General features: G+C 32.8%; 12 protein-coding genes and 1 long non-coding RNA gene across 19 annotated transcripts; 3 read left to right on the top strand and 10 right to left on the bottom strand.

The window, feature by feature from the left end:
- Positions 1-782: 782 nt before the first annotated feature.
- On the top strand, positions 783-30,356 carry LOC145305429 (uncharacterized). The gene is made up of 26 exons (XM_080147046.1): positions 783-928; positions 1,823-1,923; positions 3,115-3,185; positions 3,881-3,922; positions 4,413-4,478; positions 5,462-5,521; positions 5,855-5,889; positions 6,376-6,421; positions 6,894-6,970; positions 9,631-9,694; positions 10,543-10,616; positions 11,048-11,077; positions 11,546-11,599; positions 12,655-12,757; positions 13,830-13,939; positions 14,452-14,518; positions 15,193-15,246; positions 15,781-15,897; positions 16,551-16,609; positions 17,088-17,143; positions 17,369-17,405; positions 27,507-27,561; positions 28,275-28,339; positions 29,025-29,093; positions 29,579-29,639; positions 30,138-30,356. Exons 1-26 carry the CDS (start codon positions 837-839, stop codon positions 30,207-30,209), a joined length of 1,737 nt encoding a protein of 578 aa, XP_080003172.1. The 5' UTR covers positions 783-836; the 3' UTR covers positions 30,210-30,356.
- On the bottom strand, positions 17,346-27,104 carry LOC145305891 (serine hydrolase-like protein). Of its 4 annotated transcripts, none has more exons than XM_080147745.1 (15): positions 26,980-27,104; positions 26,664-26,727; positions 26,372-26,451; positions 25,770-25,861; positions 24,929-24,968; positions 24,334-24,447; positions 23,808-23,891; positions 23,426-23,461; positions 23,099-23,132; positions 22,257-22,320; positions 20,339-20,413; positions 20,090-20,112; positions 19,571-19,659; positions 18,483-18,561; positions 17,346-17,761 (listed from the first exon to the last, which is right to left on the bottom strand). In XM_080147745.1, exons 1-15 carry the CDS (start codon positions 26,994-26,996, stop codon positions 17,708-17,710), a joined length of 945 nt encoding a protein of 314 aa, XP_080003871.1. In that variant the 5' UTR covers positions 26,997-27,104; the 3' UTR covers positions 17,346-17,707. The 4 variants fall into 4 exon arrangements, with proteins under 4 accessions (XP_080003871.1, XP_080003869.1, XP_080003873.1 ...); XM_080147743.1 differs by lacking the exon at positions 22,257-22,320 and adding an exon at positions 21,098-21,161 and having other exon boundaries at positions 26,980-27,103; XM_080147747.1 differs by having other exon boundaries at positions 22,257-22,314; positions 26,980-27,103.
- A 218-nt stretch (positions 30,357-30,574) lies between the features above and the next one.
- LOC145305430 (uncharacterized) lies at positions 30,575-31,675 on the bottom strand. The gene has a single exon (XM_080147047.1). The coding sequence runs from the start codon at positions 31,673-31,675 to the stop codon at positions 30,575-30,577; it is 1,101 nt and encodes a 366-aa protein (XP_080003173.1).
- A 9,058-nt stretch (positions 31,676-40,733) lies between these two features.
- LOC145305892 (sulfoacetaldehyde acetyltransferase-like) lies at positions 40,734-54,498 on the top strand. The gene is made up of 18 exons (XM_080147748.1): positions 40,734-41,240; positions 44,652-44,716; positions 46,331-46,403; positions 46,866-47,041; positions 47,234-47,387; positions 49,987-50,075; positions 50,314-50,432; positions 50,667-50,797; positions 50,900-50,972; positions 51,159-51,199; positions 51,377-51,475; positions 51,580-51,719; positions 51,913-52,067; positions 52,215-52,399; positions 52,551-52,634; positions 53,064-53,156; positions 53,522-53,573; positions 53,825-54,498. Exons 2-18 carry the CDS (start codon positions 44,661-44,663, stop codon positions 53,935-53,937), a joined length of 1,833 nt encoding a protein of 610 aa, XP_080003874.1. The 5' UTR covers positions 40,734-41,240; positions 44,652-44,660; the 3' UTR covers positions 53,938-54,498.
- A 1,911-nt stretch (positions 54,499-56,409) lies between these two features.
- Positions 56,410-66,450, bottom strand: LOC145306596 (uncharacterized). 2 transcript variants are annotated; one of them, XM_080148804.1, is made up of 13 exons: positions 65,865-66,450; positions 65,621-65,659; positions 65,325-65,414; positions 64,695-64,793; positions 64,451-64,519; positions 62,357-62,455; positions 62,022-62,120; positions 61,604-61,702; positions 61,093-61,188; positions 60,560-60,601; positions 59,328-59,417; positions 58,609-58,692; positions 56,410-56,809 (listed from the first exon to the last, which is right to left on the bottom strand). In XM_080148804.1, exons 3-13 carry the CDS (start codon positions 65,335-65,337, stop codon positions 56,754-56,756), a joined length of 846 nt encoding a protein of 281 aa, XP_080004930.1. In that variant the 5' UTR covers positions 65,338-65,414; positions 65,621-65,659; positions 65,865-66,450; the 3' UTR covers positions 56,410-56,753. The 2 variants fall into 2 exon arrangements, with proteins under 2 accessions (XP_080004930.1, XP_080004928.1); XM_080148802.1 differs by having other exon boundaries at positions 64,415-64,519.
- A 2,813-nt stretch (positions 66,451-69,263) lies between these two features.
- LOC145305946 (uncharacterized) lies at positions 69,264-72,061 on the bottom strand. The gene is made up of 3 exons (XM_080147843.1): positions 71,165-72,061; positions 70,864-70,931; positions 69,264-70,548 (listed from the first exon to the last, which is right to left on the bottom strand). The coding sequence occupies exons 1-3, from the start codon at positions 71,179-71,181 to the stop codon at positions 70,313-70,315; spliced, it is 321 nt and encodes a 106-aa protein (XP_080003969.1). The 5' UTR covers positions 71,182-72,061; the 3' UTR covers positions 69,264-70,312.
- Positions 72,062-72,962: 901 nt separating this feature from the next.
- LOC145305947 (uncharacterized) lies at positions 72,963-75,222 on the bottom strand. The gene is made up of 4 exons (XM_080147844.1): positions 74,845-75,222; positions 74,488-74,619; positions 73,873-73,983; positions 72,963-73,677 (listed from the first exon to the last, which is right to left on the bottom strand). Exons 1-4 carry the CDS (start codon positions 74,925-74,927, stop codon positions 73,593-73,595), a joined length of 411 nt encoding a protein of 136 aa, XP_080003970.1. The 5' UTR covers positions 74,928-75,222; the 3' UTR covers positions 72,963-73,592.
- A 733-nt stretch (positions 75,223-75,955) lies between these two features.
- LOC145305431 (uncharacterized) lies at positions 75,956-80,022 on the bottom strand. The gene is made up of 5 exons (XM_080147048.1): positions 79,982-80,022; positions 78,322-79,640; positions 77,903-77,989; positions 77,080-77,421; positions 75,956-76,767 (listed from the first exon to the last, which is right to left on the bottom strand). The coding sequence occupies exons 1-5, from the start codon at positions 80,020-80,022 to the stop codon at positions 75,956-75,958; spliced, it is 2,601 nt and encodes an 866-aa protein (XP_080003174.1).
- A 293-nt stretch (positions 80,023-80,315) lies between these two features.
- LOC145306492 (uncharacterized) lies at positions 80,316-82,776 on the bottom strand. Of its 2 annotated transcripts, XM_080148621.1 has the most exons (3): positions 81,865-82,776; positions 81,356-81,553; positions 80,316-80,945 (listed from the first exon to the last, which is right to left on the bottom strand). In XM_080148621.1, exons 2-3 carry the CDS (start codon positions 81,524-81,526, stop codon positions 80,319-80,321), a joined length of 798 nt encoding a protein of 265 aa, XP_080004747.1. In that variant the 5' UTR covers positions 81,527-81,553; positions 81,865-82,776; the 3' UTR covers positions 80,316-80,318. The 2 variants fall into 2 exon arrangements, with proteins under 2 accessions (XP_080004747.1, XP_080004746.1); XM_080148620.1 differs by having other exon boundaries at positions 81,356-82,774.
- Positions 82,777-82,846: 70 nt separating this feature from the next.
- Positions 82,847-84,384, bottom strand: LOC145306493 (uncharacterized). Its single transcript, XM_080148622.1, has 4 exons — positions 84,212-84,384; positions 83,668-83,984; positions 83,219-83,442; positions 82,847-83,004 (listed from the first exon to the last, which is right to left on the bottom strand). Exons 1-4 carry the CDS (start codon positions 84,299-84,301, stop codon positions 82,862-82,864), a joined length of 774 nt encoding a protein of 257 aa, XP_080004748.1. The 5' UTR covers positions 84,302-84,384; the 3' UTR covers positions 82,847-82,861.
- A 198-nt stretch (positions 84,385-84,582) lies between these two features.
- LOC145305432 (uncharacterized) lies at positions 84,583-89,147 on the bottom strand. The gene is made up of 6 exons (XM_080147049.1): positions 88,079-89,147; positions 87,423-87,538; positions 86,990-87,158; positions 85,970-86,522; positions 85,595-85,750; positions 84,583-85,174 (listed from the first exon to the last, which is right to left on the bottom strand). The coding sequence occupies exons 1-6, from the start codon at positions 88,104-88,106 to the stop codon at positions 84,583-84,585; spliced, it is 1,614 nt and encodes a 537-aa protein (XP_080003175.1). The 5' UTR covers positions 88,107-89,147.
- Positions 89,148-90,134: 987 nt separating this feature from the next.
- Positions 90,135-94,274, top strand: LOC145306494 (uncharacterized). 2 transcript variants are annotated; one of them, XR_013875015.1, is made up of 5 exons: positions 90,135-91,189; positions 91,588-91,655; positions 91,885-91,952; positions 92,384-92,502; positions 93,260-94,274. It is a non-coding gene; the product is annotated as an uncharacterized LOC145306494 (long non-coding RNA). The 2 variants fall into 2 exon arrangements; XR_013875014.1 differs by having other exon boundaries at positions 90,136-91,655.
- A 1,699-nt stretch (positions 94,275-95,973) lies between these two features.
- LOC145306595 (uncharacterized) lies at positions 95,974-121,443 on the bottom strand. The gene is made up of 14 exons (XM_080148801.1): positions 121,289-121,443; positions 121,020-121,077; positions 120,823-120,887; positions 120,043-120,147; positions 119,320-119,407; positions 119,055-119,143; positions 117,895-118,005; positions 117,116-117,208; positions 109,062-109,235; positions 99,841-99,928; positions 99,597-99,708; positions 99,465-99,532; positions 98,844-98,960; positions 95,974-98,348 (listed from the first exon to the last, which is right to left on the bottom strand). The coding sequence occupies exons 2-14, from the start codon at positions 121,026-121,028 to the stop codon at positions 98,334-98,336; spliced, it is 1,134 nt and encodes a 377-aa protein (XP_080004927.1). The 5' UTR covers positions 121,029-121,077; positions 121,289-121,443; the 3' UTR covers positions 95,974-98,333.
- Between the last annotated feature and the right edge of the window lie 6,910 nt (positions 121,444-128,353).

Below are 128,353 nucleotides of genomic sequence, written 5' to 3' on the forward strand. Positions count from 1 at the left end.
TTTTAAAAATTTTAAAAATCAACATGTTTAAAATGGACGTACAGAATTTCTTGTAATGATTATAGAGTTGCTATGCTTTTCAAATCGTACCTAACTACTAAAGGAATAACAATGAAAAGTTTATAATCGATAGGACAATTCTAACATGCCTAAATTAACAAAAAAAGCTATCTCTCTGTGACAGACGGACGTACGGACCGACCCTAATTATAGAAAAACTTTGCTTTCAAAAGATCAGCTAGATATCTTTAAAAAATAAGCTCAGAGAACTTATAATTTTGTTTTTTGGGGGGTGATTTTACCCCACTAGCCCCTTGAAGGAAAGTGCCAAAATGCAATCTGAAGTGGCAACTTAGTTCAGATATGTGAAAAAAGTTTTCATTAGAAAATCAGCTTGATATTTCTAAAAAAAATAATCTTAGAAGTTATAATTTTAGTGTTTTTACCCCACAAGCCCCTAAAAGGGAAGGGCCAATGCAAAATTTTATACTAAATTTCATTTACTCAGGGAAAAGGGAATGTGGTTCTGACAAACAATTCTAAAGAAAAATTTCCCCACAACCCCCTTACCTTTTTTCTCCCCTCTTACCCATTCCCCTTCAGTTACATCAAAAAAAAGTTATACGCCAACTGTAGTCCAACAAAATAATAGATTTTGCGGCAATTTCAATTAGAATTAATTGGCTGAATAGCAGCTCCCGTAAAAATTCCACCCTCACCCTCTATTTTAAATTATAGTCATAAGATCGATTTGGGTTTCACTGCATCCTAAGAGTTACGCTTTTAGGGATGTTGTAATCCTTGTTTTTGCAAATCATATTAATAGATAAATAAAAATGCGGGTCCAATCCATATATCCTCAAAATTTTGGTGATGGGATACCAAATCCTATTGGCTTGGCAGTTTTCAGTGCGCTAGAAAAACCAAGGTGGGTAATGATAGTAGAACATAGTAGATAAAGATAAGTTGTTAATTCATCCTTAACACGTTGCTGACGAAGCCCATTTTGTTCCGAATTTGTATCACTTTTGAAAAGTGCGACTCCAGTTACGTCATATTTTTCTTTCCCGAAAAAGGGAAGGGGGGAAGAAAATCTCTTCAAAAGAGTTGGGGAAAACCCCCTTTTCTCTCATCTCTTTTTTCTTCCCCCCCTTCCCTTTTTTTCTTTCCCCCTTCCCTTTTTCGGGAAAGAAAAATATGACGTAATTAGAGTCGCACTTTTCAAAAGTGATACAAATTCGGAACAAAATGGGCTTCGTCCACGTTGCTACGCCCCTAGAGGGGTCTAGGGGCACTTGGGGAAAAGGGAGGGGAGTCGATTTTCCACTTTTAATTAAATGATTTTTGGGAGGATTTTTTTTCCAGGAGCGATTGCTCATTAGGGGGGGGGGGTAGAGGTCTCCCAAAATATATAGTTACAAACCTTCCAATGACGGACCTGCAAGAAACTTTACTTCAAGATACAAATTGGTTCAGTGGTTAGCGAAAATTTCAATTTGCACTACAAGTACAGACAGTTATCGATACACGAGAAAAAGGAAGAAAACAGCCGCCTTTATATGCCTTATGATGACATAAATATTTACCCTTTTAATAGATTTATAATTATTTGGATAATACACCAGATTATCATGTACTCTTAAAGTGAAACCTTTTAGCTGGTTTTACAAATGACCATCATCCACCCCTTTATCCCATCCCCCCTCTCCTATTGGATGAACGAGCTGACCATTAAAGGATGTCCATTTTAGCAACCTAAATTTACGACAATTTTCCCCCTGTCATAATATCCACGTATATTCTATATTCATTACAATTTTAGGACCCAGTTGAGTATGCCCGAATATGGATCTCCACTAGTTTCTTTTCAAATACCTTACAAAGGACCTACAATACTATCAAATCTTCAGTATGACGATGTCCGTAAGTTGTTTGCGTATTATCTGATGACAGCAGTTGTAATTATTTATCAATAAAGAAAAGTTTAGGGTTTTTAGACACAACCCAATCTTTCCAGTTTTTGTATAATTTTTTGAGGAACACGACTCCAGTGACGTCATATTTTTCTTTCCCGAAAAAGGGAAGGGGGGAAGAAAAATAGAGATGGGAGAAAAGAGGGTTCTCCCCATCTCTTTTGAAGAGATTTTCTTCCCCCCTTCCCTTTTTCGGGAAAGAAAAATATGACGTCACTGGAGTCGTGTTCCTCAAAAAATTATACAAAATCTGGAAAGATTGGGTTGTGTCGGGTTTTTAGACAAAGAAGGAGGAAAGGGTCAGTAATTTAGTTAGTTGTATAATATTGCCATTGGTAGATAGATTATCCATCATCTTGGGGATATTGATTCTATATAACGGGTGTTTACTTTTAATAAAGAATAGTTCTGACAGCAAATTTAGACATGTTATAACAATTCTATAAAGTTATTGTCTTATAAGGAAACTAGCGGCTTCGTCCCTAGTCTCTAGGGACGAAGCCCAAGAGGCTTGATCAAACCAAAGAAAAATTAAAAAAAAAAAACATTTTTTTGAGAGGGGGAATTTTTTTTCTTTTTGTTCGGGGGGGGGGGGCTAGTCGACCCCACTATTTTAATTTTTTGTTTAAAAGAAAAAAAAATTTTTAGGGAAAGGGTATTTTTCATTTTTTTGGGGAGAAAATAGTTATAAACCTTCTCGGGACCTATGAGAAGCTACCCTGTAAAGAAGAACCCGATTGGTTCAGTGGTTAGCGATATCCTTCGCTACAAACAAATAGACAGACAGACATCGTTCTACTTTGTATTATAGATTCTTTTAATAATTATAGATTAGGTACACTTTGAAAGTATAGCAACACTATAACCGTTAAAAACCGTTTTACTGGTTGCATGGTATTTCAAATTAAAATATGTTAGTATTTCAAATTAAAGTATGTTAATATTTCAAATTAAAATATGTTAATAAGTTATAGCGATTAAAAATCAGTCCCACCGACATGGATTGTTTATACTTCAATAATGATGTAAATATTGACATAAAATTTCAGTCATCTATCAGATGGACAGACAGACTGACGGAGGTTTAAAAATTATAGTGTAACTTCGCTACAAATAAGTTTATTTTAATTTTTTTATTCAGGTATGGGAGCTGATCCAGATCTGGAGGCAAAACAGGATAGAACTATCAGAGAACAAAGGGACAATGTTAGGGTAAGTTTTAAATTTTAATTGTAAAGCTATTTATGTTTTAGTTTGCATGTATAGTTTAAACAAATCTGAATTCTGTTATATGGAAATTTATTTATCATTACTTGGATCTTACACCAGATTACTATTTACTCTAATGAAGTGTAACTTGTAGGTGGTTAAAATAATGATCCCCCCCCCCCCCCATCCATTCCTTTTACCCCATCCCCTCTCCTCCCACTGGATAAACGAACTAACCAATAAATGATGAAGATGATTAAAGTCCCTCAACAGATTATTATGTCATACTATAAAATAACCAATAAGAGGCCAGCATAAGTTTTACCATTGATCAATTACATTGCATTCTGGCCTCTCATTGGCTATTCTATAGTATGACGTCATAATCTGTTGAGGGACCTTAATCATCTTCATAAATGATGTCCATGTTAGTAACCTAAATTGACGAAAATTTTTACCGTGTCATAATATCCACCATTATTCTATATCCATTTTTTGAGAGATTTTTATCTGTGCGTGTGTTGGTAGGGTGGGTCTGAAGCTTCAGAAGCGTGAGGTAGGGGAGGTTGTATACACCCCACTGATAAATAATCATAAAAAAAGAAAAATCGTTGTCTAATTTCAAATTAGAAAAATCTTCTAATATTGAATAAAAATCTGTTACTCAATTTAACTATTTTAAGTATATTGTTTTTAAGGAAAAGGCTAAAGATTTTTCTCTTGGTTGGTCACATACAAAGGTAAGTGAATTAAGTAAAAAATTTAAAAAATTTATTTTTAAAAATAAATTGAATTTTTTGTAACGAAAAAATTTCGGAGTTAAATCCGGTCAAAAAAAATCATTTAAGTTTGTAGTCAAACTGCCATTACCTAAAATTAGAATACTGGATGCTTTCCCTTAAAGTGCCTATTGCGAACGAAACCCCTTCCTTATCATTTAAATCAATGGAAAATAAGGTTAGGACTCGAGTTTAGTTTTTTCCTACGCCTGTAATTTATGCCATTGCTGTGGTCCCTAATTTTTTTAGACGACCCTGTACCAAATATAACCAAACCTAATTTTACCAATTTAAAGTAATAAACAGGCAATTTAAAAACAAAACCACAACATTCGGTGCTTGACTTGACACTTTAAGAGAAACCACCGAATGTCTTAATATGTCAGTAATACGCTCGCTAAAAAATTAAATGGTTATAGAAAACAAAAACATAAATCAACTATCATTTAAGGAATGGGAGAAAAATCAGATAAAATCAAGATTACAAGCCAAAGAACAAGCAAAGCTGAAAAAGCAGGTATTTTATCATTTATCGTATTTTGAACATTAGTGTATCAATACAGTATGAAAAAATAGTATAACAAAATTAACAAGTATCTTATTTTTGCACAAATGGGGATAGATTTTAAAATTTTTCTGGCAATATAATGATCACATGAAAATAATTGTACTTTTAACCAGGGGCGTCCAAGCTTTTTATTTTGGGGGGGGTAAAAAATTTTTAGGGGGGGGGTAATTCGTGTTTGGGGGGGTAAAATGGCGCGCGAAGCGCGCCGCAAATTTTTTTACCCCCCCCAAAATTTTTACCCCGGGGGTAAAATTTGCTTGGGGGGGGGGGTAATTACCCCCCCTGAAATCTGTTGGCAGGGGTAAATTTAGTTTCCCCCCCCCAAAATTTACCCCCGGGGTAAAATTTTTGGGGGAGGTAATTTAAATGTTATTAAATATATAGTATTAAAAATGCGCGCGAAGCGCGCAAAAAAATTTTTTATTAGAGATTTTTTATTTTGGGGGGGGTATTTATCCCCCAAAATTGTTTGGGGGGGGGTAAATACCCCCTCCTTAATGGTTGGGGTGCCTACGGCACCCCCAGGGTAGGGGTAAATTTTGAATGGGGGGGGTAATCGCCCCATTACCCCCTCCCTTGGACGCCTATGCTTTTAACTTTTAAGAGTGAGAAAATTAACGTTTTAAATATGATAATAGTTATTTCTCGCATCGTATTATAAACAGCTTTCCGCGGTTATAAAAATGTACAAACATAAGATTAAATCCAGTTTTTTTAGCCCGTGACTGCAGCATCTCAGGCTAAAAAAACTGGTTTCAATCATATAATTATACATTTTTGCAATCGCAGAAAACTGTATATAATACGATGCTATGCATAAGTTTTCATTATGGCTGAGAACCGGTTCTAATCTACAAGATATTAATCGGTTTCGAAGCAATACTGGAAATAACTCTTTCTGTGATTACTATGTTCAATTTAATTTCATCTAGGAAGAAATGAGCGAGGAAGAGAAAAAGATTGAAATTGAACGAAAAAGAAAAATCATAAAGGTATTAAAAATGTATACATGTCTGTCTTTCTATACTGAAGGATCTCGTTAACCACTGAACCGATATTGTTCTCCTATACGTGGTACCTTCTCATAGGTCATTTGAAGATTTATAACAAATTTGGGGTAGGGTACCACCACAATCCCAAGAGAAATCGAAAAAAACATAACTAACCCCATCTAATAGCGAAAAAATATTTTTTGGTTAAAAGCTGATCCTAACATGAATGAAAAAAAAAACACTTTACGTGCCTCCTAGAGGCCTCTAGGGGCATAGCCGCTAGTATTACTTAAAGCAGCTATTTTCGAGATTTTCATTTTCATTTTATTATAGGACACCCAAAGGTTGCTGAAATATGAAAGAGACAGGTCAGCATTTTATCTTTTAAACTATGACTCTGGCTGCGGCGCTCAGCAGCACCCTTGCTTGCAGAAAAAAAAGTTTTAAGAGGATAGCGCTGATTTTGTTCAGAAAAATCACTTTTAATTTCGATTCAATGACTTTACCACTTATTTTCGCTCCTTTGTTTGTTGCAAAGCTACTCTATAATACACTTTGTCGGTCCGTCTGTCTGTGGGGGAAATGTGATTTTCTTAGTTGAATATTTTGAAGATGATTCCTTGGAATAAGTACCGTCCTGTTTATTAACTTCATAGTCCGCCAGTCTGTCGGTCAAGATACAAATATTTTTATAAGGGTTTCGTGATTTTAAAAAAATACATACACCGCATTTTCTTGTGAATCTGTTCTATAACTCACTTCATCCACATGTCCATGTGTTTTTGTGCTTCGATACTTATTATGTTATCCATTCCTCACAACCTGTTAATAAGATGGTTACCATAAATGTTCAGATATGGAGAACTCAGAGGTGCTATGGTACTATCACAGGCAATAAAGGTAAAAAATAAAAGTTATTATCTAAAAACTGTCCTATTTTTTTTACGTTTGTCAGAAAATTGTGACTTCTTATGTAATTTACAATTTTATTTAAAATCTCCTCATATCATTATCGAGTTTTTTTTTCAATGGGAGCACAACATTCCCCTCACATCCATCCTTATTTTAAAAGATAAATGAGAAAGAGGGGGGGCAAGAACGTCCAAGGGGGGGAACGCTTGGACGCCCCTGGGGGGGAGGGGGTGTTGTATTTTCCTAACCCCAAGTATTCGGGGCACATTGTAGCAAAAAAAACTATTTCCCCCCTATTTTAAATCACTTTAAATCAAAATAATCACTAACAGCAAAAGTTTTTTTTATTAATGTTATTTTTAACATCTTAAGTTATGACTTGGTTTCGAAAACTCATTCAAATTAACTAGCGGCCATATCTTTATGACAAAGTATATTTGAACCCATACATTTTGTAAAGGAAAGAGAGGAACTGCAAAAACTGCGAGAGGAGAAAGCAATACAGGAAAAATTACGACTGCAAGAAGAAGAAAGAATGTAAGTAGTTTTTTTGATCATGAAAAAAAACGAAGGGTTTACAGTAGCTTTGGATTGGTTATTTTAGGTCAGGTAAATATTAATGATTGCCCTGCAGGTTTAGAGCCCTCGCAGGGGCTAGAAATAGGAGAAAGGACGCTACTTCGTTTTCTTTCCATGATCCTATTTTTTCCAAAACAAGGATAAAAAGTTAAATCATACATTAAATCTATAAATATTTGTATTAAAGGTTTTTATTAAAGTCAAATTAACATACATACAATTTTCTGTTTTTCAGAAAATCATTTCTTATATTTGTTTTATCGTGAAATAGTTGAAAAACAAAATCAGTAAGAGAAAAAAGGCATATATCTGTAATACAAAGTAGCTTGATGTTTGTCCGTCTGTCTGTCTGTCCCTATGTCTGTCCTTCTGTCCCTTAAGACCTCGGTAACCACTAAACCGATCGGATTCTACTCTTCAGGGTATATACCTATTGGTCCTGTGGTGGTTTTAAGCTATTTTCTTGGGTGGTGGAAAAAAAATCACCCCCCCCCCTTTTTAAAAGCGAAGCTTTTCTATAATTAGGGTCGGTCCGTCCGTCCGTCCGTACGTCCGTCCGTCCGTCCGTCCGAGATAGATAGCTTTTATTCGTTAATTTAGGCATGTTAGAATTGTCCTATCGATTTCAAACTTTGCATGATGATTCCTGTAGTAGTTGGGTACGATTTAGAAAGCGTAGCAACTCTATAATCATTACCAGAATGTCCGTACGTCCATTTTAAACATGTTGATTTTTCTACTTTTTTAACAACAAATTTTCAAATGTTCTAATTATCCGTTTGATCTGATTTTTGGTATATTGATTCCTGGGACAACAAAGAACAATATTATAAGCGAAGCAACTCTATAATCAAGTCCAAAAATGTAAGTATGTCCATAAACATTATCCTGTTTTTAAGCAGTTTTTCAACAAATTTACCTACAATTTTGATTCGACATTTATACATTTATGTTCCGATTTTTCAGTTCAGATACTATACAAGTGTTAATGTCCGTTTGTCCTACCGTTTCAGTGCTTCGCTTTTATGGATGTTGTCATCCTTGTTTTAAAAAGAATTTGCTGAAGATTTGCTTGGTCCTTTTACAAATTTCGCCTTAATTTTTTTAAAATCACCTCTTGGGGCAAAGCCCCTAGAGGCTAAGGGCAAGCCACTAGTATATTATATAGTTAATAGATTTTATGGGGTTTAAATAATTACATATATTATAATTTTTAAAAGCGAAGCTTTTCTATAATTAGGGTTGGTCCGTCCGTACGTCCGTCCGTCCGTCTGTCCGTACGTCCGTCCGTACGTCCGTCCGTCCGAGATAGATAGCTTTTATTCGTTAATTTAGGCATGTTAGAATTGTCCTATCGATTTCAAACTTTGCATGGTGATTCCTGTAGTAGTTAGGTACGATTTAGAAAGCGTAGCAACTCTATAATCATTACCAGAATGTCCGTACGTCCATTTTTAACATGTTGTTTTTTCTACTTTTTTAACAACAAATTTTTATGTGATCTAATTATCCGTTTGATCTGATTTTTGGTATATTGATTCCCGGGACAACAAAGGACAATATTATAAGCGAAGCAACTCTATAATCAAGTCCTAAAAATGTAAGTAAGTCCATATACATTATCCTGTATCAAGCAGCTTTTCAACAAATTTACTTACAATTTTGCTTTGACTCTTATGCTTTTATATTCTGATTATTCAGTTCAGACACTAAACAAATGTTAATGTCTGTTTGTCCTACCGTTTCAGTGCTTCGCTTTTATGGATGTTGTCATCCTTGTTTACTTAAAATTTCAAACGGCTGTAATTTTCTTATTTTTGAAGCTAGAAGAAAAATTTTTTGCAGAAAATGTTTATCTTTATGTAAATTTATATTAGAAATATCAAAATGTAAATTTCAGCAGCTGCAGCTGTACTTGGCAGCTGCCGCAATTGGATGTCTTATTACCAAAGTATTATGATGTATAAGTGTCTTTGTAAATCAAAATTTGTAAATCCTGGAAATTATTTTTCAAACTTTCATTTTTTAGCTTTCATTGTTAAAAGCGAAGCTTTTCTATAATTAGGATCGGTCCGTCCGTCCGTCCGTCCGTCCGTCCGTCCGTCCGTCCGTCCGTACGTCCGTCCGTCCGTCCGTCCGAGATAGATAGCTTTCATTCGTTAATTTAGGCATGTTAGAATTGTCCTATCGATTTCAAACTTTGCGTGATGATTCCTGTAGTAGTTGGGTACGATTTAGAAAGCGTAGCAACTCTATAATCATTACCAGAATGTCCGTACGTCCATTTTAAACATGTTGATTTTTCTACTTTTTTAACAACAAATTTTCAATTGTTTTAATTATCCGTTTGATCTGATTTTTGGTATATTGATTCCTGGGACAACAAAGAACAATATCATAAGCGAAGCAACTCTATAATCAAGTCCAAAAATGTAAGTATGTCCATAAACATTATCCTGTTTTAAAGCAGTTTTTCAACAAATTTACCTACAATTTTGATTCGACATTTATAATTTATGTTCCGATTTTTCAGTTTAGATACTATACAAGTGTTAATGTCCGTTTGTCCTACCGTTTCAGTGCTTCGCTTTTATGGATGTTGTCATCCTTGTTGTTAGATATCTTGAACATGGAAGAACACAAGCAGAAGTTCTTAAAGAAAAAGAAGTGGCTAAAAAACAGGCAATTTTAATTTTGTTGTTGCTTTCCCTTAAAGTAACTATTGAGCACAGAAACCACTCTTCTCCACATATTTTTAAAATAAATCCAAAACGAGAGCGGTTGATATAGTTTTTCTGTATGTCTGAGCCTTGCGGGGGGCCCTAACCAAGTACTCACTGTAACCTAACCTGACGCAATGAAAATACAAGCATATGAAAGACTTCCAACCCCTTGCTTTTAATTTATTTCAAAATAAGGGGAAAGGGTTTCGGTGCTCAACCATACTTTTGAGGGAAACCACAGTGGTTTAATTTTTAATACAGGGGTTTCTTTCTACCCAAATATAATTTTCAACTTCTTTTAGTTATTGTCTTTCCATCCCTCTGTCAGTCCGCAAGAAACGATAGTTGGAAAAATGAATTTGTCGACTACAATTCAAATTAGACTGTGTTTTTGTAAATTTTCCCTATTATACGTTCTGGCCATTAATATAAAAAGAATAACATTATCATTACAAAAATTCTCATGAAAGGTTTAACAACATACTTTAATTTCATATATAAGGAAAAGATTTGCTTTTGAAAATACCAATAGGAAACTATTGTGGATATTCAACTACCATAGGGCAAAAGTGTGGATATTCAACTACTTTAGGGAAATATGCTCGGATACTCAGCTGCTATTGGGGAATAGCCAAATAAACATTCAGTACATTAATGAATGTCTATGAGAAAATGTAATTTATTTGGCTACTATAAGAGATAGACAGCAGAAACTTGTTAAAGGTTGTTTTGACCATTGGTTTTCTATACATTTACTGCATGACAACTTACTCTTCTTTCTAGTCTAAAACATTATATCTCAATTAGTTTGAGTTAGAATGGGAGCAGCGAAGAAAAGAACAAATTGTAGAAAAGGCGAGACAAAAAGAAATACAGAAAAAGTAAGTTTCATTATCGAAAAAAAACTCTTAATAACTTTAATTTCCAGGTATCCTTATATAAAAGTAACAGGATGTGTGTCTATCTTTTTTTAACGAAGGATTTTGCTAACTACTCAACTGATGTTGTTTGTTCCATAGTGAAGCTTATCATGGGTTCAGAGAAGGTTTATATTACGTCAGGGAAGGAGAAATCGCCCCTCATTTTTTTTTTCCTTCAAATTAAAAGTGGAGGTTCGTTCCCTCCCCTCTCTTCCTTCAAGTTTTATACAGGGCTCTAGGGGCGTAGTCGCTAGTTAACAATAATTAGATATACTAAAAGTTGTAAAGACGTTGTTGCCTGTATAGATTTTTTTACATAGATTCTATTTTTAATTTCATTATCTATTAAATATTTTTCTAATATATATGTAATTATCAATTTATTATTTTAGAGTGTCTGCCGAAGAATTAGCATTGTACAAGTAAGCATTTTTATTCTAACTTTCCTTTAACTTACAATTTCCATAAATCAATCAATTTGTGTATTTAAGTTTTTGCTTTACTCTCTCACTGAAGGTTTAAATTCCTACTTTTTTTTTACAAGTTTGTGTTTTAATCAGTGCTGAGTTATGGAATATTTTTCTTTCTATTTTATTTTATTTCTCTAACTCACTCAATGCTTCGCTGTTATTGGTCGTAATGTGCCTTGTTTTTAAACACAGTTTTTTTTTTAAATAGTCTCAGTTTTGCTTTTAAATGTTTTTGGATTATGAAAAGAAAACGAAGTAGCGGGTTTCGTCTTGTCATGCAGATTTTGATAGGTTATTTTAGGTTAGGTTTAGTAAATGTTAATTATTGCCCCGCAGGCCTAGAAATAGTAGACTAGCTACTGTAAAAATACGACGAAACCCGTTACTTTGTTTTCTTTCCATGATCCATGTTTATTTTAGATCTCGAGCAGATAAGGAAATAGCTGCCATAAAGAAGCAAGAAGAAATTGATAGGTGAAACATTTTTAATCCACTGCTCTGGTTAGAAACTTTGATACCAACCGTTTGGCCGCTAACTGCATTTAAAGTTATTTAGTTTTTAAACAATTATCTTGTAATTTGTTCTTGATCCATTAATAGTTACAAAAATCACCTTCTTAGGGGAAAAAACAAGGTTTGAAGGCCTAAATTGTTTAAAACCATGAATTATTCTTTATCGTACAAAAATCCCGAAGCTAATTAAGATTTTAAGATATTGATCACTAATTTCTGTAAAGGTTAAGTGGGTTAAATCAAGCAATATTTACGTCCCATTATAAAAAGCACCCTGCAATATGTATTTCCATCTATTAAACCATACTGGAAATTTTTTAAACTCCATTGCATGAAGCAGCTTATAGAGCCTAATAAAAAAAATGACGTCATACAATACAAATGATCAATGATAGGACAGTATACATTTTAATTGATCAATGGTAAAATGTATATTGGCCTATCAATGGTCATTTGTATTGTATGACGTTATTTTTTTAGGCACGATAAACTGCTATCTATTGCACTGAATCAATTTGTAATCAGCTATAATGAATCTGATTTGTTGCCTGTATTAGACTATAAAAGTTTTAAAGATTTTGAATCAATATAATAGATTTGAAATCTGCATAAAATTTTAAGGATTTTTTATAAAATTCGTTTTTTATATAATTCTTTATTTAAAGGCGCAAATACGATTTAAGTTAATAAATTTTGACCAATAGGATAGCTGGATTGGAAACTACCTACGCTCTAATTGGTTGAATGGTGTACGTCACTTAAGCTTCTCCAATGAGAGCGCAGATAGTTTTCAATCCACCAATCACAGATCTCAAAATTATTCAACTTAATTTGTATTTGCGCCATTAAATAAAGAATTATATAAAAAACTAATTTTATAAAAAATCCTTAAAATTTTATGCAGATTTCAAATCTATTATATTGATTAAAAAAACTTTTATAGTCTAGCCTGTATGGAAGAAATATTTATACAATCATTAAAATTTTTTTAATTAAATCCTCCGTGTTTATTTTAGTCTAAAGAAGAGGGCAGCCTATGAAGATAAACAGAAACAACTGAGGGAAAGTAAAGAAAAAAAGGAAAAAGAGACGCAAAGGGACTTGGAATTAAAAGAAAAGGTATTCTGTTTTAGCATAGATACTCTCTTGCAATAATTGAATGTTTAGTTCAGTATGTAATTATAACGATGTAAAGTTTTCATGCAGCTTTGAATGAAAGGTTGAGGTTATTTTTTCCACCTCCCAGAAAATTGTCTAAAATTTGCACAAAAAAAGAAGCTTTCTAAAACAGTAGATTTTATAATGCTTAGCTTTAAAAGACATTTGAGGATAGTTATACAGAACATAACTAACATCTTCGACCCTTGCGTCTAGAGGCTCTGTAAATTGAAAGTTTTAGGGAAGTACTGAAAAATAGCCAAAAATCAACCAAATAATTATAATTATATAAGATCCCATATACAGAAGTAAGGATAGGTTAAAGTGACTATACAACAGCCCTGTCCCTCAACCCAAGTTGGAGGACAGTTCTACGGTCCCATCAATTTTACAAATTAGGGTGGGTTAAGCAGAATAATTAGGCAGATTCCTTTCAGTTTGTATTTTTGAAATAAATCCTATATTACATTTCTCACAGTAAATAATTAATTAACAAGAATGACAACATCCATAAAAGCGAAGCACTGAAACGGTAGGTCAAACGTACATTAACACTTGTATGTATAGTGTCAGAACTGAATAATCAGAATATAAATGTAAAAGAGTCAAAGCAAAATTTAAAATTTGTTGAAAAACTGCTTGATACAGGATAATGTTTATAGACATACTAATATTTTTAGGACTTGATTATAGTGTTGCTTCGCTTATAATATTGTACTTTGTTGTCCCAGGAATCAGTATAACAAAAATCAGATCAATCGGATAAAATTTGTTCTTAAAGAAGTAAAAAAACAACATGCAAAGTTTGAAATCGATAGTACAATTCTAACATGTCTAAATTGACGAAAAAAGCTGTCCGTTCCGGACGGACGTACAGACTGAAGGACCGACTCTTCGCTTTTGAATAACAGTAGGATATACATCTTTAACAAGGTCCATGCATCCATGCATTTAGAGAGAGCGCATCTAGCATAAAATAAGATCTGGCCTCTACAATAGGCTAATAATATGGTTTTCCAGTTTTATATCCTAGGCAAGACAGCAAGCAGAAAATTATGAAGTGAAAAAGGCAGAAAATCAAATGTTAGTGAAAGGAAAAATCCAACGGGTACAAGAGAGACAAGAAAAGGCTTTTCAATATAGGTATTCCATGTTTGTGATTATTTATTTTTTCGAAGTCATACTGGAAAATACATTAAAGTACATTAAAGTTATAATGTAAGATTACAACTGAATAATTATTTCAAAGATGGGAGAGAAGCACCTAACCAACTGTAGTTTCTATAAAACTTTTAAAGGGGGTAATTTTTTATAGAAGAACATTTGGGTATAGTCCCTTTCGTGGCAACGCACCTTAAGGTTTTTTTTCACGGTAGCTTTTCTTCTATTTCTAGCCTTTGCGGGGGGCTCTAACCCGGCCTAGCCCTGTGGAGCAATCACCTAACCTTAAAGTGACTATACACGAAAATTTTTGTTAGGAGGAATTAGCTACCTTTCGCAAATTATATTATGTATATAAAAATTTACACGGGACAAAAAAAGTTTCACATTAAAGAAGAACCATATCAATCCAGCATCGAAATATTTAAACACATAGACGGACAGACATCCTACCTTTTTGAGATAAGAATCTATATAACTGTGTGTATTTGTAGACTTGATAAGTTTGGTGGTAGAGTTGATATAACTGACGAGCTAAATCAGAAATATTTAGAAGAACAGGTTACAATTTATTTATCAAGTGATCTCACTATAATCCTAATATAACAAGGATAACAACAATAACATCCATAAAAGCGAAGCACTGAAACGGTAGGACAAACGGACATTAACACTTTTATAGTGTCAGAACTGAATAATCAGAATATAAATGTATAAGAGTCGAAGCAAAATTGTAAGTAAATTTGTTGTAAAATTGCTTGATACAGGATAATGTTTATGGACATGCCTACAATTTTAGGACTTGATTATAGAGTTGCTACGCTTTATAAATCGTACCTAACTAATAAAGGAATCACCATGTAAAGTTTGAAATCGATTGAGCAATTTTAATATACCTAAATTAACGAAAAAAGCTATCCGTCGGTGACGGAAGTACGGACTAACCGACCCTAATTATAAAAAAGCTTTGCTTTTAAAAAGCTGTATGGTTTTTTTTTGGCATATGATTTTAATAACTACTGAACCGAATGAATCTTTTATTTAAGAAAATTTTGCTTAGTTTTTGGTTATTTCATATATAAGATCTAATAGATATGATGGGCACAACTGCTCGTAACTATAAACTCAGTACTCTCATTTTTCAAGTTTCTGGGCAGAACATTTTTATATCTGGAATGAAAGCTTTGTGAAAAATAGATGTTATTTCACATTCATTTAATTATTATTTGTTACAGGAAAGGAAGTTGTTTGAAAAGGCACTCGAAGAAAAGAATAAGACTTTAGTGCAGGTAGCATTAAGTTTCATATTCATAGCACTAACCATAAAAAAGTAAAATGTAGATTAAAAATCTCATAAGGGCCGGGATTAACATCTTGGCTTTCGACCGACAATCAGCAGTCATTATTTGCTGCAGGGTTACGATTTTTTGACTCATCAAATAGCTCTCTACAAATGAATTATTAAGAAAAAGTCTTTGCGGCTGTAACAACATTAGAGTTTCCTAGACTTTTTTTCATTCAACCCTATAAAAGCTACATAATTTATTTTGTGCAAAATTATTTGCTTTTACTTTAAGAAATTTGTACGAATAAGGTATACCAAAATACTGAAATAAATCTAAAATATTATTTGGGCAGATAAAAGGCCGTTTTTTACTACGACGCGTTGCCCAAAAAAATCAAGAAAACGACTAAAATTACCAAACGATTTTTCGAATTAATTCAGTTGTTGGTTGCAGCTGAGAAATTTGCACGCTTTATACTTCTTATTGTAGTGGTTTTATAGTTTTGAAGTAACACATGACAAAAAAAATACTTTAAAGGAAAAAGAATTGGTTGCTGATTACGAATATGTGAAAGAGTTGAGAGAGAAACAGAAGAACAAGGAGAAGGAGGAATCAAAGAAAGAACTGGAAACTTATAAAGCTAACAAGGACCAGGTTTGAAAAAAAAATTAAATGAAATATTATCATTTGTCCACAAGTTAAAAGAATTTTTAGCTTAATAGTAAGGTAAAAAAGAGTGGTAGATAAACTACACATATAGGTATTTTTTTTAATAGTGGCGTGTGGTAGGAGGGCTCCAACATCTCCCTCAATTTTGTAATTGGAAAGGCCTATCTGGCTTCCCCTTTTTCATCCCCTAATGGTTTTACACTTCTCTAGAGAATTGCTGTGCACGCATCTGTACATCGTTGACCTATAAATGTTTCTTTTGTTTTATATAACGACTGTGAGTTATTAAATTAATTGCTTTGATAAATTCAAAAGTACACTTAGAGTAATAAAAATGTCAACGGTACGACTTTTTATTTTTGATAATTTAAGCTCAACAAATCCTTATACTAAAGTAACAGGATGACTGTTTGTCTGTGTAATGTTTGTACCAAAGGATCTCGCTAACCGCTGAACCGATCGGGTTCTCCTTAACAGGGTAGATTCTCATAGGTCCTGGGAAGGTTTGTAACTATTTTAGGGGAGGGTACCACCACTCTCCCAAGAGAAATCGCCCCTAGCGTAGCCGCTAGTTAGACATTAAAGTAACAACTCTTGCTGTCTTTTGTTATTAAAATTTAAATCATATGTTTTAATAGGCAATGATAGATGAAAGAGAAAGGAAGGAGAAATTAAGACAAGAAAAGCTAAAATTAAGGTATTATTTAGATTAATTTTATTTTAAATTTAAATGTTTTTTAGCTATGAATGGGATTTTTCTTCCGTAAGTTACTTTTAACTTTTGACTTTTTTTGTTTAAACTTATATTTGCTAGAGCTTTTTATTTGTGGGGGGGGGGGGGGTCGTGTTAACAACTCTTAACCTCCCCCTTTAACGTCCTTTAAAGACAAATATTATCAAAATAAATTATTATTATATTTCCGTTATGTTTGCATATTTTTACTACGATGTTCTTTGTTCTTGTTTGACTTAAAAAGGTGACAAGTCATTCAATAGTAAACTTAAGGATGTCCAAGCTTTTTTAAGGGAAAGTAAAGATGTTTCAATGTTTTAGGAGGGTAATCTAATGTATTTTCTTTTTACATTGAGTGGGTATAATAATGGGTTTCACACCTTCGACCTCCTCTCGACCTCCTCCCCTATTGGAAGTCTAAAAATAAACCATTTATTTACAGAGAATTTTGGGTGAAACAAATAGAAGAAAGGAAAAGTGAAAAGAAACACGAAGCAGGTTCTATTTATGTAAAAATATAAACTATTACATGCTCTTTTTGTAAAGATAAAAACATAGATTCAAAAAGCTGATATCAAATGTCAGAAATGTTTAAAAAAGGATTTAATTTTTTTTCTTTTAAGCTTATTTATATTTCGACAAAAACCAAAAATAGTTATTTTAGATACTTACCAAATTTCTGGCTTTTTAACTAAATTAAGATTAAAATAATATTTATTTTAGATTGGACTTATGGAAAAGTATGTTCAACATTAAGAAAGTAAGTAAATATATTATATTTTTTCTACTTTGTCCAGCAAAGGAAAGGATATAGATTTTATCTTAAGACGATATTTTCTGTATATTGAAATCTATTTTCTGTATAATCGACATTTAAACTAAACTTTGTCAGATTTATTAGAATTCTCTTAATTATAACTAAAATGATAAAGTGTTATAAAAAGAAAAATTATGTCAATACACAACTTAAAGTTAATATAAAGATAGAGTAACTTTTAAATATGTACTTTTTTTAACTAGATTATTTGATATAATACATATTACAAACAGAGTTAAAAAATTCTACAACTTTGCTTTCTTATTTCTATCACACTCATCCAAAAAGTCCATGATAACCTTAAATACAAAAATGTTGTAAAAGTGTAAAAAAAAAGATTTAAGGATCATAAAAAAATGATAATCATAATCAAAAAAGAAATTAATAAGGACTTAATTAGAGTTGAGTTTAATTTCCTAATACAGCTTTGAAGGGTTAAAAATCAGGGAAAAAGTATAAATTATAGATTGATTAATATTCTATAAATACTTTAAAAAGGATATTAATTGTAACTGATTTCAATAACTAATGGACTTTTTAAATTCTGAAAATAAGATATTTTTTGTTTTAAAAAAATTACATTTCTTTTAAGTTACACCCTGAAGACGACATCAATTGGCTAACTCCAATTTAACATAACTTGCCCGAGCTGCATGATTTAAAGGTTGGATGTGCAAGGGCACATATATGGTGGCTGTAAAGTAACTCAGTTTTTTCAAACTCGCTTTGTTGAATGTTAATTGTCTTTGACCAATTGTAGCTGGAGATTTGACCACTCTTTTTCCCGGCTTTCAATGTTCCATATTCATTAAATAAATCAATTAACATTAAGTATTTTCTTAGTAGGGTTGGGCCGGTATCCGGATAGTTATAAAACCGAATATTGAAACTATCCGAATACTGAATATCCGGCTGATTTCTAAGCCGGTTATCCGGCAGAATATCCGGTAATTTGCCGGATATCGGCCAAATCAATATCCGGCCCAACCCTACTTCTTAGCCTTATATCCTCTTTCCTACCTTATTTACAGTTTGATGTTGATTTAAATGAACATGATGAAGTCCCTCTATGTCAACTTGCTTAAATTTGGGATTCAGCCTAAACAAGAACAATAAAGTGCAATTAAATCAAAGTCCTTGGCTTATGAATTAATATGTATAACAACTAGATTACTTCAAGGTAAGAAATTGGGACATCTATCCTGTATATTCTACAGTTAATACATGATTATATGTATGTTAAGTTAATATCTGTTAATTATTGTTTAACAAATGTTATACATGAAATTGCACTAAAAAACGTTATTTTTACAATATACAGTGTGTTTTTTTTATGAGAACTTTTTTGAAAGCAATTTTACCCCACTTATAGTTATCAGAATTTAATGATTAATGGCTTATTTTCTTCATTTGTTAAGGCAATTAATAGAACAACAAAAAAAATATTTCAGTTTTTATTTAAAAAGTACAGTAAAATCAAAAATTCAAAACTTAGGTGTCAACATCTAAAAATGGTTTTAGCGCATTTTTTTTATGCCTAAATCTTGTACCCTTTGCAAGAAAATAATTGGATTTTCTGTAGTCGACTTTGGGGGGCCAGTACTCTCTCCCTGGTTGAGATATGACCTTCAAACTTTGATATGTTCTAGTACATGTTCCTAATAGTATCTGTATACATTTTTAACTCTATATCTCAACTTTGAAGTGTTTAACAGCCATTCTTGCAAAAGGTTGAATAATTGAACATAAGGAAAAGGCGCTAAAACCATTTTTAGATGTTGACACCTAAGCTTTGAATTTTTGATTTTACTGTACTTTTTAAATAAAAACTGAAATATTTTGTTGTTGTTCTATTAATTGCCTTAACAAACGAAGAAAATAAGCCATTAATCATTAAATTCTGATAACTATAAGTGGGGTAAAATTGCTTTCAAAAACGTTCTCATAAAAAAAACACACTGTAGTTATTAGAAATAGTTAGGTCTAAGTTTATTTTTTTTAAGGTTAGGTTAGCTTTACACAGTTGGACCACCCGCAGTGATTGGGGTGCAGTTTTGGGTGCAGTCATAAATCCGAGTTATAATGTAACCATTTCATGAATGTTTTACCTGTAAATGTCATACATCGAGTGAGCAAATTTTGACTTGGGACCTTTGGAGGCTTCTATTATCAGATGTGGACATTTTATTTCTTTAGCCTAAAATGTAATAAACTATTTAGATTACCCTAAAAATGGCAAATTGTATCAAACTTACTGAACAACAAACCAACATATTAGAGATGATTATTTTAAAATATAAAAATACAAAGTTATGGGACACTGAGAATCAGAGCACCAGCAAGGGATAGAAAAAGTTTTAAAATATTGATTATAAAAGTGTGGGTATTATAGGTGCTCTAAGTTTGTATATGTATATAAAAATGCTTAGAATTTTTTCTAAAAATCTTTAATTTTGAGTATATCCAAAACAACTGGAATTTTAGGTTCCAATCTTTCAAGAAAACTTTGTTGTAGCTTTAGACATGTTTAAGGCCATTTTCTGATAGAAATTTTTGGCCAAAGCCTACTAAGTAATATAAAGCAAATTAGACCAAAAGATTATTATAATTTTTTTAATGAATAATACCTGTTCTCTTTGATCATTCCAATCTGATTATTAATATTTTAAAATTTAGATTTATAAGCGAAATTAAACAAGGAGCATAATGACAAAAATCGCCAAGTTAAATTTCAAAGAAAATGTTTTTCAAATTGTCGACTTTGTATTTAGACAAAGGATTTGTCCTCAACTTACTTTGAAAGAGTGATTGAGTGAACAGTGAGTAACCCTAATAGTAATCATAGATTATTAGTGCTGTATCATTTCTAAATATTCCTATATGGTGAATTGAAGGAAGAACTAGACGTATATCTCTTCTTAAAACAAATCCTCCTTCTACTTCTTTCAATCCTAACACAAGCAAAATTATTTTCATATATAGCAAAGCACAGAAATGTGAAAAGTTGAAGGACAGAAAAAAAAAGTCAGAGAAATGTTCAATAACTTATGTTTCTGTAATAGGGGTGAAGCAGTTCAACCCTATTTGGTGAGTCCGGCAAAAGAGCCCCTTGCCTTAATGATTCTATCAATAAAATACTCCAAGTAGTTACAGTTTTGAAGATTTATTTAGAACTGATTATACATAACAAATTAATGGCTTTATATACAACAGATTACAATATTGGGTTAGGTAGAAAATGGGTGTGGAGAGAATGGGGGACTGCAGGCCAGGTGAATGGCAGAAGGGCAGGCCCCTGTGGGGGTAAGGCTGGCGTCCCCCGGAAAAGGGTAGGTTATCTGGAACATGAGGGGGGAGGGGCAACCCCTTCCCCACGTCGGCGGCTGGTAGAGTTGGCCGCATTATCTGGCGGTCAATAAAAGAAAGGGTTGGCTGAGGAATGTGGTGGTTAGGGATTAAACACCTGCGTGTTTTATCGGGAGCCCCAGAGCGTAGCATGCTCTGGGAAGTGACAGTCTGTCCGACTACCACATTTTCTTTGCAGGAAAGTAATTTGGAAGGGCAGCAGAACAAAGTAAAAAAGTTATAAAATAGAGAAAAAAATCATATTAACTATAGTTAAAAATGGTTTTTACCTCTTTCAAGCAAAATATCGGCAGACTCTGGTGTGTAAGTTTCTAATACTCCTTCATCCTGAAACTATAAAATATCAGCAGACTCTGGTGTACAAGTTTCTAATATTCCTTCATCCTGAAACTATAAAATATCAGCAGACTCTGGTTTATAAGTTTCTAATACTCCTTCATCCTAAAACTATAAAATATCAGCAGACTCTAGTGTATAAGTTTACAGTACTCCTTCATCCTAAAACTATAAAATATCAGCAGACTCTAGTGTATAAGTTTCCAGTACTCCTTCATCCTGAAACTATAAAATATCAGCAGACTCTGGTATATAAGTTTCTATTACTCCTTCATCCTGAAACTATAAAATATTAGCAGACTCTGGTGTATAAGTGGTACTTGCTTACATGTGGTAGACTGGAGCACCGAGACCCCCCCCCCCCCCCGCTTAGTTTTGACAAAAATCAAAAATAAGGGGGGGGTAGTTTTTTAATGTCTGGAAAACGGCAAGGAGGAAAAAAGCACAGCAAGGCAAAGACTTAACCCCCCCCCCCCTTAATTTTGAAGAAAATCAAAAATAAGGGGGGGGGGGGTAGTTTTTTCACTGTACAACATGCCAGAAAGTTGAGTGAGGTAAATCAAGTAAATCCAGTATGCCAGAGGGAAACCTTCATCCTGAAACTATAAAACATTAGCAGGCTCTGGTGTATAAGTTTCTAATATTACTTCATCCTAAAACTATAAAATATAAGCAGACTCTGGTGTATAAGTTTCTAATATTACTTCATCCTAAAACTATAAAATATTAGCAGACTCTGGTGTATAAGTTTCTATTACTCCTTCATCCTGAAACTATAAAATATTAGCAGACTCTGGTGTATAAGTTTCTAATATTACTTCATCCTAAAACTATAAAATATTAGCAGACTCTGGTGTATAAGTTTCTATTACTCCATCATCCTGAAACTATAAAATATTAGCAGACTCTGGTGTATAAGTTTCTATTACTGCTTCATCCTGAAACTATAAAATATTAGCAGACTCTGGTGTATAAGTTTCTAATACTCCATCATCCTGAAACTATAAAATATTAGCAGACTCTGGTGTATAAGTTTCTATTACTGCTTCATCCTGAAACTATAAAATATAAGCAGTTAAAAATGGTTTTTACCTCTTTCAAGCAAAATATCGGCAGACTCTGGTGTATAAGTTTCTAATACTCCTTCATCCTGAAACTATAAAATATTAGCAGACTTTGGTGTGAAAAAACTACCTCCCCCCCCTTATTTTTGATTTTCTTCAAAATTAAGGGGGGGGTTAAGTCTTTGCCTTGCTGTGCTTTTTTCCTCCTTGCCGTTTTCCAGACATTAAAAAACTACCCCCCCCCTTATTTTTGATTTTTGTCAAAACTAAGCGGGGGGGGGGGGGGTGGAGGTTTCGGTGCTCCGGTCTTCACATGTAAGCAAGCACCGTATAAGTTTCTATTACTGCTTCATCCTGAAACTATAAAATATTAGCAGACTCTGGTGTATAAGTTTCTAATACTCCATCATCCTGAAACTATAAAATATTAGCAGACTCTGGTGTATAAGTTTCTATTACTGCTTCATCCTGAAACTATAAAATATAAGCAGACTCTGGTGTATAAGTTTCTAATACTCCATCATCCTGAAACTATAAAATATCAGCAGATTCTGGTGTATAAGTTTCTATTACTGCTTCATCCTGAAACTATAAAATATAAGCAGACTCTGGTGTATAAGTTTCTAATACTCCATCACCCTGAAACTATAAAATATCAGCAGATTCTGGTGTATAAATTTACAATACTCCTTCATCCTGAAACTTCCTGTTTTGTAAATGTTTGTGGTTTTAATTGTTTGTTTTCAATTATTTTCTTTAAATTTATTTACGTAATGCTTCTAAAAATATGTAAACTGCAAGCTTAAAAAACAAAAAGATATTTTAAACAAAAAAAATGTAGGAAATTTCTTAATATTGAAATAAACTTACCCTGAGATAAACTGGTGGCTGCATCATTCGATCTCTAAAAAAATTAGCATTAGAAATATTTAAAAATCATTCACTGTATTAATTGCCTGGGACTTCGGTCTTATTGGGCCAACAAACCATGAATTGATTAAATAATTTCTCATTTTCTATTTATGCAACAATAGTTATTTATACCATCGTTTTATAGAAAACTTTCTGCGGATAGTAAAGTAAAAATTAGAAGCTGTTCTAACCTAATGGATTTTAATCGTTTTTGAAGTCAAACTGGAATATAATTTCTAAGATATGACTATGATTTGTTTTCGTTAAAGATTGCAAGTAACTAACCTTACATCTTCTTTTGTTTTGTAAACTTTTCCATTACTAAACAGTATCAAATATAACATATCAATATTAATGGATGTAGAATATAGTGGATATTATGACGGAGAAAATTACGGTTAATTTAGGTTTCTATTTCCCCTGTCATTTATTGGTCAATTCGTTCATCCAGAAGTAGTGGAGGAAAAAGGTTCAGGGGGGATGGGGGTGCCACTTTAGAGAACATGAAAATATGGTGTAAGATCCAAGTAATAATGAAATCATTTCAAAAGCAATTGAATTCTAAAAAATAAGTAGATATTATAAAACATTGTTTACAGTTATAGAAAATTGACACTTTAAGTTTTTCATATTTCACCAATATATTAAGTCATCAAATAGAACCTACCCTGTTCCAAATTTAGCCTCTGCAAGTTCAATAGATTCAATTGCTTGTCTTATTCTTAGTTGGAATTGTGGTGGTGTAAGTGGCCTAAAATTGTATACCTCATTAATTTCAAACAAATACGAACTACAAAAACGATTAACTTAAATGTTTAATGTTTATTAGTAAATCTTGTCTGTACACATAATTTGAATATAACTAAGTCATTTTCATGTAAATAATTCAGTTCTATATCATGAAAAAAATTATTTGAAAATTTGAAATTGTCCGCCAAAACGACTTTTCAGGACTTTCAAAATAGCAGGGTTCGGCAGCCGCGTTTCAGCAACGTGTAAACCTCAGTAAAATCGTCATATTAAAACTTTCAAATTCAGCTGAATGTCTAAACCTGGTGCTAAACAGACAAACTATCTATTCCAAAAAGATGAGGCTTATGCGCGGCTGCCGAGCCCTGCCAAATAGGAACTAATTCTAAAACTTTAAAACCATGCATTAAATACTCTTGATTAGGTAGGAAATTTCTTGTGACCTGACAGGAAGGTAGGTAATATCCAGCATTATCAGATGGGTAACCTGTTCTGGAAAGGTAGCTGCATATGTCAATGCTAAGCCTCCACCCAAAGAATGTCCTATTAGACCAAACCTAAACAAAATACATAAATAAATTGCTTAACACATAGAAATTTAAGAGCAAACTAACATACAAATATATTTAGAATTGTAAAGACCTATTTTATATATCAGAAGAGTGATTTAATTTTCTTCCTTATAGTACTTAACAGGACACAATAAAAACTGTCCCGAATTTGTATTAATTTTGAGGAACAAGACTCCAGTTACGTCATATTTTTCTTTCCCGAAAAAGGGAAGGGGGAAAGAAAAAAAAAGTGAGGGGAGAAAAGGGCGTTTTCCCCATCTCTTTTGAAGAGATTTTCTTCCCCCCTTCGCTTTTTCGGGAAAGAAAAATATGACGTCACTGGAGTCGTGTTCCTCAAAATTAATACAAATTCGGGACAGTTTTTATTGTGTCACTTAACAGACAAGTTAGTAATGAAGTAGATTTCTATTTATTATAAGAATGTCTACAAGAACTTTCCAATATTTTTAAAAAGAATTTTACTTACTCTACCCATTTTAGATATTTAATAACTCTGTGTATTGCACCTAGATTAAAATATATAATAATTATTGGATCTACTGCAGTTCACGGTAAAATATTGCTGGTAACGAATATTGTTAAAAATCTATGAATTGTAAAGGCTGCTAGCTGCCAAACGGCTGAACGTACAGATCATATCCGCACACTGTTTTAAGCATCATAAGAAGGCCTACAAATAATCTGGAATAGCAAGAAATCAATAATGCGTAATTATCTCGCAGTGCAGAGAAATGCGCGAAAAAGGCCTATTTTACGCGTTTTTTCTTCAGTGAAGCTTTCCCTGTGCATCATTGGATCTTGGCTATTGCAGATTATTTGTAGACCTTCTTATACCGCTTAAAATGGTGTGCGGGTATGATCTGTACGTTCAGCCGTTTGGCAGCTAGCAGCCTTTAAAATTCATAGATTTTTGGCAATATTCGTTACCAGCAATATTTTACCGTGAACTGCAGTAGATCCTTATTATTTTTACAAGTATCTTTGGATTTGTATTATTTAGCCTATTATAAAAAGTGGTAGGTTTTTTTATCTGAAGCTTAAGATCTCAATAATTACTGAACAGATTTGGTTCTCCTGTTAAGTTAAGCTTCGTATAGGTCATGGGATGGTTTTATGCTATTCTATTTTTATATTTAAGCCTTTGGATGGTTGTAAGCTATTTTCTGACCTTCTAAACCCCTTTGAATACATACTTCTAATAGAAACTAGTGGTGCAACCTCTAGTTACTGATAAGTAAGAAAATTTAAGCTAAAATGATATAACCATAAGCACATTCCTTGTATGTATCTTATTCTATCAAACCTACCCAAAAATTCTAGATCATGATACATAAGTCCTTGTGGAAGCCAAGAGCTATGTCCACTTCCTGGTAGGTCTATGGCTATCACTGTATCTCCCCTTAAAAAGAAATAAAATAACATTTTTTGATGGGGGGGGGGGGGGGGGTGGAGGAAAAATATTTTAAAATCAATATTATCTTGTCTGAGATTTTATTTAGCTTGAATTATGCATTGTTTGTCTGAATTTAATTTCTAATTTCTTTTCCCTCGCTACAAAAATAATACCTTTCCATTTTCCACTTAACTTAACTGTAACTTAATCTTATTCATCTGTAAGGTTGGATTTTCAAACAGTTTTGAAGCTATGTATAATATTGTATACTTTGGCTTTAAAACTGTTCATTTCGGATAGATGTCACTGCTTTTGGCCTACCTGTTCTATTGACGTCAGAAAATACCCTACACCCCTTTTCTTTTCGAGTGGGTTTCTTTCCCCATTCCCCTTCCCTTTCTCTTTCCCTCTAGAAATAGGTAGTCCAAAAGCAGTGACATCCATCCCCATTGTCCTAGGTCACTAAACACAGGCTCATCATTTCTTTCAAATCACACAAGAACATTTAAGTTGTACCTTTGAGAAAGTAAAGGAGCCAAGTAATGAAATGAATTAGAATTATCCAACCATCCGTGGATCAACAGCCACTTTTCACCCTATAGTAGAATCGATTTTAATAGCAATTAAAATGAATTAAATTTTTTTAAAAAATAATATTCTAGGGAAATATAAAAAAAATATTTGTTTATCATGTTGATTTCTAAAATATTTGATCTTACTTGATTTTTGTTTGATTTAATAAAAAACTATTTTTCAAATGTAGAATGGGTAAGATTGATATGCAATGTTTGTTTTTTAATGTTTTTACCTGACCATCCCCCCAGGATTGTGCAGCCACAGTCCCCCATGGTACAGGAATAGCCACTTCTTTCCTAAAGAGAAAACTGTTATTTGGTATTGTTCTTCTTTACCCTTATGATTGTGAAGCTTCTTATAAGTTAAAGGAAATTTATGAATATTTTGGAGTGGATTAGCATCCACCTCCCTTCTTGAAATATCACAAACCCCTAATGTAAAATTTTTTTATTTATGATATAAAAATTAAAAGTAGAAATAAATCAAATGCTTTGCTGAAGACATAAACAATTACAAAACACAAACACAACTATAAATTATCAATTTACCCTTTGTTTTCAGACATTTTACACTTTATTATTTTGTTATTAACCAAATATATGTTTTGTTAAGTTAACACAAGAAAATAAACTGTTTATATCTTAGTGCATTCTTAAGAGATAAGAAAAATTTAATAAGTGATAAACAATAATTTTCTCAATATTTTATCAGGTTTTATGTTATGTACTTTTGAAATGTTCTTACTATTTTCACTAAAAGATACGAAGTATGTGTGTGCAATAGATTCAGGTAAAAGGTAAAAGGTCGTCAATTTTACGATGTGATGCCCCCCAACGACAGCTGAAAAAACACGTATAGGTTTCGTGATTTTTTCCCGAATTAATTTCATTGTTGGAATAAGCTGCCATAGATTGTTTGGTACTAAGAAGTTATGGTGTAGGACAAGAGATTTGTTATGCTAGTTACCAGAGACAACTAAAGCTCTAGTACAAGTACAAGTTCCTGACCCACTGTCTTAAAGGAGCTACTCTTTATACACCTTATATACCTAATTGAATCTGATTTATATTTTAAGGTATGATATTGAAGACGATGAACTTGAAATTTATGCTGAAAATTTGATAAGACAGGTAGTTATGAATATGATGATTGTTTAAAATATAATCATGGAAGCATAAACAAGGATGACAACATCAATAAGTAGCGAAGCACGAAAAATCATAGATGTGATTAAGGAAAAGGAGATTTAAATAGGATTTGATGGTTTATTGTTCAATCAAGAATATATATTGGAGAAAATAATCAAGAAACCTTTCTCAAGTATTTTTTTATACTTTTTGATATTTACATTTTGGACACACAGAAAACTGTCCCGAATTTGTATTAATTTTGAGGAACAAGACTCCAGTGACGTCATATTTATCTTTCCCGAAAAAGGGAAGGGGGGAAGAAAATCTCTTCAAAAGAGATGGGGAAAATCCCCTTTTCTCCCATCTCTTTTTTCTTCCCCCCTTCCCTTTTTTTTCTTTCCCCCTTCCCTTTTTCGGGAAAGAAAAATATGACGTAACTGGAGTCTTGTTCCTCAAAATTAATACAAATTCGGGACAGTTTTCTGTGTGTCACATTTTGTAGCATAACTGACAGACTGAAAGACCAGGTAAATATCATACTGTATGCTCCTTGGTATAGGGAATCTTCATAATAAAATTTCAGCCATCTATCTTAAATGTAGCAGCTGGATAAATCATATTTCCCCAATTGCGTTACGGACGGATTTCTATTGAAAGGTGATATGATTCCTAAATTTTCCTGCTAATTGTAATTAATTTTTTATTTATTTCAGAAACAAAGTGAAGGTCTGAATGTTTACCCAATAGTAAAAGCAAAGAAGGCCATGGGCCTGGGCAGGTTAGTAATCATAATATTAAAGGGGAATACGGTCTGATTATAGAATAATTTAAGAAATTTAAAAACAAAATAAAGTAATTCTTTATTTCCTACTAGCGGCTACGCTCCTAGAAGCCTCTAGGGGCACTTAAGGTAGGAGGGGTGAAAGTCGACCACATCCCATTTTAAATTTGAGTTTCAAATATTTAAAAAAAATAGTTTTTGGGGGAAGGGGGATGAAGACACCCTCCCCAAAAATAGTTTAAAACCTTCCCAGGACCTATGAGAAGCTTCACTGTTAAGGAAAACAATATCGGTTCAGCAGTTAGTGAGATCCTTCGGGACAGACAAAAAACGCTTACTACTTTATATAATAGGATAATTATTTCTAGTATGGATTTGAAACCAATTGATCTCCACTGGATTAGAACCGGTTTTCAGCCATACTGAAAAATCATGCATAGCATCGTATTAAAGATAATTTTCCACAAATATCAAAATAAAGATCATAAAATCATTACCAGTTTTGTTAGCACGGGCCTTCGCTCCCTCGGAGCAAACAAATCTGGTTTTAATCTTTCATTTTAATATCCGTGAAAAACTGTCTATAATACGATGCGATAAATAACTTTTCTAGATTAATAATTTTTTAGATTTCTAGAATCTAAATTAAGATACAATGCAACATTTATGCTATTTTTTTTAGAAATGTACCTTTGGTAGCTGTAGATGGAAAGATTAGACTTTATCCAAGAGTTGCTAACCCATTCTATAGGTATGATTTAGTTAAATAGATAAATTTTTTATGCTTTAAAAGATGTACATATGTAGTTTATAAACACATTGTAAATAACTTAATTATCAATAAAATAAAATGTGTTATTGATAAATTTAAAATGTTTTTTTTTATGTAACAAAATTTGGTTTTACGTATAGCCAACTTTGCAAAAATTATATTAAATTAAATAGTTTGATTATACGGTCTTCGCTTTGTATATATTTTAGTTACTTTAATAACATTTAGCAGTAATTTTATTATCCCATTATATAAAGCAGGTTTTTTTTTCTGAAGCTTAAGATCTCAATAACTACTGAACCGATTGGGTTCTCTATTTTTGGTAATTTACTTGAGTATTGTGCTGGTTTTAGGCTATTTTATATTAAAGTCTTGGGGTGGTTTTAGGCTATTTGTCCAACCCCTATCTGTAGCAACTAGTTTTACATCAAGTACATTTATTGTAAAAAAACTTAATTTTCTAGGCCTGAAGATTCAAGAGAAAGGCTGAGCTTGAACTGGGGTAGACCTGGCCCTTCTGCCAAGGTATATAGATAGGACACCCAATACATCAGGGTAACAACTAGGGCAAGATTATTATGTTAGGTCCCAAGACACTAACGTTCCAACCATGCAGACAACCAACAACTAAATTAATTTGAAGAAAAAAAATTGGTAAAGGTTGCATGATACTGTGGGAAGCTATTTTTATCTGCCCCCTAAATATTATTTTATATTTATTTATACCTGGCTATACCATATTCCTGCAACTAACCCTCTGATTGCACGACCATTGTCTGGAAGTTCTAACTGTGTATGGTAATGAGTTGCGCCTTTTGGACCTAGGCACCCCCCCCCCCTCTTAATGTGGCGCTTCTGACATAGTTAACGTCTCTAGTTATGATGAAGTTTAGGCCGAGATTGAGATAGTCCTTGCATTAAAAACATGCTAAAAGATGCGTTAAAGAGGAATTTTACATCAACTGACCTTTTCAAGTTATATAGGTGCACGTTTTTTTTACATTTGAATAAAATTGTTTTTAGGTTGCTATCATGGATAAGCCATTGGTTCTAGAAGTTGGAAACAATAGACCTAATAAAACTGATGCAGTTTAGAAATGAATTTAGAGTGAAAATAAATCTTTGTCTACCTTCTTCTTATATAAAATAGTGTTTCTATACTTATGGATATCTGAATCTTTTTGATTTTGTTGTGTTTGGTGTATTTTGAATTTTCTTTTAATTTTATACATTTTATGTATGTTTGTATATCCTTAATTATTAATATTTTGTATGAATTGTTTTGTTATTTTATTATGAATTTTACATTTTGTGAAATACATTTTTAAAGCCGTTTAATCAAGTTTTAATAAATGCACATGTTATATTTTGAATGTTTTTCATAAAAGAAGCCATTTTACCTACTTGAGACATTCATTTACAAATTTAGAAAAAACAATAGTTTTATGGGCAAATTATAATTAGATCTCATCTTGAATATCAGCATTTGGGCTATTCTTTGATTTAAATGCAGATCTTAATTTGACCCAGATTGAGCTGTTGCTTATTGACTGAACAGCTTCAACAACAAGTTCATGTAGTCCCAGGACTGATAGGCCCAGCCACAGGCCCAAGCTGCTACCAACATCAATGATGAACTGAAAAAGGTCATAGTTGACCACTTTCTCTGTGACCACCATTTTCTGGCTAATTTTAACAAATGCCCCACTCCAGCCTTTGTCTTCAATTGTTTCTCTCTTGTGAACATAAAACTTAGTTTTTCTGCATGAGTTTTTGCATTTTGCCTCAATTTTGTTGTTTGATAAAGTATATACTGGCCACAGATAATCCCAGTAAAAGTTGGGAACACTGTCTGATTGGTTTCTAGGGTAAGTTTTGTTGCATTGGTTGTTAGAAGACAACCATGGAGGAATACAACCAAAAGAATTTTCAAATATTTTCTGTATCTCATCATCAACACAATTGTAAAAGTTATCATCTTTAACTCCATTTTGATCAGATTTACAGTGGGTATGTGTTTTCACTTCAACATCAATATTTGTAAATTTGTTAGGTTGTAGAATTAGTTCTTCTCCTATATGAGATGCAATGTCTACCATAAAATAACTTCTAGAATTTCTATCTGTTATGAGAACTCTTAGGGAATGATTACCCCAGTTGTCAATTTCAACACTGCAACATGGATCATACCCAGAAATTTCTAAACAAAATCCAAATTTGGCCAAATACACACCTTTTGTTGTGTAGTTATCATAAGTTGCTGTCACAGTAGATTTTTCACCATCAGTGTACACTTCTCTGAGAACTTGATTAAATGAAAGATTTTTGTGTGCACCCCAAGATTTACACTTTGTATTCCCAGCACAATTTGTATTTCCATCTAAGAACTCAAGCAGATATTCATATCCTAGCTCTCTTAATTTTTCAAGTTTAACCTGATTTTCTGGACACACTGTGATAAGTGGCAGAGCATTCTCTGTGATGTTTCTCTCATAAGTGGAATCAACTGTTGGAGGAGCAATTAATTTAACTACAGCTGTTTTAAACTGAACACATAACATTGTTATGGAAACTATTAGAACAGCATTTTTAATATATTTTAATATTTTCATGATATGTCTTAGTTTTTAATATATTTAATTTATGTTCTTTACTTATGTAAGTATTTGATAAAAATGATATGTATTGGACTCAAAAGAACTGTACAAATTACACTTATTTTGAAGAAAAAAATCAATATATTCCTGGGGAATTATATTGCCGCGAAACATTTAATAACACAGTCTTTGAAAGCAGTCAACCTAGAAATATTTATGATGCTATATACTTATTTCAACTTAGTTTAATCATTACTTCTTAAACAACTGGGCAAATGTGATGAATCATCTTTAAGGATATGCGATTTTTTAGGGGGACAAATTGTCTCATAAATCAGCCATGTGACGTCATAAACATAAGGGAGATGAGAGGAGAAGTGGGAAAGAAAACCCCAAAAAAAGAGAAGGATAATCCCTCATTTTTATGACATCCCATGGATGATTTATGAGACACTTTGTCTCACTACAAAAATCTTATATCCTCAAAGATGATTCTTCACATTTAATGCAAAGCCTTGTCCCCTTGAAGTGATTATTCTCTAGTTGAAAAAATTACACATATTTGTTAAACAATATTTTTAATCCTTTAACTGTTCCCTGTGGCAGAATTACTCTTTGAAAGGTAAACTGGAAAGCTGTTGTCAATAGATTTACATTTTTAATAAAACCTATAACCCAATACAAAAATTAATTAATCTATTTATATGAAATTAATGCAAGAAAAATTGTAACAATAAAAATCAATAACTGATAAATTCAAAAGCCAAAAAATGTGTTTCCTATGCTTTAAAGGTTAGGAATATTTTAACGCTCATTTTATTTCTAAATTAAGAAATTCTAAGTGCAATATCTTTTTCACACATTTTTATCTATAATACAAAGTAGTCTATAATACAAAGTAGCTTGATGTCTGTCCGTCTGACCGTCTGTCCGTCTGTCTGTCTGTCTGTCTGTCTGTCCCTTAAGATCTCGGTAACCACTGAACCGATCGGATTCTACTCTTCAGAGAATATACCTACTGGTCCTGTGGTGGTTTTAGGCTATTTTCTTGGGGGGTGGGACACCCCCAACCCCCCCAAAAATAAAAAAAATCCCACCCCCAAAATTTTTTTTTTTACATTTTTTGTAAAATCTCAGTAACTGCTGATCAAATTGGGCTCTACCCTTCTGGGAATATACCTACTGGTCCTCTGGTGGTTTTAAGCTATTTCTTGGGAGGTGGGACACTCCAACCCCCCCAAAAATAAAAAAATCCCCACTTCCAAAATTTTTTTTTTTTTTTTAATTTTTTAAACAAAAACCAGTAATTGGGGTGGGGGAACCCCACTGCAACATGGGGCAAAGCCCCCCCCCAAAAAAAAACAAAATATATTTTTTTTAATTTTAATTTTTGTGTATGCGAACAACCTAGGTCTAATTTTTACGAATTGAAATTTTTTTGTATACGGCAAACAACCTGGGTTTAATTTGTACAAATTAAAATTTTTGTGCATAAAGCGCACAACCTGGGTTTAATTTTATCACAGAGTAATTAAACAAAGAATATTTTTTTGAATATTTCTATTAAGGAGGGTTGACTTCCCAAAACTATATAGGGCGAAGCCCCTAGAGGCTAGGGGCGAAACCGCTAGTATTATACATAGTATTATATTTTTTAGAAAATGTTTACACTCATAAGTTGGTTTTTAAATTACTATAAAATTGCTTTCTAATGTGCTGAAATTATAGCTTATTACAAAGACTATTTCTTGTTCATTAAAAACATTGTATAATTTTATTATTATGAACTTAAATAAGCTTTTATAAGAAAAAAATTTTTTAAGTAAGTATACTTTTAATTTATTAGAATTAAAAAAAAACATATAAGGATAAGATTTTAAAAATACTATTAAGCTGACTTTTGTTAGCTGAGCTTTATTAAGTAATTCAGAGGTTTATATCTTGTTGCTATAACTTTAGGAAAAAAAACTGTTTTTAATAATCAAAAGTTACCTACAATGCTGTACAAGATTTCTTTTGTTTCATAAAGATATGTATTTTAAATAAAATATAAAACCTAAAAATAACAAACATGGCATTTGCTGCAGAGTATAAAAAATACAATTTAATCTTGTATATATAAATGGAAATTTTCGCATTTTAAGGTGAACATATTACATCTAAGAAGTGCTATATTCAAAAAACTTTATATCTTTGAAATCTTTAATATTTGGTTAATGCAATTATATTTGATGTTATATAAATAATGCATTTTAAAAATATATGTATAAAGTTTTCATACATTCCATAATACATAATACTCAATTTTAACATAAATAATTATTTTGAAATATCTTAAATATAACAATACAAGTATAAGACAATATTATCTGAAGATTAGTTATGTTTTTTTATAATGTTTTTATAATGTTTATAATCCATAAATAATTAGGTGAATTTAATGTTTTCAATATTTTTAAATCACAAATAGTTTTTTAATATTATATTTAATCCATTGCAACCAATTAATTGGGCAACTACATTTGTGAACATAGAATTTTAATAATAGCATCAACATCAAACAATTAGAAGTAAGTATGTTACACATGATTTTATAATTTCTAATGTGCAAAAATATAGGTTTTGCTAAAGCATTTTAATTGTAATTTATTCTAAATCAATTATTTAAAAGTATCTTGTAATTTCTGCCTTTTAATTTAATTTTTTCTTTTTAGTGACTTATGGTTTGATTTGAATTTCTTAGATTCTGATTATCATATTTGAAAGTGTATATCTATAATACAAAGTAGAACGATGTCTGTCTGTGTGTTTGTCTGTTTGTTTGTAGCGAAGGATCTCGCTAACCGCTGAACCGATTGGGTTCTCCTTTACAGGGTAGCTTCTCATAGTTCCCGGGAAGGTTTATAACTATTTTCTTGGGGGGTGGGACACCCCTAACCCCCCCAAAAATGAAAAATACCCCCCCCCCCAAAAAAAAAAAAAAAAATTCCCCCCCCCAAAAAAAATTTTTTCTTTTCTTTTTTATTTTAAATCTAAAATACGAAAAATTGGTTTGATCAAACCTCTTGGGGCAAAGCCCCTAGAGGCTAGGGGCGAAGCCGCTAGTTTATTATAAATTATCTCACTAAAACAAACAAAGAACATAGAATAGAAGTCGGTAAATATTATGCTGTTCATCATATTCCAGATTTGAAGGTTTTCAAAACATTCTCTGAAATATTTAGATATTAAAGATGAACATTTTTTACCCGGAGAATCAGAAACATTAGCTTAAAAAAATATTGGATGTTTTCAGGGATAGCTTTTTTCAATTTTTTTTTTTTAATTTGAAAGCATTTTTTATAGACTTATTTTCATGGGGATCACTAAAACGTTCAAGTGATTGTAAAAATGTTAATATTTTCAATGTATACAAATTTTGAATTACCTCTATATACCGATTGTAGATTTCATTTTGTTGCAGATGAACTTGCTCTTGAAGAAGTCTACAGCCATTACCAAGAGATCATGAAGTCCAAGGACAGATAAGCCAAGCCAAAGTCCCAAGCTGCTACCAACATCAATAATGTACTGAAAGAGACTATAGTTTTCAATTTTTTCTGTAACATGAACATTTTGGTCAAAGGTAATAAAAGCTGCACCCCAAGTATCATCACTCATGGGTTCTCTTTCCAATGCTAGATACTTTGTAGACTTACAACTTGTTTTACATTTAGCCTCTATTTTACTGTTTGCAAAGGTATATGGTGGCCACAAGTATTCATCATCAAATTCTGGAATTCGTTTGAGAAAATTTGCTGGGTATGTTTCATTGCATTGATTGTTTTCTGACAACCATGGAGGAATACAACCTAATGGTTTGCCAATCTTACTGTTTATTTCACTATCAATACATGTTTGGAAATCATGTCGTTTTTCATCTTTGTGATTGGAGTCACACCCCAGAAACTTCTTTAATTGTACATCAATATTGTTTAGACTTCCAGGTTTTATTATAATTTTACCACCCAGATGAGATGAAATATCAGGCATAAAATAACTCCTGTAGCTCTTATCTGTAAACATCAATCTTAATTCTTTAGATTCTCTAGTGTAAATTTCTATATATTCTGGGTCAAACTCTGAAATTTCAAGACAATATCCAAACTTTGCTACATACACTTTCTTTGAATTAAATCTTTCGGGGGAAATAGATATTCTTGAGAGAACATTTTCATCATAAATAGCGTTTAACACTTCTATGAAAGTAAGATTTTCATGACCACCCCAGGAAACAGAGTGAAGGTTATCATTACTGGGCCAGATTTCTCCCTTCAAAAACTCTTTCAATTGTGTATAACTAAGTTTTCTAAAGTTTGAATAAACAAATTGGTTAACAGGACATATTGTTATCAGAGGGAGTTCATCAACAGTAAGGTTTCTTTCATAAGTTGAATCAACTAATGGAGGATTCATCAGGTTCATTGTGGCAATTCTGAGCTGAACACAGAACATGACAAAAGAAAGGATCATGGTAGTTATTTTCAAGTATTTTAGAACCATAATTTTGCTCTACAAACTAGCTTTCTGAATAAAAGTTTTTGGAAAGTACTTTTCTTTACAAGGTCTCAGCTAGAATAAATGAGGTTTAAATATCATTAGTATAATTATAGCAATTTTGCATTGCTATAAAAGTTAAACGTTTGTGGTTAGATTTTTGAAACCATAGTAATGCAATTAAATTAATTATACAGAAACAAGGATGAAAACAAGTGAAGCATGAAAATATCAAAGTAATCAATTTTGATAATGCTACCTTTATACAGAAATAAACAACCTGGAGATTGATATTATCATATTTCTATTCTAAATAGTGTAAATTAAAATCAATTTTTTTTTGATAGGGCTAGAATTTGTAAGTTAACTTATAGGCTTGTGCATGTGCAACTAACATGAAAATAATAAAATTTTGAAGCGGGGGGAGGGAAGCCGAAATTCCTCCCCAAACTAATTTTTACTCTGGAAGTAAAAATTACCTGAGGGTGGCGTAATTACCCCCGTCCCCCCCAAAAAAAATGTTAAATACCTTTCTGCTGCTTAATTGTTTTATAGGAGGTAATAGAGGGGAATTGTTAAAAACAAAAATTTAAGGGGTATTTAAATGGAGGGGGGGGGGGGATAATCATCTCTTTACCCCCCCCCCCCCCCCACTTGGACGCGCCTGAAGTCTAAAATTTCAAATCATATGGAATTTTAATGTAACTGAATATCAATAAAATTCACAATGGGTGGTAATTACAAATAATATTTAACGGAAATTTACAGAACCAATTTATTATATGAATTACATGAACCTAGTTAAAGTGTCTGACTCTGATTATGACGTAAAAAAAATTAGACAATGAGAGGCAAGGGTACACTGTAATTGACCAATGGTAAAATTTATAGTGGCCGCACATTGGTTAATTTTTTTTGACGTCATAATCTGAGTCAGCCACTTTTACTAGGTTCAATTACATAAACAGTGTTCTATTGAAATTTACTTTTACAATATTTTTTGCTTGCTGTTTTCTATACCTAGTAGCGAGGCTACTCCTTAATTGTCTGTGTCGAACCATAGTTCGCTCGTTCTGGACGTCCAATCTTTTTATTTTAAGGAGGGTAAAAATCTTAATTTGGGTAATCTCAGCTTCTACCAATAACGAAATTAATTCGGGAAAAAATCACGAAACCTATACGTGTTATTCAGCTGTCGTTGGGGGCAACACATCGTAAAATTGACGACCTCTCCATTTGCCCTCCAAATATTATTTTAGATTTATTTTGCTTGTTGGTTTTACCTTATTCCTGGGGTAATCTACCTTTAGGGTGGGGATACATTGCAATGAACATCAAGTATATAGTTTTATTGATTCGTCACGACTTAAATAAACCTAGATACTTATTTTCAAAGGTTTCTGTGATTCATCGCATATTTTATTTTTTATTTCAACTGAACAACTGCTAAATGAATCACTTTTGTCAATTTGATTTTGATTTTTTTGTGATTTGTTATTTATAGATGTTGTCATCCTTGTTTTGTATATGAACGATTTTTTAAAAATTCTAAAAGCAAAATGTGACATTGCTATAGACAAATATATTTATTTCACCTTATATAAATCACAATCTCTGTAGCTAATGCATTTATTTTAGATCAAGTTAGCACAGGGGAAAATTCCTTATAGCAAAAGTATAAATTCAGGTGGTGTGCAACAGTTTCTGCATAAATAAATTGCAAATTGATACCACAGCCAATATCAATTTATCCGCATAATAAAGTAACTGGGTGTTTTTATGTTTGATTGTACCAAAGGATCTTGCTAACTGCTGAACCGATATGGTTCTCCTTTACAGGGTAGCTTTCATATGTCATGGGAAAATTCCTTATAGCAAAAGTATAAATTCAGGTGGTGTGCAACAGTTTCTGCATAAATAAATTGCAAATTGATACCACAGCCAATATCAATTTATCCGCATAATAAAGTAACTGGGTGTTTTTATGTTTGATTGTACCAAAGGATCTTGCTAACTGCTGAACCGATATGGTTCTCCTTTACAGGGTAGCTTTCATATGTCATGGGAAGGTTTGTAATTTTTGTGGGGGAGGTTACCACTATCCTCCCAAGAGAAACTGCCCCTATAAAAAAAATCTTCCGGCCCCCACTCCCAAAAAAATGGTAAAAAATATCATAATTACAAAATGTCGTATTATATTCAGCATTCTTGTTAGGGCTGAAAAAGACCAAATTGTGTCAAAAATGATCCATGTGACGTCATAAAAATGAGGGATTATCCATCTCTTTTTTAGGGGTTTTCTTTTCCACTTCTCCTCTTATCTCTCTCATTTGTATGACATCACATGGATCATTTTTGCTCAATTTGGTTCTATCTTTAGCGGATTTTCAAGCGGAAATGATATTTCAACATAAGTTCATGCTCGTACTAAACTTCTAAACAATTTAATGTTAGAAGCAAAGTCTCTCTATCAACAATTAATTCTAGTTTTCCTTCATTTTTATGTATGTTATGACAATAATTAGTATTTTCTTTATTTTATTGCATTTAGTCAATGAAAAATATATTGCAATTATTATTATAAATTGTCGTACTTAATGAATAATAAGTTGATATCATTCTAAATAGTTGTTCATTACAATTATCTGGGGCATGCATAACAAGGACATCCAAGCTTTTTTTTTTTGGGGGGGGGGAGTAATCATCTATTTACCTCCCCCCTTGGACGTCTCTGCGAGGTAACAAAAAAAGGAATTTGAAAGGCCTTCCTTACCATCTCAATGCTAATAACCATTCAATTAATTCAAAAATCTCCTTTAAGGTTTTATGTATATCATTCTTTTTTATAAAAATTTTTCAGTCAATATGAAATTTTTTTTGTGTCTTTTGTTACATAGCCATGTATATTTGGTCATGATTGTTCTTGTTTACAAGAAACTGACATAACAGGGTATTAATAAATTATATTCATAATTATTTCTAACACAAATGAATACCTTAAAGCAATCTTGATTTGTTGTTTTGAAATAGCAGTGTTGAAACTTTTCAACTATTTGAATCAGGGGATAATTTTGTTTATCTAACTTCAGATCCGTGATATTTCCTATTATTAACTAATCTTATGTCATATGCCTGGTAAAGCAGCAGTAATACAGTTACACCACCCTCTTTTTGTTCTAATCCTCTACAATTATAATGTCCCAATTTATATTCAGATTTTTTATTCCATTCCTTGAGTCTATGCCAAAGCACAAGCATCTTGTTTTAAGGGGAAATTTCCCTGAAGTTTTGTATTGTTGACAATTATAACCTTATAAAACATTCTAAAAATTTAGACTTCGCCCCTAGCATCTGGTGGACAAGTCTTCTGGGGAAAGTTATGTTTTATGTTGGAGGAAGGAGGGGGGTGGTTGTGACATAGATGATCCTGAAGTAACCAACTTAAAACCTACAAAGACCAAAACTAAGGTCACCTATAAAAGGAAAAATTTTGTACAGCAGTTGATTATCCATAAGATTGAAGAAGCGTATCTGCCTAACAGTTTAAGAGATCTTTTTTAAAAAAAAAACCATACAAATACCTCTCTTTTGAATATTTGTTTTAACCTTAAAAAAATTAAACTTTACATTGAAATAATATTTATAAAAGTACTTTAAAAAATCATTGAATAAAAAGATAACCCCTGTTATTAAGTTTTTATATATTCTCTAAAATTCTATAAATAAAATGTACAAAATATAATAAAAAATACGCAAGATTAACAAAAACAACATATTTTCAAAGTCACAAGTGCAAAAAAATATGAGAAAAAACGCATCAAATAATATGAAAAATATTTAATATTGTTTTTAAATGTTATTGTTGTTAAGAGCTAGATTGGTGGGTTTTTTAATTTCAGCGCAATATCCGGCAGAAAACAGGGTTTTACTAAAGGAACCATTTAACCCCTTTAGATTAAAATAAATTTACTTTGTAATAGTTATTTATCGCATCGTATTTTACACAGCTTTCCGCGGATCTACAAATGAAAAATTATAAGATTCAAATCAGTTTTTTAGCCCAGGTGCTGAAATCCCGGCTAACAAAACTGTTATTAATTTATGATTTTTATTTTATTATTTGTGAAAAATTGTCTGTAATATAATGCTATACATGAGTTTTCTGTATGGCTGAGAACCTATTCTAATCCAGCGTATACCAACCGGTTTCAGGTCATAATGGAAAGTCTTCTTTTTTAATGGTATTAAAAAATACAATTTTAATGGTCAAGGCATTTCCCTCAGGAGCAGTATGATCTATTTTTACATCTTCAACAAAAGGCTTCGAACCCAAAGCCACTTCCTTTTCAATAACTAGGTAATTCAGTTTTACTTTTGGTCAAGGATAAAGGCAAAAAAGAGGTTTGTTAATTAGTCCTACAAGAACTAGAATGATAATGATTAGAAATGTAATTCAAGTTTCTAGAGTATGGATGGCTACGCAGTTTAACAAAATACAGGGTAATTTATCCTCTAGTATTCCAAGCATTTTTGTATCAACCATTTCTAACATTTTTATAATGAAAAATATGCAGAAAAATCAGCAAAAAATGTTGGCAGTCCCAATTTTTTGTTATTGTAACTGTGGGGCTGAAAAAATTCATTTTTGCATCTGCAAAAATGGTTAGTTGTGATCATTTATAGTAAAAGTGAAGGATGAAAGTTAGCTCACAAGAAACAGCGTTTCCCGCCAAATTCAAAAATGGCGTCAAAATTCAAAATGGCGGATTTTAACCGCCGTCGTCATGGATTTCGGGTATTTTACCCTGGTTTTGAGCTCGGCCTATATATACTCGGCCACTGTGACGCCATGTTCCCAGTTCCCCTTCACTCTCACTGTACGCTCAGCTACACAGGGTTACAGAGAAACACGCACTCGCGCACACACAACATAAGAAGTAGAGAAGAGGTTGCGTGATTTAGTTGGTTTATTTCCTGCAAGCAGTAATAAAAAGTAAGTATATTAAAACAAGGATGAGAACATTTATATAAGTGAAGCTCTAAAATCATACGTTAGGACAGATATACATTACACATTGCAGAGCGTCAGAACTTTATAAGCAGAAAGTTGATTTATAAGTTTATGATAATTGTATATATTCATTGCAAAAGTCGGGACTTGATTATAGAGACGCTTCACACTTAATATAATACCTTGTCATAGGAATCGTTATAAAAAAATCAGCTCTGATTGGCTGGTAAAGATTATAGAGTTGAGATGCTTCCTAAATCATACCTAACTGTTTCAGGAATCATCAAACAATTTTTTTTAATCGACAGTTCCATCATTCCTAAGTAAACAATAAAGGCTATCTGTTACGTACGGACGTAAGGACTGACCCTAATTAAAGAAAAGCAGCGTTTTTAAAACATTACATACAAAAAAATCAATATGATTATTGTAAAATAAGTTTTAATAGCTTCTGTATATAATATGCAGTTGAAAAATTAAAGATATTATTAGCAATAAAAAATTTAATCCTTATAAAAGAAAAGTAGTATATGTGTCTAAATTTTGGCTTTGATAGCTTGTACATAGCAGATTAAGAAGAAGTGTAAAATAATCTGTTTTTTGTTGTCCATCCCTTACTAGATTCAATACAAAAAGAAGTACAAATCCACAGTAACAATGATTGGTCATCAAATCCAAAACTTGTTTTTAATTAAAGTAGAAAATGGATCAGCTGAAAACAGATTTCCTATTCGAGCCCTAGTTTCCTAAAGTGTACAGCAGATAACCCAATTATTACAGACCCTATTTTCAGCGACTCCGGTCAAATGGAAAAGCGATTTAATGTATAAACGATTTAAACTTTATACATTCAAAAATTTAAATTTTTTAAATTTTGATTTTTTTTAAGTTTGAAGTTTTTTTTAGCTAGTAGCAAATATTGAGATAGGACGCGGAATCTACGCACACTTTTGGAAACTAAAATTCAGTTCATCAGAAAATGGTCATATGATTGTAGAGGAGATGCACCTTTTTAACTCTTCTACTTACAGGGATATAGGGGGAGGTCGACGTTAGAAAAAAATAAACATAACAATTGAAAAAATTCTTAGAGCTTTGCATTTTCTTTGAACTAGAAAAAGCTCTTCATAGTGCATACGAAAAATAGTCTAAATTAAAAAAAAAACCTGGCCGAAGTATCACGAAAGACATTATATTAGAATAATGGACTATTCTAATATGACGTCATTCGGTATACTTCGACCAAAAGTTTTAAGATTTATCCCCTTTTATATAGGCACTTTAAAAACTTCATTATGGCATATGCAATTGATGTATTACAGTTCACCGACAATTTAAGCATTTAAGATTTAAATTGTAAATTTAATTAGTGCTTCCTAAACTTTGACATTTGTTTTATCATGAATAAATGTAATATTTTCTATATTAATCAAGTATGATTTGATTTTAAGGCCTTAAGTATGACGCCATCTGATTTAGGAATCATTCCAGTTTCTTTGCTATGTTTTTTTTTTCTTTCAAATCAAAGCTTTTTTTTATTTATTATAACTTAAACTCTGAGATTATTAAACTTGAAATGAAAAACTGAATTTTTTTGCTATGTCACCTTAATTAATTACTAGCGGCTTCGCTCCTAGCCTCTAGGGGCATTGCCCCACGAGGTGATAAAAAAAATTAAGGCGAAATTCGTTAAAGGTCCAAGGAAATCTTCAGCAAAAAAAAAAAAAAAAAAGGGGGGGGGAGGATTTTTTTGTTTTAGCTTAAAACCACCACAGGGCCAATAGGTATATACCCTGAAGAGTAGAAACCGATCGGTTCAGTGGTTACCGAGATTTTAAGCTTTAGACGGACGGACGGACGGACGGATGGACAGACGGACGGACGGACGGATGGACAGACGGACTTACGGACGGACGGACGGACAGACAGACATCAAGCTACTTTGTATTATAGATTACTATGTGCATTGCATTTGATGACCAATTATGCTTGGTTTCTTTTACAATTGTTCAATTTTTGTATCTTTTGTGCATCCTTGAAAGTAATTTATTATTTATATCATATTTGCTCTCATATCCTACAGGGGAGGGCGAATGGAAGTAAACCACCCTAAGATATTTTATAAACTACAAATACTACCTTGTGCATATAGTTAGTAAGTCTCGGTTGATTTCGATTGCACTTGGCTAGTTAAGGAAGTTTAAAGTGTCTTAAGGATTACTGTCTTTTAATGGTCATCTCTTTATTTCCCCGTGTATTGAAATGTTGCTAAGACATTGAGGATCAGGGTTTTTACGGGATATGACAATGGCCGATAAATTGATGTACAACCTCAATGATGATAAACAAAATTAACCCTTCTGTAGATTGCAATTTATAATTGAAACGTTTCAACGTTTGGACATTTAATTTAATTTAATGAACTAACCAATCAAAATCTTTTTAAAGTCCCCAGAATTATCAAGTTAAAGAATAAGAAAACATTATTATAAACAGTTCAATGTCCCCTCAACCTTGTAAAAGGATATAATTTAACAAAAAAAACAAGGATTATTATTGATTACATGAAATACAAGCAAGTGCAATGTCAGATAATCCAATATTACTTTTTTTGCTTTTGCAAAACAATAAACCCACTTTTCGTTCTCTTTTTTTGCCATCTTCTATCTATTTGATATATATATTTTTTAACGAATACAAACGTGCATTATCTATATATTTCCCTGGGTACATTTAGGTTTTAAACGTAATAGTCTATGTTGTTTGCTAGACATTTCTTTGTTACTCTTGTAAAACAACCCGCATTCCTAGACTGATTTTTAAGTTGATAAAAAAAGTTGCCATGTACTATCCTATTGTCAAACATTAGGTAGATTAAAGGCCTTAAATATAAAGCAACAAAACATAAAATATATAATTATACATTCTTTGGGCTGTGCCTAATTAGGCCTTTGACAAGAACATTCTATCGTCTCTATCTAACCTAACCTCAATTGATTGATTGTTTTTTTAGTTCACTTTTAAAAAGCTACACTTGAATTTTGACTAAATTGATATTAATGGCAAATCAATAAAAGAACAAAAACTTTTATGGTTAATTTTTATGGTTTAAATAGTCATATGTTTACTAAAGGTGCTTTCCCACCAAGTGACGGTTGAGAATTGTTACCTCCCTCCCACCCCCCCCCCCCCCACACCTTATGTCATATATAAATTCAATAATTGGTATTTGGTTTTATTGGGGCCTATATTTCTGACCTACAGTAATAAACAAAAAACAACCCCTCCCCCCCCCCCCCCCTATTATAATGTATGCAAAAATAAAGAGGAGAGATGGGGAGAACTATCAGTGCTAAAAGATCCTGATCAAAGATTTATTTTACTCTTTTTTAGGTATTCAAAATGAGCCGAGCCCTTTGGAGCCTTAAGAACCTTACCAAGAGAGCCGTGAACCCTGGGTAAGTGTGTTCTTATGCAATTTTCTTCATAAGTTACAGTGTGGATATTTTGTCAGTTATACATCTTGCACTTTTAACCTGTAAAAATGGATTTATTATTACTTGGACCTTACACCAGTTTATCATGTACTCTAATAAAGTGAAACTTGTAGCTTGTCAGGAGTCGATTTTTTAGGTCGGCTTGACTACTATTGCGCTTTTTTTTATAAAATATAATTGTTTAGCTGCGTATTTCAATTTGAATTGCGATTGAACTTTAAATTAACAAGGATGAAAAAAATCCATAAAAGCAAATCTTTAAAATCAAATAGTAGAAACATTAACGCGTGTAGAGAATGGGAATATCAATCTAAACTAAATTGTACATAAATTTTTTTGTAAAATTGCTTAAATACAGTATAATGTTTAAGGCTTTGCATTTTGAAAGAGCAACTTGTTGTCATAGGCATAATTATTTCAAAAATAAGATGATTAGGATAATTGATGTTTAAAATGAACATACGGACATTCTGTTAATGATTATAGAGTTGCTACGCTTTCTAAATCGTGCCTAACTGACATTTGTGACTCATTATCATGCAATGAAATCGATAGGACAATTATGATATGCCTAAATTAACAATAAATTCTATTCTTTATTTAAAGTAAGATTTGCTTTTTTTAAAGTAAATAATTAAAATAAAAGAAGCACGCAGAACTTGATTTGAGCATTAAAATTAAAAATTTATGTTATTATTGCAAAATCAAGTTTAAAAGTACAAGACATTGTTTTGTTACATTGAATTTATCTAATATGAAATTTGAAATTTATTTCTCGTATTCATTCGAATCCGGTGGATAGGAACCGGTTCTCATCCATACGAAAAAACTATGTCTAGCATCGTATTTTATCCAGTTTTCTACGAATATAGAAATGTACAATCATAAGATTAAAACCAGTTTTTTTAAGCCGGTGCCTTCGGCACCACGGGGCTAAAAAAACTAGTTTTAATCTTATAATTGTACATTCTATATCCGCGGAAAGCCGTTTATAATACGATACGAGAAATAACTATTATTTCATAACTGAATAAAACATAAATAAAATTGCAATGTATTCTTTAAAAATTTTAATTTTCTAGTCCAAAGTTCATTAACAGCACTGCTAAAGATAAATATAACAAGGATGACAACATTCATAAAAGCAAAGCTTTGATTGGTATGAAAAACGAACATTAACACTTGTAGAGTGTCAGGACTGAATAAGCAGAATATAAATGTATTGTACAAGTATAAAAAAATTGAGGTAAATTTGTTGCAAAACTGCTTAAATACAGAATAATGTTTAAGGACATTCTTACAATTTTAGGACTTGATTATTGAGAAGCTTCGCTTATAACATTGTACTATGTTGTCTCAGAATTCCAAAAAATCAGATGAATTTGATAAATATTTCATATAAAAAGTTGTTGTCAAAAAAGGTAAAAGACGACATGATTTAAATGGATTTTCGGACTTTCTGGTAACGATTAAAGACCTGCTGCTCTTCTTTAATTGTTCCTAAATGTTCTTTGAATCATCAGATCATGCAAATTTTGAAAGCGATAGAACAACTTTAAAAAAACTGTTGTTTAGTTATGAAAGATGTTTAAGCACAACAATCCCCCACTTCCAGGATTCACCAGCTTGGAGAACTACTCCAACACAGGTATCATTTTGATTATTTAACCTTTATAAGCAAGTCTTAAAAATTAATGCATTCCTGAATAGACAAATTGATGCAGCTTCAATCCTCAAAAAACACCTTTTTCATGGGTTTTAAAAATCTATCTAGTAATGCATAAGCCTAAAAAATGCTAATTCTTCTAAACTTTTACATCAATATCTAAAACAATTCAACATCTTTGCTAACAAAGACAAGGAAAAGGTAAAAATATATGCAACAAAAACTCTATTTGGAAAATAATTTCTATAGGTTTAACAGGTATAAGGTATAACAAACAAGCGAAATAAATCTAAAATAATTTTTGGGGGGCAGATGTAGAGATCGTCAATTCTACGAAGTGTTGACCCCCAATAACAGCTGAAATTATGTATAGTTTCGTGATTTTTTTCGAATTAATTTTATTGTTAGTATAAGCTGGAAAATAAAAGATTAGATTTAATTTAGATGACATCTAGTGAGGCATTTACCGAGACCCTGGTTGCCAATGGACTAACCAACATTTTTGGTATTGTTGGATCTGCTTTCATGGATGCTCTTGATATATTCCCTGAAGCTGGAATAAGATTTGTCTCTGTCCAACATGAACAGAATGCGGTTCACATGGCTGATGGATATTCTAGGCAGGGTTAACAACTTTTCATAAAAAAATTTAAGAATAATATGATGAAAATATATATAATTAACATAACTAGCAATTTATTACATAGCAATATATTGTTTAACCTAATTCAAATATTAAATATCTTCTAAGGACAAAGTATTTTTAGTGTAAATAATTCAATGAAAAGTTGACAAACCTATCATGAGAACAGAGTGACCAACAAGCCAAGCGCCTGTATTGCCCAGAATGGACCTGGTATCACTAACTTTGTGACTGGAGTGGCAGCTGCCTACTGGGCGCATTCACCTGTAGTGGTTATTACTCCAGAAACTGGTTCTTTGACCAATGGCCTTGGTGGGTTTCAGGTATTTTTTTTAATATGCAAATTTTAGTTTATGTTTTGTCATCTTGACTTTAAAAGATTTCCTGCATAGATTTTCATTAAAGATTTAGTTTGTCTTGTTATAAACTTTATTAAACTGTTTTTAACCTATTTTTTTATCATATATCAAAAATATATTATGACACCAGTAGAATCAGACTGCAGAGCCCAAATTTGAATTAAGTCCCCAATAAACTTTTTTTGGGGGATTTAAAAATCAATTTTATATGTTGCTGTGATCATTTTGATGGAAGCAAAAGCATTTTTTAGTTTGGGGTTAAATTGTTTCTTACAGAACAATTTGATGTGATTCAGATTATATCAATACAATAATAAAAACTCTACTCTGTTCGATGCAAATAATTTTTTTCTAAAACAATAATTTATATAGAAGAAATTTAACATTAAAATAAAACATATTATTCTGAAGTCTGAACCAATTAAAAGTCTTGTTTCATTTCAGTTTTTTACAATTCAAAAAAGAGTGTTTTCACAGAGTGACTTATTTCCAATGTAGTTAAATAATTTTTATTTAATTAAAATGAAAAGAATGAAAACTATACACATAAAAGATACATGCTTTTAAAAAATATTTTAAAAAATAAGTTTGAATAATCTTATATTTTATCATATTTGTATATGTGACAAAAAAAATTTGTTGTATTGCGTAAACGTTTGTTGTCATCTTTCACTATTTAACCCTTTACAGCCAATTTTTTTGTGTTTTAAATAAGTGATGGAAAACAAGCACGATAAAGTTAATTCATTGATATATTGTAAAGAATTAAGTTTTTAATGAATTAATTTAGATGAAATCAAAAGGCCTAATTTTACTCTATACCAGAATACTATATATATGAAGCAAAACACTCTAAAAGCTACGAATTTTACCCAAATAAAAAAAGACCTTTTGCTCTGATCAAAAAAGACCACAGCAACAGTAAAATTAATTTTTAAATCCCCTCAAAAAAGTTTATTGGGGACTTAATTCAAATTTAGGCTCTGCAGTTTAATTCTACTGGTGTCATAGTATATTTTTGATATATTGTGGTATTCGGCAACCGTGAGCCATGCATATGGCACCCCTGACCGGGGTTCGGTGGAGGGTCAATGGCCCTCCCCCGAGTCCTGGGGAAGGGGTCTGACGACCCCCTCCCTATGCCTAGAATTAATGATTGAATCTGTCATTTTTTATTATGGTTAACTGTATTCTTAATTCCCCCCACCCTTTCCAGGGATGGGGGATCATTATTGCCCAAACTGACTATTGTATATGTATTATAATGCTTTTATGTTATGATTATTTATTCCTATCCATGTAGTTATTGTTTGTTGTATATAGCTTTAGTATCCTTTAAACCTTCAATAAAGTGACAACTGAAATAGATGTTGATTATTATCTAGTGAATGCTAGAGAAGCGTAGCTTCTCTATAGTAAGGTGTCCACGTCTGTCACACTGCCGTAATCTAATTGAACTCCGGTGTCTGCCATTTATCCTCGGCGGATACCACAATATGTTTTAAAAATAGGTTAAAAACAGTTTAAGAGTAAAGAGATTTAATTTCAATGTTAAAAATAAATTAATTAAAGGGAGTGTGAACGTAAAAATTTCTCATCTGATTATCAAATCTTAACATTTTCTAAGCACCTTTCACAACACTGATCAACCAAAAACGTCCTATTTATAAAAATATCCAGGAAAAAAATGCCTTGATTTTATGGTATTTTGGGAGGGAAAAAGGAAAAAACAGGGAAAATCTGAACATTTTTATTTCTTATAATGTTTATAGGGATATTTAACTTGTCATATATAGTTGAAACAATTTACTTACTGTTAAGGATTTATTTTATGATATATAATTGCCAATTAGTTTTTTTATAATGTAGTAATTAGGTAATAAAGACATATTTTAAATTCGTATTATTGACAAAAAAATACCTCACTGTCTACAAAGGGTTGAATCTCATAGGTTATTTAAAATAATAATATCCTTTTTTATTGTGTTGGACAATAAATAACCCACTTTCAAGAATTAGTTTACACTTTTATCAGACTGTTATCAGAAATATTGCGTCTTTATTATTTACAAATTTGTAATTAAAGGTGGGCGAGAGATGGGCCATCTAAAGTTAATTGGATACTAATAAAAAAACCTGTTTATAGCTTTGTTATTGTATTTGGTTTTCAATAAAAAAAATATTGCTTATTTTATCAATTTCTAAGTAACTAAACATTGGTTTAAAGCAAGGATTATGTTAAAAGTCAGCTTAACCGTTAGGAAAAATCAAGAACTATGTGAAAAAGTTTAATTTTAGCTATAATGGGAGAAAAAAGCAATTTAATGCACATTTTAAATAATACGGAAAATTTCTTCCTTTCCCATTACCTTATAAAAATCGTCGGAAAAAGCCGTTTTTTAAGCAAACAAAAGCGCGTTTTGCTCTATCTGTGAGATATTATGAATGAGATAATGTTAAGATTTGATATTAAGATGAGAAAAATTTACGTTCACAGTCCCTTTAAAGCCTACTATTGTTTTTAAACCCATGCACATTTTATATTTCAAAATTTAATATTCAGGAAACCAACCAGCTTCCAATTTTCTCTGAGATAACAAAGTATCAAGCACATGTCTGCTCTCCAAAAAGAATGGCTGAATACACTAACAGGTTTATTATTTATCATAATTACTATTATTCCTCTTAATTTTTTCTTGTTCAACGTACTCATGGGGAAATCTTCTTCTTTGAACTTTAGTTAACTTTACTACAACTAATAATTAAAGTCATATAATAAAAAGGTCATAAATGCATCATTAAAATGGTTATCTCATGACAAACCTTGACCTTCTTGTCCTAGCTTCCCACTTTGTTGTTGTCGTATAAATACAAATACAATTAATTAAAGGTGTTTTCACTATGCTGTAATGGAGAGAGGACCAGTTCAGTTGAATATACCCAGAGACATGTTCTATGGAGATCTCACAACAACTATACCTGAACCTATGGTCATTGAAAGATCTGCAGGTAAACTATACTGAGAAAAAAATCAAATCAAAATGGTTTAACACTACTAAATGAAATAATAAAAGTCTGATTTATTATTATTCAAATGAGTTCTGTGTGGACATCTCCTTTTTAAGTTTTAAAAAGTTTTCTAAAATAGTCAATTGAATTTACAAAATAACTGCAATTTTCTGCCTTAAAGGTAAGGTAAGTTTTGCTCTATTCATACTTTGCAAACAAATCAATCTTATTTAGGAGGACCAGCTGCTCTTAAGCAGGCAGCTGAGTTACTTGCCTCAGCCAAGAACCCAGTGATTGTATCTGGTGGAGGAGTGGTTATGGCTGATGGTGTTAATGCTGTTAAGGCTCTTGCTGAGGCATTAAAGGTATTAGATTTTACACCCAAAAATAATAATTTGATTATCTAAAACTCAAGATTTCAGATCCAACAACTTATGTCAATATGCTCTGTGATTTAAATTGCCTAGGTTCCTGTATGTTCAACATATCTTCACAATGACAGTTTCCCTTCTGATCACCCATTATGGATGGGTCCTTTAGGTAAATAATTAATCTAATTGAATTTCAAACATGTATATTAGAACATTTAGTTTGTTATTTATAGTAGTCCAACATAAAACAAAAAGCTTAGGAAATATAACTATATGGATAATCAGAGTTTATTCTAACAGTGGTCTTTGTTCTTCTATCATACGAGAATCTAAAAACTTTACAAACATTATTTAGGATACCAGGGTTCCAAGGCAGCCATGAACACTATTTCAAAGGTAAAAGAGTTTTTGTATATCTTTGATATTAAACAATTTATCATTTTGGTCTCTTTGAAGGTTTTGCTTTTAGGTTTTTAATATCTGCTTTCAAATGTACCAAGGGTTTTTTCTCTTTCTCACTCTTATACTTGTTTTTTTATTAAACTAAATCTAATAATTTTGAGTGATGTTTAGGCTGATGTTGTCCTAGCTATTGGTACCAGACTTGGTCCTTTTGGTGCTCTACCCCAATATGGATTTGACTACTGGCCAAAGGATGCCAAAATAATACAGGTACTCAAAATCAATTGCATTTAATTGAAATATTATGCAAATCAAAATCAGAACCTCCCTAACATTAGTTTGTTGAGAATAATCTTACCTTAATTTCATATTAGGTTGAATCAAATGCCAGAAGACTTGGCCTGACCAAGAAGATTGATGTTGGTCTTCTTGGTGATGCTAAGCTTACCACTGAAGCTCTTCTTAAGAATTTGTCTGCGGTTTCTCCTGTTTGTCTTGATAATGCTGATGCTAGGTAAAGTTAATTATTTCAGTTTTTTTCTTTGTTTGTCTAAAGAAAGCCTTTTTTATAGTTGATGAGGATTATAGGCCATCTAACCAGCTATTTATTTTCTTTATAAGTCAAAGAAACTCTAGACTATTCTTGACAGAAAGTAGCCTAAAAAGATGATTTTTATTTATCTCTGGATTTTCCAATATTTGTTTAGATTAGCAGAGGCTAAATCTCAAAAAGCAGCTTGGGAGTCTGAATTAGACAGTTGGTCAGTTACTCCTAGTGGACAATCTGTTATGGAACCTAGAACAGCCCTCAGAGAATTAGAAAAAGCTATGCCTGATAATGCAATGGTTTCAACTGATATAGGTAATTCTTAAAATCATATGAATTTACTTACTACTACATAAACCTATTTATTTATATCAGCCTAAACTTTGATTTAAGATTTAATACAAAAAAATCAAGACTCAGTTAATTAACCTTATGATAAATTTACAACAATTTTTTTTGTAGGAAACATATGTTCTGTATCCAACAGCTATCTGAGATTCAAGAACCCAAACAGCTTTTTTGCAGCTATGTCATTTGGCAACTGCGGCTATTCTTTCCCCTGTGCTATGGGTGCCAAAATGGGAGCACCTGACCGCCCATCCATAGCTTATGTTGGAGATGGGGCCTGGGGCATGTCTTTGAATGAGGTAAAGTAAAAAAATATTATCCTTTTTACATGAGAAATTCATCATTGTAATGTTATTTTGGTTGTTAATATCTTTATATTTTGGAATGGAAATTCTGTATGGGATTCATACAATAAATATAAATTGTATTATGAATATTTTATGATTATAGATGATGACATGTGTAAGAGAAAATATTCCAGCAATTGCTGTTGTCTTCAATAATGGACAGTGGGGAGCTGAGAAAAAGAATCAGGTACAAATATCAAAATGATGATCTAAGTATAATGAATCTTATGATTGGCAATAAAAAACAAAACAAAGATTGTTAATATATTAAAGAACAAAAATTGTGAAACCTTTCTTACATATTCATATACTTTTATAATATTTATATTTTGTAACACGACTGACAGACCGTTGGACAATATAAATTACATCCCGCATTCTTCATTGTTAAGGGAATCTTTACAAACAAATCAGCCATCTATCTTGAATAGCAGCTTTTCCACATAGCAGTACAGAATGGCTGACTGACGGATGAGCAAACAAAGTTAGTTTTAGAGTAACTTAGCAATCTAGCAATTAATTATATGCAATTAGAGTCATCTGTTACATATCCACTGACAGCCAATCCATTAAATAGTCATAAATTCATGTTCAATTTCAACTGGTTTACTTTTAGGTGGATTTCTACAGTGACAGATTTGTGGGTACAAACATTCAGAATCCAAGTTTTGCTGAAGTTAGCAGAGTCATGGGTGCTGAGGGTATTAAGGTCAGAATTTTGTTTTTTCACAAAGCTACACTACAACTCTTAATGGAAGTATGTTTGTAATTAATGTTATTTATTGCTATCTGTCAGTCTGTCAATCACTAACAGATTAGTGCTTGAGTAATAGGATCATATGTAATAATAAGCTATAATACAAGTTTTTAGTATTTTTTCCTGGATAATATGCATTAAAATTGCACTTTTTTGGATTTGACCTGTAATCTGTTCATCATTTCAGGTCAGGGGCAATAAAAAAAGGATAGAGGATAGATAGTTTGTTGAAAAAGAAAAAATACAATTATATTCAATAAAACAAAGTTCCAATGTTTTGTAAAAATCAAAAAAATGCAATAAAATTGTAATTTTAGGTTGATAGACCAGAGGAGGTTGGACCAGCCTTGACCACTTTAATCAACTCTGGTAATTATTAATAAAAAAAAACAGATCTCAATTTATGTTCGAAATTCTAATTTCAAACAAATCTTAGCAGTTCTATCAGTAAAAAAAACATGCTTATAATAGAGGTTCGTTTTTGCATTGCAATTGTAATGTTGTTGTGTCAGAAGGCTTACTAATTACTTGATCCAAGATATTAAATACAAGATTAACCAAAGATTAACCATAGGTGTTGTAGTAAATAAGTATGGTTACGAGATTTTCATTTTTTCTAGGTAAACCTGGAGTTCTGGAGATCATGGTTTCCAAGACCCTGGCAGATCCATTCAGAAGAGATGCTCTCTCCAAACCAATCAGACACTTGCCCAAGTACAAGAGCTTTGTTTAAGATGCTTAAAGACACTAATCAAGTAAAAAAGTTAAGTTATGAAATTTAAGTAATTTTTATTGGCAGTTTTTTTAGATTTTTTATTTACCCTTTTTTTTATATATAAATGATTTTATATCTTTATCAACAGATACTTTTATCTTGATTTTCTGACTGCATCTCTTTACAAAAAGAGCAAAAAAGACAAATATATCACCCTCATTACAATCTACTAATTTAGTTTATCTATCTGACTTACACTGAATTAGTATCCCTGTCAAAATTGAAATTACTTAGTCAACACACATTAACATTAAGACTTCATCTTATGTTGATAAAATAACTTGACAGGGAAAATATTTCCTTAAACAAAGTAAGAGGAAATAAAAGGAAATGCTTAAAAAGTTAGATGAAATTTTTTTTCAATAACTCTTTAAGCTAATCATGATTTCATAAAATACTGTAGCTTAGTTTTGGTGCTCTAATTATAAACATTAATTATTATATAGTAAATATATTATTTTGTTATGTTAGTGATGATGCTTAAATATTGTATTTTGTATAAATAAAATATAAAATTAATGCTTTAATTGTTTTAATTGCATTTTTTTCTAGGCTTTAGGGTCTTTGCCACAACAGTGGGGAGATTTAAACCCCCAAAATTAATATATCTTGAAATTTTTTTTTATATTTATTGATTAATCTGTATGTTAAGTTAGTCTAGCAGAATGGAATATTAATAAATATGAACTTTGATTTAATTCAAAATGAACAGGATATTAATTCATTTAAGCAAAATTAATTTGTTACTTAAAAAATAGCAGTTCGCCTCCTTACAGAAGAAAAGAATCATGAAGCTTCGCTAATAGCCTCTAGGGAAGGTCAGGTAAATACCTCTAAACCAAAGAAATTTACAAAGCTTCCCTAAAAAGTACAATCCATTCAGACCAGCAATTCAAGAGAAATTAGCTTCAGATAAACAACCTATTACTTTAGATTACGATTATAGACTATTTTTGTAAGATATACAGGGTGGGGCAAATAAAACCAGACATTTTTCAAACAGCCGTAGCTCCAAAACTACTTGACCAATCAGGACATTTGACCCCACTATAAAAAGCTTAGGTAATGACCTTTTTGCCCATACAAATCTTTGGATGATGGAGGCCATGTACTCCGATTTGGCCGCGCATATGTTCAACAAGGCGGATTCGGAGTACTCCGGCAAAGTGAAATGTGGCAGATTTTGAGATGTCAAAAAATGTTTAAAATCTTGAATATTTCTCGGTTCTGGACTTCTGGGGCCATATGGAACCCTGAAACTCGTTTGAGACTATGGGTTGCGCTGATAACCCTAGCTAAAACGTCTTGCCATTTCTAAAAAGGTATAGAACATTGTTCTAGAATTTGGATCCTGCGGTTACTCATGTCCCGAAGGAGATGTGGCCTCCTTGCAGCCCCTATCTTAATCCAATGGACTATTGGGCCTTATTAAAGGACGCCTGCAAGAAATACCACGCTTAAACTGCTGAAAGAATGCCACAAGTAGACCCAATACCCCAAATTTAAAGCCATTAGCTACAATAACAAAAACGTTCTAGGCATTTCAAAAAAACATTTTATATACTATGGAAATTTTGAAAGATTTCCAATGCTCAAAAAAGAAAAAACAGTATTAAATTACGTCGCCTAGACACAAAATTATAACCTTATCTTTGTCAGAAATTTAGATTGCCGGTAACTGATTACATTTTTACAATAAAAACATCACATTTCATTGTCAAAATCTATGAAAAAAAATCAATTTACATTGCATTTTTAAACAAAAATCATAGCGGACAAAAAGGGGGAAACTTCTGCAAGCTCAGCTGTGATTGGTTGCTAAGCTGATTCAGCCTTCTGATTGGCTACAGTACACTCGGTACAACGCAAGTTAAACTTAATTTTTTTTAATGATTTTGACTATAAAAATGGGTATTTTTATTTCAAATATATAATTAGTTATTGGCAATCTAAATTTATGACAAAAATAAGCTTATTATTTTGTTTCTAGGCCACGTAGTTTAATTTTCAAAATTTCTAACATTAGCATTCAAATTCTTTCAAAATTTCATTGTACATAAAATGTCATTTTAAAATGCCTAGAACTTTTTTGTTGAAGGCTTCAAATTTTGGGTATTGGGTCTACTTGTGGCAGTCTTTCAGCAGTTAAAGCGTGGTATTCCTTGCAGGCTTTCTTTAAGGAGAACTTCGCCAGCTTGGACAGGGACATGGTGGTCAAGGGCCTGCGAGCGGTTCAGGGGGCGGGTAGAGGCGGTGATTGGGGCTAGAGGCGATTTTATTGAATAATCTAATAGTCTTATACCCAATTTGTTTCCCAGTTTTTGTAATTTAATAAAATCTTTAAAATTGACGATTTTATGTTTATTTGTTTGAAAAATAGAATTTGTCCGGTTTTATTTGCCCCACCCTTTATAATATATATACAAAAACTAAGCGAAAACAACATTTATTTTAAATTATTTAATCTTTTTAAAAAACAGAAATAGAGCTTTTTAACTTAGTTTATTTTCCTATATTCTTAAAACATAGTTGATACAAAATGATAAAATTTCAAAATAAAAAGTATAATTGCAATTTTTTATAAGATACATCTTAAGATTTACGTGGGTAATAGAAGAAAGATATACCTAACCACTATAAGATTCAAACACTGCACAAATAATATTTTTAATGCACAAAACTGGAAATACTAATATTTTATTACAATAAAATTGGAAAAAATAAAAGTTAATAGAAGGGTTTTTTTACCTATACTTTAAAATTTAAATCAGTAGTTATTGCAAATCAAATTCATCAGCTGTTGCCTTTAAGTTGCTCCCTTTCTTGCCACCTAAAAATAAATTTTATTTTCAAAAATGTGGAATAAACAGACAGACGGGGTTTTATTATAGAATAGTTTCACTTTAACTTAACTAAATAAACAACAATAATATTAAAGGGACTGTGAACGTAAATTTTTCTCATCTTAATATCAAATCTTAACATTATCTCATTCATAATATCTCACAGATAGAGCAAAACGCGCTTTTGTTTGCCTAAAAAACGGCTTTTTCCGACGATTTTTATAAGGTAAAGGGAAAGGAAAAAATTTTCCGTATTATATAAAATGTGCATTAAATTGCTTTTTTTCTCTCATTATAGCTAAAATTAAACTTTTTCACATAGTTCTTGAATTTTCCTAACAGTTAAGCTGACTTTTAACATATTTCTTGCTTTAAACCAATGTATAGTTACTTAGAAATTGATAAAATAAGCAATATTTTTTATGGAAAACCAAATACAATAACAAATCAAGAAACAGGTTTTTTATTAGTATCCAATTAACTTTCGATGGCCCATCTATCACCCACCTTTAATTACAAATTTGTAAATAATAAAGGCCCAATATTTCTTTATAAACAGTCTGATAAAAGTGTAAACTAATTCTCCAAAGTGGGTTATTTATTGTCCAACACAATAAAAAAGGATATTATTATTTTAAATAACCTATTAGATTCAATCCTTTGTAGACAGTGAGGTATTTTTTTGTCAATAATACGAATTTAAAATAGGTCTTTATTACCTAATTACTACGGTATAAAAAAAACTAATTGGCAATTTTATATCATAAAATAAATCCTTAACAGTAAGTAAATTGTTTCAACTATATATGACAAGTTAAATATCCCTACAAACATTATAAGAAACAAAAACGTTCAGATTTTCCCTGTTTTTTCCTTTTTCCCTCCCAAAATACCATAAAATCAAGGCATTATTCCTGGACATTTTTGTTAATAGGACGTTTTTGGTTGATCAGTGTAGTGAAATGTGCCTAGAAAATGTTAAGATTTGATAATCAGATGAGAAATTATTACGTTCACACTCCCTTTAACCACACAAACTTGGAGTTTAACTGAAGATATTACATTTTTTTAATATCTTCTTGGTCGCTGATTTGGTGTATGCTAGACGCGAGTATTTGATGAAACTTGCCAAAAATTTCTTTTTCATGTATAGTAGAAAGGAAAAATGGGGAGGGTCAAACTAATTTGAAAAGTGCACAGTTAAATGAGATATCCATCAAATTTATTATAGTGCGTATTTTTTAGGGGAAGAAGTACATCTTTACCCCCACCCCCTCTAAACTACCTCCTCTATCCTTGGAGTAACTCCTTTCTCAGATCAACTGCAGTTCACGGTAAAATATTCCTGGTAACAATTATTTCCAAAAATCAATTAATTTTAAAGGCTGCTAGATGCCAAACTGCTGAAGGTAAAGATCATGCCTGCACACTGGTTTAAGCGGCATAAGAAGGCCTACAAATAATCTGGAATAGCCAAGATCCAATGATGCACAGGGAAAGCTTCACTGAAGAATAAAACGCGTAAAATAGGTCTTTTTCGCGCATTTCTCTGCACTGCGAGATAATTATGCATTATTGATTTATTGCTATTCCAGATTATTTGTAGGCCTTATTAAGCCACTTGAAACAGTGTGCGGGCATGATCTGTTGTTCAGCTGTTTGGCAGCTAGCAGCCTTTAAAATTCATAGATTTTTAGAAATATTCGTTACCAGGAATATTTTACCATGAACTGCAGTTAATTCCCTTCCTCTCCCATTAAAAAAATAATGAAAATTAAGAGATTACCATTTCTTGTAAAAATATCAACAACTTCAATACATTTTATATCATATGTAGAACATTCCAATGCCTTGTCCAGAGCTGTTTCGCCTGAATTATTAAAGTTAGGTAAATAAAAAGACCAAAACTTTTGACTACACTTTGAAAAGTATTTGGCGTCCCTGAAATTGACCACCGTCCACACATCACTCCCAGGCCCCCCTCACCAACGGCGGCTGATTTTAACAAAAATTTAAATTTAATCTAGATATAGATATGCTTAAGTTAAAAATTTTAGTATCTAAGTTTGAAATTGATGTCATAGGAATCATTTAAAATTGCTGGAGACCTGAAGAAACAGAACCTGCAGGATCATACCTGGCACCTAACTTGACTTGAACACGTATATTACATATTGTAATGTACTGTTATAGGATATTTTGATATATAAAATGCTAAGTTTAAGTAAAATAATATTTTTGCTCTTTACCTGGATCAAATTGCGAAGTTTGCTGGGATCCTGTCCAAGCATGGAAAGAGATGATAAATAAATTACAACTCAAAGTTATTTATAAGCAGCATATTTAAAAAGTTAGTAACTTAAAGATCTCCATTTTTAAAACAGAAAATGAAATAAAAAAAAGGCTACCACCTGACCATTAAGGATCAAAGAAAGCACATGACTCAAATTAATTGTCATCTTTAGAATTTTATTTAAGATGAAATTTGATAGTAAAGACTCTTACCTTCATCATTCATAGCATTAACATTAATACTTTTGTCCAGTAGTGCTTTAACTTTTTCTGCATCACCAGTGGCAGATGCACTCAAAAAGTCTAAATAATCAGGTAGTAAGGGAGGGGACAATGGATCAAATATTCAATTTTTATGAGTCTCAGACTTTGGGTACTGGCTTAAAGGGAATGTGCAAGAATTTAGCAGGTTCTGACTGATTTTGGGTACTAGCGTAAGTTAGTTTTGAATATACCAGACAAGTAGCCGTCAGAAAAATTTATTATGAGATGGCTGGTTTTAACAATTTTTTTTTCTCCCAAAATTACAATTTTATAGATAAAATCTAAAAACCCTTAAATTCAATTCTTGTATGTAATGGCATTTTAAAATCTAAAAATGGGGTGAACAAGTTCCAGAGACGATTTTTTCTAGTATTTAATTACAGAATGGTTACGTCAGTCTTATATACTGGTAATCTAGTTTTCAAATGAATGCTTTTTTTCTTAGAACTATTTTCTTATTTTATAGTTTTATTAGCAGCTTCGCCCCTAGCCCCTAGGGACTTTTCCCCAAGAGGTAATTAAAGAAAATAATTACCTCTGAAGATGAACCCACAAATTAAAAATAGTAAAAGAAAAAAATAAGCACCTGATGAGAAGCCCCCACTCCACCATTAATTTTAAATATTTAAAAGAAAAAAGAAAAATCGAGGGGGGGATTTTTTTCATTTTTTGGGGGGTATGGGGGTGTCCCACCCCCCAATAAAATAGCCTAAAACCACTAAAGGACCCGTAGGTATATTCCCTAAAGAGTAGAATCCGTTCGGTTCAGTGGTTACCTAGATCTTAAGGGACAGACAGACATCATTCTACATAGCTGAATTTTAATAACACACTTTACAATTTCCTTCAAATTTTCTGGATAAATCTGGATTTCATGGCCTTTCAGCGAAAACTTTTAAATTGAATTAATTGCCCTTTGTCCTCTCCCTTACTCCCTTCAAAATAATGCATAACTTGTCAAATTTATGATTTAAATCCTAACTATTAAGATTTTTATCAAAGCTAGAGAATCAAATTTTTATTGAAAAAGCATACAATTGTCGAACTGGTTTATTTTATATTTGTTCAATCAGAGTTGCAAAATTAAACACAATAAAAAATTAATACTGTAACTGGCATCAATGAATCATATAAGGGCTAACTCTGTTGAATTTGAAAGAATGTTTGCATTGATGGCCTACCTTTGATCTTTTCTTCCTGTATCTCTCTTCCTGTCTTTGCTCCTATAAATTTTTATTAATTAATCATTATAACAATGCAAGATAAACAATTTGAAATGGATTATATACTAAAGCATCGCAATCTGCTGCGTGGCTTAGATGAGCCCCCAAAGACACCCTCTACATCACTCAGCTTCAGCTACCTTCATTTGCAGCCACCCTTAGACTTAACTGTATAGTGTATAATACATTTTAAAAGCTTTTGATCCAACTCAGCCAAAGGCTACTTTATCAAAATAAAATCTTTGTACTGTTCGTATATAAATTCAAAAAACAAGGTTTTTATTCTAAATCATTCTGTAAAGAAAATAAAACACAAATCAGTAAATTATATATACAAAATTATATTTAAGAAAATCTGAATTAGATATTTAATGCTTCTTTTTTGTTTTCTGATTCAATGATAATAATTCATAATTCGTATTAAGCTGTAGATGAATTATTAAATATGAGTAATGTATGAAAAACATTATTGATGAAACGTTTAAACCTACCTTTTTCTGTTAGAACTTTTACAGTCTCATCACAATTATTCACAAAAAATATTATCATTCTTTCACATTTTGCAACCCAGTCAAGTGCTGTTTCACCTTAAAGTAATAATAATGAAATGAATATCTATATTTGTAATAAAGAATCAACTAGTATTATCAATGAAAATAATTATAATTTAATCACAGATACAATAATCATGAAATTAAAGGCTAAAGTTTCTCTTCATCAAATATTTTCAGACAACTACTTAACGCAACTAGCAAAATCACGGTTGCTAGCAGATGAAAAAGAAAAAGTACTTAAACAAAAACACCATCAAGACTTGACAACAATTTTTGACTGATTCTTTAGTTTATCAAGCTGATGTTAGATATAATTATTTTATTATTTTCATAATTTAAAAATGTCTGTGTGTCTCTTGATATTAAAATTACTAGGCTAATTTTAGAGAAGACTTATTTCTCTTTAGGCTTGTTATAATGTAATTTTTTCATCAATTTTGTAGCTTACCATTTTCATCTGTAGTATCAATATCAGCAGCATTTTCTAACAATTTGTTGACGATTTCTGGGTGTCCAAACTCTGCTGCAAACATGAGACTGGTTCGTCCTAGTTCAAAATAATATGAAGAGAAAACCGATCAAAAAATTAGTTAGATGTATTTTTATTAGATACAGTAAACAAACATATTTATGGATTATTGTCAAAATGGCAAAAGAATTGAAACATAGATAGATTCTCCATTTTCTGCCACATACATAAGACTATTCAAACCTATTTATATGAATACACAATTAAAATATGTTGCCCAATTAAAAGATCTATAGATTATTGTTTATTATGTAATAAATTGACCAGTAAAGTTTTAAAATATTATCAGTGGAAACATTTAAAGATAGTTAGATATAATAAAAATGTTATCACTCACCATCATAATTCTTAGCCTCTATAGTAGCACCATGTTCTAATAATATCTCTACAACTTCTAGTTGTCCATCCTGTGCTGCATACATAAGACTGGTCTTTCCTAGTTGGATATATTTTTAGCTGACCAAGATACTGGAATGATAGGTAAAAATATATTATGTAATAGATAGATATACAGTGTATTACATTAGCACTATTTTCTAATAATATCTTTACAACTTCTAGGTGTAAAGGTATAAAAGATAATGAAATGAAATATATATGTATGTATGAGTATGAGATTTATAGATTATAATCATAAAGATCCATTGTCTTAATGAAAATGTAATCACTCACCATAAATATTTTTAGTCTCTATATTAGCACCATGTTCTAATAATAACTTTACAACTTCTAGGTGTCCATTCCATGCTGCATACATAAGACTGGTTCTCTCTAATTAAAATACAGATTCTTTATACATATTACTTATTAAGTAACAGATATATTTAAAGTTTATAACCAGGATAAATATTTTTAGATATAATGAAGATGTTAAACTGTTTTAACCTATTTATGAAAGGTATATCAAAATTATATGACACCTGTAGAATCATACTGCAGAGCTAAAAATAAGAATAATAGCCCACATCGATTTTTATTAGGATTTTAAAGTGTATTTTTTACTATAAATTAAATTTTGCTGAATAATGAGGAGTCTTTCCTTTTTTGGGTAAAATTCTCAGCTTTTAGACTGTTTTGCTTTATAAATATTGTATGTTAGTATTGATATCATCTATCAAAACTCATTAAAAATTAATTCTTTACAATATATCAATGAATTAAAATTTATTATGCAATACTTTTTTTTCTCTCACATTTACAAATATGATATAAAATTAAATCATTCAAACTTATTATCTTAAATTTTTATAAAATCTTTCATGTGTTTAGTTTTCATTCTTTTCATTTTAATTAAATAAAAATTATTTTATTATATTGGATATAAGTCACTTTGTGACACCTTTTAAAAAGTTTAAAGATTTTGTCATTGTTTAATGCTAAATCTTCATGGGTTGCATTTCAATAAATACATATCCCCTAAATCTTCAACTTTTAATGAATTTTCATAAATAAAATCAATAGAGCTATTTTTCAATATCATTTTCTTTTAATCTATAATACAAAGTAGTACGATGTCTATCTGTCTGTCTGTCCGTCTGTCTGTCTGTCTGTCTGAAGCTTAAGATCTCAGTAACCACTGAACCGATTGGGCTCTACTCTTAAGGGAATATACCTACTGGTCCTGTGATGGTTTTAAGCTATTTTCTTGGGGAGTGGGTCACCCCAAACCCCCCCAAAAATGAATAATACACCCCCCCACAAAAAAAAATAATTTTCTTTTTAAAACTAAAATTAAAAAGGGAGATCGACTACCCCCCTCCAACCCCCCAAAAAAATGTCTCCCCCCCCAAAAAAAATTTTACTTTATTTTTCTTCTTAAATTTAAATCACGCCAGGCTACAATTGAATCAAGACAAAAGTAAGTGCCGAGCTCTGGGACCTATGTATGGTGAAATTAGACATTAAACCATGATGATTCTAGGTAAAACCAAAATATTTGAGCAGGGTCTTTTTTAGAAAATTATATTTGAAAATTTCAAGTTCATTTTTCACCCGCTAGGAGTTACCGCATAATCATGACAAGAAAGGCAAAGAATATTTATTTTGAATTTTGAACAACTTTGCTTTTATAAAGTTCTTCATAAAACCACTCCTGAAGGGGGTTTATTATTGGCCATTTTTATCAGTTGCTTTGCTAAGGTCACGGAAATTCAGCCTTAAATAAATCATATTTAGAGAGGTTTTATGAAAAATTTCATAAAAGCAAAGTTGTTCAAAATCTTAAATTAATAATCTTTGCTTTTCTTGTCATGATTATGCTGTAACTCCTAGCGGATGAAAATTAAACTTAAAATTTTCAAATCTAAATTTCTCAAAAAGACCCCACTGAAATATTTTGGTTTTACCTGGAATAATCATATGGTTTTATGTCTAATTTCACCATACATAGGTCCCAGAGATTGGCACTTACTTTTGTCTTGATTCAATTGTAGCCTGGCGTGAAATAGCACAAAAATAGGTTGACCAAACCTCTTGGGGCAAAGCCCCTAGATGCTAGGGGCGAAGCCACTAGTTATATTGTAAACAAAAATGCTTTGTAAGCAAGAATGTTACCTATAAAGACAAGACATGTCAATATTTAGCAAACTTTGCTTAAGCTATAGTAAAAAATAAACTTTAAATCCTAATAAAAATCAACATGGGCTATTATTCACATTTTTAGCTCTGCAGTATGATTCTACAGGTGTCAGAGTATATTTTGATATACCCTTCAAACAGTTTATTTCTTACCATAATTCTTATAATTTTTAGCCTCTATATCAGCACCATGTTTTAAAAATATCTTGACAGCTTCTAGGTGTCCCTTTTCTGCTGCACACATAAGACTGTTCTTTCCTAGTTTAATATTTTATATATTAGAAAAATATTATGGAATTATTATAGCTCACTAAGCTGAGTCATTATTATAATTGATTGATTAATGAATGTAATTTAACAGATAGATTTAATATCTTATAAATAAAAAGAATTATATAAATAGGATGTAAATTATGAAAATGTTATCACTCACCCTCATTATCCTTAGCCTCTATATTAGCTCCATGTTGTAATAATATCTTGACTACTTCTTCATTTCCATTCTCAGCTGCATACATAAGGCTGGTCTTTCCTGTACAAACAGAATCTTAAATTAGGCTTAAGTATTCTAACAACAATAATTAAATGTTACAACTTTTTTATGATTTTATCCTGTTGTATTCATCTAGTGTTACATTCAAATGATTTCATAAGATTCAAATGTTCTTTGAGTAAATAAATTGTCTAAAATTATTGTCTGCTAATCAAGAGAGAATCCAGCATATCTTAATTAGATGCAAAGAAAACCACAATTCCCCTATCGTATTACAAACTAAAGAAATGACTGTCAAGTTTATGTACTGATAGACAGACAGATAGATAAAATTAATTATAGAGTTGTTATTCTATTATATAAAGTTGTATTTTTTGTCTGTATTGAAGGATCTCACTATCTGCTGGACTGTTATGGTTTTCCTTTTGAACAAAGAAATCCCTTCCTTTTATTGTTATTATTATTGATATGAATAACCCACCCTAGAGACCTCTAGAGGTGTAACAGCTACTAAATTAAATTAAATGATTGGATCAAAATAAGGATAAATTTGACAGTAAAGACTCTTACCTTCATTATTCATGGCATTAACATTAATACTTTCGTCTAGTAGTGCTCTAACTTTTTCTGCATCACCCTTGGCAGATGCACTCAAAAAGTCTAAAAATTACAATACTTTGTCAAAATTATCATATAAATCTAAACTATTCTGACTTTTCAGCTTGCCAATTGTATTAAATTTAATTAAAGATCCATTTTCAAGAACATGCAATTGTGAAACTGCTTTATATAACAATAACATAGACAATTTTGGCAACTGACGTCAATGAAATAAAATGAGCATTAAGAATTTGAATTAGAATTACCATCTATATCTTCTTGGATCTGGCTTCCTGTCTTTGCTCCTATAAGTTTTTATTAATTAATCATTATAACAATGCAAGATTAACAATCTTATATGAGCGATATACCAAAGCATCGCCATCTGCTGCATAGCTTAGATACCCTTAGACTTAACTGCATAATTCAAATTATGCTGTAGCTAAATAACTAAAGATTAGCCTTGTAAATATATTAATACATATTATTAATAAAAACAATTAAACCTACCTTTTTCTTTTAGAACGTTTACAGTTTCATTACATCTCTTTTCACTTTCATATTCAGAATCATGTCCAATTTCACATTTTGCAGCCCAGTCAAGTGCTGTTTCACCTGAAAGTAAATAATCATGAAAGAATTATTTATATTTGTAAAAATTATAAGAAAGTAAATAAAATTGATCAATTAAAATTATAAATGGAGTTATTCATGATTTGATCACAATCACAATAATCCTAAAATTAAAAATAAAGTTATTGTTCTCAATTGTTATAGTTTGAGCCTGTTTAAGTGATTCCATATGTATTAATGTAATTGCCTGAAAGGTTATTAATTGTAAAAGCACAGATGTATATATAACCAAGACAACTACTTGATCCAATAGCAAAGACCCCAGTGATAAAAAAATAAAAAAAGGATTTCAGAGTTCAGCTGTATACCGAATTTGGCAGCATAATTACAGGCCACAATAAGAAGGGACAGGCAAATTTTGACCAACTTTACTTTTTAATGTATGATGATATCTCCTTTATTTTCTGAGATAACTTCCTCAGCTCTATAAGAACACCAGAAGGGATTGTAGGAATGTTTTTCCCTTTTTGGCCGTTTTTTTAAATGCACAAATAAAAGACTTATAAGATGATTGTAATACTACTGGATATTTTTTTCTGAGAAAATGTTAAGAATGTTGTATCAAAAGTATAATGTGCTAGCTTTTATATGAGACTAGCACAAGTGATATCTTTTTTTAAGGGTATAATAAAAAGTATACTTTATATACTTTATATACTTTTATCACATTTAATGTGAGAATGTTGTTTTTATCATATTCAAAATAAATGCTGTAATAAGCTTTAAAATATTTAAACACTAGTCTCTCATTGGACACAAAATGACGTCCAATAAGAAAAAGGAATAAAAATATTGGAAAGAAAATTATTTTATTTCAAAATTAATTCTTGGCATTTTGGAATAAAAAATATAGGGGAAAGAAAATTATTTATTTCAAATTTATTTCTGGTCTTTAAATAATATTCATTATTTTATTTTGATTCGAGTGTCAACCAATAAGAAATAGGCATGCTGTTTTAAAAGTTTGGAATAAAAATTATTATTTTTTGTCAATTCCTTTTTTCAGAGTATAAAATGAGAATAAATTTTCCAACATCATTATTGATTTCTAATTTAACATTTCATACAGTGGGTAATATTTTTTTCAACATTTTTTGTCATTCAAAATCAAGTGTCACAAAAATAATAATATTTAACATAAAAAAGAAATTTTTAAAATAATTTTGTTTTCTTTATTTGTTGAAGATTTAAGCCCAAGCTTTTTCTGAGGGGGGAGACCCCCCTCAACCCCCCCTCTCCTGAGGGGGGAAACCCCCCTCGACCCCCCCCCCTGACGCTCTCTTCTTTAAATCTTTCATTATTTCTGTAATTTATTCTAACTATCTTATAAATTTCAAAACATGAGATAAAAAGGAAATAATTTGCTGTACATTATTAAAAAATTTAAAAAGTGTAAAAAAAATTCCAACATGATTTTTAATTTTAAATACAAGAATATTTTTTCCTATATGATATGTTAAATTTAAATACAGGAATAATTTTGTACTGTGGAATTGAAGAAATAAATGCTGTACATTAGAGTGGCTTGATTTTCAATGATTTTCTAATTTTAAATGTGCTACATACACTTTCTGTCTGAACATCATATAAGAGACCAAAAAATGAAAAGAAAATATTTTAAATAATGGGGAGGCTTGCTGATGCATGTAAACTTTTAGAAAGACACTTGTGGGGAGAATTTTTTTTTTTTTTTTTGGGGGGGGGGGGCAATTATTTTTCTTTCAAAGTATAGCTTTATGCACCTTCCCAATTTGGTCTTGAAGAGTAGAATAAGAATAAAAAATCTGTTTTTAAAACTATTGATCCTAGCAAGAAAAATCCATAAATAAATTTAAAAACCAAGAGATTTTACATTTAATTTAAGATTTTTCATGCTTGGATGAATATTTTTTAAAACCAATTTGATATTCTTATATTAATCAACAAGACAAATTCAAAAAGATGCATAAAGCAATACTTTGAAAGAAAAAAAGTTGCACCTCCAGAATAAACTTCTAAAATTTTTAATGCATGGAAACACCTTCCCCCTATTTCCCCTCAAGGACAAAATCAATTTTTTATATTTAGGTTTCTTATATGACGTTTAAACTGTAGATGTTGATTACAAATTCAATGTCCAAAATTGATCCACTCTACTGTACATTGTTATAATTTAATATTTGATGTGGGTATAAACATTAGACATAGATGGTCAATCTGACCCCATTTTTTTCTTAAAAAGAAACCTTTGTTCACTTTTTGTTGTATATGAAATACAGCCCTATAGGCAACATTATTTGCAACTAAATTTTGCTATGATATAATTTTTAGAAAGATAACTTTATTATAAGAAATTAAATTATTTATAACTAACTTATTATATGTTGTGTCATACACTTCACATTATATGATGGAAGAAATATTTTCTTCAAATATTTCACCCAAGGAAAGCTTTAACCTAAGATATTCAACAATTTATAGCTGATACATAATGTAAACAAAATTCCCTTGTGCTGTCTCTAGGTTATCTCTATTGTATAAATGAACGTACAAAAGAGAAGGAGAGAGAGAAAAGTGAGGGAGGGGGAAGAAATATAGAGAAAAATAGACAGAGATATTTATTGTTCACCCTTAGATGATGTAAATTTTTTGATAGACTTTTTTGAATTTAAGAAAAAGATAGAGAATGAGACAAAACCAAGTATCATATTTTATTAATATTGCTTATACAAGAAAGGTCATTCAAAATTATTTCACCAATATTAAGGTCAAGTGACAAAAATTTAAATTTCCACCTACTTCGCCCCCAGAGGGGGCAATAGTAGAAGGAAAATTCAAATTTTGATCACATGACCAAAATTGTTGAAATAATTTTAATATCCTTTCTAGCATTCACAATATTACGAAAATATGATAAATAACTATTATATACTTTTATTATACTATATTATACTTTATTTTTTTTGGATTTCATAAATTTGGTCTTGTTTGTATAAGTTGAAATGTGCAGAAGAGCTAAAAACCTTCACATTTTTGAGAAATTGTTAAAACTGCCGTGCTACTGTTATCTGTTGATTTTTTAGAGGCCTGGCGCTAGTTCGCCAGAAGAGACAAAGAGATACAACTTTTTACATGTATTTCTAGGCCCCTAAAGTAACTTTTTAGGCTAGCAAAGAAATATATTAAAAAAGTCTAATGTTTATTCATGTTTCTACAACAATGGCGCTGCTTAATGGCACCTTTTCAATATATTTGGTTATTTTTTGGCAATTTCTCTTGGGAAGGTTGTTAGTATCCACCCACCCAGGACGGAATTAATACCATAAAAAAACCTAGTTTTTACCACTTTTACGGTAAAATTTTACCAGCCTATACGATTTAAAAGGTGGTAAAATTTTACCGTAATCGTGGTAAAAACACTTTTAGTGGTACTCCGAGACGCTTTTTACCATCGATTTTTACCACAATTATCGGTAAAATTTTACCAGATTTCCGGTAAAATATTACCATTTTAGGACGCAAATTTATACCAGATTTTGACCAATTTTTACCACTTTTTTGGTAAAATTTACCAGAAATTTGCGGTAAATTTTACCAAAAAAGTGGTAAAACTGTTCAACACCTGGTAATATTTTTGCCCTAAACTGGTAAAATTTTACCAGAAATAGGGTAAATATGGTAAAAATTTACCAATAATTGTGGTAAAAACGGGTGGTAAAAATCACGAGAAAGTGGTAAAAAACGACCTTAATTATAGAAAAACCTCGCTTGTACACAAAACGCAAAAATAAAAAAAAAATTGTTTTCATTATTAACTTTATTGATTGAAACACTTAAACATATTTTTTTACATAATGATTTACATAGGTACGATAGCGCGATACTATATAGGTATATATTCACAGAAATTTTCTTAATTAGTCTATAATTCTAGACGTGGTTTAAATGACCAAATATTACATAGTTTTACAGATAATATAACTGCATGTTTAATCGGTTTAAGCTGAGAAATTAACACAAATATACATAGGTTTTAATTGCTGAGATCTGGATTCTAATTGTACTTTATACTAGAACATTTTTATACAAGAAAAATATATTACGAAGTTACTTTCCATTATTAAATTTTCAAAAATTTTGCTATATAGGAATAGCGGTTTCAAATATAATATTATATGAATATTTTCATCGTCAGAACAAAACTGTCAAACTGTCATATAGATTAATGTACGTACAAATTAAAGGTGGTTAAACATATTTTTGACTCAAGATATCTTGATATATATCACTTTTTTATCACAAATAGTTTATATATGATCTGACTGGAAGGACTATTATACATCAGCTTACTTTTGTCCTTCTTTTCTTTGTTTTTGCCTCTTGTGAAAGAAGACGCGGCAGTCTGGGCACATATAGGTGCATTCGATGAGTCTCGTGTTCAATGGCAGCTCGCTTCGGGGACTGCGTCCATGGGCGCAGGTCTTGATTTTCCCCGGTGTTGCACTTCTTTTGCGCCTACTCAGTTTTGATGCTGGAGGGGGTGGTTCAAACATCTCCTGCTCATCATCTGACACCCCATACACTGAAATTAAAATATTTTTTAAAATTACTTTTTTTTACAAAAAAATACTTCAATTTTACAATAGTTTTTTTTTCTAGCCTAACCTAACCTAGTGTATTAATAGAAAGAGTAATATTTCTAGTTTTAACCTAGCCTAGCCTAGCCTAGCCTATTCTAACCTAACCTAACCTAACCTAACCTAACCTAACCTAACCTAACCTAACCTAACCTAACCTAACCTAACCTAACCTAACCTAGTGTAATAATACAATGTAGTACAGAAATGTTTCACTATATGCTTTGGGCACAGTCGCTAGTATAAATATTGTACTATACCTGGGCTTTTTGGTCCTGGATTCTTTATGTTCTCATAAATTATATCAAAATCCGGTTGGTCTTTCATCCTGAAATTAAACAATCTATACTACAAAGTAAAACGATTTTTGTTTGTATGTAGCGAAGGATCTTGTTAACCGCTGAACCGATCGGGTTCTTCTCATAGGTACCGGCAAGGGAAGGGAGTGGCAAAAGAAACTTTAAGGATATACTTCATATTAGAGGGTTTAGCGTACAGAAAAATCATTTACAACACAGTCGCCAGGATAAAGTAGTAAAAACTATTTTTAAAAAATCTTACTTTGCTGGTGTTTCCATAACAGTGACTTCCTTAACCTCGTTCTCATCCGAATTTTCTGGAGAGCCAGCTGCAGCTGTTTTGTTCCTGAATTAAACAATATATATATAATAATTTATTTAAATTAAGTAGTTAACTTTTTGGTTCCACATTTACCCCTTCCACCTTACCCAGCTAGAGGCGTACTTGCTAGTACTCGCTTTTAATAAATAAAGGAACACGTTGAATTTGTCTTTACAGAAAAATCATTTACAACACTGTCGCCCGGATAAAGTATGAAAAAATAATATTAAAAGAAATATCTTACTTTGCTTCTCCTTCCATAACAGAGGCTTGTCCGACCTTCTGGTCATCCTTTTGTGCCGCCGGACATTTCTCGGATTGCTCCCTGAATTAAGCAATCATATTATTATTAAATAGTAAACTTTTTATGGTCCACATTTACCACTCCCACCTTACCCCTAGAGGCATACTTGCTATAGTTTTGTAATATATAAAGGTGAATTTGTCTGTACCGAAAAATCATTTACAACACAGTCGCCCGGATAAAGTATGAAAAAAGATTATTTAAAGAAACTAGTGGCTACGCCCCTAGAAACCTCTAGGGGCACTTAAGGTTGGAAGGGGAAAAATCAACATCTTCCCATTTTCAATTTCATTTTCAGAAGAGTAAAAATATTTTTTGGGGGAGGGGGTGAAGACACCCTGCACAAAAATAGTTTAAAACCTTTCCAGGACCTATAAGAAGCTTCACTTTAAAGGAGAACAATATCGGTTTAGCGGTTATCCTTCGGGACAGACAAAAAACGCTTACTACTTTATATAATAGGATATCTTACTTTGCTTCTCCTTCCATAACAGAGGCTTGTCCGACCTTCTGATCATCATTTTGTGCCGCCGGACATTTCTCGGATTGCTCCCTGAATTAAGCAATCATATTATTATTAAATAGTAAACTTTTTATGGTCCACATTTACCACTCCCACCTTACCCCTAGAGGCATACTTGCTATAGTTTTGTAATATATAAAGGTGAATTTGTCTGTACCGAAAAATCATTTACAACACAGTCGCCCGGATAAAGTATGAAAAAAGATTATTAAAAGAAACTAGTGGCTACGCCCCTAGAAACCTCTAGGGGCACTTAAGGTTGGAAGGGGAAAAATCTACATCTTCCCATTTTCAATTTCAGTTTCAGAAGAGTAAAAATATTTTTTGGGGGAGGGGGTGAAGACACCCTGCACAAAAATAGTTTAAAACCTTTCTAGGACCTATAAGAAGCTTCACTTTAAAGGAGAACAATATCGGTTTAGCGGTTATCCTTCGGGACAGACAAAAAACGCTTACTACTTTATATAACAGGATATCTTACTTTGCTTCTCCTTCCATAACAGAGGCTTGTCCGACCTTCTGGTCATCATTTTGTGCCGCCGGACATTTCTCGGATTGCTCCCTGAATTAAGCAATCATATTATTATTAAATAGTAAACTTTTTATGGTCCACATTTACCACTCCCACCTTACCCCTAGAGGCATACTTGCTATAGTTTTGTAATATATAAAGGTGAATTTGTCTGTACCGAAAAATCATTTACAACACAGTCGCCCGGATAAAGTATGAAAAAAGATTATTAAAAGAAACTAGTGGCTACGCCCCTAGAAACCTCTAGGGGCACTTAAGGTTGGAAGGGGAAAAATCTACATCTTCCCATTTTCAATTTCAGTTTCAGAAGAGTAAAAATATTTTTTGGGGGAGGGGGTGAAGACACCCTGCACAAAAATAGTTTAAAACCTTTCTAGGACCTATAAGAAGCTTCACTTTAAAGGAGAACAATATCGGTTTAGCGGTTATCCTTCGGGACAGACAAAAAACGCTTACTACTTTATATAACAGGATATCTTACTTTGCTTCTCCTTCCATAACAGAGGCTTGTCCGACCTTCTGGTCATCATTTTGTGCCGCCGGACATTTCTCGGATTGCTCCCTGAATTAAGCAATCATATTATTATTAAATAGTAAACTTTTTATGGTCCACATTTACCACTCCCACCTTACCCCTAGAGGCATACTTGCTATAGTTTTGTAATATATAAAGGTGAATTTGTCTGTACCGAAAAATCATTTACAACACAGTCGCCCGGATAAAGTATGAAAAAAGATTATTAAAAGAAACTAGTGGCTACGCCCCTAGAAACCTCTAGGGGCACTTAAGGTTGGAAGGGGAAAAATCAACATCTTCCCATTTTCAATTTCAGTTTCAGAAGAGTAAAAATATTTTTTGGGGAAGGGGGTGAAGACACCCTGCACAAAAATAGTTTAAAACCTTTCCAGGACCTATAAGAAGCTTCACTTTAAAGGAGTACAATATCGGTTTAGCGGTTATCCTTCGGGACAAACAAAAAACGCTTACTACTTTATATAATAGGATATCTTACTTTGCTTCTCCTTCCATAACAGAGGCTTGTCCGACCTTCTGGTCATCCTTTTGTGCCGCCGGACATCTCTTGGATTGCTCCCTGAATTAAGCAATCATATTATAATTAAATAGTAAACTTTTTTTTTGGTCCACATTTACCCCTCCCACCTTACCCCTAGAGGCATACTTGCTAGTTTTGTAATATATAAAGGTGAATTTGTCTGTACCGAAAAATCATTTACAACACAGTCGCCCGGATTAAATACCAAAAAAAGAAGTGAAAAAAATTTCTTACTTTGTTTGTGTTTCCAAACAAGCGATCTCCTCTTCCAAAGAAGCAATTTTTTGCTTTGCTGCCCTAAGGTCTTGTTTTATTTTCTGCATTGTCTCCCATCCATCGTCGTCCCTGAAAAATAAAAAAAAATAATACTAAAGTAACAGGATGTCCGTGTTTATGTACCGAAGGATCTCGATAACCACTGAACAGATCGGGTTCTTCTCATAGGTACCGGCAAGGGAAGGGAGTGGCAAAAGAAACTTTAAGAGATATACTTCATATTAGAGGGTTTAGCGTAGCTGCTAATTTGAAATATCAGGGGTGTATATCCTATATGGGATCCCCTGTTCAGGTGGTGGGGGGAAAATAACTAAAATATGTGTGGTAGGACCAAAAATTTTAGTTCTTTCAATATTTCTCCATTTCCGTCCCTACTTGGTGAGATAAAAATAGGTGGGAAAAAAATACAAAATTTTGTACCACGGGAACAAAATAAATCTTGTGCGTAATGTACACCCCTGAATGAAACTATAATTATTCGCCATAACAATAATGTTTATCCTACTCTTTTCAATCCGGCTACTACCACCTTCCGAACAGAAATAGAATGGTAACAAAAATAAATAAACTTACGTAGTGCAATCCAAAGTTAGGTTCAAATCTTCTGTATCAGACGATTTAGGAGGGGTATCAGGCAGGTCATCCAGCTTAGCAGGCAGCTCAGGCTCAGACACACTCATTTCGTTCTTCTGTTTTTCGCTATCACTGAAATATATAAATATATATTATATATCCCAGGTAATCGGACCTTTGCCCAAAGAAGTAATTACCAAAAAATATGTAATATGTATTTATGTAATTATGTTGTGATGGATTGTCGAATCCGATTCGATGAATGGTTACCAAAATATAGCTAGGGACGGACGGACGGACAGACAGACAGACAGACATCATTCTACTTCGTTTTATACATATTAAAATATTACTCACCCACTTGTGGTTTCCGGCTTCTGTTCTTCGTGCTGTTCGTCTCTCTCTAAGTCGGCTGCTGCTGTGGCTGTCATGTCGGACATTCTATATTAAATTTGAAAAGAAACAAATTATCACTGGTATTAAATTTTCATTAATAAATGTCCAAAAAACTGACGTAGGGAATTTTAATATAATAGGGTGGCCAGCAAGATCACATATTGGTATATCTTATATTGTAAACAAGTATATAGACAAATTTAACATTTACAAAAAGTTTATACAAATTTGAAACGTTCTCTTTTTTAATTACAGCACATAAACATTACGCATTTTACCATGGAAATCTACCACCGTATTAATTAAAACATTCCCTACGATAACTGTCATATATATAATATTTTTATACAAAATCAAACAAATATATAAAATTAACAAAAGCTAGTTCTGAATACTTTTTTTCCTTAGTTTAGGGGGTAAACTACAACTGCTATATACTGAATTACAAAAAATGCGACAGATTATACAACAAAAAATTTTCAGTTTAAGCTCTTAACTTTAAGCTCATTAAACTTAATTGGTGGAAAGGGGTAGTTTCACAAAATGCATTTGAACTTAATTTTGTGAATTGCATATTTTTCTTTGTTAAGATGGTAAAAGTACGTGGTAGAAAATTTAACTTTCTTCAAATTTATGCCATATAAATAGAGTTTAAACACATTTAAACAGGTTCAAATATACGGTTCACTAAATTAACTTCAAATGCATTTTGGGAAAAGACTCCTTTCTAGATATTATAAAAAAAAATTGAAGATGAAACTTATGAAATCAAAAAAAATTACATATAAATATATATATACGTAAAGTCCTGGAATTATTGGGATTGACTGCGACCTATAATCAGGTCTTCGTCTTGTTCTTCGTCTTGTTCTTCGTCTTGTTCTTCGTCTTGTTCTTCGTCTTGTTCTTCGTTTTCAGACGAAAGTTCCGACGGATAATACTTGTCTCCATTCTGCCAGGGATGTATATTCTACATGGATCGGATGTATAATATTTTTTCCAAGTCTGCTCAGGGATGTATATTATATTTCATTAAATATAAATAGATGGAGGTAAGAAAAAAAGGTAATAATTAAGAAAACTGAAAACATTTGTAAATTTTAAAAATTTTTAGCCGTGGACAAACAATATTTCTTGTGCAGAATATACACCCCTTTCCCGAATCAGCTGTAATGTAGCTGCCAAAGATACCGTAATTGTTTATGTTTTGAGAACATTGTTGAGAACTTGCTCTCTGTGGTGGTCTGGAGCTTGATCTTTTCTTCTTCTCTAACTCATCATCTTCAGGCCTGTGTCCCTGTTCCCACAATCTTTGCTTCTTCATGTTGTCCTTTACTCGTTTGTTGGCATCTCTTCTTGTCCGAGCCTCACCACGCTGGCCGAAATCGGGCAAATGTGTATTTGTTCTGTTCAACATTTGCTGCAGCTTAATTTGGTTAGGTTGCTCACTGAGTTGACTATTACTACAACCTTGCTCTGGACTGAGTTGACTATAACTACAACCTGGTTCTGGGTTTACGTCTTCATCAGGATTTGATGTGCCTGCGCTTTCAGCATATTCCCGGCTTGAATTAATTTGTGCTCTGCTCGTGCTTGCTCTGCTCTGGTTTCTGTACAACACCGCATCAATTTGATTCGTTGATGGAAATGTTGTTTGTTTTCTGGGACGTTTAGGAGCTTCTTTGGTAGGCTTTGGCTTTTGGGCCACTTTTGCTTTTGGCCTGCGTTCTTCTTCTTCTTCTTCACTACTACTACTACTGCCAGTTCCAGTGTCTGGGTCTGATTGATGACCTTCATCTGTATCATCACTCTCTGGTGCTTCTTCTTTGATGTCAGAAAGTAATTCACCTTCTTCTCCATCTTTTTTCCACTTTGCTTTTTCTCCTACAAAGAAATAAAAAATGTTAAAGCAAATGTACATAATTGTAGCTTCAATATTATTTCCATACCTATATGAACATTAGTTACTATTAATCAGATTCAAATGAAAACAAGCAATATTTTTTACCCTATATTAATATGCCAATCAAAGATAAAAGGGGGAATTTTGCATTGGCAGTTGCTTTATAGGGGTACAATATGGAACTGTGAAGAAACGGCGTCGCCACCGCCGAGAACCGCCAATAAAAGCCCCAAAAAAGTGTCACTTTCGCCCACCCCCCCCCCCCATTTATTACATTAAGACCTGTAACTTACCGTCAATGTTGATGAGTTCTAAAATTTCCATTTGGTTGTATATAGAAACATTTGAGCCTACTGCAACAACCTCATAATGACCCGTGTGGTTGTGAATTATAATGGCAAGTTTGGGTAATATTATTCCACATGGATGTATCCGAATTTCCTTACTTGCATTGCCGTCATTCTTGCCCTCATTGTCCTCAACCTCCACAATTTCGTCACTCTGGTTTCCGTCATCTTCGTTATCCACCTCGAATGATGGTTCATTGTCCAGCTGTAAACTTTTCTTGGTTTTTGCTTCGGCTTCCAATGCGGTTTGCCTTCGCTCCCGGTTCTTTGGAATGATCGCCACATCATCTAAATAATTATTATAGTCATTATTTCAAATAGTATAAATGTTACCCAACCCCCCCCCCCCCCCTCCAAGGAAATAGCTTAAAATCACCGCAGGACCAATACACAGAAGAGTAGAATCCGATCTCCAGGATACAATTAATACCATAAAAAACCTAGTTTTTACCACTTTTATGGTAAAATTTTACCAGCCTATACGATTTAAAAGGTGGTAAAATTTTACCGTAACCTCGATCGATTCAGTGGTTACTGAGATCTTAAGCTTCTGACGGCCGGACAGACATTAAGCTACTTAGTATTATAGATAGCGGCTGCGCCCATACAAATTTTAGCCTAAAACCCTGTCAGGGCCTGTACGAAGTTTCCCTTAAAACAAAATTAATCCACAGGGTTTTTATCTAAGACTACTTCTCAACTAAAATATTAATAAACTTAAATTTAGGTGATACAGTTCCTACGTTTTTCAAACTATAAATAACAATACCTTCGGCATCCTCATCATTCTCATCACTGCTGCTTTCCTCCACGACACTTGTTGCCTTTCCAGTCACCTGTCTCTCGTTACTGTTGCCTGTAAATAATTAATTTATACATTAATTTTATACGTTTCCAAACAAAAAGCAAGTACTGAAAACATTTTTTCCACCCCCCCACCCCCCCTACTTGGTTGAAAAAAAAATTTTAAAAGGAAATGTGTTGTAGGAGGGATAGAATAAATAAATCATAGAGTTCTTTAAATATTTTTCAATTTTCCCCCTACTTGGTGAAAAAAAACTAGGGGGGGGGGGGAAGAAAAATTTAAAAAAAATTAGTAGCAGAGGAAAAAAAATCTTGTGCAGTATATACACAATACGAGGAAAGATAAAACTTATAAATAATAATTAATGTTCAACAAATATGTACCTGTGATTGAATTATTTCGTCCATAAAATTCTTTCTGTCTTTGCAGTGGTGGAAAGTTTGGTGGTTGTTCATCATCTTGCATTGGGACTGTATCATCAAGATTTCCCACATTTTGGCCCTCATCGTCTGTTTCAGAAATAATTATCTTCTTCGACTTTTTCGAGCCCTTTCCATGCTTCTTCCTTTTGGAGCTTGTGATGTTTTTAAATACATTTACTTTGGGTTTATTATTGGACTGGCTGTTGACAATTGGATCTTCATATAACCTACGTGGCTTTACTGGGTGCTTTACTGGTTCTGGAGTTACTGCTGGATTCTCCGCGGGTGGTATGCGTAAGTCATTCCCAATCTGATCATCATTTGAATTCATTTCAACGTCGTCGCCTCCGTCATCAATTACAAGCTCCTCACCATTGTTGCTTTCTTCATCAGCAATGTTTTCCATACCATTTTCTTCAACAGCATTGCCTTCAGCTTCATTGTCTTCAACAGCATTGTCTTCACCATCAGTGGATACATCAGCAGTGGAATCATCAGCAGTGGAATCATCAGCAGTGGAATCATCAGCAGTGCAATCATCAGCAGTGGATTCATCAGCAGCATTCATCTTTCTATTTCTTGAAATTCTAGTTGCTTTCTCACTGGCATTGTGAATCTTTGTCTGTTCTTCACTCATTTCTGGTTTCAAATTGGTTGTGGCGTACGAATAATACATTACAGCTCTTTGTATAACCTTCTTATTACTATGGACTGTCTTGAAAAATTGCTTGGGGTTCTTTGCCATGTCTGCATAATTTTTGATCTGAAATGAATTTCTCGACCTGTCATTGTTTATTCTCAAGTAAATCGGGTTCTTTCCTTGAACTTCGTGGGGTAAGCAACCCATTGAGTGGGCACCTAACATGTGGTAAAATTTCTTGTCTTCGGCTGTAACACCTGGTGTTGAAGTTGTGATTGTCTTCGGTTTAATACGCCGCTTAATTCTTTGTATCTCTGCAGGGGCCAGATAAAATTCACACATCTGTAAGGCTGATCGTTTCTGTGCCTTTTCCTTCTTGTCTTTCTTGTCTTTCTTGTCTTTCTTGTCTTTCTTGCCTTTCTTATTGCTTGTCTCCTTCCTTGGCTTGATTTCAAAAACCTGTTCATACGTGTAGTTTGGGGTTGACAATGCGCGTTCTTGTTTTCGCGTTACCAGCCCTCGAAATAGCCTCCAGCAGACAGGATCCTCATTAGCAAGCATATAATCTTCGGCCCTCTTCTTATTTTCACAAAAACCAGTCGCGTCCTCTTTAAAAGTGTGTTCGAAATTGCGCAAGAACCTAGATAAAAAAAGGGTTTATATCAAAACAGTCTCAATATATAACATATAACATATATCAAGAAAAGATGAACTAAAAGTCTTGCCACATAAAAAAATACATGGTACAAAATTGAAATTCTTTGAAACATATGCCATAGAAATGTAGTTTAACAATTTAACAAGAATACAATATGCAGTTAACATTTCGTGAAACTACTTTTTTAACTAAAGAACATTGAAATGCATTTTGTAAAACTACCACTTTCACATTTAATAGACGCGGAATAGATGCGATAAATAATTGAATTACCTACAAGCTTGTATGTGGTTCCTCACTAGAAAAAGGTCGCTTGAAGACACATAGGTTCCTGTTCTCCACAAATTTGGTGGGATAGCTTCATGTAGGTACGTCTCGTTAAGCACTAACTTACAATGATCCAAGAAACGTTCCACTGAAATAATAATGAAATTTTCAATTAACTCTGCATAGGTACATGTTTATTATTGTACCAGGGGTGTATATTCTGCACAAGATTTATTTTCACAAATAAAATATATATATAAAAAGATTATTGTACATGGTCACCTGCTAGCAAGAATAGGAATGCCCCTTTTATTCGGTTTATTTCCCTTGCCCCCACCTCCCTTCTCCCTGTTTTAAACGTTTTCTCATCATGTCAAATTTACAAAATAATATTTACTTACCAGTTTCGTCATCAATAACTTCCGGAGCAGTCCAAAAGGCAGCTGTGATGCGGGCGTCAAAGGTGAACTGCTCGAACACGACATACGTGAAGGTTATGATGTCTCGGCATACTTTCAGTAAGGTTTGCCAGCCTATATCCACTTTCCGTGAGTCTTCGAAATTTTGGATGAAAAAGATAATTTCTTCTCTTCTCATATAACCATCTTTTTCCAAGGGGTCATGGTTCTTTATTCTTTCTCTGTAAAAATCTGGTGAGAAAATCTGGTCCACGACAACATCCTGATTCTCACTAGGCCCTTTATTCGCCTCCTCCTCATCAAGCTCATCCACATTGGTCAGTCTTCTTAGATCAGTCACCAAGGTTTCCACAATTTGGCCGGTTTTCTTCATTTCTGTTTTCAGGGTTTTAGTATTTTCAGCCATATCTCTTGATACACTGTCTTGCAGGTCTTTGATTTCATTCTTCACTAACTCATGGTTTGTGGACGTTTTGTTTACCAAGTTTCTGATGGACGCATTAATGGGCTCTAGTTGATTTTTCATTTGTGAGGTCAAGAAAGTACGTAGCTGCTGAAATTGGTTCTGAATTTGGTTCATAACGGCCCCGGTGAACAAATCCTTAAAATGAAACATATTAAACCACATATTTTCAAGTCTTGGTATTTTAAAAACTACGTGGTAGAAAAGAAGACTATCCACAAACAAGAGCAAGTGATCCTAAGCATCTTCCATCATTTTTGGACTTTGACAAACAAAAAAACTTGGTAAAATTTGACCAACTTTTTGGTAAAAATTGACAAGGTAAATTTTTAGGCTAAGTCCAGATTTTTGGACTTTGACCAAAAAATCAACTTGGTAAAATTTGACCAACTTGTTTGTAAAAATTTACAAGGTAAATTTTTATTGGTCAATGTTTACCAAAAATTTAGTCAAATCTTACAAGTTATTTTTTCCAGGCTAAGTCGATATATATCCTAAATAATTGTAATTTGTATCCTCTGGATGACAAAATGAAATAAAAATAATACCTCGCTTTCTTCCATCTCACCAGAAGGGCCAGATGATCCCTGGGGTCGTGATGACTGGGACTGGGATCGTGATGATGTTGCAGGAGGAACTACAACTCTCGCGGTCCGTTGACTCGCGGAGTGGTGCCGTGCCCGTGGAGATGGAGGTGGGGTAATATTTATTGGCCTCATTGGAGATGTTGTGGTTCTAGTTGTGTTCTAAAAATAATATAGATAATTATTGTAAAGCATTACTTACCGAGGATTATAGTTTTAAACAACACCGGCATTATCCTAATTTTTTTCTTCTATTTTTTAAAACTTTACCCTCCCCCCCCCCCCTCTCCCGACAAAATGACTGTGTTAGGTTAGGCTAGGTTAAGTTATATGGTTAGAGGGACCCAATTTGTTCAACGGTTAACGAGATTTGTTGGTACAAACCCACAAACAGACATCATGTTAGTAAGTTTAGTTTAACAACAAAACACCAACAAACCAAAAACCGATAACAATAAAACTTAAAACCCTACCTTTGCTGTTGTACCTTTGCCACCTCCAGTAGATTTGTTGCTTCCAGTTTTGGCACTTGGAGCTTTGGCACTTCCACCTCTGGCACCATTAGGTTTGCCACCTCCAGTAGGCTTGTTGTTCTAAAACAAGAAATAATTGTTGTATTTACAATGCATAAAAAGATATTAGATAGCAGTGGCTACGCCCCTAGAATTTTAATTACTAATATCAAATGTTAAACACACTGTGGAAAATTAATAAATAATTATACTTGGTCAATAATCTTTTGTGGTCTGTTAAGCATGAACCGATAAGGTTTTCCTTTCGATCCGGTAACATGCGAATTTATAAGTTTTTTGAGCGAAGGGTAGCAGCAATTTGTACAATAGTAAATTAGGCCTTAAATATAATTTTTACCTTTACAGAACTAGCACTCTTTCCAGTCCTCGTCATTTTGGGATCTAGCTTGATCAATTGCCAGTCGAAATTACGCTGTTGGATCCAGGTCGTTGGCATGGGCAATTTGCATAGTTTTAAATCTGAAATGTGTAGACAGAAATTAAAATTTTATGTAAAATTAAATTAAATTGCAAACATGTACTCTTTCAAATTACAGACTAGACTTATAACACTTTAACTTCATACCCATCGATGGCCAAAAAGGTAGGGTTTTGCTAAATTTAGTTGAAATGCCTTTTTTAAAATTAGCTATAAAAAATAATTTTAATGAAAAAAATATTTTAAAGTACATTTCACATAAATTCCAAATAAAGAGGGAAGGGCCTTCAGTTGAATTTTACAACATTTTACATACATATTATAACAAAAGGGGGGGGGGGGAAGTGACACTTTTTGAAACCAAAACTAAAAGTCAAAGGAACTGAACTAAAGAAACAGTTACAGATCTGTCATTTTGCATGGCAGTTGTTTTATAAGGGTACAATATGGAACTTTTAGTTTTGGTTTCAAAAAGTGTCATTTCCCCCACCCCCCTTTCTCTGCTTTCAATGTACAAAATTAAATTCCGATAGGAATTACGATGGAGACATCTTGATGCAACAGGTGTACGGAGATATGTGCTACTCTGTACTTCAGTAGGTTGGAGGCTAGTTGTGTTGGAGGATGGCTATAGTCTTCGGGATCGTCAGTCTTGCCTACTCCTAATACCAGGGGTGTATATTTTCAGTGTTTAAAACCATAAAACTTAATTCATATTTCCTAGACCCCCCCTCCCCCCTTTACCACACTCTCCTCCTGGCATGATAAGAGAATTACAAATAAATTGTGGTAGGTTAAAAAGGAATTAGATGAAATGTATAGTTCATGAAATATTTCTATACAACAATTAATCATGTGCAAAATATACACCCCTACCTATTCTTCTGGAATCTTCAGGAAAGGTGTATGCCGGAAAAAATGTCCTCACTTTGTGGACCAACCATACTGTTTTATCACGACGGCAGTCTGGGACAAAGTAGAGGTCTTGGCAGTCTGTATAGAATTGATTTCTTTCGAACTTTCGTTTGTTGGCATTCCTTTTTCCCCTGACAGCCAGCTTTTCATTTATGTACGGTTTCACTGTGTGAAATATCAACAATCTAAATATGTCATTTATGTCATTAATGGCTGTTAAACGGAAAGGTATGTTGCTGGTGAAATCGTTATAGCTTAAGTGTTTGATCAGCAATACACGGAAAGAAAGTTATGTTACATTTTTAAAAATTACATTAAAATTTGTAAAGAGTGGGGGGGGGGGAGAAGTGACACTTCTTGAAACCAAAACTAAAAGTCAAAGGAACTCAACTAAAAAAAAATAGTATTACCTGTTTGAAACCTCTTTAAGGCCAAAATTATATCCTCGGATGTAAGTTGCAATCACATGATTGGCACTTTCGAAAGCATAACAACTGAACGCCATGGATGGTCCAAATCGGCGGACATGTTCCGGCATATGGTAAAGCATGTGAGTATTGTAACTCAAGCACGATTCGCCGTACATCTCCGCCAATTTTGAGTTCAGGACCATTATCATGGTCTTGAGCTCAGCCACACGTTCAGTTGTTATATGCTCTTCGAGACAGCGCAATATGTGGAATAAAAACTTGCATATCAGACGTTGTTCATCTTTAAGATTTGCCAACTGGAAAAAAAAACATTGTAATAATTTAAGGGAAAACTAGCTCTTTCGCCCCTAGCCTCTAGGGGCTTCGCCCTATATACTTATTGGAAGTCCACCCTCCTCAATAGAAATATATATATAATATAGCACACGTGCGCAAATTTAAAAAGAATGTTATTGCTATACAATATAATGAAACTGAAATAAGCTTTAAATTCTAAAAAGATTATAATATGGTAAAAACCTACCTCTGCATAAAATATCATATGGTAAAAGCCCAGTACTTTGAATTCAGAACTTTTCAAATTGAGGGCTAGCTTCTTCTCTGTCAGGCGCATGATGGACGTACGGGGAACGCGATCAAAATCGCCAACAAGCTTCAATTGATCGTTGATTTCATCTATAATTGGAGTTACTGCAGTTCATGGTAAAATATGGGTGATAAGGAGAAAATTTTCAAAATTTAAGTTCTTTAAACTTTTCAAACTAACACTCTTTTAAGCGGCATAACAAGGCGTACAAATAATGTGTAATAGACATAAATCTAAAAATGCAGAATTTTATCGCAGTGCCGAGAAATGCGCGAAGAAAACACCTATTTTACGCGTCATTTCTTTAGTCAAATGCAGTACATCCCTGTAATTCTCTCCATTTGAACTAAGTCTTCTTCTTCCAATTCTGGATAACTATTACGTCCTTTCTTCAGGTACGTCATCACTTTCTTTACATAGCCCAGGTGCAACGCGTGCATCGGATCACTGGGGGTATCTTGTATTAAATCCAAGCTCGGGTCAAGCTCAGAAAAACTGGTTTTCATGTTCTGATTATTTTCCTCTAACTTGCGGAATTTCTCGTCAGACCTCGGCGTACCCATATTTTGACTGTCACTGGGGTAAAATACATTCATTGATTCGAACAATACCAAGTTCTTTTGACGGAGATAAGTCTGTGAAAAAGCCATCCCTGGAAGGTCACAGTGTGGGCATCCATTTTTTGATCCATGGCCAAGAATGCCGAATACATCGGCTCTCGCAACGGCATCGTGGATGATGGTTCTACATTGAAAGGTATGTCCAGGTAATCCTTCTTGAATTAGTTTGTTGATGAATCGGGTAACATTATCCAGAAAGTTGTAACTGTAGGGACGCCTCCTCGTCTTCTCAAATATGCTGACTGGCAATATAACACTGAAATCCTTGTTGAAGAATAACCTGAAATAATAAAGAAGAATTAATAATAATAGCATTTAATACCTTAGACTTAAAATTGTAGTTACTGATTTATAAAACGTAAAGGCTGGTAAAATTTTACCGTAAAAGTGGTAAAAACTAGGTTTACTTATGGTATTAATTAAGTCCTGGTATACAGTAAGACAGATTTTTATATATGTATGCAATAGAAAAAAGTATCAATTGTAAACTTAGTTTTCTTTCTTATTTCTTTATTGAATGGTTTCCTAAACTTTTGCTTTAAAAATCTGGGCTGTCAATTGATGTAAAACAAATATTTTGATATCCTTTGAAATATAGGGTGCCAATCCTAAAAAATATTTTTTCGAGGGTCATGCTGTATATGAAAAGAACTTTATCCCAACCCAACCCTTTCAAATCCACAATATATTAATTACTTACCTAATCCAGACAGTATAATAGGAGATATGAGATCCCTGAGCTGCTTTCACTCCGTCGCCCGAGATGTCAAAAGTTATATGATCATCAACGGCCTGTTGTCCATTCAACCGTTTAAAGTCTGTGATGGCGTCTTGGAGGATCTCATAGGTAGGGAATCTGGAAAAAGAAATATATTTTTAACTAATAATAGCTTATAATATTGTTCTCAAGTTGTCGCAGGAAGCAATATACCAAAGAATGATCAAACTGATAATTAGAACACTTGAAAGTTTGTTGTTAAAAAAGGAGAAAAATCGACATGTTTAAAATGGACGTACGGAAATTCTGGTAATGATTATAGAAATGCTACGCTTTCTAAATCGTATATAAACATACCTGCACTCAATCAGTGAACCAGGAGCATTTGTAGGATTATATTTGTTTTCTTTGATTTCAACTTTGTATTTGGGTTTGAATAATGTATTATATGACGGAAATTTGAAAATACACGAGCGTTTCAGAATTGCCAGGATGATTCTAACTTTGTTGTGAGAGATGGGGTTGTCTAGAACACAAACGCTTCTGAAATCATTAACAATTTCTTTCTCAAGTTCTGTAAGATGTTTGAAGGGATCCCCGTCATGATCGCCATCAGGTTCGCCATCAGGTTCGTCATCAGGGTCATCGTCATCATCTGGGTCAAAATCATCTTCAGGTATATCAAACAATTCGACGTGTTCCCAGTCCTCGGCATCTTGAATGCTGTCATTGTCTGCATCATTATTATCGTTGGTATTATTGTTGTTAATATTGTCTACAACAATATTAATGTAGTTTGTTTCTTCAGGATTGTTATTTAATCGCTCCAAAACTTGGTTTGCGTAGCATTGATAACATATACTTTCGGTTTCCTTTGTGAAGTTGGTATTGCAGCCTGTACAAACTTTACCTAAAAAAATACGATGTTAAACATGGTGTTTTATAGTTATAAACCTTCCCGGGACCTATGTGAAGGTACCCTGTAAAGGAGAACCCAATCGGTTCAGCGGTTAGCAAGATCCTTTTGAACAGACACACAGACATCCTGTTACTTTAGTATAAGGATAATGCCGTAAAGAAAAACTAGTCAAATTAGAAAGTTAAAAAATTAAAAATTCCAGAAAAAGTAGATAAATGTAGAGAGTGGGTGAAGGTGGGTTAGGTTAAGGGATCCCATGTAGAATATACACCCCTGGAACAAGGATATCTTGAGACAAACTTAACTAACGTTTGATCAAACCAATTGTTTGAAATTTAGATTGAAAGGAAAATAAAAAACAAAAATTGGGAGACAATGTTTGTGGGAATTTGGACAAACAAACAACAAACAGACAGACCGACATCGTTCTACTTTATATTACAGATATTGTAGGTTACCTTTTGACGATGCAGTTTCGTTCTCATATTCCACATCCATCAAATCCTCCTGCTGTTCTTCTTCTAGTAATGGCTGACTGTCTTCACTTTGTGGAGGTTTCTTGCGCCATTTTCTGTTTCTCGTTGCATTACAGAAGAGTTTTCTTATGGACCTCAGTTTATGCTGCAACTGGAAAAAGATTACATAATTAGTGAATTACTTATTTAAAATAATATAGGGGAGTTGTTATGGATCGTTATTTGGGCAAGCTACACGTGTCAATTGATTACAGTACATATGACTATACTGGTGTAAGAGCAAGCATGTTTATAGTGCGCTGACTGCAAGTGAAAAATAGAAATTAAAGTCGAGCATAGATTATACTTTAAGTACAGTAATGAAAAGTAAGGTCTCATCTTAAATATGTAGAAATAATTAGTTGTAAAAAGTCACCTGTACATTTTTCGTCTTATCTCCACTTCTTATACGCTTCAGTAGAGCTTTAGAGAGTGTACCAATCAAATTGTCTCCCATTGCAATAACGTCTAACAGGGGTGTATAGGTAACTCCTGAAATAAGAAGTATATGTTATAATCAGGGATGTATATTCTGCATGGGATCCCCTGCTCAGGGGGGGGGGGGGGGTGGAAATAAAAAATAAGTGGTTGGAGGAAAAAAAAATGTAAAAATTAAGAAAACTGAAAACATTTTTTCCATTTCCCCCCCCCCCCTCCTTGGTGAAAAAAAACTAAAGAAATGTGTGGTAGGAGGGATAAAATAAATGAAGTATAGAGTTCTTTAAATATTTTTCTATTTCCCCCCCTACTTTTTCAGAAAAATCTAGGGGGGAAAAAAAATAAAAAAATTTGTAGCAGGGGAAAAAAAATAAATCTTGTGCAGAATATACACCCCTGGTTATAATAATAAGGTTATTACTTGTTTACATATAACGAAAGAAGGAGAAAGTAAAAAAGGGGGGGGGGGGGGAGTGACACTTTTTGAAACCAAAATTAAATGTCAAAGGAACTCACAAAATAAAGAGTTAGAGTTACAAACAAGAAAATACCCTTATTTATTCTTTGATTGTCTATAAAATTAATTAAACTTACCTATCAAAATTGTGATCCAATTATACATACGTCATCCAGCGTTGGTCTGACATTTTTTTACTTTGAAAAAAATAACTATATACAATATATACATAAAATTTTGTTTGTTCCAGTCCTGACCTGGATAATACCTATATAAATTTCCTGCCTTCCCTGAAAAGCCGACGAACGCATATATAATCGAGCCCCACTGGTCGTGACTTTTGCAGAATTCTGCAGTTGCATGGAGTTTTATTATAACAACAATGTTGAACCCAGAAAATTTGTTAATTTGCTATAAAATAAATAATAATAAATAATAAAAAACAACATAACAAAAATATCAAAAAACAAAAACAAAAAATAAAACATATCAATTAAGATCTCCTAGAGAGCTATAGCCAGAAGCTTAAAAAACTGTACACGTGCATACGTAATCGTCGGCTTTAGGGGTAAATAATGTTTATTAATGTTTATATGCAGGAAATTATATATCTGCACGACCAGTGGGGCTCGATCACTGTCACCATGGGTACTTAATTATAAAATATATGGGCGCTGCAATCAAAGAGAGGTTAACGTAAATGTTCTGAAAGAACAAATTGATGTTATCCTCTTAGGAAATACCCCCCCCCCCTAGAAAAACGGCCCCTGGCCTCTACCTAGCCGTATAACTTAACCTAGCCTAACCTAACCCAGCAATTTAGTTTGGGGGGGGGGGGGGGGATGGGGAGTTAAATAATACAAACAAAATTTTCTAAGAGGATAACGCCACAAATTACAATTAAAATTCGCTTTCAGCATGGATATCCGGAGGCTGGATGAAATCGCCGGCGGCGAGCTCGGCTTCTCCTAGCTTCTCCTTTCTCTTCCCTGAAAGGAAAGAACATTGAATTAAAAATGAGAAAACTAAAGCGTTTTTTAATGAAGAAACTCAAAGAATTCTGAAACATTTTTTGGTTAAAAACAATTTTTTCCCCTGCTACAAAAGACAACTAGCCATGAACAAGAGCATGTGATTTGAAGCAACTTCCATCATTGATCCACTTATTTCTTTTTTCCCCCTCCCCTCCCCCCCCCCCCCGGAGCAGAATATACACCCCTGCAATAATTTCGTAGTTTTTACCTTGTTACTCTGGATTTTATTTAGAAAAAAGGGCTGACGTTGGTGAGGAAAGGTGCACAGTCGGCTTCATGGTCAATGACACGTCTCTCGGTATCATCCAGGCGGGGTCTCTCGTTCTCGTAGAGATTCTCGGGCATAGGTTCAATCTTCTTTAAGTGTGTCTCTACCCAACCGTGATGGTATAAGAGTTTTACTATTTCAACAGCGTCATCAATGCCACATGATTCTTCTTGAACTCGAATATTTAGCTTGGAGAAGAGTCTCAACATCCTAACCATGAGGGCGTCCCATCTGTCATGCAGCTCGTGGTATTGGTATGGATCCATCCTAATTTGAGGAATGATTATTTTGTTTGTCTTGTTTATTTTTGGGAGGGGTGTGATTAATGTTTTTTAACTTTCCGGTATTTTATTTGTCCTTAAACAAGGGGGGGGGGGGAGAAGGCCTGGAGCTCCGGAACCTGGAGGCCTATCCAAAAAATATTAAAACTTGGGAAAATTCATCATATAAGAATGATTTTATCCCTAATAACCTATACTCTCAGTCCAAAGATAAAGCCTATACTCCCTGTTTACGCAAATGTGTCAAAACTTCCCCCCCCCCCCCCTATTTATTTAGAACAAATTTTGTAGCAGGAGAAAAAAAATAAATCTTATACAGCTAATATACACCCATACCTGTTATTATGATGTACGCGTACCCAGGTGATTAACTTGAATAGCCTGTTATTCAGAACTATCTGAAAAGGTAGAATATTTAAGAAATAAAAAATTACAAAATAAAAATAGCTCGTATTCATTCGAATCCGGTGGATAGGAACAGGTGTTCTCATTCATACGCCAAAAAACTAGGTAACTAGCATATCGTATTATATGCATGGTTTTCTACGAATATAAAAATCTAAAAGCATAAGATTAAAAACAGTTATTTTTAGCCAGTGCCTCCGGCACCTCTGGGCCAAAAAAGTAGTTTCATTCTTATAATTGTACTCCTATATTTGCGACAATCCGTTTATACTACGGTGCAAGACATATATTTATTAATTTTACATTTAAAAAAGTCCTGTATATTACGTAAGCTAAAAAGAGTCCCAAAAATGGGAGAAAAAACGAATACGAAGAATATTTTAGAAAGAATTTTCAATAATTAATGATAAAATTTGAATTATAAAACAGAATGATACATATTAACGTCTTAATTCACTGTAATTTCACTAAAAATGATTACTAAAATACAAAAATGCACCGTAGTCATATAGTCCAGTTGAATTATTGCGCCGATGGAAAGTTACGGTTGCCAACATACAGATTGAATAGGTGGCAAAACACTTTGCAAGACAGTTATATTTTTAATCGTAAAATTGCAACGAATAATAACATTTCATGAATTATATAAGTTATGCAGTTTTAATTAATTAACCGGTAAAATATTAAAATGATATTATATACATAAGGTGTTTTTTAAAGTTTGGCAACTTTGTCCAGCACGTTGATTTTATCATCTGAAAACAGGGTTACGAAAGTTAAATAAATGTAAATTTTTTTTAATGTGAATGTAATATATTTTTGGCAATGACTTAAATGAAATATCATCGATAAAATATAAAAAAATATATTGCAATGGATATAAAAGAAATATTTTTCAATATAAAGTTGTATACCTGTACAGAGCATGTGCATGAATGCCGCTATACCGATTGAAAACTATTGTAAACAATGAGTGTTATAGTTCAAGTCTCTTAGAGAAAATACGTGTTATATCCAAGTATGATTGACAGGAGATGGTCCATGTCACAAGATTTATATGAATGTCAGTTAAGAACTCCTAGAGAGCTATATATTCAGAAGTTTAAAAAAGTACTTGTCTACCAGTCTTGGCTGTTAGTGTTGATATATGGACCCTGCAATCAAAGAGATGATAGTCAGATGTTTAAAAAAGTACGTGTCCACCTTCAGTCTTGGCTGTTAGTATATGGACCCTGCAATCAAAGAGTGGTTTGCGTAAAAGTAAGTGTTTAAATAATTTTAATATAAAAACATTAATAATATAGGACCTTGAGCGTACGGTTTTAGGCTGCCTTCGATTAACGGTTTAAGTTTTACTAGCGGCTATGCCCCTTAGAAGCCTCTAGGGGCACTTAAAGTAGGAAGAGAAAAGTCGAGGCCTCATCCTATTTTTAATTTGAGTTTCAGCTATAGATTAAAATAAATAAAAAGCTTCGTTGTAAAAGAGAACAATATTAATATATATAATAGGATAATTGTTTTAAGCCTTTTTTAAACCTTTTTGATTTGATCTAAGAAACACTTTTTATCCTATTCTTAATATTAAATAATCCGGGTTTAATATATATGAATGTAAGAAATATTAATAAATTATATTTAAATTGAATATTGTTTTTCAGGTTCAGCAACACTGATTCATCAGAAATAACTATTTGGGCGCTGCAATTAAAGAAGGGCTCACTTAGTAGTAAGTTTTAAATAATGTAATAAAAAAATCAATATAATTTAGGACCTTACGCATGGTTTTAAGCTACTTCGATAAACTGTTTGTTTTATAATTTTTTAAACCTTTTTGATATATGATATAAGAACGACTTTTTATCCTATTCTTAATATTTAAAGTATTCTACTATTAATATATATAAATAATAATAGAAATATTAACAAATTATATTTCAATTAATATTGTTTTTCAGACTTAACCAGGAATCAGATTCGTGAGAAAATATATGGGCGCTGCAATTAGTGAATGGTTTACATAGAAGTAAGTGTTAAAATAATTTTAATAAGAACATGGATATTTTAGGCCATGTTATTAAGACTATCCTTTAACGAAACCTTTTTAATTCAACCTTGCTACGAAGCCTTGTGTGATACCGGTAGAGTGTTTGAGTTCTTAGGGAACCACACTAATTACATAATATTATCTTGAGTTAGACAGGTTTTATAAGCTGTAAACAGACTAATACAATTAGATATGTCATTATCTTTAAATTATTTATTATAATTTATATAATAGCACCTTTGAAATAAGCTCATATTATATCCAACCTATATTCGCCCTTTAAGGTTTATGATTGTTTTAAGCGTAACGAAGTTTTATACCCTTAATAGAAAGATATTATAAGATGTGTTTTATGTAAAATAATATTAAAAATATATATAAATTATATTTCAATTAATATTCTTTTTCAGGTTTAGCTTCGCACACAGCTGGGTGTATTCTCTGATTATAAGCTGACCGCAATTCGACCGTGGAACATTTCTTAAGCACCAACATGAAGCTGTTGCCATCAGAAATTCATCCGTTAAAAGTAAGTGTTTAATTATTTGTAATAAAAGATAGTTGGAATAATCCTACACGCAACTACGGCAACACCTCGGCCCCAAAAGGTAGTTTCCATGTATACAAGCATAACAAATATGAAGTTAATATACACAGACACACTAAATTATATTAACAATTAAGCTATTATTAAATTTATTAGATAGATATTAAACTGGTTAGACAAAAGTTAATACATAAAAATAATGTACTAGATAGGTAGCTATTTAAAATTAGATTTTACTACTTTATATTATTGAAACAGTACATTCAGGATATTATTAAAATCTAAACAGCATTACATTCATCCTCGTGCATGTTTACTTCGTGAAGAACAGCTGCCAGTTCGGCAGCCTGGGCAGCGGCGGGCAGCAGAGGGGAAGGACGGCAGCGATTAAGATGTGTAGTAATCCATCCATGTTGATATAACCTCTTACAAACCTCCCTCTGGATCTCGACATTGTCAGTTCTGGCTCTAATCTCTAGACTCTCTCTTAGTACTAACATACGACTATTTAATTCATACCATAACTCCAAATTCCCGTTATAAGACATTCTTAGTTTCTCTCAGTCTGGTTATGTATTGATAACTGAATTAAACTTTCTCTAATAAGCAGGCACATACACAAGCTGTATCTACTTTCTCCATGAAATTTTCCCAAAACCGTTAACTTTCCTTTTTGTAAGGCCTTTTTGATTTGTTAATCCTTTAATTGCTTAATTTAAAAATGAATATTCTTTTTCAGGATTTTGGAGTTGAACCAGTTTTGAAGTACGTGGAGCTTTGCAGTTCCATGGAGAACAACGAGAGTTCCATCTCAACATGTAACAGTCACAGATTATACAAAAAATTTCATTATTTATTATAACGACAATGTTGAACCGAGAAAATATGTTAAAATATGTTAGTCAGTTAAAATTAACAAATAATTTACAGAACGATACTAATAAGTTTTATTATGACGATCAATGTTGAACAGAGAATATTCTGTTAGTCAGTTAAAATTAACTTAAATAAAGCGTATTGATTACAATCAGTGTTTATTATGACGACAATGTTGACACCTAACATTCCACAGCTAAAATTCTAAAAAATATTAACTTTAACATATAAAGCGTATTGATTACAATCCGCCCAATCGGTGTTTATTAATTAAGTTCTACTCGAGAGCTCCAAACATTCCACAAGCTAAAATTCTAAAAAATGTTATTTACAGAAACGATACTAGTAAGTTTTGTAGTTTCAGTATTGACCTGGATAATATCTATATGACCTGTTATGTTATAATATGAAATAAATTCTAAATAAAATCATTATCATCATTATATTTTATTTGCGATTTTTATCATTAAGTAGAAGGATGTTTGTTTGGAAAAATCTGGACTTAGCCTAAAAATTTACCTAAAAATATTGACAAGAATTTAATTAACAAGTAAGAATGGAAAAACCTACCTTAAATACTGGAGATCTTGAGGCAAGTATAAACTTGTGCACTTTTAATTTGGAGGTACTAGTTTCTATCAAACAATCAGTAAACTCTGGATCCTCAAAACAATTCTCCAGGTCACCAGAGAGACAGGATACTGCACTTTCAGGTCCAGGTTTTATAACTTCCAGCCAAATAGTCAGAGTACCTCCAGGTAGGAGACTTGCCTGATTGTTCTTCAGTACATTAATCTCCATAAAAGCAGCATTACAATTTACCTCTCCAGGTGGCACTGTTATCAATCGACATTTAGGCATCAGTAGTAGACTGTTGTTATCTTAGATGCCAATCTTTTGTAGTTTCAGTATTGACCTGGATAATATCTATATGACCTGTTATGTTATAATATGAAATAAATTCTAAATAAAATCATTATCATCATATTTTATTAATTTCATATTCCATATAACGAAAGCAAATAGTGCTGAGTAAAAGGATGCTTTGTTTGGAAAGTATTAGGTCTGAATATTTCCTCATTATATTTTATTTGCGATGTTTATCATTAAGTAGAAGGATGTTTGTTTGGAAAAATCTGGACTTAGCCAAAAAATTTACCTTGTCAATTTTTACCAAAAAGTTGGTCAAATTTTACCAAGTTTTTTTTTTTGGCAAAGTCCAAAAATTTGGACTTAGCCTAAAAATTTACCTTGTCAATTTTTACCAAAAAGTTGGTCAAATTTTACCAAGTTTTTTTTTTTGGCAAAGTCCAAAAATTTGGACTTAGCCTAAAAATTTACCTTGTCAATTTTTACCAAAAAGTTGGTCAAATTTTACCAAGTTTTTTTTTTTGGCAAAGTCCAAAAATTTGGACTTAGCCTAAAAATTTACCTTGTCAATTTTTACCAAAAAGTTGGTCAAATTTTACCAAGTTTTTTTTTTTGGCAAAGTCCAAAAATTTGGACTTAGCCTAAAAATTTACCTTGTCAATTTTTACCAAAAAGTTGGTCAAATTTTACCAAGTTTTTTTTTTTGGCAAAGTCCAAAAATTTGGACTTAGCCTAAAAAAATACCTTGTCAAATTTTACCAACTTTTTGGTAAAAATTGACCAAATTGTGTTTTTTTGTCTAAGTCCGAAAATTCGGACTTAACCTGAAAAATAGAGTTGTAAAATTGACCACATTTTTGGTAAAACTTCCAAAAGTGGTAAAATTGAAAAAAAAAAAAAAAATTTAAATTTAGGCTTCATTGTATAAAAGTCATTATTTTAAAGTACTACAACTGATTATGAAGAGCTGTTTTTTATTTAAAACACAAAAAACGGGTTTTTTTGTTTCGTCAAATTTTACAAAAAAAATGGTAAAATTTGACTAATTTTTTGGCTAAAATTTTTGCTGGTAAAATTTACCACGAAACTGGTATATTATACCAGGTTGACCAGCTTTACCACTTTTCTGGTAAAACGAGTTTTTTTTCTGGTATTTCGTAGAACCTGGGCACCCCCAAAAAAAATAGTTTTGAAACTTCCAAGACCTATGAGAAGCTACCCTGTAAAGTAGAACCATGCCTGTTCAGTGGTTAGCAAGATCTTGTTACTTTATAATAAGGATTATATTGTATAATTATCTTCATAATGTAAAAATGTCTGTGTGTCTCTTATACTTATATATTGTATAATTATCTTCATAATGTAAAAATGTCTGTGTGTCTCTTATACTTATATTATAGGTATTACTTTGCTAATTTTAGAAAAGGCCTATATAGTTTTAGGATTGTTTTAATGCTTTCTTTCATTAATTTTGTGACATCTATAGAGAACTGATCAACAAATTAGTTAGATAAATTATTGTTAGATAGAGGAAACATATTTGTATATTATTATCCAAAAGGCAGTTGTATTCAACATAGAAACTTAAATTGCATTGCAAACTTATATATCTTATTGAACATATTATGTATTTGATAAAGATAATAGATTGATAAGTAGATGTATATTATGTAATAGATTTTATGAATTTTTAATGAGTAGAAAGATTTATAAATATATTCTAACAACAGATTATGTCGATAACAAATCTTACACCTTTTTTAAGATAACAGATTGATAGGTAGATGATTGTATATTATGCAATAGATTGTTTTATTTTTATCTTTAATGAATAGAAATATTTATAGTTAGATAAATTTTATGGAATAGCTACCACCCCCCGGGGGGGGGATATAATATTATATTCAGTTTTGATTTCATCTTAAAACTATCAACAATGATTCGTGAACAGTTTATTCCAGAACAAAGGACTTTTCTTTTACTTGAATCCTCTAAATTAAGTGAAAGGAAAAAAAACTTTTGGCCAGATCTTCTACAAGGATATATGGAAAGATTTCCTACATCGCGACCACCATCTAAAAATACAGTGAGAAATATTATGAAGAAACAATTATCTAATTGGACTATGCATAATTGTAACAGTAAGAAATCTCCAGGGCGCACTTTTAGTGGCCGTAAGCGCACAGCAGTGACAGAGAGAAACAAGCGGAGAGCTCGCCGTTTGATGGATGCGGATTCTAAACAAGGATGACAACATCCATAAGTAGCAAAGCACAAAAAATCGTAGATTGGAATACGTACAAGTAGATTAAAAGGGTATTCATTAAAATCAAGAATATATTTATTGGATAAAATATACATTAAAACTTGTTTTATTATGTATGATGACGATGGTCAAAGTAAATTACATAAAAGATGCTCATAAAAATGGGAAAATTTATTTTGATACTGATATCCCAAAAAAGTTTGAAAATTGGATATAAAAAAAACAAAGATATGGGGAAATATGTAAAACATATTAATATAGCCAAAAACCTGAATAAAGGCAGCCTGGCCGCCATGGTTGTTTTCTTAAAACAACAGAAAATTTAATTTTTATCACCTTAACTTTAAAAAATTAGGAAAAATAGACCATATAGATGGAAGATATGGAGAAAAATGTGAAAAATATAAAAAAAAAAATAAAACCTGCTAAAAAGGCAGTCTGGCCGTCATGTTTGTTTTCTTTAAAAGACGGGAAATTAAATTTTGATATCTATAATTGAAAAAATTTTGAAAATCAGGCCATAAACACTGAAGATATGAAGAAAATTGTGAAAAATATAAAAATAGCCTAAAACCTGCTAAAAAGGCAGTCTGGCCTTTATGGATGTTTCTTTAAACGATGGGAAATTTAATTTTGATATCTATAACTGAAAAAAATTTGAAAAATCGGACCATAAACACTGAAGATATGGAGAAAAATATGAAAACTATAAAAATAGCCTAAAACCTGCTAAAAAGGCAGTCTGGCCTTTATGGATGTTTCTTTAAACGATGGGAAATTTAATTTTGATATCTATAACTGAAAAAAATTTGAAAATCGGACCATAAACACTGAAGATATGGAGAAAAATGTGATAAATATAAAAATAGCCTAAAACCTGCTAAAAAGCGGTCTGACCGCCAATGATGTTTTATAGTCAATTGTGCTCCTTATTGATGGGAATTTTGTCAAAAAATTTCAGCATTCTATCTTTTATAGGAGCTGAGTAAATCCCATTTCCCCCATAGCGTTACGGACTGACTGACGGACGGACAAAGTGAATTATAGAGTAGCTTCGCTACTAAAAAGAATTAAAAAACATTGGACGTGACCATTCTCCAATAAATTCATGCCGTCGAAACAGACTTGGAATTAGTCCAGCAAGCTGGCACAGAATTGCTAAGGAAATAGAATATCATCCTTATAAAGCTGTTAGAACCCAGCGGTTATTGGACACAGATTTTCCTAGACGTGTTAGTTTCAGTGAATGGATTGAGAGAAAATCTGTTCAAGAGATGAGAAACATGTTGTTCTCAGACGAAGCCTATTTTGATTTAAATGGGCATGTTAATTCGCAGTATGTCCGCATGTACTCTGCAAAACGACGAGGGCGGCCAGAAAACCTTGCACATGAGCGGTTTGTTTCCCAAAAATTGCATGTTTTTTGTGGCATTCGAATGTCTGGACTGTTTGGTCTAAGATTTTTTCGCAATGAAACAATGAATGCTGCACGATACCATTCACTATTGCAATATCATGTGTTACCTGAGATTAGAGAATCTAATGGTGGCAATCTGGCCAACCTTACCTGGACACAGGATGGAGCTCCATGCCATACAGAGAGGAGGAATATAGCTTACCTGAGCCGCCAGTTTGGGGGTCGGCTTGTAAGCAAAGGAGCTGATCGTGAATGGCCACCAAGGTCACCTGACCTTAATCCTTGTGACTTCTTTCTGTGGGGCGTGGGGCTATTTAAAATCCAGAGTTTATTATCCCAAACCTACTAACCTGGATGAGTTGCAGGCAGCTATAGAACGAGAGGTTAGGCAGCTTGATCCTGCAATTTGTTATAGAGCAGTGTTGGATATTCAAACACGAGCTGATAAGTGCATTGATATGGGTGGAAAATGCTTTGAAAAATAGTCCTGTCTTGATAATAAGAAAGCATTTGATATGATATTTGTGATATTTTGTCTATGATAAAAAAAATGCGTTTTATGTTTCAGTAAACCTGTAATTAAGTTGAATAAAAATTGAAATAAAATAAAATATGTTGGTTTATCATTTTAGACAGATAGGAATAGTATTTTTTTTATAAAACAATATAAAAAGCCTTAAAAACTGACCGAAAAAATTATCATTCATGCTTTTTAGAATTAATCAACTCTAAAATGCGCCGTTGTTTTTAGAGTAATCAATAAACACCTTTTATAAAATTAATCCATATTTTTATAGAGAATAAGAATATATAATTATTTTTTTCATACTCCTACTGGTTGTTTCCCAAAACCGGAAAACGCATTTTTTTTAAACGCCCTGTATAAAAACTTACCGTTCTTGCTTGAACATAACGTATTATGTCTTGATTACAAGTGAGCGGGTTCATGAGGGTAATGTTTGTATATCCATATTTTTTTCCAGCGGAACCCACCTCTGTTAAGCCAAACCCCTAGTAAATTAATTTCATGAAATATTCAGTAAAGTTGGGTTTCTTTACTTAAAATCACTAATGAAAAAAATTCTTAAAGCCTACATTTAGTATAAGTTATAAACACTAAAGGTTTGTTGTGGCACAAATCTGATTATTCTTTTTTAGGGGAGGGGGATAAAAACCCCACCAACCATTCTATCCCCAACCCCACAGAAAAAAAGGATAGGACGTCCTTGTTTAAACTTTTTAAATGATCAACTTTTAAAGGTAATGTCTAAACTTCAAAAGTTGGCAATCTTTGTGTAGAAAAAAAACAATAATTAGCTACACAGGTCTCTATTGATTACCTCTTTACTAGATAACCGTGCAATAACCTAGAGGATCTTTCAAAACTTTTAGATGTTATAAAATCAAAATAATAAAGTTTAAATTGATATTCTTATTGATTATGTTCAATTCTATTTAGTTTAAAAGATTATTAATACACTCACAACTGCTTTGTTTTTCGAATATTTCACTTACATATATTGAGGCTAACTTTTCATCAAGATCATTTCCAGAACTTATACATAGTGGCGTGTCACCAAGAACTAAAATATTAGTTTGTGTCAAAATGTTGGCACTAGTTTTGATATCTATGTTGAATTGTTTTACCATCATAGTCAAAGATAATCCTCCTGTCAAGTTCAATAAGTGCAATATCATTATAAAGTTGGGGATATTTGTGATGAGGATGCACAAATACTCTTCTTTGTTGTACAAATTCCTGAAAATTATATTAATCTTTTATTTAGGCTTTTAGTTGGATTAATGTAATGCTGCTTTATCTAAAACAGCAGCTATACCCGGAAAAAATACGATTAGGATTTTTTATTGGGGCAATCATTTAAAATAATACCTCATATTTTGGAAGAGAAGCTCTGACTTTTGAGATCCTCGGAAGAGTATAGTATGAATCATAACAGTGTGCTGCACTCAACATCCATCTAAAAAATACTTGAGCCATTTTTTAAAAACTACAGTATTTTAAAGAGTCTTAAACTGTTTTTTACCTATTTTTAAAATGTATATAAAAAATATACTATGACACCAGTAGAATGAGACTGCAGAGCCTAAATTTGAATTAAGTCCCCAATAAACTTTTTTGGGGGGATTTAAATATTAATTTTTACTGTTGCTGTGATCATTTTGACCGAAGCAAAAGGTCTTTTTTTTATTTGGGTAAAATTTGTAGCTTTTAGAGTGTTTTGCTTCATAAATATTGTATTCTGGTATAGAGTAAAATTAGGCCTTATGATTTTACTATAAAAATTCACTAAAAAGTTAATTCTTTATAATATATCAACGAATTAACATTAACATGTTTGTGTTCTCTCACTTATTTTAAAAACATAAAAAATGGCTGTAAAGGGTTAAATGACAACAAATGTTTATGCAATACAACAAATTTATTTTTGTCACATATACAAATGTGTTATAAAATAAGATTATTCAAACTTATCTTTTAAGATAATTTTAAAAAGTATGTATCTTTTATGTATATGGTTTTCATTCTTTTCATTTTAATTAAATAAAAAATATTTAACTACATTGAAAATACGTCACTTTGTGAAAACACTCTTTTTTTGAATTGTAAAGAATTATATAAAACAAGACTTCTTATTGGTTAGATTTCAGAATTATTTGTTTTATTGTAAATGTTAGATTTTTCATTAAAATAATTGTTTTGGGAAAAAAAATTATTTCCAATGAACAGAGTAATGTTTTTTTATTGTATCAATATAAAGTGAATTATATTAAAATGTTTTGTAAGCCACAATATTACCCGAAGTAAAAAAAGAGCTTTTGCTTTGGTCAAAATGATTACAGCAACACTAAAAATTAATTTTTAAATCCCCCAAAAAAAGTTTATTGGGGACTTAATTCAAATTTGGGCTCTGCAGTCTGATTCTATAGGTGTCCTAGTATATTTTTGACCCCCCATTCAAAAATAGGTTAAAAACAGTTTAACTTTTATTTTTATAGGTAGTTGGTGTTTTAGTAAGTAAATAGAAATAGGAGAGAAGAACTATAGTGTGAACCCCTTTTTCGTAAATCTGACAAAGGAACTCCTCTAGCTGACAAAAAACTTTAAAATATATAATTTCTAGAAAGCTAACTTTATATTAAGGAATTCAACAATTCATAGCTAACTTATTAAAGGATTTGTAATATGCTTTACACTATACTAGAAAATAAATTTTAACACGATATAATTTACGTGAGAAAAACTTTATCTTAAGAAATGCGACTATTTACAGCTGACTCTTTATATGAACAAAATGAAAAAAATATTCTTCTTACACAAGTGTGTACAGTGTATACACAGTACAACGCTAGGTCCTGTTGAAAACGTAACGAACGTACTGTTGTATTGCTATTTGTTGTTATTTTATTTTTATATAATTTATTTCAAGGTAAACATCAAACAAATTATGAATTTATGTATTTTAAATGTTTATAATAGATACGAATTACGAATTAAAGATTATAAATCATGTACATTTGAAGTCCGAGATATTATTTTTTTATTTCAATAGAAACTCAAGAAAAAAATTTTATTAAACTGTTTTTAACCTATTTTTAAACGTATATAAAAAATATACTATGACACCAGTAAAATCAGACTGCAGAGCCTAAATTTGAATTAAGTCCCCAATAAACTTTTTTGGGGGGATTTAAATATTAATTTTTACTGTTGCCGTAGTCATTTTGATCAAAGCAAAAGGTCTTTTTTTTATTTGGGTAAAATTCGTAGCTTTTAGAGTGTTTTGCTTCATAAATATTGTATTCTGGTATAGAGTAAAATTAGGCCTTATGATTTTACTATAAAAATTCACTAAAAAGTTAAATCTTTACAATATACCAATGAATTAACATTAACATGTTTGTGTTCGTTCACCTATTTTAAACACATAAAAATTGGCTGTAAAGGGTTAAATTTGATGTCAACATGACAAGATGTCAACAAATGTTTATGCAATACAACAAAATTATTTTTGACACATATACAAATATGATATAAAATAAGATTATTCAAACTTATTTTTTTTAAATATTTTTAAAAAATTATGTATCTTTTACGTGTATAGTTTTCATTCTTTTCATTTTAATTAAATAAAAATTATTTAACTACATTGTAAATAAGTCACTTTGTGAAAACACTCTTTTTTGAATTGTAAAAAACAGAAATGAAACAAGACTTGTAATTGGTTCAGACTTCAGAATAATACGTTTTATTTTAATGTTAAATTTCTTCTATATAAATTATTGTTTTAGAAAAAAATTATTTGCATCGAACAGAGTAGAGTTTTTATTATTGTATTGATATAATCTGAATCACATCAAATTGTTCTGTAAGAAACAATTTAACCCCAAACTAAAAAATGCTTTTGCTTCCATCAAAATGATCACAGCAACATATAAAATTGATTTTTAAATCCCCCAAAAAAAGTTTATTGGGGACTTAATTCAAATTTGGGCTCTGCAGTCTGATTCTACTGGTGTCATAGCATATTTTTGATATATGATAAAAAAATAGGTTAAAAACAGTTTAACTTAAATTCATAAAGGGATTTTTATTATTTTTCAACGATTGCAATAGATAAAGCATATTTATTATTAATGCACAGATAAAACATAGATGTGAAACAACAATATGAAGGCAGTACTTTATGTGATGGACTTGATTCGAGTAAAAGTTGAAAGAACAGCTCTAGTTAACTCTAATGAAAAAACTAGAAAACGTCAGTTTAATTCAACCAATGAGATTTCATGAATGCTCCGATGCGATTCATTTATTGGCTCAATTAGACATTACCTCTCTTTCTTAGTACCTTTAATAGTGTGTCGGTATGTATTTCTTGTATTCCCTGGCAAGTTCGAACCCATTAATCCCTTTTTTCCTAACACCAGAATTCCCCAGAGAATGAGTGTGTTATGCGGCATTCCTAACTATCTCCGCGCGTGGCTTGTAAACAAACAAAAGAGACGCGCACTTTTCCTTTGATGATTTCCATGTGAGGAGCTACGTGAATGAAAATAATGTATTGCTTGAATATACATGCGCTCTGATATGTGGAAGATCTCAAATAAGCCTTCCTGCTTAGTTTGACATCATATGTGGTAAGAATTTATCTTTTAATTCTTGAAAATAAGCGTAGAATGGTACAAATTTATGAAGAAATTTAAAAACATTAATTTTTCAGCAAATAGACCATTTAACTGCTAAGTTTTGATATACGAATATTTACTTTTATATTATTGATTATTTTATTCTAAAATTATCAATTTCTGATGCGATTTAATATGATTCGTGCCAATTTTAAGTTTTTTAGAAAATTCATATTTTTTATTAAATTAAAATCACGCAACCTCGATGTTACAAAATAATAACAATTAATTTTATGTAATTAATTCTTATATTTTTGTTTTAGACTTACTGTTTTCATGGTAATAAATACACATTCGTAAACTTCACTATGTTGGTCATTCGGGAGGCTTCGAGATAAGATTTCGAGAACGGCTAGGCATTGCGTTCCGAAACAAATAGTAAGTAGTAGATGTAAAATTTTCCATAAAATTCAGATATGCTATCGTTTTTTTTTTGTAGACCTCTTATTTTTTAAGTAATTTAATTTTTTTTTATAAAAAATTAAGTAGGTTTTAAGGTACTAAAATAGTAAGATCTTTAATTTGACACTTGGCTTTTCTAATTCTGTTGAGTAATTAATGAAAAAATCTATTTTTTTTTTGAACCCACGAGAATACAAACTTTCAACTTAAAGGGACTGTGAATGTAAATTTTTCTCATCTTAATATCAAATCTTAACATTATCTCATTCATAATATCTCACAGATAGAGCAAAACGCGCTTTTGTTTGCTTAAAAAACGGCTTTTTCCGACGATTTTTATAAGGTACGGGGAAAGGAAGAAATTTTCCGTATTATATAAAATGTGCATTAAATTGCTTTTTTCTCCCATTATAGCTAAAATTAAACTTTTTCCCATAGTTCTAGATTTTTCCTAACAGTTAAGCTGGCTTTTAACATAATCCTTGCTTTAATCCAATGTATATTTACTTAGAAATTGATAAAATAAGCAATATTTTTTTATTGAAAACCAAATACAATAACAAAGCCAGAAACAGGTTTTTTATTAGTATCCAATTAACTTTAAATGGCCCATCTCTCGCCCACCTTTAATTACAAATTTGTAAATAATAAAGACGCAATATTTCTTTATAAACAGTCTGATAAAAGTGTAAACTAATTCTCCAAAGTGGGTTATTTATTGTTCAACACAATAAAAAAGGATATTATTATTTTATATAACCTATGAGATTCAACCCTTTGTAGACAGTGAGGTATTTTTTTTGTCAATAATACGAATTTAAAATATGTCTTTATTACCTAATTACTACGTTATAAAAAAACGAATTGGCAATTTTATAGCATAAAATAAATCCTTAACAGTAAGTAAATTGTTTCAACTATATATGACAAGTTAAATATCCCTACAAACATTATAAGAAACAAAAACGTTCAGATTTTCCTTGTTTTTTCCTTTTTCCCTCTCAAAATACCATAAAATCAAGGCATTATTTCTGGATATTTTTGTGAATAGGACATTTTTGGTTGATCAGTGTAGTGAAATGTGCTTAGTAAATGTTAAGATTTGATAATCAGATGAGAAATTTTTACGTTCACACTCCCTTTAAATATATCATTACAGAGGCATAAGAAAAAGGCGTTACATATACTTTTAGAATGAGAAAAACATTACAAAATTCTAAGCAAAATTGAAATAAAAAGTTTACAAAATAGTAAATAAACTACGATAAAAGAAATTATATGAAAATATTATATTATATTATACAGGCAACCATTTTAAATCTTTAACAGTAAAATCATTGAGAGGAAAAATGGGAAGGGGGTAAATAGGGGGTAAGTGTTGCCTGTACAAAAAAAATATGTTAGGCTATTTTTTTTTACTTTTTTCAATTTTGCTTACAATGGATTCGTAATATTTTTCTGATTATAAAAGTATATATGAACCCATATTTGTTATGCCTATTTTAGAATATATTTATGTTGAAAGTTTTGATTAAACCTAGGTTTTAAAAAATCGACTTTTCAATAATTACCTGGCAGAATTCAAAAAGTAAGGTGTCAAATTAAAGATCTTACTATTTTTGTTCATAATGGCCATTTTCTTTTCTTATTTATTGCGTTATAGTACCTTAAAACCAACTTATTTTTTTTTTTTTTAACTTAAATTACTTAAAAAATAAGAGGTCTACAAAAAAAACCGATTGCATATCTGAATTCTATGGAAAATTTTACATCTACTACTTACTAAAAACACCAACTAGCTATAAAAATAAAAGTTAAGACACCTTCTTTATTCATTTGATTTAATCAAACTTTAGATTTAAAAATTCTGTACATAATAAAAAGTAGAACATACCCGTCCGTCCATCCGTCTATCTTAAGCCAAAGATTACTATAACCACTGCACCAGTTGGGCTCTACTATTCAGGGAAAATAGCTAATGGTCCTGTGGTGGTTTTAAGCTATTTCTTGAGGCGTGGTAAAGAAATAAATACAATGTAAACTAGAAAAGATTTCTTGTTTAAAGCTAAAATATCTCTGAAATTTGTGGTCTTCATGGGCCGTATTTGTAAATGTATTGAGATGGGTTTAGGCTATTTTCCTCACATTATTTGCCCTCTGCTAGAAGCTAGATACAAATAATATAATAACTAATGTATCCTACTAATTGTCTTATCCTTATTTGTTGAAATAAATTTGAAGAAAATAATTTTCTTTCTCATATATTCATTCCTTTTTCTTATTGGATGTCATTTCATGCCCAATGAGAGACTAGTGTTTAAATATCTTAAGGCTTTTTAACATATTTATTTTGAATGATAGAATTGCAACATTCTCTCACTAAATACAAAAAAAGATTTTCTTGTGTCTTAAAATTTATTGTCCCAACTAAAATTTGATTTTTGAGTATAAAACAGTTGGGGAGTTGAATACCTTTTTATAGAAGCAGAAATATAATCTATGATTACGGTTTTGACCCTCTAAAAAACGTAATCTACCATTCCACTTTCCCCTCTCTTTGGGGTGATATCATCAATGCTGATATGATTTTTGTAATCTACCATTCCAATTTTGCCTCTTTTTGTAATGATATCATCAATGCCGATACGATTTTTGAAATATACCATTCCACTTTCAAGAGAGGCAAAACTGGAATGGTGGTTTACACTTTTAACATCGACATAATTGAAATCATACATTTAGTTTAGGAGCTACGTGTTAAATTGTCCCAACTGACTTAAAACTTGACTTGCGAGTAAATTTTGGGAATTTTACCATCTTTTAAATAAGTCACTTGGTGAAAACACTCTTTCGGAAATTATAAATAATTGAAATGAAACCAGAAATCTTATTTGTTTAACTTTAGCATTATGTGTTTTAATGTATTATGTTAAATTTTTTACTGAAATTGATTGTTTTAGAAAAAAAATTATTTCCATCGAACAGAGTAGAGTTTTTTATTATTGTATTGATAAAAACTGAATCATATAAAATTGTTCTGTAAGAAACAATTTAACCCCAAACTAAGAGTTGCTTTTGCTCCCGTCAAAATGATCACAGCAACATATAAAATTAATTTTTAAATCCCCTCAAAAAAGTTTATTGGGGACTTAATTCAAATTTGGGCTCTGCAGTCTGATTCCACTGGTGTCATAGTATATTTTTGATATATGATTAAAAAATAGGTTAAAAACAGTTTAACTACAAAAATTTTAAAAAACAGTCCATAAACACTAAAGATATGAGGAAAAATGTGAAAAAAATAAAAATACCCAAAAACCTGCAAAAAGACAGTCTGACCGCCATTGATGTTTTCTTGAAACAACAGGAAATTTAATTTTGATATCTATAACTGAAAATCTTTGGAAATTGGGCTATAAACACCAAAGGTATGGAGAAAAATGTGAAAAATACAAAAATAGCCTAAAGCCTGCTTAAAGGCAGTCTGACCGTCATAGTTGTTTTCTTGAAAGGACAGGGATTTAATTTTGATACTATAACTGAAAAAAATTTTGGAAATCGGACCATAAACACCAAAGATATGGAGAAAAATGTGAAAAATACAAAAATAGCCTAAAACCTGCTAAAGAGCAGTCCTACCGCCATTGATGTTTTATAGTTAATTGTGCTCCTTAATAATGGGAATGTTGTCAAAAAATTATCAAAAAATTATCTTTTACAGGAGCCAAGAAATTTACGTTTCCCCCAAACTAAGACGGACATACGGACAGACAGACATTTCAAATTATAGAGTAGCTTCGCTACTAAAAAAAAAGTAAGATCTTTAATTTGACACATTACTTTTTTAATTCTGTCTGGTAATTATTAAAAAAAATAGATTTTTTAAACCTCGGTTTAATCAAAACTTTGAACGTAATTATTTCCTATCACAGGCATAAAAAATATGGGTTCATATATACCTTTAGAATCAGAAAAATAGTATGTATCCATTGTAAGCAAAATTGAAAAAAAGTAAAAAAAATAAAAATAACCTAAATGGCCTAAAATATTATGTTGTACAGGCAACACTTATTTCGTCCCCTCTTTACCCCCTTCCCATTTTTACCCTAAAACAATGATTTAAGATGGTTGCCTGTATAATATAATATAATATTCTCATATAATTTCTATTATTGTAGTTTATTTACTATTTTGTAAACTTTTTATTTCAATTTTGCTTAGAATGGATTTGTAATATTTTTCTCATTCTAAAAGTATATAAAACACCTATTTCTTATGCCTGTGTAATTATATATTCAAGTTCAAAGTTTTTATTCTCGTGGGTTAAAAAAATAGATTTTTTCAATAATTACTCAACAGAATTTAAAAAGTAAGGTGTCAAATTAAGGATCTTACTATTTTTGTTCATAATGACAATTTTCTTCTTTTTTTGTTGCGTTTTAGTACCTTAAAACTGACTTATTTAAAAAAAAATTTTATTACTTAAAAAATAAGAGGTCTACAAAAAAACAATTGCATATCTAAATTCTAAGGAAAATTTTACATCTACTACTTACTAAATACACCGACTAGCTTTAAAAATAAAAGTTAAGATGCCTTCTTTGTAAAAAATCCTTATATAGAAAATTTCAATATTAAATATCACCAGCTAGAAGAAATATTTGAAGCAAATTTTGGCAAAAAGTTAGAATGCCAGTGTAATCATATTTTAAAATTAAAACACCACTTTTCATTGTCAAAATCTTTTTTTATTTCAAATCATCTTCTTTTACAAAACATAAAATCCTGGTATAAAAATAAGAAAACTATTTCACCGTATCAAATTGAAAGACTCTATAAGAGTGACTAAGACAATAATGTTTTTTTTCTCTGATATCCATGTATGTAACTGACATTTAGATATAAAATTAAAGTGGTGTATTTCCTGCAGGCTTCCTTTAAAAAAAATCCAGTGATGTCAAATATTTTTAAAAATTTGGGGAGGGGGATTTTAAATTAGCGCATTTGTTTAAACACCAGTTAATGTACAAAGAAAAAGGGGAAGAACAAATAAGGTTTGAAAGTTCCGTGAACCCATACTTCTGTCATCTGCCCTAGTATAAAAAAGCTTTGATTATTTTTTAAAAGAGGACCTTAAAGGAAATTTCTAAACTAAATCATTCTAGTTGGATAAATAACTTATAAACAAAAAAACTTTATGAACAATTAAAGGCTTTTTAGAGCTATTTAAAATATCAGTTTTATCCTCTTAGAAATATTTTTTTCAATTTCAAAAATCTTACTAGAACTATGAACTCTGACCTTGGTGATCGGCACCCTTGCCTGCCTAGCCGCAGCACTCGGTCCCTAGCCTGCCTAGCCTATAACCTTAATAACCTAAAATAGTTGTTCTCTATCAGAATCATAGTTCTGTTGTGGGGGGGGGGGGGGGGGGTATAATGATTTTAAAAATTAAAGAAATAAAATTCTGAGAGGATAACGCCAACATATCTAAACATTTAATACCTGTCAGAAATTATTGCTGACCCACATTCGATAAGGGATTTACGTAGAGTATTATCAAAATTAGTATAATCCTCAAATGTATCATCATTTGTAACTCTGTCAGTTTCCTCAAATGTTTCATCATATGTGACATTGTCATTTTCCTCAAATGTTTTATCATATACAGCATAGTCACTAAACAAATCATCAAAACTCATTAAAAATTAATACTTTATATAGCAACTAAAGACTGCGCCCTTAGCATCTAAGGACTCAAAAGGGGGGTAAGAATTGAACATAAAAAAGACCTAAAACCATCCTAAGTTTTAAATCTAAAAATAAAATAGGATGAAACCTCCCAAACTGGAGAACTCAAATAGTTCTGTAATTACTGAAATTTAACCCTACTACTTCATATATGTATATCAATGAATTATGTGCAGGAGGTTTTTGTGTCTGTAGATGATAGGACAAGTAACTTTTTTATTTTCAAATATTTCTTCATATATTTGGTTTAATTTTCCAAATTTCCAGTTGTTCTGAGCATCCAGTATGAAATTTACTTTGATTGCCATTCTGTCAGTCATCATACAGAATATTAATATTCAAAAAATATAAGAATATGGGATCATGGAAAGAAAACAAAGTCATTCCTAATTAGGACAGAAGTCACTGTGTTTCGGTATGTTTTTCTTGTATTCCCTGGCAAGTTCGAACCCATTAATCCCTGTTTCCTTACACCAAATTTCCTAGAGAATGAGTGTGTTACGCGGCATTCCTAACTATCTCCGCGCGGCGCGTGGCTTGTAAACGGACAAAAAAAATGCGCACTTTTTCCTTTGATTAGTCCCACGTGAAGAGCTACGTGATTGAAAATAATGTATTGCTTGTATATACATGCGCTCTGATGTGTGGAATATCTCAAATAAGCCTTCTGCTTAGTTTGACATCATAATGTGGTAAGAATTTATCTTTAATTCTTAATAATAAGTGTAGTATGGTATATTTTTACGAAGAAATTTAAAAACATTAATTTTTCAACAAATAGACCATTTAACTGCTAACTTTTGACATACGAATATTTTCCTTAATTTTAGTGATCATTTGAATCTAAAATTATCAATTTCTGATGCTATTTAATATGTTTCGTGCCAATTTAAGGTTTTTTAGAAATTTTATATTTTTAATTAAATTGAAATCACGCAACCTCGATCTACAAAAATAATAAACCATTAATATTATGTAATTAATTTTTATATTTTTGTTTTAGATTCACTGTTTTCATGGTAATAAATACACATTTGTAAACTTCACATGTTGGTCATTCGGAGGGCTTGAGATTAAGATATCGAGAACGGCTAGGATTGCGTTCCGATACAATGAAAACAAGACAGAACAGATGCAGCTAAGAACATTCTGTGAAGTTTTGTGAATGTGTTGGTTGTGATACCTTACCACACATTATTATTATAGTCATAATCAGTACAGTTAACTTTAGTGACAATTATGGGTCCTAAAAAGAATAAAGGTGAACAATTGAGTAAGCGGCTGCGTCCAGCCGTTGATGCCCTAACCAGTGAGCTAAATAGAGTGATGAAGTTGGTCAGTGATACTTCAGAACTTAATGTTAGACATCTCACTAAGGAATCAATCCTTGTCCATGACAAGTTCGAGACATTTGACAGCATCATGGTCGGTTTTAGCAAGCTTGGGTTGAGAATCCAAGAGCTTGATGAGTTTAGTGACATTTATTCTGATATAGTTACTGTACAAAAAGACTATAGTGCCTTGAAAGACGCTCTTGATGCTATAGAAGAGCTTAGTGACATTCAAAGTGTTGTTGATGTTGTTGGTGATAATTTGCCTAACCATCAGGCTGAACTTTATGATCGATGTTTGAAGATTGTGAAAGTTATTAAAGGGCCATACTTTCCCTTGCCTGATGCAATTATAAACACTTTGTCTGCTTTGATGAAACGTCTGGCTGAGGTTAAGCTTGAACCTGTGAAGCCACCCACGACGACGGCGGGTGCCTCGACAGCATCGCCATTTGTGTCACCGTTTGGCACACCACAGTTCGTCGCCGGTTCTATGTTCACGCCAGGATATATGAATCGTGTCGACGAACGTCTTCTTCCATCATTCGACGGCCTGGAAGCTTCCTATGTAAGTTTTAAAGACACTTTTAAAAAGCTTACTGTAGGACAAGACCCGTCGTATTTACAGTTATTGTTGAGCAGTGAAAAGGTCTGTAAGAATAAAGAGCTTAGACTCCAGTTAATTCAGATTCAATCGCATGAATCTCAGTGGGCCTACCTTGACGCACGTTTTAAGTCCAAAACACGTCAGATGCTCTGCCTTTTCAACCAATGGGAGAAGAAGTCTAAACCGTCGGACTCCAACCAGATTGTGACTGTGTTAGCAGAGTTTGGCGGAGCAGTTAGCCAGCTGGAGCAGCTGACTAAAGATGATGAAGATGATGAAGTTACCACTAGTCAGTGGTTGACTGTGATACTTCTTGAGATGTTATCCAAGAAGTTGCCACGTGATTTTCAAGATAAGCTCAATTTATCATTGGGCTCGATGGATGTCCCAAACGTCCCAAAGCTGTTAAAGATTATTGAAGAACAGCGTGGCGCCATTTTAATGAGGTGTTCGACTGATATGGACACCCCCTCTAAGAAGAAAGGTAACCCTGCGACAGCCGCTACCGCCGTAGGTAAACCTGGTAAATCTAAGATGAAGCAGTCATGTTTTGTTAGTGGCTGTGATGAGATGCACTTACTTTACAAGTGCCCAAAATTTCGTGACCTGTCTGTGCCAGACAGGAAGAGTATTGTGGAGAGTGCTGGATGCTGTTGGATTTGTTTGCAAAAAGGGCATAAATCTGTGGATTGCCCGAAGGCAGATGTAATAGGCGGCTGCAAAGTGGACAATTGTGGTCAGGCCCATAACAACCTTGTGCATGAGAGTGTTGATATGGCTGCCGCCGTCTATGAAGTACATACTTCCCCTAAGGCGAACCTAATGTTAATGTTACAACAAATTGACGTCGTTGATATTAATCGCCAGAAGGTCCCAGTGAATGCCATGTGGGACACAGGTTTAACTACCACAATGGTAACCCAGTCACTTGTTAATAAACTTCAGTTACCTTTTACTGGACGTTCAGCAAGAATTTCTCTAGCTGACGGTGAAGTTAAACGTCTCCCGACGGTCAAGCTATGTTTAATTGATCGACACAAGAATTATCACATATTAGAACCTGTGGTAGTGCCTCTCATTGGTCCAAAAGAGGCGATCTGCTCCATAAATCCTGTGGAGGCAGCTGTTTTGTTTGATATGAAACCTGAAGATTTTACTTTGGTTGATGGGCAGGTTGATTTGCTCGTAGGGCACCTGCACCCATCGATGTTTCCCTACTCTGAACGTTCAGTAGGAGAAACCATGCTTTACTCCAGCCTGTTTGGATCTGGATATTTTGCTGTTAGTGCTAATGGTTTAGCAAAGAGTAGGTATGTTGTCTGCTCAGATGTTCAGCCGCAGCCGACTGTTGGTGCTGCTTGTGATGCTATTATTGAACCTGTTGGTTCTGCTTGTAACGCGGCTGATGAACCTTTTGGTTCTGCTAGTGCTGCAGCCGTTGACAACCTGGCTACGGCGGGTGCTGCCGTGGTTATTACTGATAATGATGTTAGTTGTGCTGCAGTTATTCCTGATGATATTGGTAACGATACTGTAGTCGTTGATAACTTTGTTACGGCGGGTGTTGAGCCGCTGAATGATTCGGTTCCAGCCGGACAAGAGCCGACGGGAGTTTCGGTTCCGGCTGGACAAGAGCCGACGGGAGTTTCGGTTCCAGCTGGGCAAGAGCCGACGGGAGTTTCGGTTCCAGCTGGGCAAGAGCCGATAAGAAATTCGGTCTCGGCCGGACAAGAGCCGACGGGAGTTTCGGTTCCGGCCGGACAAAAGCCAGTAGATGATTCTAAGTTTTATGACAGCCACACTTTTATTACGTGCCCTGGTGGTGTTATGAATCAAGAATCGACTTGGTTGCTGCCAAGCTGGCCGCCCGACGCAGGGTAAGAGGCCTGCCAATGGTGGGTGGAAATATGGCGGGTGTTGCCGCCAGAAAGTCATTGAAATTTTTCAAACCACACATATCTAATCTACAACATGAACTATTATGTGAAAATGATCTTTAAAGAAAAAAAATATATCACAAGTTATATATTAGGCTTGTGAAGGGAACCAAATGGGTTCTGTGAAGAATAAGTATTCATTATTCAACTAATTTTATTGTTCATACCTAAGCACAAAAATTCTACAAAACTGTTTAGACTTTTAAAGCAGATTTTAAAAAGATTTTGTTTCTTTAAGTATGATTTTGAAAAGCAAAAGTTCGTGAAATGATTTTTGCAGATTTTAAATTGAAAAATAGATTTTTTACAAATTATTTTTCTAGTTTTTTTATGGTTCACGTTTACTTAAAAAATGTTATTTCTCAGATTCTCATATGAAATAATGCATTAAAGTAAAGAACACAACATGTAATATTATTATGATAATGTTTAAGATATTCCTCATTATTATTTTAAAAAGATTATCGCAAAAAATCAAGATATTTGTTTAAATTTGTAAGCAAATCAAAAATTTTCTTTCATTCCGGAGGCAGAGATTCTTAACAATTCATGTACAAAGTTTTTTTTTTGTTCACTCCGGAAGCTGGGATTCCATTAATCCACGCGTAAAGATTTTTTTATTCCGAGAGCAGAGATTCGTAGTAATATACGTACCTAACGATTTCGGACAATTTTAAACCTTGAGAAAGTATTTTATAGCAATTATTTTCCTAGGTATATATATTTTTCGTTCATGTTTAGCATTTATAATAATGAACACGATGTGTAATATTATTAAAATATTGATTAATATTTTATTTGAATATCACAGAATTAATTTAAGATAAACTATGCATATTTTAAATTAACTCTACCTTCATTTTTATCGCATATATTAAAATTGAAGTAGTATTTTTTGAAAGAAATGGGTAACATTTCTTAAGATTTACAAGTAACGCAAATTTTGATACAATTTCGTTTAAACTTTCAAATCGATGCAAGATTTTTTCATTTGAAATGCAAACTTAAGTTTTTTATACGTTTACGCAAGTTCTTTCAATGATTTAAGTCTTTCCGGGACCAGGGATTTTTTTCGCGGAAATTTTCCTAGGTACCTACGCAAATACAAACATTTTTATCCTTGTTTGATTGAAATTCGATATGATAAGAAATTAACAAATGAGAGTTTTACATCATTTAAATATTTCTTTATGATTTATTATAATCACATAAATAATTTAATATAACATGCATATTAAAATTATTACTATTTACCTTTGAACTGATGTACCTAAAGAGAAATTGCAGATTCAGCATTTTAAAGTTCTTTTCTTATATTGAGCTTTTGTTTTATTTTGGTAATTTAATTTGCATATTTCAATTGCAATTTTATTTTACGCAATTTTGATTCACGAAGATTTAAAATTATGAAATTTTAATTTTCCGATGTTTAATGATTTTATGGTCATATTTATTTAGATTTAAGTATCTATTTTATTAAAACATGTTAGATTTAAGGATCTTACCTATCTTATCTTAAAAATGTTTAGATGTAAGCCCGAGTATTTTTCCGTTGGAAACAATGCTAATTATTGAGAAGTTTTTTATGAAATTCTACTTTTCTTTTCTAGCAAAAAGATTTAGTAGAAAAAATGTCATTATTTAATCTTTCTTTCTTTTGATGAAAAAAGTTTGAGTTGATTATTTAATTATTGATGCGATTTTTAGTATAAAAATCATTTACCTGTTTTATTATGTAGGTGCCTAATTGAAGTTTAGGTACTATTGATTATTAATTCATGTATTCGCAATTACATGGTCTGTAATTCTAATTTTATTGAGATTATGAGGCCATGATATAATGAGATGTGTGAGTGGTAAATGTGCATTTCATGAATGTTGAATGCTTTTCCCATTCCTTATTCCTATCCTTATGTGGTAGTGGACTCGGTTTGAGTTATTGTGGTATTCGCGAGTTACCATAATTATTTTCAGGCCTGATGGCCATGACATTTTAAACTCTTGTGGTTTATGTGTTGTGAGAATGTGATTTTGTGGACACTGTCTGCACGCATATTGCAAAGATGAGGTATTGTGTTCGATTCCCAGTGAATAGACGGGTGTGTTTCGGTATGTTTTTCTTGTATTCCCTGGCAAGTTCGAACCCATTAATCCCTGTTTCCTTACACCAAATTTCCTAGAGAATGAGTGTGTTACGCGGCATTCCTAACTATCTCCGCGCGGCGCGTGGCTTGTAAACGGACAAAAAAAATGCGCACTTTTTCCTTTGATTAGTCCCACGTGAAGAGCTACGTGATTGAAAATAATGTATTGCTTGTATATACATGCGCTCTGATGTGTGGAATATCTCAAATAAGCCTTCTGCTTAGTTTGACATCATAATGTGGTAAGAATTTATCTTTAATTCTTAATAATAAGTGTAGTATGGTATATTTTTACGAAGAAATTTAAAAACATTAATTTTTCAACAAATAGACCATTTAACTGCTAACTTTTGACATACGAATATTTTCCTTAATTTTAGTGATCATTTGAATCTAAAATTATCAATTTCTGATGCTATTTAATATGTTTCGTGCCAATTTAAGGTTTTTTAGAAATTTTATATTTTTAATTAAATTGAAATCACGCAACCTCGATCTACAAAAATAATAAACCATTAATATTATGTAATTAATTTTTATATTTTTGTTTTAGATTCACTGTTTTCATGGTAATAAATACACATTTGTAAACTTCACATGTTGGTCATTCGGAGGGCTTGAGATTAAGATATCGAGAACGGCTAGGATTGCGTTCCGATACACACTGGAAATTGATCTAAGGAAGGCTACTTATGTCCTTCATCTAACAAAATCTAACTTAAGGGAGGTGACTTATGTCCTTTGTCTGACAAATTCTTACATTAGGAAGGCTGCTTATGTCCTTCATCTTGCAAAACTTAGCTTTTCTGTCCTTAACATAGCAAAACCTCACAAAACATAGCTTTTCTGTCCTTCACATAGCAAATTCTTGCAAAACATAGCAAATTCTTGCAAAACATAGCAAAGTCTAGCAACACATAACAAATTCTTGCAAAACATAGCAAATTCTTGCAAAACAGAGCAAACTCTTGCAATAAGGGTCCCAAACTCAAAAACGAAGTTTCAGCGCGATCCGACCACCAGTTCTTGAGATACAGTGACCTGGTGTCCTTGGTACCAACGGTAAGATTTGGGAAATGGTTCAAATCCTTAGTAAATTTGGCTAAGTCCAAAAATATTTTGACACCTAGTCAAATTTTTGAAGAAAAAATACCCAGGTGACACCAAGCGTACCTACTGAGAGGACACCAGGTCAAAAATATTCTAAGGATTTACTAAGGATTTGAACCATTTCCCAAATCTTACCGTTGGTACCAAGGACACCAGGTCACCGTATCTCAAGAACCGGTGGTCGGATTGCGCTGAAACTTCATTTTTGAGTTTGGGACCCTTATTGCAAGAGTTTGCTATGTTTTTGCAAGAATTTGCTATGTTTTGTAAGAATTTGCTATGTTTTGCAAAATTTTGCTATGTTTTGCAAGAATTTGCTATGTTTTGTAAGAGTTTGCTATGTTTTGCAAGAATTAGCTATGTGAAAGACAGAAAAGCTAAGTTTTCCAATATTTTGCTATGTGATGGACCAAAAACCAATTTTATGCAAGATTTTGCTATGTGAAGGATCAAAAAGCTAGGTTTTAAGAGGTGAAGGGAGGCTACTTATGTCCTCAATCTTGCAAAATCTTTGTTAAGGGAGGCATGTTATGCCCTTCATCTAACAAATTCTCACTTAAGGAAGGCTACTTATGTCCTTCCTAGGAAGGTGACTTCTGTCCTGTGATCTGAACTTATAAACAAATCTTTAAGAAAAAATTTAAGGTGACAAAAAATCAACAGAAAATGATCATCTTACCATTCCCCGTTTTCATCTAGTTCTGTGATTTTGGGAAACTCATCCTGTTGAATCTTAACTCCAGATTTTTTTATTTCTTTTAGAGATTTAAACCTGAAATAGTTGTAAAAAGTTTATAAGTACTTCAATACTTGATTTAGATCCTTTAAGCAAAAAATGTCTGACCTGATTATCAAACCTTATAATTAACACTATCTCATTCAAAATATCTAGATGATAGACTTTGTTTTCTTTACCTCATTACAACTTTTTACGTTGTAAAATGAATATGTTGTTTTCCATTTTTTCCTTTGATATTTAAAAAGGCTTCAAATCAATTCATAAAATCAGGACAATATTTTTAATAGGACATTTGTAGATTAGTATATTTACAGCTAAAGGTGCTTAGAATATAACTAATTTCAACTACCTACACATTGGTTTAAAGCAAGTATCAAAGAATAAAATCTGGAAAAATTTCTTCCAATCTTTGCTTTGGAGAAAGTACTTTTTAAAGGAAACAAGCGCCTATTTTACAATATCTTTGAGATATTACGAAAAAGATTATTTTAAGATTTGAGAAACAGATGAGAAAATTTTGTGTCTTGATCATTTTAACAAATTTTAAGATTTATTGTCAGGTCTTAAATGAAAGACTCAAATCTAATGAACTAATTATATCAGCACCAATATGCAAAATTTTAGTTTTCTTAAAAATCTGCATATTTCTTTATTTAAACACAAAGTTCAAAGTAGGTATATTATTTTATTATGAACTAGGCACCTGGTTTAAAATTTACCTGCCACAATCAAATGATGGATTTTCAATATTAGAATAAGATTTTGATTCACCAAATATCTGCTCCTCAGTATTTCTAAGACTTAGAAACCCACAGAATCCACAACTTTCTCTAATAAATATTTCCTCGTATTCATTTCAAACTAATTAAAATCCTGTGGATTAGAACTGGTTTTTGGCCATGTGAAAATATTATGCCTAGCATTGTATTATATCCAGTTTTCTACGAATATAAAAATGTACAATCATAAGATTAAAACCAGTTTTATTTCCGCGGAAAGCTGTTTATAATTAATGTGTTGAATATTTTTTCAGATAAATTCTGAGATACAATCAAATATTGTTAACTAGAGTTTGCTCGATATAACTATCTCCCTATTGGCTAGTTTTCTATATGCATATCTATTTCTCAATAAATCTATTTTCCTCACCCGGCATTACTATTTAAAGAAAGTAAATATTTAATAATTTAAATGATTTTAAAAAGATTTTTTAAATTATATTTTTTTCTTTACAATACCATCACCAAAGGGTTAATATGATTACTACAATTTTAGTTTAATATTTGAACACACAAAGTGTCGCCACAATCGAATTCTTTTAAAACAGAGTTTTCTTAAATTTATCATATTATAAATTTAAATTTTCTTATTCATGATTAGAAATTAAATACTTCAATATAATGTAAATAGCAACATGAAATGAAAAAAATGAATTTATTTTTAATAGAGTAAAATAATGGGTCTTATCGTTCTGGCCAATGGGATTTTATTATGGATTATTGGAGCACTATAAGTTTTAAACATAATTTCCTTGGAAGACTTGAGCTCATTTATAGACATTTATTTCCTATATAGATCTGACATGGATCTTGATGCAATACAGCAGGCTGTTTTGTACATGTTAAAAATTAGAAGATTTCATTAAATAAAAGTAATCGCAAATATACTTAGTTAATAAATATATTTCCCAGGTTACACTTAGTATAGGTGGATATCTTTTTGTATATCTTTTTGTTTACAGGGGACTTAACCAAAAATTAGACAGTACAATTGTAGAAAAAAATGAATACAATAGTACTCTTGTACATCTAGTATAAATTTTGTCTTTTATAATTAAAATTCTACATATACTATGAGCAACCTGGGTACTGCAACTAACCTGCAAGCATGAGCCATAAACAAAGGTTCTGTGTGACAATATCCTTGGCGTGCAAAAAATTCACATTTACTATCCTCATCAACACACCCCTTAAAAGTAATTTAATTTTGGTTGAATTTTGCAGACGGACGGACAGACAGGCATTATTTTCTTTTTTTATAGATTAAGGAAACGACGAAAGTTTATATACTTTGAAAATCAATTGATTTGTTACTTTTTACTTTACGTCAATATTTGTAGTAAAAAATCAGATAGAATAGTTAACCTTTGCTCCACACCAGCCACAAGACTCCTGGCAAGCAAGAATCATAAAGGAAAACATGCTGCTATACGGCAGGTTATCACTTAGTTGTCTAAAACAAGTTCTTATATTCTAAGATTTATAAAAAAAAACAGGAAGCCAACATGTGAAGCTCTAAAATCAGATAGATAGACAAACGAACAATAACTATTGTAGAGTGTCAGAATTTAATAAGTAAAACGTTTATTGCATAGAACAGTAAAAAGGACATACTTTCAGTTTTTCAATTTGATTATAGAGAAGCCTTGCTTATAATATTGTACCTTGTTAACCTAGGAATCATTATTTCAAAAATCAGATAAAGCAAATAATCATATCATACAAAACGTCATGTCAAAAAAGTTAAATATCTAAAGTTCTAAATTGACTTACGGACTTGCTGGTAACAATTATAGAGTTGCTATGCTTCCAAAAACATACCTAACTACTATAGTAATCACCATACAGTGTTGGCAATCGATAAGACATGTTTAACATTTCTAACTAATAGAAGGCAAGGGCTAAAAAATCTGATTTTAATTTTATGATTGTACATTTTTAAATATTTATAGAAAGCTGGATATAATATGATGCTATATAGACATAATCTTTTTGTATGGATGAGTACGGCTTCTAACCCTCGGGATAATAATCGGTTTCGAAAGAATTTGGAGAAAAAATTTACAATCTTTAAAACAGATATCTTACCCTGACATAAAATCCTTCTCCGGGTCACAAGCTCCATTTGATGCCCAAATTTTACAGAAAGGTGTCTTATCTTCACAAGGATAGTTCTGGTCAGATTTTAGAAACCTAAGAATTTCATACTCACAATCCTTAAATTTGATATCAAATTTACATAAAAGATTAAAAGTATCAGATTTTTGGAGAAGGTTGGTGTATCCACCCACCTAAAATTGTGTAAGCAAACCCAAAACTTCCCCCCCCCCCCCCCATCCTTTTTGGAAGGGTTAATTACCACCCCTGACATTTACCACGCAAAAAAAATTCTGCGTGCTTCGCGCGCCATTTCACCCATTTATTTCAACCCTTCTGATACAAGGAGGAATGTTAAAAATCGTATGAGTTGTGTCAAAATTTTTTGCCTCTGCCAAGATCCTGTGCGTGCACGCAACTGATTTGAAATAAAAGTTTTCTCGTATTCATTCGAATCCGGTGGATAGGAACCGGTTCTCATCCATACGAAAAAACTATGTCTAGCATCGTATTATATCCAGTTTTCTACGAATATAGAAATGTACAATCATAAGATTAAAACCATTTTTTTTAGCCGGTGCCTCCGGCACCTCGGGGCTAAAAAAACTAGTTTTAATCTTATAATTGTACATTCTATATCCGCGGAAAGCCGTTTATAATACGATACGAGAAATAACTATTATCGAAGTATTGTTAGCTTTAATCTTATTTGGTACCATGTCAGTTTTGTAAAGTTCAATAAAATATCTAAAATAATTTTTTTAGAATTACCTGGGTATGAAAGTCATGGAGGTATTTCTTCTTTCCACATGTTCTTTTTGACAGCAGACTTTGATCTATTTTTTTAGTTATAAGCATCAAATAACAAGAAGACATATTTAATCTATTTAATTTGTATTTTTATACCTAGCTTGTAAGTTAAAACAATATTGCTGTGTTTCAATAAGAAGAAAAAAAAAGATATAAACCTTATCCATTTCAAAACCACAGAAAAGTTCAACTTGAGGCGAAGTCACTTTTCCACAACTTAATATTAGGTAGAAATTTGGCAATTAAAAATATATTAAACAATTATCCCAATTTATTAGATAATAAAATAAATTATTTGGCAAAACATAAATCTGGAACTGAGTATTTGTGGATAGTTCTCTTTGACACTCTAGCAATGTATGTTTAATACATTAGAAAAAGAGCTCAGAACTTTTTGCAATAAATAATTTAATAAATTAAATGATACCTATTAAGTGGTACACATTCACTGTTTGCACTATTTGCACACACAGAGCTATAATCATCTTCAGTAACTTCTTCAAAATTACTTTCATTATATTCATCAATGGCCTGTAATAATTATTTAGAATTAAGATATGTTAGTACCTATAACTCAAGTTGCTTATAGGAAAGTACTGTACATTGTATTCTATATGTTCATGATACTTGCCTTACACCGAGGATCACTTGGAAAACAAATGGGATTTGATCCTAATTCGTTGGCACAACAGATCCTTGGTACACTACCAAGGGGCTTGAATCATAAAATTAGAAAATTTAATAATTTTTAATCATTGGGAATAAAATTGAAATTTTTACTTTTTGATAGTTAATTAACTAAAACTTTACCAGAGTAGGAATAGGAATTTTATATCTTTCAAGTGATGGACAATCCTAAACAAAATAAACATCAATATCAAAATAACAATGGATTTTTTTTTTTGTATATGATAATCTTTGAAAATAATTTTGCTAATCAGTTAGATTTTTTGGTAATTCTATTGTAAGTAACAGCGTCTATTTTGTAAATAACCCTTTACTTATAAAAATAAACAGTGTTTACTTACATAATATTTGACTATTGTATGTTTAAGGTTACTATTTTAGCACTGACTATATCAACTTATTAAAAAACTATTAAACTCTTTTAAAGTAACCAATAAAAAATTTTCGGACTTCATATCAGAGACCTGATACCAGGTTTTATTAGATATTTTACCAAACAAATGTTTTGATATCTTTTATACGGCATTCAAGCTATAAGAATTGGTGTGCAATGTAGTTTATCAAGGAACAATTAGATAATTTGATTTTTTAATTTCTGGCATAAAATAGATGAAACTTGCCCAATCAAGAATAAATCGGCCTGATATCATGAAAATAAAAAAAAATGTGTTTATTGTCCATTATTGTTACCTCTAGAAAACTAATTTTGCCCTTAAAACCTCCAGGTAGATCACATGATTCTCTATCACCACTTAATCAAGAATATATAAATTAAGGAAATAAGAGTCCGAAAAATTAATAAATTCTTTTATAAACTACTTACAAATATTTGTTAGAGTTTTGAATAGCTGGTCCTTTAAATAAAAAACATTAGTAAAATAATTTCACATGCTTAAACATAATCAAAGTCGCAAAAAACATAAGATAAAAGCTATGCTCGCAAGATTACCTAATTCACTATGATATGAAGATCAATTTTTCTGAAATTGTGAAAACTGAGATCTTAAATTTCACCCTTCCAAAATCGCGTATGACGGCGTATGACTTCGAGAAACGGCAATTTATTACTGTCCATCCAGGGATGGTAGGTACAAGGAAAGTGAAAAGAAGTGAAGTGGCATGGAAATGAAGAAAATATAATGATAAACAATTTAATCAAAGAATTGGGCCAGGCATTTCAAACCGACCCCAGATAGCTACAAATACGTAAGGAGTAGCTTCGCCATCAAGATATAACCAACTATATTACACATAAAAATGTAAACTTTACCTATTAGATGGCCGTTGCCTATTGAATAATCTGCTTTAAAACTGCCAACTAAAATGTGATTTATATAATATATTATTTCTCAAGAACTTATTTGGTTGCCAGCTATAAAAATGTGCAAATGTACCTGACAATTACAGACATTTAGCCGCTTACAGTGATAAAAAGGGAGGGGGGGGGGGGTAAAGCAACCATCTCGTAATCAATGATTAAATGGCACTTAGAATCCGAATTTCGTTACGAAACTTTGCATGAGTAATCCTTGGTAGGTCTATTTTCCCTAAATTGAACAAAAAGTTTAAAAAGTAACGGCTAACAGCTCAGTCGTTTAGCTGTTTTTTTTTTGGCTATTTTTAAGACAAATCTGTCATAAATTACGTAGGAATCAACTTTTTGAAACATATTTTTGCTTTAAATCATGTGAAATGATACCAAAAACTACCGGCTAGATCCGTTTGAAAACGTTTTGGAGCGGCAAAGAGTATTATGTGGATCTAGGTTTCGTGACGGATTTGCCCTGAAAATAGCCAAAAAATTACCTCTTACGAGATTGTTTAGTCTTTTGACACTGTACATAATTATTAATTGATTGATCTGTCCTTAATTTTTATTCATATTCAATTTTATTGTTTGTATAAGAATATTTAATACCTGTATTATAATACTGTTATTATTATCAATTGTTATGTGTGTCATAAAATAAAAATAAATACCTAAACGGCTGAGCCGCCAACCGTTAGCCGTTACTTTTCCAACTTTTTGTTCAATTTAGGGAAAATAGACCTATCAAGGATTACTCATGCCAAGTTTCGTAACAAAATTCGGATTCTAAGTGCCATTTAATTGTGGTATGCTCGAAGGAAACCAAGATATTATAGTGATGCTACGCACCCAGCTAATCCTGTTATTCTACAATTGTAAAGCCACCTGCAAATATGTAAGATAACGGTATTGATTTCATCTCTCAGTTGTCCTGCAAGTGGAGGGAGGGGTGTGACCCCTCCCTCTCCCTTCTTAAGCACTGGAACCTTCCCCTTCAACCACCAAGTTATCAGCACCACCTCAGCCCTGAGGATAAAGGTTCTAAGCCTTCCTTCACCCGATAGATTCACCACCCACACAGACTGTTGTTGTCACAGTAATCATCAAACCTTCCCTTTTAGTACCCAGACCTACCACTCAACCCCTCTATTCTTATCTACCTATTGTGCTGTTCCATGGGCTATCCTGCCTCCCCCGGACAGGGATAGCCATCTACCTAACCATTGCAACTATCTATGTTTTACTTGTATGATTTACCTTTAACTATCTCTATTCCTAATCCATATGTATTTATATTATGTTGTACATCTTTAGTAAACCTTAGACCCTGAATAAAGTAACATCTGAATAGACTCTGTTTGTTATTTAGTGATAGTTAGAGAAGCGCAGCTTCTCTATAATATATTTGTCCACGTCTGTTTGCACTGCCGTAATCATTTGAACTTGGGTATCTGCCATTTAACCGAGGCGGATACCACAACTTTGTGACAGCTGTGTGAGATTACGGCAAAACACAAGTGTAGAGCAGACGCGCAGCTGAGGCTAAGGTACTCCCAGCAGTGAAACTGGCAAAACTGACACAAGCAACCTGAATTACCCACCCTGGATAGCAAGGTCTAACTCTGTATCCGGCAGTTGTGGAAGCGAAACTGGCAAAACTGACACAAGCAACCTGAATTACCCACCCTGGATAGCAAGGTCTAACTCTGTATCCGGCAGTTGTGGAAGCGAAATTCGACGGAGAACCGCGAAGAGCGACAAAATCTAACGGAGGATTGTGAGCTCAAGGGCTGAAACAGGCCTGCGGACTGGCTGCAGGACGGGACATTCCCTGCCGCCACCACCTGGATTCGAACCCGCGGCGCTGCAGGACGGGACATTCCCTGCCGCCACCACCCGGATTCGGACCCACGGCGCTGCAGGACGGGACATTCCCTGCCGCCGACTGGCTGAAACAAGCAAAATAGCTGCGAGCTGTGAGCGAAAATACGAGTGTAGTGTACCAAACAGAAGAAAAACTACGTTAACTCCAAGTATCCTGAGAGGCTACAGCGCAGCCACCCATTGAGAAAAACAGATATTATATCAGATTTTATGGATTACCACCCTGGTGTGAAGGCTATCCTGAGAGGCTACAGCGCAGCCACCCATTGAGAAAAACAGATATTATATCAGATTTTATGGATTACCACCCTGGTGTGAAGGCTAAACAATAGATTTATGGGCAGGGTTTGGTAAATAATTGCCGTGGATTGTGATAAGCCAAAAATAGAACTTGTGATAAGCCAAAAAATAGAACCTAGGTGCAAGCTAACAATGCATTGGTAAACAATCGGACCCCCAAACCTGCAGCACGGCAAATACACCCCCTATCCCAACGGAAGGGGAGGGGCCACCCATAAATTGAAGTAAATACAATCGAGGTGACATCGGATAAGCCAAGGATTAAGGGAGAAGCTCAACCACCTTACAACCCAGTCACCTCAAGCCTGCGGCACCCCCCTCCCCACCTGGGGAAGGGCAGCTTTATCCCGTCCCCTCACGCGTTCCCCCCTCTCCCACACTCGGATAAGTCCGTCTACCGTGCGGAGACAGAGGCCGGGAGAACGGAGCGCATTTCCCGGGTTGCGCAGCGAAACTCGGAACGCAACGAAAATTTGACGGACAAAGGAGATAAAGCGGACCAATGAGAGAGCAGATTGAGGGATAGATGCGCGTTTCACCTGTGTGCGCATTCTGACGGCGCGTAGGCGCGTTGTGAGAAAGGGGATTTCACACACACACACACACAAAGGAGGGGAGCTACTCTATAGCACACAAAGGATATATTGTAAGAAAAAAACTGCAAAGCTCCTCCCCCTATCTACAGTGTGATAAGGAAAAACTAAATCAGTTCCTTAGACCAGCTCAGACCCTCAACATCTTCCTAGCTCTGCCAACCCTACTTCAAAGCTGAGTGGCTAGTGAGAAAATATATGTATATATAAATACATAAGTGTTAACAACTCAATACTAAGTTGTGAAGCAACCAAGTGATAAATAGTGTTGTTTTTTTTGTGTCATGGTTGCAAGTAAGTGAATATTAACCTCACCATATGACAATGGATACTGATATGGAAACTTAATGGCTACTCTACTCTGCTCCTATATCTACAAGATGAGAAATTGTCAGCCCCTAGCCCGACGTGCGGCAATAGAAGACATCCCTGATTGGGCATTAACTGTGTGCCTAGGCATACTGCTGGCACTGTGGTGGACAGAAGCCTTCATTTGGATCATAACCACCAACATCTGTACACCACCACTCTCTGCTTCTTCATACAAGGTGCTGCTTCTGTTATTACTTGGGCCTACTGTGTTGAGTACAGTGAACATAAAACACATGCAAAGTCACAGACCCCTGGTCCCTGAGATGCCCTTGTCTGGAAGGATGACTGAATGTCCGTTGCACAGCTCCTGTACAGTTGGTGCTCAACGCACGAGAAATGGAGATATTGGACTGGGGATTGTTGAACCTGTATGTGTCCTCCCTGGAGTTTTGAACGATGCGGCTGAGCCCAATGAGAAGGTGACAAGTTTCAGAGACTTAGTGGCCAGCCCCAATATGGGCACTACTGCCATGGGCACTAAACTGTGTCGCCCTGCGCCCGGAGAACTGGAACATGTACCTGACTCCACCAGAACTGAGACGCCAAAGAGGCCCAGCCCTAGGGCCAGTACCACCTGTGTATGGGGTGGAAAGGTCCTCCCTGGCGCTGGCATCACCAACCTGGAGGATGGGGAGCTGTCCCAGGGGAATAGGCTCTTCACCCAGATGCCTGACGTGTACCTGGGGGTGGGGGAGCCGCCCCCCAAGCCTCCCTGGGAGCCCCCAGGCATGGAACGACTGGGGACCGGCCTAAAGATGGAGAATGGTGACCTGCTGCAGTGGAAGGCCTTACCCAGCAAGGAGGGAGCAGGGTTGACCAGCAGCAGTGAGGCTGTTCCCCCACACTCCAAGACCAGATGCCTCTACTCTGTTGAACCACTGCACATGACCCAGCCAAGTCCCCCCATGCTGCTGAAGATGGAGTCCCACCAGGATGCAGAGCTCCAGCTAGGGAAGTCAATAAGAAGGCCACCCCCTGCCAAAACCAGAATCACCGCAGGGGCTCCCCACCAGCAGCTGACAGAGCCTGGCAGGGACGCAATACCAGCTGGCAACTCTGGCCTAACTCAGGTAGCTACCAACAGCCCACTGGCAGTTCAGAACCCAGTTCAGGCTACCATCAGTATGGCATCCTCTGGGCCTTGCCGGTTCAACTGTGGGTACCTGTCCACACACTGGCCACAGATACCCCCCAGAGATCATAGCCCACCTTCCAACTGGCACCATCAACGGCCTTTGCTACCAACCATCTGGAGTAACTGGAGGCAGGATCCCTCATGTGGAGAAGCACCTGCAGAAGCTAAGGCCGAGGCTGGCCTCGCCACCCAGGAGAGGAGAGCAGCTGTTGTATGGAAAGGACCTGTGTGTATGGGGAGAAGGCTGAATGCAACCAAGGAGCCACCACAAGCAGCCCAGCACTGCCTGACCCCTAGTAGGGGAGACCCTGCTTGTCAGCTGGTGCCCCAACTGGAGGATGAGAGACCTGGCAGGTTGATACACCCTGTGGAAGCCGGACTGATGGGACCCAGCTGGATGAAGGAGCGCTGCTGCTTCAATGGCCACACAGCTGCCAAGTGTAGAACAGGTTGGGACCAGGCAATGAAGAAACACCAGGCAGCCCAACAACCTGCATACAACCAGTCTGACACCCAGGTCTACCTGGAGGGAGATGCCCAGCCGTCACCCCAACCAGCTGCTGCCGCTGGGGCTGCGGCTACCCAGGAGTCTGTGTCTCAGGTTGGGACCATAGTGGCCAGGATCAACGTGCTGGGAGGAGCGGCTGAACCCAACCAGGTTGGCCTGGGCTTCAACCTCAACCACATGGGACCGGAGTTCGTGCAGCCAACCAACATTGCGGAGCCAGAAGTCCTGCGGCCTCTGCCGCTCGGCCTCAACATGATGGTACCCACCAGACTGCGTCCCCCGAAGGAGGAGGTAACCCCTGTCACCCCCAGCGAGAGCCAAGGGGCGCTACCCAGCGCCACCGGGACGGTGTACGGGGAGGCCCTGGCGGCCGCCAAGCGGGAGAGGCAAGAGGCGCTAGCCAGCGAGTCTGAGTTGATGTATGGGACACCAACCGGCGTCGCCACCTGGGAAGAACGAGAGGTGCTGCCCTGCACCACCAAGCTGATGTCTGGGGCGACAACCGTCGCCGCCACCTGTGAAGACTGGGGGGTGCTATCCAGCGCCCCACGCTGGTGCCTGGGGCGACAACCGTCGCCGCCACCGAGAGACCTGGACCCCTGTGAAGACTGGGGGGTGCTATCCAGCGCCCCCACGCTGGTGCCTGGGGCGACAACCGTCGCCGCCACCGAGAGACCTGGACCCCGGAACGAGCCCGCAGCCCC

The sequence above is a fragment of the Acartia tonsa genome, chromosome 14 (assembly GCF_053477335.1).
Source record: "Acartia tonsa isolate MP-2025a chromosome 14, ASM5347733v1, whole genome shotgun sequence".
NCBI classification, from domain to species: domain Eukaryota; kingdom Metazoa; phylum Arthropoda; class Copepoda; order Calanoida; family Acartiidae; genus Acartia; species Acartia tonsa.

What these genes read in the sequence shown, in the direction of transcription:
- LOC145305429 (XM_080147046.1), top strand. Translation starts at nt 837, where the DNA reads ATGCGGGTCCAATCCATATATCCTCAAAATTTTGGTGATGGGATACCA. An exon ending in GAAGAATTAGCATTGTACAA is followed by an intron (nt 11,078 to 11,545) that starts GTAAGCATTTTT and finishes TGTTTATTTTAG; the next exon opens with ATCTCGAGCAGATAAGGAAA. An exon ending in AAGGCCATGGGCCTGGGCAG is followed by an intron (nt 28,340 to 29,024) that starts GTTAGTAATCAT and finishes TATTTTTTTTAG; the next exon opens with AAATGTACCTTTGGTAGCTG.
- LOC145305891 (XM_080147745.1), bottom strand. An exon ending in AATCCTGGGGGGATGGTCAG is followed by an intron (nt 26,452 to 26,663) that starts GTAAAAACATTA and finishes ATTCTACTATAG; the next exon opens with GGTGAAAAGTGGCTGTTGAT. An exon ending in AAAACAAAAGAAGATGTAAG is followed by an intron (nt 23,133 to 23,425) that starts GTTAGTTACTTG and finishes TAATTTTTTTAG; the next exon opens with AGATCGAATGATGCAGCCAC.
- LOC145305430 (XM_080147047.1), bottom strand. Translation starts at nt 31,675, where the DNA reads ATGTTATGTGTTCAGTTTAAAACAGCTGTAGTTAAATTAATTGCTCCT.
- LOC145305892 (XM_080147748.1), top strand. Translation starts at nt 44,661, where the DNA reads ATGAGCCGAGCCCTTTGGAGCCTTAAGAACCTTACCAAGAGAGCCGTG. An exon ending in ATGGCCTTGGTGGGTTTCAG is followed by an intron (nt 47,388 to 49,986) that starts GTATTTTTTTTA and finishes TTTAATATTCAG; the next exon opens with GAAACCAACCAGCTTCCAAT. An exon ending in TGGGTGCTGAGGGTATTAAG is followed by an intron (nt 53,157 to 53,521) that starts GTCAGAATTTTG and finishes TTGTAATTTTAG; the next exon opens with GTTGATAGACCAGAGGAGGT.
- LOC145306596 (XM_080148802.1), bottom strand. An exon ending in TAAAAATTATAAGAATTATG is followed by an intron (nt 62,456 to 64,414) that starts GTAAGAAATAAA and finishes TATTTTAATTAG; the next exon opens with AGAGAACCAGTCTTATGTAT. An exon ending in TAATGCTATGAATGATGAAG is followed by an intron (nt 58,693 to 59,327) that starts GTAAGAGTCTTT and finishes TTAATAATTCAG; the next exon opens with GCGAAACAGCTCTGGACAAG.
- LOC145305946 (XM_080147843.1), bottom strand. An exon ending in TCCAGGACCAAAAAGCCCAG is followed by an intron (nt 70,549 to 70,863) that starts GTATAGTACAAT and finishes TTTTAATTTCAG; the next exon opens with TGTATGGGGTGTCAGATGAT.
- LOC145305947 (XM_080147844.1), bottom strand. Translation starts at nt 74,927, where the DNA reads ATGTCCGACATGACAGCCACAGCAGCAGCCGACTTAGAGAGAGACGAA. An exon ending in CTAACTTTGGATTGCACTAC is followed by an intron (nt 73,984 to 74,487) that starts GTAAGTTTATTT and finishes TTTATTTTTCAG; the next exon opens with GGACGACGATGGATGGGAGA. An exon ending in TGTTTGGAAACACAAACAAA is followed by an intron (nt 73,678 to 73,872) that starts GTAAGAAATTTT and finishes TGCTTAATTCAG; the next exon opens with GGAGCAATCCAAGAGATGTC.
- LOC145305431 (XM_080147048.1), bottom strand. Translation starts at nt 80,022, where the DNA reads ATGAAGCTATCCCACCAAATTTGTGGAGAACAGGAACCTAT. An exon ending in TGTGGAGAACAGGAACCTAT is followed by an intron (nt 79,641 to 79,981) that starts GTGTCTTCAAGC and finishes TTTTTTATCTAG; the next exon opens with GTTCTTGCGCAATTTCGAAC. An exon ending in GAATGATGAGGATGCCGAAG is followed by an intron (nt 77,422 to 77,902) that starts GTATTGTTATTT and finishes ATAATTATTTAG; the next exon opens with ATGATGTGGCGATCATTCCA.
- LOC145306492 (XM_080148621.1), bottom strand. Translation starts at nt 81,526, where the DNA reads ATGAGGCCAATAAATATTACCCCACCTCCATCTCCACGGGCACGGCAC. An exon ending in GTGAGATGGAAGAAAGCGAG is followed by an intron (nt 80,946 to 81,355) that starts GTATTATTTTTA and finishes TTTCATTTTAAG; the next exon opens with GATTTGTTCACCGGGGCCGT.
- LOC145306493 (XM_080148622.1), bottom strand. Translation starts at nt 84,301, where the DNA reads ATGCGCCTGACAGAGAAGAAGCTAGCCCTCAATTTGAAAAGTTCTGAA. An exon ending in ATATGATATTTTATGCAGAG is followed by an intron (nt 83,985 to 84,211) that starts GTAGGTTTTTAC and finishes TTTTTTTTCCAG; the next exon opens with TTGGCAAATCTTAAAGATGA. An exon ending in CTTAAAGAGGTTTCAAACAG is followed by an intron (nt 83,443 to 83,667) that starts GTAATACTATTT and finishes TGACATATTTAG; the next exon opens with ATTGTTGATATTTCACACAG.
- LOC145305432 (XM_080147049.1), bottom strand. Translation starts at nt 88,106, where the DNA reads ATGTATAATTGGATCACAATTTTGATAG. An exon ending in TTGGATCACAATTTTGATAG is followed by an intron (nt 87,539 to 88,078) that starts GTAAGTTTAATT and finishes TTCTTATTTCAG; the next exon opens with GAGTTACCTATACACCCCTG. An exon ending in TATTATACTGTCTGGATTAG is followed by an intron (nt 85,175 to 85,594) that starts GTAAGTAATTAA and finishes TTATTATTTCAG; the next exon opens with GTTATTCTTCAACAAGGATT.
- LOC145306595 (XM_080148801.1), bottom strand. An exon ending in CCATCATTTGATTGTGGCAG is followed by an intron (nt 117,209 to 117,894) that starts GTAAATTTTAAA and finishes CAACTATTTCAG; the next exon opens with GTTTAAATCTCTAAAAGAAA. An exon ending in GATTATCTTTGACTATGATG is followed by an intron (nt 99,533 to 99,596) that starts GTAAAACAATTC and finishes CTAATATTTTAG; the next exon opens with TTCTTGGTGACACGCCACTA.